General features: G+C 43.9%; 1 protein-coding gene across 1 annotated transcript; it reads left to right on the top strand.

Annotated features, from left to right (window-relative positions):
• Positions 1-106,473: 106,473 nt before the first annotated feature.
• LOC116988944 (protein orai-2-like) lies at positions 106,474-142,045 on the top strand. The gene is made up of 2 exons (XM_033045990.1): positions 106,474-106,760; positions 137,769-142,045. The coding sequence occupies exons 1-2, from the start codon at positions 106,542-106,544 to the stop codon at positions 138,315-138,317; spliced, it is 768 nt and encodes a 255-aa protein (XP_032901881.1). The 5' UTR covers positions 106,474-106,541; the 3' UTR covers positions 138,318-142,045.
• Positions 142,046-144,179: the final 2,134 nt, after the last annotated feature.

Raw genomic sequence — 144,179 nt, 5'->3', positions numbered from 1 at the left:
TCCGTTCAGGTTTCTTAAGTGGGACAGGGGCATAAGGAATCATGTTCACACTTTTTCCTGAAGTAATTGTTAAAAATCCCTTCTAAACTATCTTTCATGTTAAAGGTTTCCATACTAAGGCCATCTAATTTAATTAGTCCACACAATATTTATATACTTGTTTTTAATCCTGAAGCTTTTGGCACAAATGTTTTCCATGCCAATCCTTCTCTATTTATTCATGTGCCACTTGAAATGCAAGGATCAATATTTTGCAAAATGTTTGGACCAACTGTAGAGTTCAACAGTTATATAGCTCTAGTACTTCCTGAGAAAGCACACAGTGGTCAGACGTGTGACAAACAGATTGTCCTGCACCAAATCAGCTGTATGGCAATTCTTTCATTTACTATTTATGAAAGAGAAGGTTGCACCTTACTCCGGAACTACAAGGTGCATCCGCTGGGGTTCTGTGTATGTTGAAGCCAGCTCATTCCTCTGTGGACTCTGTAGTGGTGTGCTCTTGTGGTGAAGCTTTTATCCTGGGGACCCTTCAATTCTTTGAGCCCCAAGTGTCCTAGTAGTAGATTAGCCACGATGGAGGCATAAACATGATGGGCTGAAGAGCTTGTATCCACGCTGAATGACTCTAGGAGCACAACAAGATTTCATGATTGTTGACAGGAAGATTTTGGAGAGATCAGGTCAAGTGGGGTAGTGCAGCTTCTCAACCTTACATTGATTTAGATACATAGATACATAGACAATAGATACATAGATAATAGGTGCAGAAAGGCCATTTGGCCTTTCGAGTCAGCACCGCCATTCAATGTGATCATGGTTGATCATCCACAATCAGTATCCCGTGAACAGTTACACCAGGCCAGTGCATAGAGTTCTGTTGTGGTTTGAAGCAGTGCTAGAGTTGATGTCCAGTGGCTTTGAGCCTCACTTCCTCATGCCGTTCAGTTGTGTGCTTACTCAGAACATTCTGCCAGGCTCACCTTATGAAGCCCCATGCTGGTCACCTGGTATCCCTCTCCTGCCAGCTATATCACTCACTAGGACCTTGATGTCTCTTCCGGGGGAACACGGTGTTCTCTCCCTTGCTCCATGGGCGTCATTTTTGCTGTTGCTGGCAGATGTATGGAATGTGCTCTTAAGGCTGTGGTGAACAACCTGCAGCCAAGGGTATCTGCCTTGACATTGAAGACCCTTGGAGATTCAGGTTCCCTCGCTGTGGGAAGTGGCTGGGGTATGTTCGAGCTTTGAGCAAAAACCCTTGACCTCAGCTATAAATTCCAGGGTTGGGACAAAGACATTAGTCAACAGTAGTGTGCTAGTTCCATGTTGGGACAGGCCAGATGGCCACAGTGGAGGGGCCGGGACTCCAGAGCAGCTCACTCTTTATAGAGAAGCCCAAGCCATGAAGACAGTCTTCCTCTGCCAGTTTGCCCCTGTGGAAGGCAGCCACTGTCTTGTTCTTTGGGCCAGTCATCTCCAGTCTGTCCTGTCTCAATGCTGGGTAATTTCAATGTCGGGCACTTAAGTTCCCACAAAATACACTATAAGACTGAACCAAAGGAAAACATAGATGTAGTTAATAGTCCTCTGTGTGCAATGTAAGAGCATGGTGCGTACCAGCCAACAGTGAAACTGCAAGAGTTCAAAGAAACCAGGTCAATAACATCCCAGCTGCTCTTGTAACCTCGGGCCAAGTAATGATATCTCTGTATTTTTTGCTTGTTCACAGGACTTTGCTGGTAATGCCAGCATGTATTGTTCATCCCCAATTGCCCCTGAACTGAGGGGGCAGTTAAGGGGCAATCATGTGGATGGGTCTGGATTCATAAGTTGACCAGATCTGGTGAGTTCAGTTGATTTCCTTCTCTGGAGGACTTTACTGAGCCAGATGTGTTTCTGGGACTGTCCAGTAAGTTACAAGTAACCATTACTCAGCCTGGCTTTAAATCGGTATTTATGACTTGAATCTCTTGGCTGGTGCAGTGGGATTCAGGCTCATGGCTCTGAATCAATGATCCAGAGTCACTGAATGCATCAGCTGAACAATTAACACAGCCAGCTCACTTCAGGAACAGGCAGGTCTCTTAATAATCATTTACAGCACTTGTGTGCTCCCAGCTCTCCTTTATTGATACTTCAGAGATAACTCTGAGCCCTTCACTTTGTCAGTATAAATAATAGCGGTGCAGTGACACTGCAGATAGTGTTCGATCTTGGCCGAAGGTGCTGCCTAGGTGGAGTGTGCATGTTCTCCCTGTGACCAGGTGTGCTTTCCTCGAGTGCTTCTTATAGGTCTCCCACCTAGGGCCTCTTATTTCCCTCAAGTGAGGTTAATTGGCTGCTGTAAAATGCTGCTTTAATCCTGCACACTGGAGAAGACATCAGTGCATTGAATTAAGAAGCCAAGCTAATTCACTCCTTCCACCCAAGAGGCTTGTAACTTCAGTTAGCCCTCATTTACTGCACTGTTACACAACCAGACAGCACCGGACCAAGATCGTTACATCTTTCAGAAACATATTACAAGACTTGGGCGGCAAAACCTTCAAGTTGGACACAGTAACAAATAATTATTACAGATCACCTTTACAAACTGTACAATTAGATTGACATCCCCTTTAAGATATCAGAGTGGTCAACTAATTGCAAAAATAATTGATAGTCTTGTTGAGTAAATGATTTATGCAGGATTTAATTATTTTCTTCTAAGTGGCTGCCTCGTTCTCTCTTAAAATGAGGGTGCCTTTCTTCAGGATCCTTTGATCTCTCTTGATTCATGGCGTTCCCTCACAGCTGCCTTTGTTCATGGTCTGACAACGTTAAGGTTGCTGTTGCCAAGCATTTCTTCTGAATTTACAGCTCCGACTAACCACACAACAGGAAACTCAGCCTTAACCTCACTAAATCCTCTTATACGGCACTTGTCAATGAGTTAAGTGACCTCAGCAAGGCAGAAAAATAAAATGCTCTCACGTGACAGAGGCTAGACAACGAAGGCAAGTGATCTAGAGGATAGACAGATATTAACTTGTATCCATAGCAAACTTTCAGAAGCCGCAGAAGGCCTATTTAGCCAAAGGCTCAATTGTTTTGAGCGTTTGATATCCATTTCAGAAACTGGTGAGTTAAGATCAATCCGCATGGGTTGTTCAAACCCAAACTTGTTTGGCATGGTTGGTTGACATATGTCGGAAGCCCAGCAAACTTCTGTCAATGGGGAGGGAGGCACAAGGGCATATTGGTGAAAGATAGTAGAGTTTATTGATTTACAAAGCAATGAACTTGGCTTCCCTCTGATTTATCTCCAGCTTTAACAGCACATAGCTAGGAGCATTTCCTCATGAGAAACACAATGCAACTAGGAGAGGATTTTTGAACCTTAATTGGTTTCAGACATTGTCTCCTTGCTTAAAAAGTCAGCTGTGCCAAAGGTCCAAGGTTGTTTTGGTTTTTAAATTTCCTTTCTTTTTGGGAGATTTGGGCATTGCCAGCATTTATTTCCCTTCCTTCAAGTTGGATGTTTTTGGAGCTGAAATGTGCCAAACAGTACTGTTTGAAGCGAGGGTTCAGGATGGAGCCAGGCTTCACTGGGCCTGTGGAGGGGCTGAGGGGTGGGGAACGAATGGTGGACGGGCAATCTTTGGATGATGGGAACGGAGAGAACTCGCCTCGGAGGTGGGGGCCCTACATTGAAGGTAAGTCATGGACTGAGCAAGCAGTCTGTGACTTGGTTGGAATACCAAGTTGCCCCGGAAAAGTCCAAGAATGCTCCCCACTGGTCCACGAGCTCCAAGAGCACAGGGCTGGGCTCCGGTTCCAGCTCCGACCCCCTACTGAGGAAATCACAGGAATTGTACCCAGTCCAATTTCCAGAGTGACTCTCAAGATCTGGAAAGGATTGTAATTACATTTCACTCCAGTAAAATCAATTTTCAATTCGGCAGCTCAGCTGGTAAACCACTACCTCAACTGCACCAGAGATCCGAGTTCAATCCTGACCTTGGGTGCTGTCTGTGCGGAGTTTCTGCCTCTCTGGAAGAACAGCTCAACCATTTCTTTGGCCGACACGAGAGGAGAGAGATAGTCATGCCCACTACACCAGCTCCAACACCCAACAGCCAGACACTCATCGTACGGACTGCTGATGTCACACACACTCCGGAATGTTAACATTCGGAAGGCAGCCGTTCCCGACGGAGCCCCAGGGCTGTGCTGTTGAGTTAACGGATGTATTTACAAAAATGTTCAACCAACCCCAGGGACAATGCATGGTCCCCACATGCCTTAAAACATCGAAAATAGTGCCCGTTCTGAAGCAGACAGCCAAAACCTGCCTCAACGACTACAGGCCGGTTGCACCAACGCCAATAATTATGAAGTGCCTGGAGAGATTGGTCCTTAAGCACATCAAGGCCGCTCTCCCATCAACCCTGGATCCACACCAATATGCATACAGAGCAAACCGATCAACGGACAACACCATTGCCACTGCCCTCCATACTGTACTGCTCCACATAGAACAACGGGGAGCATACGCACGCAGTTACATCTCCGCATTCAACAGTAGACTGGTCTCCAAGCTGTCCGACCTAGGCTTCAAACACAACATCTGCCTATGGATTAAGGCCTTCCTTACGGACCAGCCGCAGTCAGTCAGGATGGGACCCCACCACTCCCCCACTCTTACACTCAGCACAGGAGCTCCACAAGGCTGTGTGCTGAGCCCGCTCCTCTACTCCCTCTATACCAATGACTGCATACCGACCCACAGCACAAACACCATCATAAAGTTTGCAGACGACACGACAGAGGCAGGGCTGACCATTGAGGGCGATGAGTCGGTTTACAGGGAGGAGGTACAGAGGTTAAAAGGCTGGTGCTCAGAGAACAACTTAGCACTCAATACAAAAAAAAACAAATGAGCTCCTCATTGACTTCAGGAAGAAGCAGGGTGACCATCCCCCACTGCACATAAACGGAAAAAGAGTGGACAGAGTCTCCAGTTTCAGGTACCTGGGCACCCACATCTCAGCAGATCTCAGGTGGTCAACTAGCACGCACTCCCTGGTAAAGAAGGCACAACAACGGCTTTACTTCCTAAGATCACTCAGGAAAGTCAACTTGCCACAACAGCTGCTAGTGTCATTCTACCGTTGTGCCATAGAGAGTGTCCTGACACATGGCATCCTGGTATGGTATGGCAACAGTTCTGTGGCTCATCAATACAGCCTAGAAGATCACCAACACACATCCTGCCTGTCCTGGAAGACATCTATAGCTCTCGTTGCCTGCGGAAGGCATCACGCATAATAAAGGACTCATCTCATCCCGCACATCACTTGTTTGCCCTTCTGCCCTCAGGAAAGCGTTACATTTCCATCAAGTCACACACCACAAGATTAATGAACAGGTTCTACTCCAAGGCCATCATCACTCTGAACTCTGCACTGAACACACAGCCCCAATAGCCAATATTCTGTACTGCCACAACACTATACTGTGAATATTGCACATTCTGACTTGACGACGTTTTCTTGCCATTTTTGTTATTCGTTATTATTTATCTGATACGTTGGAGCTCCGCTCGGGCAGTGCGCCTGAAATTTTGTTGTATGTATTTACAATGACAATAAAGTATATTATTATTATTATTATTATTATTATTATTATTATTATTATTATTATTATTATTAACATGTGCAGATTGGTAATTGGCCTTTGTAATTTTCCCCTTGGGTGGGTGAGTGGTAGAAAACTGGGGGGAGTTGATGAGAATGTGGGATTAAAGTAGACTGTGTAATGGGTGATTGATGATCAACACAGACTCATTGGGCCAAAAGGCCTGTTTCTATACAGTATCTCATTACAACTTTATGACTCATGACAGAAAAATAACTGCATTTTGCAATTGAAATTGAAGTTTCCACTGGCAGGTGGGTCTATAATCAGAGGAAGCAGATTTATGGAGGAAACAGCAGGAAATTTACGACCAGTTCTGGGCACCGTACTTATAGAAGAACATCAATGCTTGGACTGGAGGAGATTGACTGGACTAGTACCAGGGTGAATGATTTCAACAATGGAGCAACGGTGATATTTGTCTGTTAAGCAGGGAAGCTCAACATGAATTGTAGCAGAGGTTTCTGAAATGACTATGGGTTTTGATGTAGCAAATTGGGAGGAACTATTTCACTGGTTGAAGAATCAAAGCCAGAGGGCACAGGTTTATGAAATGAGGTATAAAATAGGCATTAATGCAGAATGCAGGGCTTGAAAATATTACGAGAAGTAGACCCTATCGTAACTTAAGGCATGGCACATGTACCGTGGGCTCCTTGATAAGATCAGGGAGCAGAGCTAAATCTCCTTCCATTTGGTGGCCTCTGCCTTTTTTACATTTTGTCTCCACTTGACCTCTGGCTCTCTCTGCAATGGATATGTGTGTGGATGCATTCCTTTGCATTCAAACTATGTAGAGTACAAAGGGAAACACAAAGAGGTGCAAAAACATGGTGTAATTAGTTCTCCAGCCACCTCGCTAGTCTGTAGAAATACTTCTGCTGCTTTTGATATTCTGGAGAACCCTGCAATGCTTGGAGACTCTTAGATGTTTTGCAACATCACCATCATTGACGCACAGCCTTGTCATAAGGAGAATTAGGCCATTTGGCCCAACAAGTCAACTCCGCCATTCAATCATGGCTGATCTATCTTTCCCTCTCAACCCCATTCTCCTGCCTTCTTCCCATAACCCCTGTCATTTGTACTAATCAGAGAAGGCAGGTGGCAAAATGAGGTCAAAGGCAGCAGAAGATGCAGGAGGAATAGAGAAGAGGTGATGGAAAGAGTCTCTTATTGCGTGGCTGCCAGTGAAGGACCTGCTCACTACTTCAGCAACCGTGCGGCTGTTCCCCATTTATCAACACACCCACTCTGACCTTCACTTTGTCCACAATGCAAGAACATTTCCACCACAAAATAGACATTCCAAATCAAATCATGCATTGTTCTGAAAAACACTCAGTGAATCATCCTCGTTCAACGTGTTAACACCTTCTTTATGTGTGCCTTTGTGTGGTTTAATGCTGTACTGTGGAATGGGTGGTGGCAGGCAGCTGGCTTTCAGCGCAGAATGCAGCGGTGCTTCCTGAGTGCCCTTGACCAGTGTGCTGCCGGCCTCACACTAGCCCACGCCTTCCCCATAGCCCTGCAAGTTACCCAAGAACAGATGTTTTGGGAACTACCTAGTATGAGGTAGCACAGTGGTGCAGCAGGTAGTGTTGCTGCCTCTAAGCTGTGGTGATCTGGTTCGAGCTGGACTTTGGGAGCCACCTGCGTGGAGTTGATACATTCTTCCCATGACCGCCTGCTTTCTCCAATGTGCTCCGGTTTCCTCCCACATCAATGATATGTTGACTGCTAAGTCACCATTACTCTTGTTGGATGGTAGGACAATCATTTGCTGGGCATTTGAGTGAGAGTAGATCATGGGGAAAGAAGTAGGGAAATGAGAGATGATTTAATGGACCAAACGGACTTCGATAAGAAAATATGAGGGTGTTTCAGCTAGATTATAGATTATCTTAACTCAGTTATATAACAACAAATGCTGGAAATATTCAACAGGACTGGCTGCATCTGTGTAAAGATAAACTGAGCTAATGTTCTGGCAAGCAGTCTGTGAGGCAAAACATCACTTTTGTTTCTCTTCCCACAGATGCGGCCTGACCTCTTGAATATTTCCAGTATTTTATGTTTCTATTTTAGTTTTCCAGCATCTGCAGTTTTTTTTTTTAATGTTTTCATACAATTACAGTTACCTGTCTTCGTTTTAAACTCCTTAAATCCGAACAGAAATCCCCCAATCTCAGTTTTGATCATCTCAGTTGACCTCAGCAACTTTATTTGTGCAAAGAGTGTTCCACATTTCCATTATTTCCTGAGTGAATAACTGCTTCCTAATATCAATCCAGAATAGCCCAGCTCTAACGTCAAGGTTTTATGCATCTTCATTAGAACAAATAATCTTTTAGCTTTTTCAAAACCTTGTGCATTTTACCACTCATTTGGCCTTTCCTCCACCATCCTTTCAACCAGTGGACTCCACGTGGCAACAAATCTCATCTCTCAAGAACTTTGGCCGGTTATCTAAACTCCTTACTTCTCACCAACACTCCTTCCTACCTTGGCAAGCAGTTTCACTTTAAAACCTTTAATTGTTTTCAGCAATTTTACCGACTCTCCCATTAAATCTCTGCTCTCGGGGGAAAGCTATTCCAGTGATTGTGGTTGGTATGTCCGCATTGATCGTTGCATTCAGTGTCATGTGAACCTAATGCAAGGAAAACAATACGTTTGAGTGAAAATATAGAGATGACCACCGTGTGTACTGCAGGGAGAAATAAATAGGTGATGTTACATTTCATCAGCAGGCGCAAAAAACCTTTCTGCCGATTGGGAGATTTATAGCTCAATATAGTCCCTTTATTTGGCTGCTCTTTCACACAATGAATATCTTTATCCAATAATTGGATACGCAGCACGTGGACAATAGCATCATAGTTCCGAAGTATTCCTCTGAGGAATTTTGTTAAGTGCGCTCTGAGCAATAGAACAGTGAATGCAGATTTAATAGCATCCCCTGTAGTTCCCTGCCTCCTGGGGCCACAGCCTTTCTCACAGTACTGGCCATGCACTAATTCCCGTGCTTAACTCTGACTTCATTCCTCATCCACCGTCAGGTAACGTGGAGGGGTAACAGGATGAAAATGGATTTACTAGTTTTACTAATGTGGCTTTTCATTTCAGCAAATTGCTTCTATTTCATGTACGTTTCCTGTCCCAATATCCCCTCCATTTTTCATGACATCACTTTCGAGCTCATCAAGGATATATATTTTTCAAAGTCAGATAAGTTTTGTTGAAGATTCTATTCTCAGAGTCTTTCTCGAGGGTCAACATATTGAGCACAAAAGGTAGCTTTTGTAAGGGAATGGTCCCAGAGGACCAATAAAACACTACGTTTTGCCGGAAGGTCCTCAACCTGAAATACTCACTCTGTTACTCGTTCCCATTGATGCAGGCTGAACTGCTGAGTATTTCCAGCATTTTCTGTTTCCATTTTACATTAAATTAGTACAAAAGGCACATGAAGGCAACATTATGAACCTGAAAATTAACCCTAATCCCCACCCCTCCCTATGCCCCTGACTACCTCACCCATGTCACCTCGTGAAAAGCAAGCACCAGTGTGACTGAAATGTGACTGGTATCTTTCCCCTTTCATCACTGTTGATCCAAACCTTGCAGTCAACGTTCCCTTTAAAGCTGAGGTCTTCTCAATCACTTGCCAGGACAAACCTGTGGACAAGTGGATCGCAGGCTATCAGAGGCCCGGCTGCAGGCCGTTACGCATCATCTGGATGTGGATGTGGATGTGGATAAATGTGAGGTTCTCCATTTTGGTGGCAAAAACAGGAAAGCAGACTATTATCTAAATGGTGGCCGACTAGGAAAAGGGGAGATGCAGCGAGACCTGGGTGTCATGGTACACCAGTCATTGAAAGTGGGCATGCAGGTGCAGCAGGCAGTGAAGAAAGCGAATGGTATGTTAGCTTTCATAGCAAAAGGATTTGAGTATAGGAGCAGGGAGGTTCTACTGCAGTTGTACAGGGTCTTGGTGAGACCACACCTGGAGTATTGCGTACAGTTTTGGTCTCCAAATCTGAGGAAGGACATTATTACCATAGAGGGAGTGCAGAGAAGGTTCACCAGACTGATTCCTGGGATGTCAGGACTGTCTTATGAAGAAAGACTGGATAGACTTGGTTTATACTCTCTAGAATTTAGGAGATTGAGAGGGGATCTTATAGAAACTTACAAAATTCTTAAGGGGTTGGACAGGCTAGATGCAGGAAGATTGCTCCCGATGTTGGGGAAGTCCAGGACAAGGGGTCACAGCTTCAGGATAAGGGGGAAATCCTTTAAAACCGAGATGAGAAGAACTTTTTTCACACAGAGAGTGGTGAATCTCTGGAACTCCCTGCCACAGAGGGTAGTCGAGGCCAGTTCATTGGCTATATTTAAGAGGGAGTTAGATGTGGCCCTTGTGGCTAAGGGGATCAGAGGGTATGGAGAGAAGGCAGGTATGGGATACTGAGTTGGATGATCAGCCATGATCATATTGAATGGCGGTGCAGGCTCGAAGGGCCGAATGGCCTACTCCTGCACCTAATTTCTATGTTTCTATGTTTCTATCTGTAGTGGTTTAGAAGGGGCAGGTGAACACTCAGCCCCACATAGGAGATTAGCGCTTCTTCTGCCATAGATTTGCACCCTCCATTCATGTCCCCAACGAAGGGCCAATTGCAAATGTGAAAATCAAAGACCGATCTTATTTTTTGAATATCGAGGGCCAATCATCTTATTGAAAATTAACGGGGCAATCACATCTGGAAATCAAGGCCCAATCATGTCTTTGGAAATCAATGGCCAATTATTTTTTTCCAGTGGCAACTGAATTCCTGATCCTACCAGTCCACAGGAAGTGGGTTGGATATAAGCAGGCTTTGGATACTGTTTCTGTAATAATTGACTGAGCTATCATGCTCTTGGACACGGGTGTTGTGTCCCTTGTAAATCACATCTGTGTGTCTCTCTTATAAAAACCAAGGCCATTGTTGTTCTCTGTCTAGCAGTATCAAGAGTCAAGAATGTTTTATTGTCATATGTCCCAAAACAGAACAATGGAATTCTCCACAACAGATACAATGCCACTATAGTCACTCTAGTTTTCCACAATAAGGAAAGCATCATTCAGCTGGGTTCTGAATATTTCTGAAATTCTCAGATGGATGAAGCTTAGAAATTAATTGCAGTTTTGATTTCAGTTGCAAAATCTGCTGGATACTTCGAGATAACAGGTCAAGGGTTAATGCAGTCAAATAATCAGCTATGGCAATTTAATATAGGTAGTTAAGTTAGAATGTTAATCATTGCTATCGATGGCTTGCATGCAGGCAAGAAAATCCTATTGGCCGAATTGCTGAACTGTGTAAATAAGCAGGTGCGATCTATGAACAGATAAAAGCTAAGTGGGGACCAAGGGAGTGTTCTCAATATAATCAGCAAATCAGTGATGGCTTATTCACAACAAAATCACAATTTTTGTCTCATCTTCAGCAACATAGACTTGATGTGAAATAACAAACATTTTTTTTAATTGATTAATTTCTGGGGATCTGAGTGTCACAGGCAGAGCAAGTATTTATTGTCCATCCCTATGTGCCCTCGAAGATGGTGGCAAGCTGCCACAAACAAGTAACCAACCGCAGTGCATTTTGTAGCTGGCACCATCTGCAGCCATTGTACACTAGTGGTGAAGGGAATGGATGTTTCGGGTGGTGGATGGGACACTAACCATGTCCGCTGCTTTGTCCTAGATAGTATAGGGATTCCTGAGTGATAGGGGATCTGCACTCTTCCAGGGCATAGAGGGTGTTCCATCACATTCCCAGTGGCGTTTGTAAATGCCAGAAAGAACCTGAGCTGTTGCTCGCTACAGGACTCCCAACCTCATACCTGTTCTTGTAGCCACACTATTTATGAGGCTGCTCAAACTGAATGTTTACTCAGTAGTGACCACCAGGATGTTGATATCGGGTGGCTTAGTGATGAAATTGTCAGTGACGTCAAAGACACTCATGTTGGAGATGGTCTATCGCCAGTGAAATCCTAATTTCTGATTTTATAATCCAAGGTTAAGGCCAGTGATGAAGCAGTTGAACCGAAGGCACTGTCCTGAAGAAATCCCGCAGTGATGTCCTGGGATTGGCGTGATTGACCTCTAACACGTCAACCATCTTGGTCTGTCCAAGGTATGACTTCAACGTGTCTCCCCTTGATGCTAATTAATTTCCAGTGTTACCAGAGCTTCTTAATGCCACACTTGGACAATTATTGTCTTGATGTCAAGGGCAGATTTAAGAGGACGAAACCTTAGAAATATATGCAAAAGACTGGAATGTAGTGATGCAAATGAGGAAGATAGACACAAAAAGCTGGAGTAACTCAGCAGGACAGGCAGCATCTCTGGAGGGAAGGAATGAAGGGATTGAACCTGGGTCACCGAAGCTGGGAGGCAACGACTCTACCAAACGCACCATTGTGTTGTTAAGTCTGCTTGGAAGGCTGAAGAACTGGATAGTGTGAGGGAAGGAATGCAAGAGCAGAGGTGATGCTGAATTATGCCAGTGCTTCTAATTGTGAATCACTAATGATAGTTTACGTTTGTTCACAGCAAGCCATGACATTTCTGTCTGCTTCTATTGCTGATTATGCTGTCAGCACTTGTATTTGAACAAAACATTTGTCAGAAAACAAAAGGTTTTGCTTTATTTCTGGAGGCTGCTATGATAAATTCTCTTTTATATATTTGTCTGGCCTGCACACACCACTTCCAAACTGTCAACCACCCCTGTTGCAGATGAGCTCACTCCACTTTTCCAAATGCTCTACCCAAAACATAAGTGTAAGAGTTTTGCTCCGAGCATCACGGAATGAGTGCAACCTGCGCAAAGCCTGCTCTGAATCCTAAGCTCGTCCGAAACTCTGGGATTCTGAGGCAGCCCCACTCACCCGCTACCCTTTACTTTTCAGTTTACTTTAGAGTTACAGCATAGAAACAGGCCCTTCGGCCCACTGAGTCCGTGCTGACCAGCTATTCCAGCCCACTAACACTATCCTCCACACACGAGGGACAATTTACAATGTTATCAAAGCCAATTAACCTGCAAACCAGTATGTATTTGGAGTGTGGGAGGAAACCGGAGCTCCTGGAGAAAACCCACGCAGGTGGTCATGGTTAGAACATACAAACTCCGTACAGACAGCACCTGTGGTCAGGATTGAACACGGGTCTCTGGCGCTGTGAGGCAGCAGCTCGACCACTGTACCACCGTGCCTGCCCTGTACTCCAGATGACATTAACTCCCTGTCCGGAAAATCCTCACTTCCTAAATTTCCATTAAAGTTCCCCCATGTCCCCTGCTTCAGACCTACAACCATCGAAAGACTACGTTGCACAGGGGGGGGGGGGGGGAGATTGCAACCTTCACGTGGTCTGCCCTGTTTCGACGAATGCAATCAACCTGGCGTGCACAATCAAGTAAGATCAAATAGAACAAGTTGTCCTACAACTTTAGGCTGTGCACGCCATATGCAAGAAGAAGACCACGTTGCACCAATTCTGCTTTATTCTGTCTCCTCACATTTCTTTGCTCCATCAATGGTGTCCCTTCCTCCGGCCTCTGAATCCTATGTTCTGGAATCCTCTCTCCAAACCTCCTTGCTTCTCTCAATCCCTCTCTTCAATTCGAACTCTCCCTAAAACATATCATCTGACTAACAACTGCTTCTATAGCTTTAGCTCTTGTTTTAACACGGTCTTGTGAAGTGCCTGGGGGATATTTTACCTCATTAAAGGTCCTCTATAAAGGATAGTTGCTGCCACTGCTGCTTTTCATATACTACCATCTTGCAGCTGTCAATACTGGGAAGAAGGTCGCCCAGCCCTGTTCACATCATGCTCTCATTATTCATTTGGTTTCAAAAGGATTTCGTGGGGCACTTCAAAATATTGTGTTTCAGTAGCAAAGTGATTAATTTGCAGAACTAAGAATTGAGAGGACATGGCCATTTCAGAATTTGAATTCCGTTAAAAAACATCTGGGAAATATCTGACCATGAAGTTGTAAGATTGCCAAGATATCCAGGTTGAATGATTGTTATAATTTGTTTAGTTTAGTTTAGAGATGCAGCACGGAAACAGGCCCTTCGGCCCACCGAGTCCACGGCAACCAGCGATCCCCACACACTAATAGGATCCTACACACAAGGGACAATTTACTATTACATCAAGCCAATTAGCTTACAGACCTGTATGTCTTTGAAACATGGGAGGAAATTGAAGATCTCGGAAAAAACCCAAGCAGATCACGGGGAGAACGTACAAACTCGACACAGGTAAGCACCCGTAGTCAGGATTGAACCCGGGTCCCTGGCGTGGTAAGGCAGCAACTCTATCATTGTGCCAGAGAATGAATGGGGGAGAACATTTGAAGTCCTTCCCCCCTCTGGTTCCCTTCTCCCCCCAAAAAATCTGTTTTCTGCACTGTCTGTCTCACACAGGGTCCCCGTTCCCATATTTGCTTCAACACAAGCCACAGTTTCTGCAGGGCCCACTTCCCAAACTTCCTTTTATACATCAGGGCCTCAGTTCCCTCATTCCCTTTAACACACTGGAGGCAAATCTATCTCACTAAGGAAGACACAAACAATATCCCAGAAATACTAGGGGACCAAGGATCTAGTGGGAGGGAGGAACTGAGGGGAATCCACATTAGTCAGGTATAAGGTAAACTGTTGGACTGAAGGCAGATAAATCCCCAGGGCCTGACGGTCTGCATCCCAGAGTACTCAAGGAGGTGGCCCTAGAAATCTTGGATGCATTAGTGATCATTTTCCAATGTTCTCTCGACTCAGAACATCGAGTTCCTGTGGACTGGAGGGTAGCCAATATCCCACTATTTAAGAAAGGAGGGAGAGAGAAAACGGGGAATTGTAGACCAGTTAGCCGTACATCGGTAGAAGGGAAGATGCTTGATTGTTAAAGATGTTATAGAAGCGCATTTGGAAAGCAGTGACAGGATTGGTCAAAGTCAGCATGGATTTATGAAGGGGAAATCATGCTTGGCTAATCAACGGGAATTTTTTGAGGATGTAACAAATAGAATGGATAAGGGAGAGGGAGTGGATGTGGTGTATCTGGACTTTCAAAAAGCCTTTGACAAGGTCCCACACAAGAGATTAGTGTGCAAAATTAGGGCACATGGTATTGGTGGTAGGGTATTGACATGGATAGAGAACTGGTTGGCAGACAGGAAGCAAAGAGTAGGAATTAACGGGTCCTTTCAGAATGGCAGATGGTGACTAGTGGGGTGCCGCAAGGCTCGGTGCTGGGACCCCAGATATTTACCTTATATATTAACGATTTAGATGAGGGAATTAAATATGACATCTCCAAGTTTGCAGATGACACAAACCTGGGTGGCAGTGTGAGCTGCAATGAGGATGCTATGAGGCTGCAGGGTAACTTGGATAGGTTGGGTGAGTGGGCAGACGCATGGCAGATGCAGTATAATGTGGATAAATGTTAGGTTCTCCACTTTGGTGGCAAGAACAGGAAGGCAGATTATTATCTGAATTGTGTCAGAGTAGGAAAAGGGGAGGTGCAACGAGACCTGGGTGTGCTTGTACATAAGTCACAGAAAGTAAACATGCAGGTACAGCAGGCAGTGAAGAAAGCTAATGGCATGTTTGCCTTCATTGCAAGAGGATTTGAGTTTAGGAGAAAGGAGGTCCTACTGCAGTTGTACAGGGCCCTGGTGAGACCGCACCTGGAGTATTGTTTGCAGTGTTGGTCTCCTAATTTGAGGAAGGACATTATTGCTATTGAGGGAGTGCAGCGTAGGTTCACCAGGTTAATTCAATTTGAACCGCAGAACTTTGATCTGATCATTTTGCAGTGAGATTTCTGAGCTTTGTCTGCTGCACGCTGTCCGAACTGCATAGAGCACATGGGAATTCACAGGCTGGGAAACAATGGTTAATTTTGGGTCCTTTATTTTGAAAAGGAGAGTAAAATCATAGTAATTCCATTTAAGGTCAGAAGCATTCCCACCTTAAAAATACATTTCTTCTAAAACCACAATAATTTGTAATATTAGCCAAATATTTGTTGGCATGTGGATTTGTCTTTTTGAAATTCCATCTCCACAGCTCTTTACACATTTGTGTCCATCTTTCCAAATCAGGAGTGACTGACTCTCAGACGTAATCTCCATCTAAAGTCATTCCCCAAGTTTAGTTCTGTCCAGATTTTACTAAATCGTTTTGGAAGAAATTATTGGCCTTTGCTTCAGAAGTGCACAAACTAAACATTGAAGTGAAATGGACCCTTCAGCGCTTTTCACTGATACAATAGTTGGAAGCGTCATGTTGGAGGCTTCCAATCCAAACCAGCAGTGCTCTGGGCAGAAGGTCTGCCTTGCACTGAATTGTTGACTTCAGGTTTAAAAGCAGAGACAAGATAATGTACTTAAGTTTGCTAAATCATATACCTCACCTGAACAAATACTGGTTCCTGATCGACAGTCCAAGGAATAGCGATGGACTGGTGTCTTATTCAATGTCACAATGTCCTGCTGATATTCTCTATCGAACCCAAGACCTCCAACTTGCATATGGTTATGGAGGGCTGCAAAATCAATGGTATAAGTGAGTCAGCTGTATTCCAGTACAATTCCACCATAACCCAGGATGAATCAACCTTTAACTAATATAATTTGCACCAGTTAACCATATGCCAATATCAATCAAGTATAACCCAACAGTAGTCACCCATAGCCACACATATCAAATATAATTCAACTGTTAACCATAACCCAGCATGAAAACATGGCTTGAAGGAAAAATGCAAAGAAATAAAAGCACATAATTATAGTGCACACAGTACATATTGCCCATAGACATACAATATGATTAGACTCATAGGCAGTTGACCAGGTAACATATCACCAATTTCTATTCATATTGGCACATTGAGACACTTCTGAGTGATGAGATTTAGTTTTTTTAGTTTAGTTTAGAGATACAGTGCGGAAACAGGCTCTTCGGCCCACTGCCGACCAGCGATCCCTGCACATTAACTCTATCCTTCACACACTAGGGACAATTTACATTTATACCAAGCCAATTAACCAACAAACTTGCACGTCTTTGGAGTGTGGGAGGAAACCAAAGATCTTGGAGAACCCACTCAGGTCATGGGGAGAACGTGCAAGCTCAGTACAGACAGCACCCGTAGTCAGGATCGAACCCAGGTCTCTGGCGTAAGGCAGCAACTCTACCGCTGCGCCACTGTTTGTAAGTGAAAATCTTTCATTTCTTAATAAGAATGGCATTTTATTCTAATCTTCTCACAACAGTGGGAATTATTCCATCTTATCAAGATGGGAAATGTTAGACATGAGTGAACTGGGGCAGAGAGAAACAGATTGCCCAAAGTGGGCTGAAGAGCCTGTTTCTCTATATTTAAAAGTAAGACTTTAAGGGTAGGTATTGATATACATTATCAGTGGGAGAATTATGAACGAGGGATGGAGCTACAAAATAAGAGAGTAGTCATTTAAAACTGAGGCATGAAGGGTTTTTTTCTCTCAGAATGTAGAACAACTCTCGAAAACTCTATCCACAAGAACAGTGGAGGCCAGATCATGACACATAGTTAGAGGTAGTGAATAGATAAATATTTGGAAGATCGCGTAATTAAGGGTTGTGGAGAATTGGGGACAGGGGAGTAGAGGCCAGTGCAGAATTGCCATGACCTTATGAATGTGGGGTAGTCTTGTGGGCCTATGGCCTGTTCTTATATTCTTGTGTTCACAGGAGGCAGAATATAGGGGTGGGTGACTGGACACAGCATTTGGTGAATGATTTACAATGCCTTAGGTCCAGGGCAACTTACTTGCCTGTTGATGAATGTAGGTGGCAAATCTCACCAAGTGCAACTGCTGTGGACTAGAAATTGTAAGTCACCTGAAAGATTTTGTCAAATTGTCATTGGTAGGTAGTTGTGGGAATGAGCCATTTAAACCAAAAATATTAAGGTTCAAACGAAGTTTAGAATAAACTAAGAAAAAGTTTGAAGCAGTTTTGAGTGGGGCCCATAATAGTAAAAGTCTACTTTGCATAGAGCCTGAGGCAATTTGCGATGGGGAAAGTCTTGAATGCTTTGTGTGCCCAAAGACCTGTCTCAGCAGCCCCTGTTGCGGGAAGAGTCAAAGAGCAGATGGGGATGGAGAGTGGGCTGGGGGTTGTGGCCAGGGATTCAGGTTGCATGCAATGAGGAATAGGCCAGGCCCGAGCGTTGAGGCTTGCGAAGGGGGCAGCGGACAGGTGACCGGTTATGTGTCGACAATAATTGACCGGCAATCAAATGTGGGAGGTCAGACAAGCAATCGGGGGTCAAGGCGGAAATTAGTCAGGCAGTGGGTTGGAGATCGGAAGCGAGAGTCCTAACAGTAACTGGAGCTTCAAGATGGAAGTCAAGCAGAAGCGTAACATGTGGTCACACCACATTATCAGTGACCCCGTCCTCTTTCCCCACCCTTTGCCAAAGAACATTTGATTAAATTCCTAGTTTCTCAGAGATGTTTCTGAAATGCAATTAGAGAGAACATTTAACTTCAGCAGCAAAACTACAGTAGTTTATTACTTAAACATTAGAAACTGTGCAAGATCGCAAACATCGCAGGGAGGTGAATGACCCTTTTTAAAATTCTGTCACACAATGCTACACTATTAAGATTTTATCAGAAATCCAATCAGTAAAGGCATTTGGATATTCAGAATATCAATAGTGCACTTGTAATGAAATATATAATTGTTTTGGTGATAGAACGTAGTACAGTACAGGAACAGGCCTTTCGGCCCACATTGTCTGTGCCATACCTGAGGCCGTCAAATAATCTTCTCTGCCTGCATGTGATCCATATCTCTCCATTCCCTGCATTCTATCATCCATCCTTCTCTCCTTTTAATTCCTTGTGCAACTTAATGCCAATATTTATTTGATGATTCTCCACCTAGTGTCTTTGGAAATGTACCCTGTTACTGGTAGTGTATGAACACATTACTATTGTTGGGTATCTGAAAACATGGAATATAATTAATTCACTATAATTTTTGCTTGCTTTTTAAAAATGTTTAAACTTTTGTATGAGGTAGAAGCCATGTTTGTGAGATATTTACAGATTATAATTCCACAAAGTGCAAGTGAGCTTTAGTTTTGCCCTGCACCAACACTTCCCTATCTTATCCCCCTGGGAGGCATCTGTCCCCCTGTTTGACGGCTCCTCTTTATTAACTCAACTGCGGTTCGGAGATCTCTAGGCAGTAAGTAGAATCTTAGTACACAATGCTGGACTGAACTCAGGCACCAGGACCTTCATTTGCCAAGCCATGACTATTGCTACTAAGTCCTACTAAGGCACCTTTGAGGTTATAAAAAACAAGGTCTAAACCGTGAGGAGATTTTCATTTCAGTTCTCAACAGACCTAAATACAAAGTGCTGGAGTAACTCAGCACGTCAGGCAGTGTCTCTGGAGAACACGGATAAGTGACGTTTACAAATTGTAAACATCTGGAAGACGGCGCCTTTCCATGTCGTCCACAGATGCTGTCTGACTCACTGAGGTACTCCAGCTCTTTGTATTTAGGTCTCCATCGGTCAGGATTCCATCTTTTGCTTGTTTCCGAACAGACCAAAGATGTCTTAACACCTTGTTATTTCATAAATGCAGCAGTCATACCATTGCAGTGTAAAACACTTCCAACCGGAAATCCCAGTGTCTTTTTGTGCATGACTTGTCTGGACTTGGAATGGTTTGGTAGAGGAAGTGTTGTAAGCAGGTCATGAGAAAATTCCACCTTCTGGCTGGATTCACAGAGCTCCTGATATTCCAGTGAGGAGTTATCATGAGCTCTGTGGAATCAGGATTGTTGAACCATTCCTATTCCCAATTCCAATTGAACTGGACTCGGAGCCAATAACCTCAGTTCAAAGATTTGTTCTTATGTTCTTATGTATTCTGTTACTCCTCATTTCTTTCAGCCTTTTCTTCCCCTACAATCTGATTTTCAAGTGCAAGGTTGGTGGAGACATGAGAGGCTGCAGTTACTGGATGGAGCCTGTTGTTCAATATCCAATTCACTTCATCTCTTCTTCAAAGCTATTCAACTTTACCTCCACCCCTTCAAATTAGCTTCTAAGGAATGAGATCCATTTGCCCATTAAACCATGGGTGAACATGTGGAAACTGCCACGTCCCAGTAAAATGCTCCATGAGGTTGGGCAAAGTGAAGCCATTCAGCCCTATTCACTCACATGCTGCCATTCAGCTGATCTTCACCTCAACATCTTTTGTCCTGTTGGACAACCAAACGTTACTGAAATCTTCAGTAACTTCATTCTGCAGAAAGGATTCTGACCCATAACATCACCTGGTAATTTCCCTCCACAGATGCTGCCTGGCCTACTGAGTTTCTCCAGCACTTTGTTTTTTGCTCCAGATGCCAGCATCTGCAGTCTCTTGAATCTCCCACTAAAATCATCCAGATTGTCTTAACAATGCAGTATTTTAAGAGACAGTCATCCTGCACGTGCGGATGAGCTCCCTGATTTCCCTCCTGAATGACTAAGCTCTATATTTAGAGAATGATTCTATCATTTTGATTCTCTGTCCAGATAAAACACTTACCTCACATGTACCCTATCAAGTCTTTATAACGTTATGAAGCACCTTGATCAGAACATGATCACAAGCAATATAAACAGGGGGGGGGGGGGGGGGGTGGGACTTATTTTCCTCTCCCCCCTCCACCCCCCCCCCCCCACTTAGAAGAGCTGAGACAAAAGAAAATGGACTCTGAACAATTTGCCTGTTAATCGACACTTTGTTTTAATTAAGGGCTGCGGCTCTTAGATTGGGGGATGGAAGGTTCTTAGAAGCATTTACCATTATAAAAAATGAGTAGCTTCCTCCGCTATTGTTGCCAGCCTCTAATTAGTGCAGAGTTCAGTGAGAGCTTGGCCCAACTCCAGAGCAATCCCACTGAGTGTTGTCATATTTTCTGCATTTCGCCGTCACTGCAGCAGCACTCACCAAACCAAGATCGATTCCCACGGTGCTTTAAATCTCTGTGTGTCTTGGAACAGAGTAGTGGAAAGAAATAGAAATAGAATGAGAGTGGTCAGTGATTCTTGTCAGCTGCTCTCCATGACTCTAGATTTGCTACAGCAGCCTCAGGCCGAGCCAACGGCCATGTTCAGCGATGATCCAGTTTAAAGCAGAAGCAGTAATCTTCCATTGATTTTGGAGGTGTAATGAGTGATGCTGGATTTTTGCGTGTTACACAGTATGATCCAGATTACATTGCGGGACCAAAGCTAATGATGTGGGTGTGAAGGATTTGTGTTAAACCAGGCCTGACTTTTTCCCCAGACGCTAAGAAGAGGAACCAGTTCCCAAAGGCAAAAAAACAAAGCAGCAAAACTGGCATGATTATCTCGCACGTGCGTGGGAGAAGCAGGAATGCCCTCCGAGTTGAGGGGAGTAATAAGCCTCTGCTCTGTCCAACAGGCCCACCAACAATGGTATGACGAGGCCTCTGATCCATCCAACCCTCCAAACACAACAGAGCTCCAGACATCTTTCATCATCAAGCCCAAAACTGAGAGAGGGGAAGGAAAAAGATGAGAGAAACATTTTCATTTGAAGATGAAGTAAAGAAGAACGTTTGTTTGAAGGTTGTGATGTCAGAAACGGGGCTGCTGACTTGTTCACCAGCAGATTATCGGTCATTGACTTAAGAGCATTCTTTAATCGCACCCACCCAAATTGGGGGGGGGGGGGGGGGGGGGGTAATGAGGGGGAGGGGGAGAGGGGAGGCGCACCGCATGGAAAAATGTTTCTTGACAGAGAAAAGCTGTTCAACTTTGGGCTGCTGAGGAGGGAATGGGCAGGTCAGAGATTGAGAGGTGAGGGGTGACGGATGCTCTCGGGCACCACCTAGTGTTGGAATGGGAACTGCAGAATGATTTGCACTACAACATTCACATATGGTTTATGATGTGGGGAGGGGGTGGGTGCATTTCTTAAGCAAGGTTATGTTTTTACACTTTACCATGCATCCTCCACCACTGGACAATACTAATTTTTTAATGATGTGTAGACCACTTCAATTTGTGTTGTAGGACTTGCAGCTTTACAGGTCTTTGGTTAGGCCACATTTGGAATATTGTGCGTAGTTCTGGTCACCCCATTGCAGGGAAAATGTGAGAATTTGGAGAGGGTACAGAAGAGGTCCAGAATACAGTCTGAATTAGAGCGTGATAGCTATGAGAAACCAGACAAACTTGGGTTGTTTTCTCCTAGATAAAGAGAAGATTGAATTTAGAGGAACATGGGCCAAATGCGGGCAAATGGGACTAATGTAGATGGGGCATCTTGGTCTGCATGGTCAAGTTGGGCCGAAGAGCCTGTTTCCATGTTGTATGACTATGTCTCAATGGGCAGGGATCTGAAGAAGGGTCCTGATCCAAAACATCATCTGTCTATTCATCCACAGATGCCCCCTTACCCACTGAGTGCTCCAGCACTTTGCTTTTTGTTTAAAATACAGTAAAGAATACACTTAAACAGTTGAAATGGAGCTGGCTGCTTTTAAACTTCATGCCAACAGGTTTTAAGAGTTCTCCATTGTTACTGCTTGGAGCTTTGTAGTTTGCAATGCCTAAGGATGCTGGAGGTAAAGAGAAGTTATGACACTGCCAGGAAACCTGATATGTAACATATTGCTCTTTGCGAATATCATGAAACTTGATGGAATCCAGGCCGCTATCATTTATATACTTCCTTACAGTTCTCCTTTTCAATTTTCTTCTCCTTTTCTACCCAGAGTGAAGCAACCTATTCTTTAGTACCTTACAACATACAAGGAGGAAACTTTAACCCATCAAATAAACGTCAGCTCAATTTTATTCCCCACGAATATTCCTTGTAACCTATTCTCCTTTCAATCCCATCAACTAAAGAGTCACTCATCTCTTTTAAACTTCCTCTAAACTTTCTTTAATTGTAGTAAACTTAAAGCCGACCCAATGGGGATCTTCAAACTTATCCCGAGATGAACGAAAACTTATTTTCATTGGAAGAACCAGAAAATAACAGATTTTAGAACCTATTTACTCCGTTTGACAATCAAGACATCCTTAATAAATTTCCTTTACACTTACTCATCTCTCTGGGACAGTGGTTACATAATGTGTAGGAAAGAACTGCAGATGCTGTTTAAAATCAAAGGTAGACACAAAAATGCTGGAGTAACTCAGCGGGTCAGGCAGCATCTCTGGAGAGAAGGAATGGGTGATGTTTTGGGTCAAGACCCATCTTCAGACTGAAGTTACAATAATATTAGGCCCTTAAATACAAATGTTATGCTCCATTGCCTAGACATGAATTGATCACTTAGACCTCAAATCTGGAAATAATCTCTCAAGAAGAAACTTGGCAACAAATCCCTGGTACCAAAAACTACGGCTGTAATAATGAATGGAATAATATGTCTGGAAATGTAGCCATGTGTGGAGTTCCACTGGGCCACTCAGACTTCTGCCTCAACAAAACATACAAAGAATGTGCACTAAATGACAGCATTAACCATCTTCCACGTGGCCAAGCTGACTAATTGACAGGTAACAATTTAATAGGTGTCTCAGCCTCGCTGTTCCAGTCTATTCCAATAAGCACTTCAATTGTGCATTGCTTACTACACACCTATTCTTGCCTGACAGATCCATCTGGGACATAGAAACATAGAAAATAGGTGCAGGAGTAGGCCATTCGGCCCTTCGAGACTGCACTGCCATTCAATATGATCATGGCTGATCATCCAACTCAGTATCCTGTACCTGCCTTCTCTCCCTTTAGCCACAAGGGCCACATCTAACTCCCTCTTAAATATAGCCAATGAACTGGCCTCAACTACCTTCTGTGGCAGAGAATTCCAGAGATTCACCTGTGTGAAAAATGTTTTCCTCATCTCTATCCTAAAAGATTTCCCCCTTATCCTTAAACTGTGACCCCCTTGTTCTGGACATATGACAATAAAACACTCTTGACTTAACTTGACTCATTTTGAGACTATCTTCATGTATGGGTAATGTTCTGGGTTGGGATCCTTCTGCAGACTGAAGAAGGTTCCCGATCCGAAATGTCACTTATCAATGTTCTCCAGAGGTGCTGCCTGGTGTGTTACTCCAGCACTTTATGTCTTTTTTTTTGGTAAACCAGCATCTGCAGTTCCTTGTATCCACATTATAACTGGATAATTAAGTTCTTTCATCAGAATAATTCTATCTGGTCACTGAATTACCTCTGTACAACTGCAGGCTCTAGCATGAAGAATCTTGCTAAAGGGAGCAGCCTGAAATGACCTGGTGTGTTCTGACAGGAAGACTTGGAGTGGTTATATGTGTGTATCCCATGGTTACGAATGAAAAAAATCGAGAAAGCTTTTCCATCCAGAATTTTTCTCACGCTCACATTACAGTTTGTAAAAATAACAGCAAACACTTTGCAAATATTGAAAGCACAATGGGGAGTGGGTAGATGTCATTCATATCTGTAACTGTAATCTGTAATTTCACTGCATTCCTTTAATCTAATAACATATTTCCACGAAAGGAAAAAATGCCTTTTATGTCCATGTTCATAATCTTGTACTTCCCTATTTAGCACTGATACTTTAGTGACATTACAATATTTTAATGTCACAAATATTTAATACATGTTCTTTAATATTGCAATGTGTCATGTATGGTTTTTACTTCAATATGGCAAGGTAATGCTAATCCTACTGTGGTACCCCACAAAAACAAGCCATTTGCCCCCCCAAGTTTGTGCCAACCATCGTGCATGCATTAAACACCAATCTTAGACTAATCCAATTTCACTCCACCCACATTTCCATCAACTTCCCCCTAATTCCCCACTCATCTAAACATGAGGCTATTCACAGTGGCTAATTAACTCACCGCCCTGCTTGTCTTCGAGATGTAAGGTGAAACTGGAGCATCTAGAGGAAACCCATGGGGTCACAGCGATAAATTGCAAGCTCCTCACAGATAGCACCTGAGATTAGGTTCAAACCCAAGTCACTTTGCCCAAAACACATTTCCTTTATTTTTTTTATGGTATTTGGGACAAATTATTCTCTGAACAGTGTTCACCATTCCTCGTCAATTGTCCCTCCAATTGTCAGACCAAGTCAGAGATTGCAGAATGGTGCCGGCAGAAGGTTGCTCTCACTGGCAGTACGGTGATGGACCAACATAGAGCAACAACTGGCCACTCTGTCCAGCCTTACACTTGCTGACCAGAAGCAGTGGCTTGCTCTGTGATTGCCACTCTGGGGCCTGTCATCTTGTAATATGTTTGCATCGTGCTTGTAGAAGTATGCATCATTTGAGGACTGACCATGTCTTGATGTTGAAGAGATGGCTGATAAAAACAATAGGTGACTTGCAAGAGAGTTTTTCTGAGCAATCATCTCAAGTCTAAAATAGGGCACATTGTAGGTGGCGATGAGAAATTGCCTCCTAGTTGATGGGGTAGTGTGTTGTCATCTGTTAGCTGAGGGCAGGGTTACATTAAGGCTGGTGGCCTACCACAACCTTAAGAGACTTAAGAGTCATATCTTATAACACAGTTTGGATTATGCTTGAAGGCCACAGGAAGACCGACTAGCGACTACCACAATGAAGAGTGTAGGAAGGAACTGCAGATTCTAATTTACACCGAACATAGACACAAAATGCTGGAGTAACTCAGCAGGACAGGCAGCATCTCTGGAGAGAAGGAATGGGTGACGTTTCGGGTCAAGACCCTTCTTCAGACTGAAATCTGAAGTCTGGTCTTGACCCGAAACGTCACACATTCCTTCTCTCCAGAGATGCCGCTTGTCCCGCAGAGTTACTCCAGCATTTTGTGTCTATCTACCACGGAGAATAGTCCTGTTTGCTTGATATTCCATGTGTCAGTGAGAGGAATGTCAGTGAAACTTAGCACAAGACCAGCTCAGAAACGCAGCACTGTGTCTAATGACATTGTCAGCACTGTGATGTATGCTGAAGCACTAGTAAAGTGTGCCAGAAACTGGTACTGGGCCAGTGGTTGCTTTGTTGCCAGGAAGAGCGTGATTGCTCCTTGTGGACCAGTGGGAGCCCTTTCCCTCGCGCGCATTCTCATCGCCATCTGATATTCTCTGATTCTTCTTCTTGCAATTCTTTAGATTTTTCTGTTGACTGTTCCCCTGGGATACCATCGATGTTCTATTCAAGTCCATGTTGCATTGCCAGCTGTTCCGTCATCCCTTCTGGCTTAGGTGTGACACCGTGCCAGGACGACACACGAGCCCTTGGTATTAAAGTAGCCACTGATTTATTATCAATAATCTGTGGAATGGGCCCTCCCTCTAGCCCCTCACACATCTCTCACTGGGGCACCTTCAGTTGAAATACACCTCCCCAAAATTACCACATATACACCCACCCCTGGGAGCACCTGGAACTCATAGACAGGTGTAACACTGAAACAGACCCTTCGGCCCATCGAGCCCATGCTGGCCATCAACCAGCCATTTACACGAATTCTGCATTCATCCCATTTTCTATTCTCCCCACATTCTCATCGACCCCCAGATTCTATCCCCTCCACCCCCCACCCGCATCACCTACACATTAAGAGCAATCAACCTATCAACCCACACACCTTTGGGATGTGGGAGAAACTAGAGCACCAGGAGGAAACCCACGCAGTCACAGGGCTAAGGTTCAGGCTCCAAGCAGACAGCATCTAAGCTTGGAACTGAATGATGGTCTCTGGTGCTGTGAGCCAAAGGCTCTACAAGCTGTGCCCCTGAATGCAAATACGGCTCCAATAGGAAGATAATTAGAGCCATGAAAGATAAGCCATGAAAAGCTTTTTTAAAGCAATCAAGGGAGGGATTGGGATTGTCATGTTTCCAGGGACAGTAAAGTATGTTCCTCATAATTCCTTTCATGCTCGTCCCCTAGTAAAGTGGAAATTCAAGATCACTTAGATCACCTAGAAGGCAAGAATATAAATTGCAGCAGAATGCTTTATTTATTTCCTTCTTTAAGCCCTCTGATGGCGTTTTGGCAAAGTTTCAACAATAAAGCATTGCTCCAAGGAATTTCTTTCCTTTGTGAATCAATACACAGCTGCAACTTGTAACGATCACTTCATTATTTTCTAACTTTCAAAGCAGCCATGACATATCAAGTAGACTTTAAAATGACATCTTGTGCTTTCATAATTAAGACTCACTATCTACACACTCTTTTTCTGATTCGGGATCTTCATTGGAATTTTTCGTTGTTGTTATTATAAATTCTGGATTTGTAGGCATCACGAAAAGGTGTAACATTATAGATTGTCCATATTCAAGTGCTCATGAGGGAAAGAAAGAAGGATTGGCATTTATATAGCGGTGGCCGTGGCCTGCCTTGCTGAACCTTTCTGACCGTGCTAAAGGTATTCCTACTCCTTGGGTAGTAAGTTTTTGTGATTTGTTTCTGATGAGATGAAGGAAAAACAATTGGTGCCCAGGCCAGAATGGCGCATGGCTTGGATGGACATGTAGAGGTGGTGAAGTACCCATGCAGCTGTCCCATTGTCCTAAATGGCACAGATTTCAGTTCGGAGGCAAAGTCGAGTATTGTGAGCAGGCGCCATTTTGTCAGAAGTGTGTTAGGTTTTGAGATCTTTGACCCTTGCTCCTCTGGCGATTTCTCAAAGCCTTTCACGTAACATTGAGTGATAGAGTCACAGAGTCTTACAGTATAGAAACCGGCTCTTAAGCCCAACTTGCCCATACCAGCCAACATGACCCAAATACACAAGTCCCACCTGCCTGCATTTGGCCCATATCCCTCTTAACCTGTCCTTCCAAGTACCTATCTAAATATTTTTAAAATGTTACGATAGTACCTGCCTCAACTACCTCCTCCGGCAGCTTGTTCCATACACCCACCACCTTTTGAGTGAAAAAGTTCACAGCCAAGGACAGGAATCTGATTGATTCTACCTGTGGCATCAATCTTTTGTAATGCCACCCAAAAATCTATGAATGGTGATTCAAAACATTTTTCATGTTCTTCTAATCTAAGATAATTTAATTATTGCAGATGTCATATAAAAGTGGAGCACGTCGTTCTATTCTAATGGGCAATCACAATTTCCTGTTGGTCTTCTGCCAAAGCAAGACCATTTAACGTTGCGCAAACCTCTTTTACTCCTCCGGCAATTGACCAGATCTCTGCTAATTGTAAGGTGTCATCTGAAGCTCATCATGCCAATAATATGGGCATGTTATTAGTTGGCTTTTATGACACTGACTACTTGCTCAATTGTATTTCCCAGTGGGGCTGTAAGTTTTCTCTATTTTGCTACGTGCTGAAGTAGGCAGGATTTTTTTCTGTTAACACTGTTATTGTGCTGACAGTTCATGTACAATTATTAGACTTTCTCCAAATAGCTAGAGAAAAAAAAACACATTAAGCTGGCAATCTGTTATAAATGACAATGTCAATGTTGTGGGGTTTCACCATCGTGGAACCTAATGGCTTGGTTTTTTTTGGCTACCACTTTTACAAAAATGTAAATTGAAAGGGTTCTTTGATTTAGTATTTTAGCCTGAAGGCCACAAGCTTACTAAAATGAGAAAAGCAGCAGTCAGAAGGTATTTTGAAGGTGGGAATCTGCCGTGCAGCTGCCTCATTTACTTTAGACTTTAGACATACAACGTGGAAACATCCCTTCTGTTTATTGGCATCTAGAGTCCACGCCGATCCGTGATTACCCCGTGCACGAGCACTATCCTACACAATAGGGACAATTTACAATTTTACAAAAGCCAAATGGAATGGAATGCTATTGATTGTCATTCAAACCTAGGTTTGAAGAAAATTACATTTAATACAGTTTTTTTTACATTACAAAAAAACCCCCCAAGACCCACACTTAACACAGTTTACATAAACATCCATCACAGTGAGTCTCCAACACCTCCTCACTGTGATGGAAGGCAAAGTCTTATCTCTTCCCTTTATTCATCACCCGTGGTCCAACTGCAGCGTCTAGGCGAACTGGGGCTGCGATGTTAAAGCCCCCGGAGACGATGGTAAGTCCTGTGGCCATTTAGCCACACCGGGCGATGTTAGGCCCCGGCTCCTTGTCTTTTAAACCCCGCGGTTCAAGCAGACCAACCAGCGGTCCAGCAGTCCAACTGCAGCGTCTGGGCGAACTGGGGCTCCGATGTTAGAGCCCCCGGAGACAATGGCAAGTCCCCGTGGCCACTAACCCGCACCGGGCGATGTTAGGCCCCGCTCCGTGTCCTTTCAACCCCGCGATTCCAGCGGGAGAAGTTGCCGTTGCGGGAGCTCCGAAAAGCCGTCTCCCCCCAGGGACCTGGAGCTCCCGATGTTCCTGTCCACCGGGCCTGCAGCCGGAGCTTCCGAAGCTCCAAAGTTGGGTCGCAGCAGCGCGCCACCACAGCTTTCCCCTCTGCAAAGACGGCCAGCTCCGCGATGTCAGGTCCGTATTCTCCGCGACTGGAGCCCTCAGGTTGGTCCCGGCCGGAGGATGCCGCCGGCTCCTCGATGTTAGGTCCAATGACACCGGAGACTCGACAGAGAAAAAGTCAGGTTCCCGTACAGGGAAGAGACTAACGGTTTCCCCATTTCAGTTTTGAGTCCTAACTGACTATTTTCATGCCTTTTTGCTGGTATATCAACTTATTGCTGATCCAGATCTCTTGGCCTGGAGGGATATATTTGTATGATAAAATACTAGAAAACGAGAAAATGGTTGAAGTGGTCAAACCTTCCTAGTTTATCAGCTTGCCAAATGAAACTGGACATAACAAATAAAGCCATGCTGTTCACATTCATTCAACCAGTGAAAGCAGTCTATCATTGGTGCTTGATCAATGAAAACGTGGTACTTAATGACTTCTTTTAAGGCTGATATAATTAGCACACTTCTTCCCAGGAACACATCCTGAATGCTAAGTGAGTTACCAATGTACCAACAAGGTCAAAGACATGTTTTCAGCTCCTAAATGAAATTGTCTTTCCTACTTGTCACAATGGAAGTTTAAGTACTGATTTGAAAGAACAGAAACACGGGCGGTGTCTTTGAATTTATGTAGCAGTATGTTTGTAATGAGGGCTTGTCTCTGGGAAACACCTCTGCCCTGTGAAGTCATGTCGTCTGACAGCACAGATGACTCTGGACCTGCAATGCAAAAATCTGATCAGATCGCAATGTCAAAGGAAAACAAATGACACCTCGTGAAGAGCAGGGCTCTGCCATCTGCTGTTACCAGGTGTCTGCATTGCCACGAGTGAAATCTGGAATGAAAACCCCCCCTCGGTTGAAGCCAAAACACGCCCGGCCTACCCCACACCGTCATTAGTGGATACGGAAATGAACATCCTGCCCTGGCAAGACGAAGCCTGGCTAATTAAACATCTCCCTGAAATAGGTATATATTGGTTGGAAAGAGTGCTATCAAACCTGCCAAAAAGTAGTACACCCCATCTAAATATCACTCTGATATTGGCTCTGCATCTTTGGGGATATAAACTATTTGTACAGGAAATGCAAGGCATTTCTCCCCCTGAAGTAACACCCTCTTTGCCTCCCTCTTTCCCACTATCAATGGTGGTGCAGTGTGTAATACGCGGCACTCACGGTGAAACGTGTGCAAGCCCTGGACGATTGGATTCCACAATGTCTTCAGATTTTTTGTTTGACAACCGACATCATAAAAGACTCTGAGAGAGCTTGTTATGTCGACTAAGCGAATCCAGAGAGGAATGCATCTGTGTTTTCATTGCGCTGTCTGTGAGTATTTGGGTAGTCCACTACTGCCTGGGTCTAGCCAGCTGTCTTGATTCATGTCCCAACGTGAATCTCTGTCACCATGACAATGCTGCTTCTGCTATGATGTGACTTGACTGAGTCCATCACATAGACTAACGACAATAACTGAGCACTCCCTGAACTCACAGTGAACATCAAGCTGCTAAATCCAACTACTTCCAAAGCCCAGCACTGACAAAAACACAGTCTGCAAGCCTGGCGTTTGCGTGTATAAATCTGGCAGCCAGGCTGTGCAGCATAAATAAAATGCAGACAATGTTGAAAGTACTCAGCAGGGCAGTCAGCAGCTGTGAAGAGAAAAAGTGAGTTAATGCTCTGGATTGAAAACAAAGAAACTGCCGATGTTAGAAATCTGAAATAGAAAGGAAATGTTGGAAGGAGGGTGTGAAGAATGGTCTCGACCCGAAACGCCAAGCATTCCTTCTCTCCAGAGATGCTGCCTGTCCCACTGGCTTACTCCAGCATTTTGCGTCTACCTTCGATTTAAACCAGAATCTGCAGTTCTTTCCTACACAAGAAAACGTTGGAAACAGTCAGCAGGTTAGGCAGCATCTGCCAGTACAGAAAGAGAAATATAAAGAGAGATATGTAAACCTGGAGGATTTGATACTGAGTCTTGGAGATAGATTGTTCATCATCCCACTCCCATTCTGACCTGTGATATCCTGCACTGAACAACAAGGCTGAACTTGCCTTGTGATCAGGAGAGATTGTATCGGCTGGGACTGTTCTCCCTGGAGTCATGGTCTAAATACTTGTCCTGTCTTCCTGAGTAATTTCTACAAAGCCAGCCATGTACGGCACATTCCCAACAACGGTGTCCGACACATTCCCAATGATGGAATCTAACAATGGATTCCTCCTCCCACCATCCCCATTCTCATCTACTCACTCTGGTTCTACATTTTACTCCCCACATTCCTCTTTATTGGATTCCACCGTTTCAACCCTTATGTCTTCTGCCCCCCCCCCTCTCCCCCACCTAACTATTTTGCCAAATCAACCACTCCTCACCAGGATCCACTTTCACGATGAGACAGAAGTTCAGCATGTCTCCCAACAACTTTTCCCAACGTACAGAGGCACCACAGAAAGGTGTATCTTGATACACAAACCACTATCAGGCTGCACCACGGCTTGGTTTGGGAAGAGCTCTGCCCCAAGACAGCAGGAAGTTGCATAGTTGTGGATGTAGCCCAGGCTGTCACACAAACCAGACTCCCCAATATTGACTCCATCTACACTTCACATTGGCTCTGGAAAGCAGCCAAGATAATCAAGAATCTTTTTCACTGTGGTAATTATGTCTTCCACCTTTTCCCATTGGGTAGAAATACACAAGTTTGAAAACATGTACCACCGGATTCAGGAACGGCATCTTCCTCTGTTATCAGACCACTGAATGGTCCTCCCATAAGCTAGGGTGTCGTTCCGATCTTCCAATCTACCTCATTGATGATGTTGGACTTTTTTCCTGTAACTGTAACGCAACAATGCTGTAAAACTATATTCTGCTCTCTGGTATTTTTCTCTTTGCACTACCTGTTGAACTTGTGCATTGCTGGAATGTACTCGTGTATAGTATGATTTGATTTGACTGGTCAACATGCAAACAAAACCTTTACACTGTATCTCGATACACAAACCACTTGCTCCTGCCCCAACCCATCCCATTACCGTTCTCTACCAGCTACAGTATATCACTTCTAATCCATTAGTTTGTAGAAGGGTCCCGACCCAAAATATCACCTGTCCATTTCCCTCCGCAGATGCTAACTGACCCACTCAGTTCCTCCTGAAATTTGTTTTTTGCTCAATGGGGTCAAGCACATCCCCGACAATGGATGTCTTAATTTATTCAGTCATTCCATTATTGTATTCAGTCATTCCATTTAATATACTTTTGCACAACTCGGATTTTGCACAACAATCTTGTCACAATTTGTTGTTTTGCACTCATATATTATTGTTTTCATCATTACTTACGTATACTGTTTACCCTGTGAGCTTCATGTAACCAAGGAATTTCATTGCACCCTTGTGTATATAACAATGAATTAATCTGAATGTGAACCTGAAGTCAACATATCTCCAACAATGAGGGCTGTTTCATCTTCAACAAATGTATGCAATTATCCAGGCTGAGCATTTTGCAAAATTGATTCACAATCTAGACCATTTAGATTTTGTAGTTGCCACAAAAAAAGTACTATTTTCAACAAAGTTATGCATAGGCTTTTAATTGAGGCCGACAATCACAACTGGAGAACGGTTGTGTCCTGGGGTTATGCACAATTTGTGCAGGAGAATTCTTCTATCGCTGCCTGAACCAATGTTCTTTTGTGCAAGTGGATAATGGGCGGCATCTGAGAATACTTGCTGTATCCATTAGCAACCATACCTGCTTGAAAGGGATTTCTGACTTGAGGCAGTGTTGCTCCTTTCTCCTATTCTGCAGTATATTCCTCATATTACAAACTAGCTCAGAACCAGTCGTTCATTTGCAGCGACTCTTTGTGTAGCTTTTTTCTATATTGCTTCTCTGTTTACTTTTGATTCTTCTCTCCTGAAGGGATACGAGGGAAGACAGGTGGCCAGGTTTCTTGAAGGAGATTGGTGAGCGGTCCCCTATTCGATTGCCTGCTCTCCCGATCCTGGTCGCAACACTTGGGCTGAATCTCCCAGGCCTCATGTTGGTGGGCTACCTCCTCTATCAGGAAGCCCGGCCCTGCTGTGATCTCTCAGTACGCTGGAACGCTGGTTACAGAGTAGAAACTATACATTTTAAGTTGTTGAGTTCAATAGATTTCAGGAATGTTTGAGGGTGAAACATGTTACAATCACAAGGTTGAAGAAACACTTCGACAGGTACATGGATAGAACAGATTTAGAGAGATATGGATCATACGTAGGCAGGTGGGACTAGTGTAGATGGGACTTGTTGGCCGGTGTGGGCAAGTTGGGCCGAAGGGCCTTTTTCCATGCTGTAAGACTCTATGACTATGTCTTTATGACAGGCCAAGTAGAGAAGTCTTATTCAATGAAGTGAGATCTTGGGCCTCAAAACAGAATTCCCTGAAGACTGAGAGTATCAACAGACAAATAATTGTGTATGAAAGCAGGGACATCACATTACAGCTGTAACATACATTGGTTAGACTCCACATGGTGCTGTTCTAGTTGCCAAACGACAAATGGTAGCAATAGAGAGATTGCAGAAGAGATTCCGAAGGATGTGTCTGGAATGGGGGACCATAATTGGAAGGAAAGTTTAGATAGGCTGGAATTTATTTTCAATGGAATATGGGAGGCTTACGGGTGACCTTAGAGAGGTTTATAGAATTATGACTATGAGCGACATAAAGGCTATGAGGGACGTAGATAGATATATTGGGATAGAAAATCAGAATCTTTTTTCTCAGGGCAGTGGTGCATAGAATTAGAGGGCACGTGTTGAAGATGCGAGGGGAGAAATGTAAAGGAAATCTATGGTTTTTCACACAGAGGTTGGTGGTTGGAATGGAATGAGCTGCCAGAGGAGATGGTGGAGGCAGATACAATTACAATGTTTGAAAGACGTTTGGACGGGTTTTTAGGTAGGAAATGCGTAGAGGGATATGGGCTTAATGTGGACAAATGGGATTAGTGTAGTTAAGCATCATGTTCAGCATGGACGAGGTGGCAGAAAGGGCCCTTTCAGTGCTGTATGGTTCTATGAATTCCAAGTAATCATGGGTTGCATACATCAAGTGGTGTTGATATCCAAGACTGAATAGACCAGGCTTGTCAGGAGCAGAATAGTTTCATAGAGACGAGTCTAATATAACCTTAACTAATAAAAATTAAAGGGTGACCATTGAACCTAAAGTACTTTTCACTCAGGCTTATGATAAATGTCAGCAGTTAGGACGTTGCTTACAAAGGAAGCCATTTATTTGTATTTTTTTCCAAATCTGCTTCCTTTGATCCCCATTTCAAGCACCACTCAATACTAATAATCACACATTATGTTTGAATTAATGGGAGCAGCAAGATGAATATATTTACTGTAGGGATTACACAATCCACAAAGAGATATTGATCAGTGAAATCCCTGCTGATTGCATAGAAAGAAGGAGAGTTAACCGCGAGTAAACAGAATTGATCTGTAAATGTCTGTGAATAAGTTATAATCTCAGTAAGGAAGAATTCTGAATTGGCAATTGATTTAATAGATCTGAAGAGAGTCTAGCAATGACTTAAAAGCAAGCTGCAATATGACTTGTAGAGAAAATTCAAAGAAGATGGATTTAATCTGGATCGGTGATTCTAGTGATTATATCTAAAATAACAATAGAGCCAATATTGAAATGCAGGCATGCTGGAGAAAAGTATAAACCAAAGTGTAGGACAATATTGAGGCAGAGGAAATCTATAGGATTTCTCCAAAGGCATTCTCCTCTCAGTAATCATAGACTCTCAAACAACAAGCAGATGATTCAGTCCAGCATGTTTGTGCATACTAACTGTACCGCTCTACTCTCTCAACATCTTCCTTCAGTGTTAGATATTATTTTGCTTGCCCTTAAAATACAATTGTTTGGTTAAACCATGCTTCATCACAAAGCAGCCAATGACCCAACTGGGCGAAGACATTTCTTACAACATTTCACTCTTTTGAATAGGTCTTTGATCCCTACGAGAGCAAATAGTCTTTTCCAACGGTTTCTTCAAAAAATAATTGTAATTTGCAAACTTCTGTTAAATCCTCCGCTGCTGTGGAAAATGCGTCACATCATTGCTTTTAAGAATAAGTTCCCCTTTTATGCTACTTATCAAATCTAGCACCCTGCCCACAATATGTTGTGTAAATTGATCCCTAATTCATCACTCTTGCTAGCTCTAATTTATAACCCCTACTTCCTCTGGCCTTTTTATATTTAACTATCCTTGACTGCAAATTTGGAAATCATAAATTTAGAATATAACATCCCTCTGCTCATTTATATCTCAGCAACATTATTCACCAAACCCTTTATGATTCACTTTTCAATCCTCCTCACTGTTCAGATCTCACCTGAGAATACCAGCAAGCTTTTGTGTTTATAGTTCAAAATCCAAACAATTTACAGGGAGAACAAAACTGGAACCAGCACCAACTGATGGGCAGTACCCACATCCATCTTCAGTTTAAGCAACATCCCATTATCCTAATTTCATAGCACTCTCTCCCCTTCCCTTCCATCACACGATATGGAAACAAGCCCTTTAACACAATATTGTAAGTCAATGACAACCATCAAGCCCCAATCTACAATAACCCTGCTTTAACTAGAAAAACTCCTCTCACCACAGATGCTGTTTGACCCGCTGACCACTCCAAGCGTTTTCTGTTTTAAATTCAAAGTTTCGATATTTACATTGTTTCATCTTTGTATTCTAATTCTTTGTTGACATTTAACTGTCTTTCATACTGGGCATGTACACAACCTTTCCTTTCCAGCAATTCTTATGCACAGGGAGGCACAGTGACAAAGCTGGTATGCCTCACAGCGCCATAGATCCGGGTACGATCATGACCACAGATGCTGTCTGTGTGGTTTGAACGTTCCCCCTGTGACCACGTGGGTGTCCTCCAAGTGCTTCAGTTTCCTCCCACTTCCCAAAGTTGTGCAGGTTTGTAGGTTAATTGGCCTCTGTAAATTGCCCCGAGTGTGTAAGGAGTGGATGATTAAATGGGATAACATAAAACTAGTGTGAATGGGCGATCAATGGTCAGCATGGACGTGATGGGCTGAAGGGCCTCTTTTATTGCTGTATCTCTAAACTAAACTGAATGCTTTCTGAAGATTGTTCCCGATGTTGGGGAAGTCCAGAACAAGGGGTCACAGTTTAAGGATAAAGGGGAAATCTTTTAGGACCGAGATGAGAAAAAAAAATTTTACACAGAGAGTGATGAATCTCTGGAATTCTCTGCCACAGAATGTAGTTGAGGCCAGTTCATTGGCTGTATTTAAGAGGGAGTTAGATGTGGCCCTTGTGGCTCAGGGGGTATCGAGAGAAGGCAGGTACAGGATACTGAGTTGGATGATCAGCCATGATCATATTGAATGGCGGTGCAGGCTCGAAAGGTCGAATGGCCTACTCCTGCACCTATTTTCTATGTTTCTATGTTTCTATGAAAACCCATTATTTGTCTTTTATCCATTCAATATCGTCTCTTCAAAACATCAACCTGTTTCTGTCAAATTATTCATTAACTTAATTTAATTGTACCAACATATGCTACGTGAGGATGCTGTTCATAGACTACAGTTCAGCCTTCAACACGATAGTCCCCACCAGACTGGCCGGGAAGCTAATGGAATTGGGGCTCAACACCTCCCTGTGTGCCTGGGTCCTGGACTTTCTCTCTGCCAGGCCCCAGGTAGTCAAGATGGGAGGGAATACATCGAAGTCCCTCATCCTGAGCACAGGATCGCCCCAGGGTTGCGTCCTCAGCCCCCTATTGTACTCCCTGTACACACATGACTGTGTGGCTAGGGTCAGCTCCAACTCAATAATTAAGTTTGCTGATGACACTGTGGTGGTGGGCCTGATCTCAGACAACGACGAGAAGGCCTACCGGGAGGAGGTGGCTGGTCTAGCCCTCTGGTGCCAGGATAACAGCCTCCTCTTGAACATCAAAAAAACGAAGGAGCTGATCATGGAATTTAGGAGGGCACATCATCCGAGGACGTACACTCCATTGAGGATAAATGGGGATCCTGTGGATAGGGTGAACTGTTTTAAATATCTGGGAGTCCACATCTCCGAGGATATGACATGGGCATCACACGCCTCAGCACTCGTGAGTAAGGCAAGGCAGCGCCTTTACCACCTCAGGCAATTGAGGAAATTCAGAGTGTCTCCGAGGATCCTCCAGTGCTTCTACGCAGCGGCGGTGGAAAGCATCTTGTCTGGGAACATTACCATCTGGTTTGGGAATTGCTCTGCCAAGGACAAGAAGGCTCTGCAGAGAGTAGTGCGTTCGGCCGAACGCACCATGGGAACTTCACTTGCCCCCCTGCAGGAACTATACATCAGGAGGTGCAACTCCAGAGCCAACAATATCATGAGAGACCCCTTCCACCCATGCAACGGACTGTTCCAGCTGCTATGGTCAGGCAAACGCCTCCGTTGCCATGCGGTGAGAACGGAGAGGTTGAGAAGGAGTTTCTTCCCAGAGGCCATTTGGAATGTAAACGCCTATCTCACCAGGGACTAACTCTACTGAACGTTTTTCCTTCCATTATTTATTATGTAAAAGAATATGTGTGTTATGATTGTGTTTATAGTTTGTTTGGTTGTTTGGTTGTTTGTCTTTTGCACAAAAGTCCGCGAGCATTGCCACTTTCATTTCACTGCACATCTCGTATGTGTATGTGACAAATAAACTTGACTTGACTTGACTTGACTTGAGGAGTAGGTCACGTGGCTCTTAAGCTTGCTCAGCGAATTAATTAGATCATGACTGATATGATGATTACCTCAAAGCTGCATTCCCTCTACTTATGGTTATCTTTTCATCCACTTGCTTGTCAAGAATTTATCAATGTTTACCTTAACAATATTCAAGGTATAACTCTGCTTCCACTACCCTTTAAGGAAGAGATCACCTTCTCAGAAAATGTTAGGACCCCTACCTTAAATGGGAGACCCTTTATTTTAAAACAGTAACCCCCTAGTTCTAGATTCCCTCACAAGTGGAAGCATCCGACCCACATCTATTTTGTCAAGACCCCTCAGGATCTTATATAATTTTGATCAATCTCTCTTACTCTAAATTCCACTAAACTCCAGCATTACGAGCCTGGCCTGTTCAACTTTTCCTCATAAGCCACTTGACATATAGGTCAAGGAAACTTTCTCGGAATTGCTTCCCATGCATTAACCTCATTAATTAAATAGAAGATCAAAACTGTATGCAATACATGTGCAATTTGTCAAAGTACAACTGAAGCATAATCTTCCTACTTCTGTATTACATTTTCTTTGCAACAAAAAATAATCTTCTATTAGCTTTCCTAATTACTTGCTGTACCAGCATACTAGCCGTTTGCACATCGTGTATGAGGACACCCAGGTCCTTCTGTATCTCAGAGCTCTGTGATCCTTTCATCGTTGGGTAAATACTTCTTATTTTACGTTTTCATATTATAATCCATTTATCGTATCCTTTCCCATTCACTTCATTTCTATTTCTATTTTCCTTTCTGGCCTCCTTGTGCCCTCTTTACTACATACAGTACATGCTTATCTATCTTTGTGTCACCAGCTAATTCATCAAACAAGCCTCTGGTGTCTTCAACCAAGATAGTTCAGTAAATTGTAAAAGAATTGAGGCCCTAACACTGATCTTTGTGACAGACAACTTGTTACAACTAGTATAAAGCATCCATGCCTGGTCTATGTTTGCTTTTAACCTGCTGGTCCTTGTCCATGCCAGAATATTATGTAGTGCGCCATGAGCTTTTACTTTCTGTTATAACCTTTGATGCAGCACCATATCAAATGCTTTCTGAAAACCTTTGTGCATTCTCCGCATCCCCTTTATCCACAGCACATGGTACTTCTTCAAATTAATCTAAAAAAATAATCAAACATGATTTTGCTGTCTGGTTATCTTGACTTGTTTTAAGTGTCCTGCTCTGAGATGTTTAGCAATATTTTCTACCATTTTCCTAACGACAGATATTACACTATTTGGCTGGTTGTCTCTGGCTTACTGTTGCCATCCTTTTTTGAATGATGGAGATACAGTTGCTAATTTCCAATCTAATAGAACCATTCCCGAATCTGGGAAATTTGGAAAATTACAGCTGACACATAAATGATCTCAGCATGGATTAGATCACTCGGGACCGAGAGACTCATCAGCCCACAACTCCAACTATTTACTCACCTTCTATTTGCCCGCACGTTCCGATTTTTCGGAATTCCACCCTTCCTTCCAATTCCTGATTTACAGCTTTTATTTCTGGGGATATTACTTATATCTTCTGCAATGAAGACTGATGCAAAATACCTATTTAAATCATTCCCACCTCCATGTTTTCCATTCTTAATTCCCCTGACTCATCTGAGAGAGATAGATGGGTTGTGGACATTGAAACACAGTATCTTTTTATAGTAGGTACACAAAAAAGCTGGAGAAACTCAGCGGGTGCGGCAGCATCTATGGAGCGAAGGAAAAAGGCAACATTTCGGGTTCCTGAAACGTTGCCTTTTTCCTTCGCTCCATAGATGCTGCTGCACCCGCTGAGTTTCTCCAGCTTTTTTGTGTACCTTCGATTTTCCAGCATCTGCAGTTCCTTCTTAAACAAAAAAATCTTTTTATAGTATTTTGCCCGAGCTTTTTTCTCATACATTTGTTTATTTTTCCTTTCTGATGAATCTGTTATTCATTCTACGAACCTGCAATGTGCTTTTCCTCAATTATATGTTTTTATTTTAGTTTAAAGCTGCCTTTAGCTTTTATAGTTAATCACCCCACGGAATGGTTCTTCCTCAGAGGAATGTATCTGATCCCCTTAAATGTCTGCAAATGCATCTGCACTGATTGATTCCTCACCTACTTTACTAAGTCACCTCAGTAAGTAATTCTTAACACAAGATAATTCCCCCTCCTGTTATCACAGATGGATCCCTCACCCATGTCTCCTCATGTCCTGTCATGTCTTGTAGTTCTGCTCTCCCCCCCCCCCCCCCAAATTTTACAAAAATAGAACAAATGCTGGAATAACAGCGCGTCAGGCCGCATCTCAAGAGAAAAGGAATAGGAGACATGTCAGACTCTGAAGAAAGGTCTTGACCCAAAATGTTACCTATTCCTTTTCTCCAGAATGACCTGTTGAGTTACTCCAGCATTTGTGTCTATCGTCGGTGTAAACCAGCATTTGCAGTTCCTTCCTGTACAAGGATAGAGTTCCCCTGGTGTTCACCTTTCACCCCAACAGCCTCTGACAATTCCGTCACTTCCAATTTGATCCCACCACCAGTCACATCTTCCCATCCTCACCCCATACCGCCTTCCGTAGACACATGTGTTTAAAGCTTGTCCCGCACTTCTTTAAACTTTCCTCCTTTGAACTTAGCACCATGCCCTCTAGTCTTTGACATTTTCACCCTGAGAAAAAGGTTTTAACTGTCTACCCTCTCTATCCCTCTCATAATTTTATATACTTCTGATTAATTCATTTACGATATCACCTTTTCCCATTCTAAATTAAAAAAATTTGTCTTCCAATGTTACATCCACTTTTTCTACCTTCCCAATAAGTACCGAAGCAAAATAGTGATTTCATATTTCTACCCATTTCCTCATCTTTACCAGTAATATTGTCCTATATGTTTCTTTGTATCATTATCCCTTCATGGATGGTCTTTTGGCCAACAATGTCTACGCCCTGTGGTCATATCTCAGGGATTGGCGTAGAATGGGTGGTTAATACAAGCATGTTGAGAACACATGCCTTCTGAGTAACATTCAGAGCACAAGAGAAACGTGATGTCCACCCTCAACCACAATGCACTCATAAATTTTAAATCTTGCTATAATTGTGTCAGTCTGGAGTCGGTGCTGATGGATCTGCCTCATATCTGCAGTTATGTTGGCAAATGATCATGAAATTGAGAAGGAAGAACATGCAAAGATTACAGAACTGTAGTTAATGATAACTAATGTGGTGCTAAGTCAATTAAGCAGGACTCGTTGCAGGGCCTTGGCAGGCATTTTTGACAGTTGAAAGATAGGTGATAATAGGAACTAAGACCACAATTTTTCAATTCAATTTAGTATTGAGATCAGATAATTAAACTGGAGTTTGGCTGAAGAAACATCCATGTTCATGAGGAAAAGATAGATCAAACAATTGATACAGAATACTTAGTCGAACATTAACTGTGGCCAAGGTTTTAGAATCTATGATTCGAGGTTAATTGCCATGTTGAAACAAGGAAAAGCAGATGTTGGTTGGCAACATAATATTCCATCTTCCTAATGCAAATAATTACCTATTATAAAGGGCTATTATTACCAATACCTCTCCCCACTCCCCCACCCCCACCAACTTGCCCACTCCATTTAAACAGTTAAACATTTTTTTTTTTAAAGACACACAGTGCTGGAATAAATCAGCGGGTCAGGCAGCATTTCTGGAGAACATGGACAGGTGACATGGATAGGTAATTGCTCATACTCATTAGCGAGGCAGACAGAATTGTAAAGTGACTCCTGGCATTTGCCCATTGAAGAAAGCTGACCGGGACAGTGTCTTTTGAGTTGAGAAGAACGAGATCTCATTGAAACGTATGCAATTCTTTCAGGGCTTGACATGGTAGACGTTTCTCGGTAGTGGCCAGGACATGGTATCGCAGTCTCTTCCATTGCTGGCCTTCAGAACCAAGATGAGAAGAAATTGCTTTATCCAGCGGTTGGTGATATTTGGTCTAAAGGCCTGTGGAGGCTCAGCCACAGTTTATATTCACGATGGGAATTGATGGATTGTTAGATATGGGAGTTTAGAAAGATGACGTTAATGCAGGGAAGGTAAGAGGCAGAGCGAACACGGAGCACTAAATAACCCGCTCCAGCTTCTATTTGTTTTTGTGTTTTTATATAATTAATGAAATGCTTGATGCGTTGTAAAGCCTGCCAGAAGGCCCCAGTTTAAGCAGGATGGAGTGGGCTGGCATTCTTGCTCCATCCTCAGAGCCCATTTTTCCGACCTGGAACCATGGTCCCAGCATGATGCCGGGTCATGTAGATGTCCAGGAGTCTGTCCTCCAACACAGTACCACGACTGCTTCTCCAGGAGAACTGCGACCCCATCCATGGAGGACACACAAACACTTTCAGCAAGTTCACAGTTACCTGACGTAGTAGTACAGTAATGAATGCCTTTGGAGCAAATAATGCTATAATCCAAGTGACTGTGGCGGGCAGAGACTGGAATCTGTCTTTATGGATAGCCCAGGCAGTGACGCCTCCTCTTCACCTCATGGTTATCTGGTTGGTGCAAGGGCTGTGTCCTCAAGATGGCGAGGTTGCACAGGATATAGCAGACCATCATGTATTTTAGCAACCCCTCTGCCGTGTAACATGGGGCTGTTCCTCGGACGTGGTAGCACACTAGCAACCTGCTCCATTGAAATTCAGTCTGGTTTAAACTATGTCAATACTGGCCATGTATGTGTGGCTTACACAGCAACACCAAGATCAGTAGCTATTGTTTGTTGACTCAAATGTGGGTGAAACGTGGGGGCTACGTGAGGATGCTGTTCATAGACTACAGTTCAGCCTTCAACACGATAGTCCCCACCAGACTGGCCGGGAAGCTAATGGAATTGGGGCTCAACACCTCCCTGTGTGCCTGGGTCCTGGACTTTCTCACCGCCAGGCCCCAGGTAGTCAAGATGAGAGGGAATACATCAAAGTCCCTCACCCTGAGCACAGGATCGCCCCAGGGTTGCGTCCTCAGCCCCCTATTGTACTCCCTGTACACACATGACTGTGTGGCTAGGTTCAGCTCCAACTCAATAATTAAGTTTGCTCATGACACTGTGGTGGTGGGCCTGATCTCAGACAACGACGAGAAGGCCTACCGGGAGGAGGTGGCTGGTCTAGCACTCTGGTGCCAGGATAACAGCCTCCTCTTGAACATCAAAAAAATGAAGGAGCTGATCATGGACTTTAGGAGGGCACATCATCCGAGGACGCACACTCGATTGAGGATAAATGGGGATCCTGTGGATAGGGTGAACTGTTTTAAATATCTGGGAGTCCACATCTCCGAGGATATGACATGGGCATCACACGCCTCAGCACTCGTGAGTAAGGCAAGGCAGCGCCTTTACCACCTCAGGCAATTGAGGAAATTCAGTGTCTCCGAGGATCCTCCAGTGCTTCTACGCAGCGACGGTGGAAAGCATCTTGTCCGGGAACATTACCATCTGGTTTGGGAATTGCTCTGCCAAGGACAAGAAGGCTCTGCAGAGAGTAGTGCGTTCGGCCGAACGCACTATGGGAACTTCACTTGCCCCCCTGCAGGAACTATACATCAGGAGGTGCAACTCCAGAGCCAACAATATCATGAGAGACCCCTTCCACCCCTGCAACGGACTGTTCCAGCTGCTACGGTCAGGCAAACGCCTCCGTTGCCATACGGGGAGAACGGAGAGGTTGAGAAGGAGTTTCTTCCCAGAGGCCATTCGGACTGTAAACGCCTATCTCACCAGGGGCTAACTCTACTGAACGTTTTTCCTTCCGTTATTTATTATGTAAAAGAATATGTGTGTTATGATTGTGTTTATAGTTTGTTTGGTTGTTTGGTTGTTTGTCTTTTGCACAAAAGTCCGCGAGCATTGCCACTTTCATTTCACTACACATCTCGTATGTGTATGTGACAAATAAACTTGACTTGACTTGATTTGACTTGAACAACTAACCACCATAGAATGAAGGTATTGTGACTGCAGCACTCAGAGCAATGGTCCGGATTATTTGTGCTGGTAGGAGCCACAGATGGTGGTTTACACTGAAGATAGACACAAAATGCTGGAGTAACTCAGTGGGTCAAGCAGCATCTCTGGAGAAATGCAACAGGTGACGTTTCGGGTCGAGACCCTTCTTCAAATGAAACGTCACCTATTCCTTTTCTCCAGAGATGCTGCCTGACCCGCTGAGTTACTCCAGCTTTTTGTATCTATCTTTGGTCTAGATTGTTTGCTGCCTACAGACACAGAGCAGCTGGACACTGAGGGTGTGCTCTCACTTTACATTCCAGTATGGGGCAGAGTCTATATAAGACTGGTGCAGAGTGAGGTGAGTGCCAACAGTGATGTTCTTGTCCGTGAGGAAGCCAGCGATGCCAGCAGAGGCAGGGGATCTCTTTGCCAGCTTGTCTTTGCCAAGTCACAGTGAAATGTAATCCGTATGCTTTGAACAGAACACTTGAGGAACATTCATAATGCAATAGTGGATAGCAAAGGTGTGAGGTTTTTCAAACATCACCATCTTTGACAACAAAAGAACTTGGCAAATAAAAGCTCAAAGCCACAGTAAACTTGACAGCCAAAGACATACTGGATTGAAGAAGGGTTCCGTCCCAAAACGTCACCTATTCCTTTTGTCCAGAGATGCTGTCAGATCCGCTGAGTTACTCCAGACTTTTGTGTCTATCTTCGCTATAAACCAGCATCTGCAGTTCCTTCCTTGATATACTGGAGTCATTCTAATGACAAGGCCTTGGCACATGACTTGGACATCCTATGGATGTGCCGATGTTTCACAGATTGTTCCCCACTGAGGTTTGGGGAGGAGAACGGCTCCTTAAATTCTGAAGAAGGGTCCCAACCCTACTTCACCTATCCAGAGATGCTGCCTGATCTGCTGAGTTGCTCCAGCACTTTGTGTCTTTTGGTGTAAAACATCATCTGCAGTTCTTGTTTTCTACTCGTAAAATTCACTGCTAAGCCAACCCTTGCTCTTCTTCCTCTCCCCTCTTCCAGCACCTTACATCCACTCCATGTGCTGTCCAGTTACTTTTATAGTGAAGTTATATTGCAAAGGGAATGCCCACTTTTGAAACCAAAGGCATTCTGTTTCCATGGGAAGCCTGCAATCTGAACATGACTCATTTGTACAAAGAGTGAAGACCACAGATGAATTCTGCAGAAGACAGTGGTATATATTTATATATATAAATCAGCAATATATATCAGTCTGCATCAATCAGTAAGCATCATATATATTGGTATTGCCATTGGATGCAAGACTGTACCCGTGTATAGTAGATTCATTTGATATTTTCAACATTATAAAACGACCTTGTATTTTTGTTGAATCTCTCAGGCAGTAAAATATTCCAAGATGCTTCGTGGGAACTTTGACAAAATATAATTTGATACTGAGCCACATAGGGCAGGATGATCCAAACCTTAGCCGAAGAGGTGCCTTTTAGTGAGTGTCTTAAAAAAGGAGAGAGTCAAGGAGGCCAAAAGGTTTATGAGGGAATTCAAAACTCGGGCAGTGAAACCAAAGCTGCCAAGAATGGATCGTTAATAGTGCCGCACATTACCTCATATTTAATTCCTGAGCAAATCTTATTCTAATTGGAATCATTTTGTAATTATAAATGCAGAACTTTTTAAGTCTCAGATGATGTTCAACTTTGCCTGGAAATCATTATAATGTTACACTTGGCTATTTTCAAGGAAGTTAAATTTCTATTTATAGTTCCCAATGGGACTTTGAAACAACATCTAAACGTCCTCCTCCGCATGCTGGAGCAGTATCAGGATTCTCAGGATTCCTTTCCTGGCCACTGCCAACTCGCTCTCCCACGGACTTAGTTCACTTCCTGCGGTGAATGTCTGAAGTAGCACTCTGCTGAAGAAGCAGGATTCCAACAGCATTGACGTGCCAAGAAGATCACTATAAGGCCAAGGCAGCCTATGGATTTAGCTTGAATCTGCGTATTCTCCTTGTATAAGTTGGCATCCCTGGATGAATCTGATAGCCATCAACAACCACTTATATGTTCATCTTCCAGAAAGATGCATTGTCATGGGACTGCCGGGAAAATGTACAGGAAACATCATGATATTGTAGAAAACAAATAATCCCAACCTGATATGTCACGTTCATTTCCCTCCACCGATGTTGCCTGGCCTGCTGAGTTCCCACAGCAATTTGTTTTTGGCTCAATATGCCAGCATCTGCAGTTCCTTGTGTCTCCGTATATGTAGCTTGTGATCTCTTCAGATGGATACAGTTATGAGCCACGGTTCTGTGATATAATACCTGTCTCTCAATCAGAAGGTTCAAGTCCCCATTCAGTAACATAGTTTTCTGATCTAGCATGGCACAGAGGGAGTGCAGCAGTGTGCTAGGTGTCATTTGTTGGTAAGATATTAAACTGATGTCCCGACTGCTCTTTTTGGTGGGTACAACAGAACCCCTTGTGCTGTTTGGAAGATGACCAGGTGAGTTGTCCCTGTAATCTGGCCAACGTTTACCTATCAACCAATATTTAAATACATGTGATCTGCTCGTTCCTTTGTTATTTGTAACTTGCCCATATTTCCCATATGCTCACATTTCAATATCCGTATCTTACGAAAGTTCTAGAAGCTTCAAGGTTATCTGTCTTTCATAACACAATATCTTTTCGAGGTCAAGGTCAAGGTCAGTTTGTTGTCACGTGTACCAATTCAGGTACGGTGCATTTTAAATTACCATACAGCCATACTAAAAAAAAAGCAACAAGACACACAACTACATAAAGTTAACATAAACATCCACCACAGCGGATTCCCCACGTTCCCCACTGTGATGAAAGGCAGTAAAGTCCAATCCTCTTCCTCTTTTATTCTCCCGCGGTTGGGGCAGTCGAACCACCCGCAGTCAGGGCGATCGAAGTTCCTGCAGCTGGCGGTCGAAGCCCCCGCGTCGGGACAATTGAAGCTCCCGCGTTGGGGACGGTTAAAGCTCCTGCGGTTTGGATTCCCGAAGTCGGTCTCTACCCAGAGACAGCGAGCTCAGCGATGTTTAAGTCTGCAAGCACACGCGGTTGGAGCCCCAAAGTCGATCCCCGACAGGGACCGCGAGCTCCGTGATGTTAAATCCGCTGGCACCCGCAGTGCTCTCGAAGTCGGACTCCAGCAAAGGCCGCCAACTCCTCGATGTTAGGCTGCAGTGCGGACGGAGATACGATACGGGAAAAAAAATCACATCTCCGTCGAGGTAAGAGTTTAGAAAAAGATACTCCCAACTCACCCCCCCCCCCCCCCCCCCCCCCACACACATAAAACAAGCTAAAGAACACTAAACACATACATTTAACACATACAAACAAACAACAAAGAAGGAAGGGACAGACAGACTGTTGGCGAGGCAGCCATTGTCATTGACTGATCCATTTAAAGACTAATGAGTGGAAGTTATAAAAGCTTCAAGGATATCTGTCTTTCGTAACACAATGTCTAGAATTGTCAGTGACTGATCCATTTAAATGGATAATTCTTACATGACACCCATTAAATGGATCCCTGATGACTTGGTTGCCAATAGAATTGTTCCCTGTAACCCTGGACCCTGAGGTAGCTGGTCTCCTCACCCATAAAGAGGAGAGGAATAAATATATCTGCCAGCAACCATGCCTTAGTTTCTAGAGTAATGTGGATTGGCAATGAGCCAAACATGGAGAATGGTCAAGCAAGGCATGGAACTACTCTACCTTGCTTTCTAGTGCAGTCCTAATGCACGGATTCATAGATGGGGTGGGAGGTTGCAACCTTCACGTGGTCTGCCCTGTTTCGATGAATGCAATCAACCCGGCGTGCACAATCAAATAAGATCAAATAGACCAAGTTGTCCAACAACTTGAGGAGGAGGAGGAGGAGGAGGAGGAGGAGGAGGAGGAGGAGGAGGAGGAGGAGGAGGAGGAGGAGGAGGAGGAGGAGGAGGAGGAGGAGGAGGAGGAGGAGGAGGAGGAGGAGGAGGAGGAGGAGGAGGAGGAGGAGGAGGAGAAGCAGGAGGAGGAGAAGAAGCAGGAGGAGGAGAAGAAGCAGGAGGAGGAGAAGAAGAAGGAGGAGAAGAAGGAGGAGGAGAAGAAGAAGAAGAAGAAGAAGAAGAAGAAGAAGAAGAAGAAGAAGAAGAAGAAGATGATTCATAGATGGGTGGGATGTGGATGTCCACTCTGTAAAAGACCCTAAGGCATTATTTCGGAGAAGAGCAAGGGGGTTCACAACCAATATCAATTTGTACATATATCGTGATCGTTATCGAGCCAAACATCGCAGAAATAGACCCTTCAGCCCACTAAATCAATTCAGTTTAACAATCACCCATTTTTGCACTAATCCTACTCTAACCTATTTTATTCTTCCCACATTCCCATGAACTCCACCCTAGATTCTACCACTCATCTACGCACTAGGGGCAAGTCACAGCAGCAGGAAATTGGAATACCAGGAGGAAACTCCAAGAGAGAACATGCAAACTCCATGCAGACATCACAGGAGTTCAGAATTGAACGTGGGTCATTGGAGCTGTGAGACAGCAGTTCCACCAGACCACCCTGCTGCCCACCTTTTGTTGTTTGTGAAATCAAACTTGGACGATGCGTTTCCATCAGTTACATTAAGTATATTTTAAAGGTATTTAATTGACTGTAAATTATTGGGCAGCCGGTAGAGTGCTGCCGTCCAGTGCCAGAGACCCAGGTTCGATCCTGACCTCGGGTGCTGACTGTCTGGAGTTTGCACATTCTCCCTGTGACCGTGAGGGTTGACTCCGGGATTCCGGTTTTCTCCCACGTTCCAAAGACGTGTGGGTTTGTACATTCATTGGCCTCTGTAAATTGCCCTTGGTGCGTTGGCAGTGATGCGGAAGTGGAATAACATAGAACTAGTGTGAACGAACGATCGATGGTCGGCATGAACTCGGTGGGCTGATGGGCCTGTTTCCATGCTGTCTCTCTAAATCTAAATACGACCTTCTTGGGTTGCCAATTGCTGTGTAAATGCATCTGCTTTCTTTTATTATGAGCCAAGAAACATTGTTTTGGATATCCGCATTCTTGTTTATTGAATAAAAGATGAGTTATGATAGTCAGAATAACTAATATGAAGGAAAGCTATGATGCTGATAGTCTTCAGTGAACATCATCATACTAGATCTCATGTTTGTTCTGGCTACAGGGCAATACTGCCAGTACTAATGTACATTGAAGCAATGGAGCGAGCTGATAATTTAATGTAGCCCAATCTCTTGTACTCAGCCTTTCCAGAGCCAGCTTGTTTCCCACAAGCGCTAGTCACTTAAACCCCAGTTATAAGCATAGTCAGGAAATATTATCCTGTAAATCTGCCTTGGCATCTGAGTGCAACGGTTAGAAAATATGCATTTTCCATGCCAGGTGTGAAGCATCAAAGAGGCATGGCATCCATTCTGGTTGGCACTGACTGTGTGGACTCAGTGCTGTCTGCCGGCTGGTCTTCTTTAAGCACAACACTGCAGCCAGATGAACCTTGAGCCTGAAGGGATGTGTTCTGTGCGTGGAACATATTTCAATTCATATGGTGAGCCCTTGTTTATTGCTTGTTCTTTTAATCTTTTATTATGTGACATGGTTTAGAGTACTCCTACTGTAAACCTTCTTCCTGAATGAATTTTGCTGATGAACAGCAATCTTCGTCATAGAGAGATACAGGACATAAAGTGGGGCTTCAGTCCATTGTGGCTGTGCCGACCATCAACCACCCATTTATACTTATCGTATATTAATCCAATATTTCCCCCCCCCCCCATGTTCTCATCACCTCTCCCCGGAATCTTCCACTCACCTGCACACTTGGGGCAATTTAAGAGGCAATTAACTTTCCAACCTGCATGGGATGTGAGAGGAGACCAGAGCAGTGGTGCAAGCCCATGAGGTCACAGGGAGAACGTGCAAACTCCACACAGATAGCAGGATCAAATTCAGGATCAAACTCCGGTCTCTGGCGCTCTGAGGCGATGGCTCTACTAGCCATCACTGTGCTGCATGTGTGACCTGGGAACCAGGCCTGTCCATGGAGCCTTCATGTATGGATCATCTTGTGCATTATATACGTTTGCAAGGTCAAGGGACAATTACAATTGGGGAGGCACGGTGGTGCAGTGGTTGAGTTACTGTCTTACAGCCTGAGATCTGGGTGCGATCCTGACCACGGGTGCTGTCTGTACGGCGTTTGTCCGTTCTCCCTGTAACCTGCGTGCGTTTTTTTCTGGGTGCTCTTATTTCCTTCCACACTCTGAACACGGTTAATTGGCTTTGGTAAAATTGTAAATTGTCCCGAGTGTGTAGTATAATGTTAGTGCTCAGTTCGTCCCTGGTCGGCACAAACTGAGTGGGCTGAAGGGCCTGTTTTCACTCTGTCTCTCTAAACTAAACTAAAATAAACTCCATGTACTGTGATTAAATGGAAGAATGTGAACGTCGACACAAGAGGCTGTAAAAACTGATTTGGGTCCCAACCTGAAATATCATCTGCTGATTTCCTTCCGCAGATGCTGCCCGACCCGCTGAGTTCCTCCAGCAGAATTTTGAATGTGCTCGTTCAAAAATGTTGGAAAATTTGAGAGGAATAGGCTACCGGGTACTTCATACCTGCCCCACCATTCATGGCTGATCATGTCTGATCTGCACCGGGCTCAACTCAACTGTGCCAATAGTCCCGGATTTCCCAATTTTTCAATAAATGAACTGCCTTCCCTGCAATCCCCTCATTGATCTAGCCTCCGCAACCCTCAAGAGTAGAGGATTACAGACATTCAATAGTCTCCACAAGAGGAGAATATGTCAGGGAAGAAATAGTAGAAAGAACATTGAAACATTTTTTACACAAAGGGTGGTGTGTGTATGGTAGGAGCTGCAGGAGGGGGTAGTTGAGACAGGTGATATTGCAATGTTTAAGAAACATTTATATAGGTATATGGATAGGATAGGTTTAGAGGGAGGTGGGACTAGTGAAGATGAGGCGTGTTGATTGGCATGGGAAAGTTGAGCTGAAGAACTTGTTTCCATGCTCTATGAGTCACTCTATGATTCAGGACCTTTGGATATTCCAAAGTGCTTCACAGCCATTTTTGTCGAATTGGGCCTGCATTAACGTGGTAAACAATGGCAACCAATTTGCACAGCAAGTTCTTGCTCGGACATAATTATTTGTGACATTGAGGACCATTCTTCTCAAATAGTACCATAGGATCCTTAACATTAACTTGAGAGAGCAGACATTGACTCACTAAAGGGCCTGTTCCACTTGGGCGTTATTTGCGCGTCATTTACGCAACATAATTTACGCGTCACGACGCACGACCCGCGCATGGCGTGCATTACGCGTGCATGGCGCGTGGTGAGACATGGTGGCGTAGGCAGTGACGCTCGGTAGCGAGCGGCGCCCAAAGGATTTTGGGATTCTCAAAATACTCGCGCGCCACCTGCGTGACGCGCAAATGACGCCCAAGTGGAACAGGCCCTTAACTCCTCGGACAATAGGAAGGTGCACAGACACATTGCAGTGTCAACGTTGATTATTACAGCCTTTAGACTGAGAAGTGGGAGTGCTGTCCAAATGAACCGTGGGTGACGTTTAACAACATTACCACATTCATCCTGCTGTTGTACATATATTTGCCATGGAATTAATTAAAACAAAGATCCACCTACAGTAGGTGCAGAGTCTGAATGAAAAAGAGCGAAGTCATGCCGACAAAATGCAAAGCTCTCAGAGACTCCACTCAAACTTCAGGGTTCAAAATTCAAAATTCAACTTTTCACAGGGTGGAAATGTCCAACATTAGAGGTCATAGCTATAAGGTGAGAGTGGGGAAGTTTTAGACAGCGAGTGGTGGGGGCCAGGGGAGGTGGTGGAGACAGGTACGATGGTGATGTTTAAGAGGCTTTTGGATAGGCACATGGAAGTGCAGGAAATAGAGGTATGTGGATCATGTACAGGCAGATGAGATCAGTTTAACTGGGCAACATATTCGGCACAAACATTGTGGGCTGAAGGGCCTGTTTATATGTTCTATTGTTCTAGGTTCTACGTTCAAATTATGGTCTGATTTGTCCTTTTCACTTCTTAAAAATAGTGGTTTGCTTCTGCTGCAAAGCACTTTATCAATTTGGACAACTAACCAGTTGCTTTGTCAATATAATGGGGATCCTGGAAAAGAAAGGACACAAATTGCTGGAGTAACTCAACGGGTCAGGCAGCATCCCCGGAGAACACGGAGAGGTGAGGTTTTGGGTCAACACCCTCGTGGGAAAGCCCTAATGGAGATCCTTTGTTCCAACCCTTCATTTTCACGGCGATAGTTCCAGGTCCGCTTTTCTTTTCCATCACTCATCCTCAAATTTCCCGCAAAGGATAAAGAAACGTAATATGAACTTCCTTTGGTCATGGCAATACTGTGAACCCAATTTGACATTCACGTGCATTTGTAGAAAGCAGCTTAAACAATCCATCTCCTGGTGTCACATTAGTGCACTTGATTCTGGGCCAGAGATCAGATCAAGTGAGATCTTTGAAAGAGCAGAATTTTCAGGTAAGTAAATAACAGAAGTCCGATTAGGTCGGAAGGTGGATTAGTGCGAAAGTAAGCCAAGGACAATTGTGTTCACACCCAAGTAGCTTCAGCATTGTGTGAGCTCGTTTGGACGTACCTTTAATTTCAGACTACTTGCCTTATTCAGTTACATAATGAGGAGAAATTCTTGCTTGGCAACAGAAGTCGTTTTGGAAGGAGGAAATATTGTTTTGCCCTTTCCATGGACCATTAAGCTTTTTTCAGGCACATCCAATCCATGAGGGATGTAATGCTGAGGCCCTAGAAGGCGCTGGTCAGGCCGCATTTGGAACATTGTGACCAATTTTGGGCGCCGTATCTGAGGAAGGATGAGGGTCCAGAGGAGGCCTACAAGAATGATCCCAGGAATGAGTAGGTTAGCATATGATGAGCGTTTGGGCCTGTACTCGCTGGAGTTTAGAAGAATGAGGGGGGGACGTCATAGAAATGTAAAGAATAGTGAAAGGCTTGGAAAGAGTGGATGTGGGGGAGTCTAATACTAGAGATCATAGCCTCAGAATTAAAGGACATTTTTTTAGGAAGGAGATGAGGTGGAATTTCTTCAGTCACAGGGTGGAATCTGTGGAATTCTTTGCCACAGAAGGCTGTGGAGGCCAACTCAACTGTGGATATTTTTGATTAGTAAGGGTGTCAGAGGTTATGGGGAGAAGTCAGGAGAATGGGGTTAGGAGGGAGAGATAGATCAGCCATGACTGAATGGCGGAGTAGACATGATAGGCTGAATGACATGATTCTGCTCTTATCACTTATGACCTTATGAGCGAAAATCAAACTTGGAGTAACCCAGAAAGTCAAGCCGTATCTGTGGAGAATGAAGAACAGATGACATTTCCTGTACAGGACCCTTCTTCAGGCCCAAAACATCGTCTCTCCATTTCCCTCCACCGATGCTTCCTGACCCGCTGAGTTCCCCCAGCAGTTTATTTTTTGCTCAAGATTCCAGCGTCTGCAGTCACTTTTCTTTACATCCCAACTGTGGTTTGTGGACCATAAGATTTGCAGCAACCATTGTTTGAATTTCGGGGATCTGTTCTGCTAAGTGTGGTTGCTCCATTTGTGAATCACATCTAAATTAGGACATCAATGGCAGCTACAACTGAAGCTGTGGCTAAAACAGATCTTCCTGTTCTGACATTGGGACCACCAAGAAGCCCACAATCTTGTTTTGCTCCAGTTTGTTCCTTCCTTCTGCTCTTTTGCCAAAATGCAGACTTGTGAAAAAGATTTTGTTAAGACACCAAATCTTGATCTATTTTACTTGGCAGCTCCCTTCATTCCTTGCGAAGTATTGCGTTCTTTCCGGGGAATCAGTTTCACACACACAATGTGTTGAGGAAAGAATTCACACAGAATGCAGTGGGAATTGGATGCTGCAGTGGCTATTACCTGGATTCACTCCAAACAGACTGTTTTGGTTCCAAGCGCCAAACCATGTCAATGCCCCAGTGACAATCCCACAATATGGATCTTTCCTAACTTATGTTTTATCTGCAAGAATACAGCAAGTCTAACCCAACCTATTGCCCTGTTGGCCTCATTCCCACTGATCAATAAAACATCAATCACCGATCATTAGATTGATTGCAAATTCCTTAATTGTCACCGGGCCAAGTACTTGTAATTGCCTGAGTCAAACATAGCAGTCCAAAGATAGGGCCACCATATTCACAGGGCAACAAGTGAGATCTTAAAAGTGCAACTGACAACAGGACAGTTTCAGTCCAGTTCCTGGTGGGAATGAACCCATAAAGACACAAAGTGCTGGAGTCTTCTTCTTCTTTCATATGGCGTGCACAGCCTAAAGTTGTTGGACAACTTGTTCTATTTGATCTTCCGTTTGTGCACGTCTAGTTGATTGCATTAGTCGAAACAAGGCGGACCACGTGAAGGTTGCAATCTTCCACCCCAGTGCTGGAGTAACTCAGCGGGTCAGGCAAAACTTCAAAAGATCATAAGTTATAAGAACAGAATTAAGCCATTTGGTCCCTCATGTCTACTGCCATTCAATCATGGCTAATCTATCTTTCCCTCTCAACCCACTCTCCTGCCGTCTCCCCATTGTCCCATACACCCCTTACTAATCAAAAATCTATCAGTCTCTGGCTTAAAAATATCCATTAACTTGTCCTCCACAGCCTTCTGTGTCATCATTGCAGAGCATGGACAGGTGACATTTTGGGACGGGCCCATTCCTCATACCCAAGCTGTGCATTCAGAGGGGGAGGGATTGGAGTGGGTGAGTGGAGTTGAGAAGTCAAGATGGTTGATGTCATGCCGGCAGTTGGAAATAACAAGGTCCACAGACGGTAGAAGGCCAGCAGGGAGGGTTCCCAGAGGAGAAGGGGTCACCAGTGGGAGGCAAGGAATCCTTCCCTGAGAAAAGGCCCAGAGGCAAAGGCGAGTGAAGGTGGCAGGCCCGAAACCCATGAAGGATTCCCATGTCTTTTTTTTCCTGTCTTGCAAAATGTATGTGTTATTTACGTCTAATTTATGTTGTTGTGCATCTGAGTCTATGTTCCTACGATGCTGCTGCAAGCTAGGTGTACCTGTACCTCACAGAACTTGTGCATGCACCAATAAATTCGACTTGAATGGACTGAATTACTCAGGTAGGTGAGTGTGGCACATTACAGATAGAGAGATGACACAAACAAGCAAACAAAAACATTTGTTGGATGGGGTCCCATGGAAGAAAATTGATTGTACCAGTTGCATCAAACTTTAATGCACAGATTGGGAACTTTGCATCTTACATACTGCACTGTCCTGAGATAACGACCCCAGTGAATGCACCCCATCCCACCCCACCTGTGAATGCACCCCATCCCACCCCACCTGTGAATGCACCCCCATCCCACCCCACTTGTGAATGCACCCTCATCCCACCCCACCCACTAGAGAACTTGCCAGCATCCAGCAAGAGCAATACAGAGAATGACAAGTAGGAGAGGTTGCCCGAGAAGGTCATATGTATTATTGTATATGATGTAATGAGTATCCTGCCGTGTACTCCCTTGCCCAAGGCTCCTTTGTCTTGTAGCTCTTACTGTAAGCAGAAGCTGGCAGATCACCAATGCAGATACAAAGGCAGCATTCACCTTTAGACACATCATCAATTGCAGTTAGTTGTTTTAAGTCACAATCTAGACAATATTAAGTAAGTAAGTAAGTTTATTGGCCAAGTATTCACATACAAGGCATTTGCCTTGGTGCTCCACCCACAAGTAGCAACATGACATACAGTGACAGTTACGAATGACTCAGAAAACATTAAACATTAATAATAAACTAATGTTTAATCAATAAACTAATTACTAACAGATGTCAGCACATTGACAAGTTGCCAGTGCCTTCATTCCAAAGTTGCTTTTCCTGAAGAGAAATATTCAATGATTTCCATTTTAACTGACAAGAGAAAATTAGTGGTTAGTTTCTTTCAAAAGGCCTTGTATCTTCCTGCCCCCACTCTTCCATCATGGTTGGAGGAGTGCAAGCGGGCAAGGTGGGCACATGTGGTAAAGTGGCCATGGGCACTAACGGAAGGACTGGGGAGATGGAACAGGAAACAAGAGGCTACTACGTTCAGAGAGGATGTTATTGTGAAGAATGGAACGACCTAACTCTGAGATACCCTCCGAGCTGCTGGAGTCAGTCTATGGGCAGAATACATCCTCTCACTTGCACTCCCTCCTACCATCCCAAAATCAAAACCATTATCCACAAAAATCTACAATTGGAAAAAAATAGAATGGAAAACAAAGTTATCTCTTCCTTGCTCACATTCCGCATTCCGCATTCATAGATCTGTCATTGCCTTCGAACTATTCTAACTGGAAGATTGCAATATGCACAGTAAAACTATGATAGTCCACCTTCTGACTATTTCAACTCTCACCCCATAACCTCCACGAACTCATTTAAGTTTCTAGGCACTTATATCTCCAATAATCTAAAATGGCACATCAATGCAGACCACGTCATCAAGAAAGGTCAACAACGTCTATATTTCCTCAGACAGCTCAAAAAGTTCAGAGTTGATAAACACCTCCTGGTCCGTTTCTATCAATCAATCATTGAAAGCATCATCACCTCCTCAATCACAGTCTGGTACGGTAACACCGATAGTCACTCACTACACAGAATACAACGCATTGTCTCCAAGGCCTCCAGGATCATCAACTCCCCCCTCCCCTCAATCCATTCAAGTTATCTCCAACGTACCTCACAACGGGCAAAAAAGATCATCTCGGACCACTCCCATCCAGCAAATCACCTTTTTCAGTCTCTCCCTTCGGGGAGGCGCCTCAGGTCACTTGCTACTAAAACCACCCGCTTCAAAAACAGTTTCTTCCCCTCAGCAATAAGAACTCTCAATTCCGTCCAATAATCAGACAATAATATGACTTTTGATGTATACAGTGTCTTGTCTATGGTCTTTGTTTGTTCTTTTGCACTATGTATTGTTGGTGAGATTTGTGATTTGTGATGTGGTATGGATGCACTTTATTACGGTGATCTGTGTTATTAGTGTTATGTAACAAAAGCAGTGTACCATCATGTACCGAACCCAAATACCACCAACCCTGGTTGCGTGGCAATTAAAGATTCTATTCTATTCTATTCTATTCTATTTGATTAGAGTAAAAACTACAATTATATCAAAAAGAAACACCCAAGGACACGTTTCCAAACGCATTGTTATTTTGTTTTCCCAAAGGCATTCGAGGAGTGGCTTACCATCACCTACTTTGCCTTAGTAGGGTAAAGGTGACAAAATGGCACTGGTGCATTTGGGGTCAGCTCAACAATCCAAGTTCACCTGCAATGAAAGTAAGCCAGGTCAGACCCTCGGGTGAAGCAGTTAGAGCAACAAAGTGCGACTCGATGTAAAATTAAATTTAACTGCTTGTTTAAAGCTTTATTGTGATGATTAGAAAAGTTAACTACTGTTGACTGTGGGAAACAACAACCGGGTAGCTCGATGGAGCAAGAATTGCAGCTGTTGGTGTGAGGCGCAGTTCAGCAAGTTTTCAAACAAATGTTCAAACACAAACCTAATTAAAGATACATTGGTTGATCAAGACCTGGGGGGTCTGTTTCTCAGTTGTGCCCCAACAGTTTTACTTCTCTTTCTGCCCCTCATTAAAAAATAATGACATAAGAAAATGAGAAAATAGAAGCCCATTCGGTCAGTTCCACTCACGGCTGATCTTCTACCTCCGCACTATTTTCCTGCACAATCCCCAATATGCCTTGAATCCCCACATGTCCAGATATTTCACTCTGTTTTGCAAATTAACTTAATAACTGAGATTTTACAGTTTCTTGGAGTAGAGAATTCCAAAGATCCACCACCTTCGGATGAAGACATTTCTCACCTAAGTCCTAAGTGGCCAAAGCCATTTTTGGTGGAAAGTGACCCCCTGGTTTTCAGCTCCTCAGCCAAGGGAAACATGCTTTCGATATCTAACACTAATACAATGCTTCTGCCCATCGCATCCACATTAGCCAGCAAACATCAAACTGCGGTAGTCCTATACTAAACTCACAGTATTTTTTGTGTTTTAGTGAGATCTTCTCTTTCAAGACCTCAGGACCAGATATGACAGAGCAATCATCTCAGGAACCATTCTGTTGAATCTCCACTGCACTACCTCTGTGGTAAGTATATCCTTTTTTAGATAAGGAAACCAGAATTGCATACAATGCTCCTGGTGTGAAATCACCAAAGCACTATAACTGTAGTGAATCATGCATTATCTGTGGAAAGAGAAGCAATGTTAATATTTAATAATGAATCCCTTCTTTGCCTCTACTCCTCTCTCCACAGGTGCTGCCCCGCCTGCTGTGTGTCCAGTATTTTATGGGGGGGGTTTCAGATTTCCAGCATCTGCAGTGTTTTGACTTTCATTCATTGAAGTAAACCTGCTCCAAGCTTTGTTTTATCTCCCCTTCCTTGGCTTAAGTGCGCACCAATGAAGAGCCTTGGGAAATGTATCTAATTGAATGATGCTTGTTAAATCAAGCTGCTGTTTATAACATGTGATCCAGAGATACAGAAAATCAGTAGGCACAAAGGGAGGAACTTGCTGGAAAGAAAACCAAATCCTGTTTATCAGAGGCACAGATTTTAGAAACTCACACCTGATTTTAATCAGGATTATCAGACTGCACTAAACCCACTTCCTGTTTTGAGGCCCAGAATGGGAGAAGGTTCAGCCTGAGAATGAGGGTGGTTAGGTCTCTACTGGATCTATACACCAGTCGTTAAGTTCTGACCCAGAACATAATGTTGCTAAAACCAACCCCAGAGTGAATTCCATTTCCAGCAAATGCGTAAAAGAATTGTTTTGCTTTCAACCTCCAATGAATTCTTAATGTTTTTTTCTATCCAATTTTTCAGGCTTATCTTCCTTTAATTTAGACCTTAGCCAATGCTGGGATGGGAGGCCCTATCCTGCCACTGTCCCCAAATCTTCTGTTGTCAAGGAGACTGAAGTAAGAGATTTAAAAAAAAAATAACCTGCATTGATAACCACTGTAAATTTCATTATCTCAGGATCTCTTCTAGTGGTAATGGCATTAGTTTATTATTGTCATGTGTACAGAGATACAGTGAAAAGCTTTGTTTTACATACGTTCCAGGCAGATCATACCATGCAGGGGTTCATCAGATGGTGCAAAAGAGAATTAACATAATTTAATGTTACTGTTACAGAGAAAGTGCAGGTAAATAAAAGTGCGAGTGCCGCAACGAGGTAGATTGTAAAATGGGTAATATATATCCTTAGCATATGAAGAAGCGTCTCGACCCGAAACGTCACCCATTCCTTCTCTCCAGAGATGCTGCCTGTCCTGTTGAGTTACTCCAGCTTTTTTGTGTCTATCTTAGTGTATGAGATGTCCATTCAAGAGTCTGATAAAACAGGAAAAAGTTGTTCCTGAATCCTGTGTTACGTGCTTTCATGCTTTTGTATCTTTTGCCCGATGGAAGAGGGGAGAAGAGAGAATGACTGTGGTGTGGGTGGTACTTGATTCTGATGGCCGCTTTACTGATGGAGGTGGTCAATGGAGGAGGCGGGTTTGCGTGATGGAGTGGGCTGCATCCAGAATTTTCTGCAGTTTCTTGAGATCTTGGGCAGAGCTGTTACCATACCAAGTATGCCATTTGGATAGGATAGGATTCTTACCAATAGAAATTGATGTTCATTGGGTGCACGTCAAATTTCCTTAGTCTTTTGAGGAAGTAGAAGCATTGGTGTGCATTCCTGGATGTATCATGGATGTGGTTGGACCGTGTCAAATTGTTGGGGATACTTACACCTAGGAATTTGTTACTCCCGAACTTCAATGAATTATAGTCAATGTGGTCTCTATCAGAATTATGGAAGCAATATGTATGTGAGGTCCACCTCCAGAGATAGGTGGAGAAGATGTTGGAAGAACAAGGCCAGAGACCCAACTAATGGTCCCCAGGCGAAAGTGACACCTGACTTCCTGTACACTTCTGGGACACGATCTGCCCTGAGCAGGCACCTGAGAGGAGAGACATCACCAATGCAGTCTTGCCCAAATCATCCAAAGCACTCTCCCAGCACAAAGGCTAATCACATCAGTCACCTCTTATGATCTGACCATGTCACTTGCGTGCCTGGCACTCAACTTCAGGGACTGGGAACTATTCCCAGCTTTGTCTCGTGGGAGCATTGGGGAGGGAATGAGAACCTTGTGGCCTCTAATTGAGAATGCAGCAGAAACGGTGATGCACACTCCTGTCCCACCAAACTCCTCCTATCTCATGTGTGTTAGAATTTACAGGTCCCTCCCCTCCCATATGGGACAAATCATCCTCAATCCTAAAAGGACGAAGAAAGTTCCTGAAACTTAATGACTTATTAATTTGTATCGTTGGTCTTGCATGTGAGATATCTATTGGCCTGAGCATGAGGAAGAGCTCTTGGGGCTAAATTGGACCAGATAGGGTGGTCACCTTGCAAAATGATGCAGGATTGGTCAGGCTAGGTGTGGAACTTATTTAAACATTGCCCAATGAGGGTTTTCCAAGGAGGGAGGTTGGTGGGAGTCATAGAGGCACAGAAATAGGCCTTTTAGCCTTACTCTTCTATGCCCACCTAAACAAGTTAATCCCTCCCATCCAACACTGCGTCTAATATTCAAATGGACGTGGGATTTGTTTCAGGTGAATCATGGGGCAAACAAGCACGATATAGGAATGTGTAACACCCAGTGGGCAAGGTTCAACAGAAGATTAAGGCAAATCAGTCTGGAGAAGGACACTGGGTCCTTTCAAAGCAAAGATTGATAGGTTCTTGCTTAGAAAGGGCACCAAAGATTATGGGGAGAAGTCAGGAGAATAGGTTTGAGAGGGACAAATAGATCAGCCATGATTGAATGGAGGAACAGACGTGATGGGCCGAATGGCCTAATTTTGCTCCTATGTCTTATGTGCAGTCAGGCCTGTCAGAATGCATATGTGATGTGCAAATAGACACGAGACAGTCTGGAATAACTGTGTTTAGTTTATTGGCCATTTTCTAAAACACATCATCATCTGAAATCCCTCACACCTCCTGAACCAACTGCTGCACCTTTGGAGCCCTGCCCTCTGCTGATTTCCCTTGAAGCTTTAGCCCGGGCCCTGAGCCCATGTGCTACCTGTGGACAGGCTGTGTTGTGACTGTGAGACCTCCTCGCCCGATTCTCCATTGCACGTTGCTTCTGGCCAGTGATGTTGGCTATCCCTGAAGAGTAGCTGCAACACACAAATGGTTAACTGCGATGGCATTCTGATAGCCCTCTTCACCCACACACCAGGCACATCACTTATGGTATACACAAGTGACACGAGTCTGGCCTGCTAATTATATAATGGTTGTAAACTTGCATCAATGGCCAAGTGAGAGAGTACACTGGAAGGTGAGAGATGGGTAGTTTTGCCTTAGGGTTATGGAATGTCAAGATGCACCCTTTGAATGTTAGAGGGGTGGAAGATTGCAACCTTCACGTGGTCCGCCCTGTTTCGACTAATGCAATCAACTAGACGTGCACACACAGAAGATCAAATAGAACAAGTTGTCCTACAACTTTAAGCTGTGCATGCCACACGAAAGAAGAAGAAGAATGTTAGAAGACTTTTGGTAGTTTATGAACTTCCACGATTGTGAGGATGTGTAGACCGATCACTCTGTAAAACTAAAAGATGTTGTTAAGGAATGTGAAGGGAAGCTATGGAAAAAATCCTGAAGAATGAAAAATCATGGTAGCTGATGCTGCTGTTAGTGGACATGAAACTGGTATTCTATAAATATGCTTGCACAGCAGTTGCAAACACATTGCTGACATCTAATGATGGGAGAGAGGAATTACACACTGGAATAATGGACAAATCTTGTTTTGATATTGTCTCATTACCATTCATAGACTAACGTTGGGGGAATGTTCCCCCTTGATTTGACTTCATTTTCAGTGACACTTGTTCAAACTTCAAGTGTCAGTTTTAACAAGTTGCAAATGTTATTGTGAGTTCAACTCAGATGGAGGAGGGGTGATTTTCTTTGCATGCTTTACTCATGGAAAAAGTCCCTAAGATGCGCAAGATAGAAATGTTGGCTGATTCTTTAGCTTAACAGTGTTTGGTGCAATATATCATCTTGCAAGATGTCACTTGGCTAAACTGGCAATGTGTTTTAAATACAGGTCATCACTACTGCAGTTGGAATGGTCTCTGGTCCTGTAGCCTTCACTGGGTCCAGTGTTCTCAAACATTTCCTGATATTATACAGTGAATCAGATTAGCCAAAGATTGATTTCTGAGATGGTGGGGATCTCAGGAGGGAATCAAGATTCGCTGGACACGTCTGGCCAAAGATGGCTGCAAATTCTTCAGCCGTGCCTATGGTGCTGTGTCCAATGCCATTGAGGATGGGAAGATCTTCAGATCTTTTTGTCCCTTCGCTATTTGCCTTTTCACCACCACTCATGATCAGATGTGGCAGGACCATGGAGCTTGATTGGAATTGTGGGTTGAGGATCAACAATTCACCACCATTCATTTAAAGCTCTTCTATCAGTTAGGATGTACACGTCTACCTTATACAGCTTACAAGGAGAAAGAGAATGCCACATCATGCACATGGGTTCCCTTTGATAAGGCAGATTCAGGAGAGGGCATGAGGAATGCAAAGTGCAGTCTTCTCTGGTAGATGTGGTACATTAGATTCTCAAAGCCTTTCTAAGTCCATGTGGACAACATCTACCGTGATGCCCTCATCAGTCTTGTTAGTCACTGCTTCAAAAAGCACAATCAAATTCATGAGACACGATTTCCCATGCACAAGGCCACGCTGACTATCCCTAATCATTCCTTGCCTTTCCATCTGTCTCTCAAGATGCCCTCCAATAAATTACCCCGTCACTAAGCTCAGGCTCACTGGTCTGTAATTCCCAGGCATTTCCGTGCAGCTTTTCTTAAATAGAAGTTCATATTAGCCACCCTCTAGTCTAGCGGCACCTCGTCCGCAGCTAACAATGATACAAATATCTCATGCCAGGGGTCCTGCAATTTCTTCCCAGTTTCCCATAATGTCCTAGGATGTGCCTGATCTGGTTGCGGGGATTTATCTAACTACATGCGTTGTGTCCTCCAGCACTTCCTCTTCTGGAATGTGGACTCTCTTCAGGACATCACTGTCAACTTCTCTGAGTTCCCCCAGTGACTGTATGAGTTTTCTCCAGATGCTCCGGTGTCCTCCCACACTCCACAGACGTACAGGTTTGTAGGTTAATTGGCTTCAGTAAGTTGTAAAAGAATTGTCCCTAGTGTGTGTAGGTTAGCTTCTATACCCACACCTCCAGACTCAGGAACAGCTTCATCCCCAGAGCTATAGCTGCTCTGAACTGGCCCTGCTGAGTGCCCCCCACCCACATGAACTGTCTCCCTCGGATGGTCACGTCGCACATCGACCCGGCACAGACCTATTTGCACTTTAGACTGTTTTACGGTTTTACTGTTCTTTTTCACAAATCATGTTTCTCGGGGTATCTAAATTTTATTAGTTGTTTAAGTTATGACATCGGATGGAAGCTGCACACCAAATCTCGTTGCACCTATGTGCAATGACAATAAAATATATTATTATTATTATATTATTATTACAGAATGATCAGTGTGTCTCTAAAATCTAAATCGAGGTGCAAAGAGCAGAGCTGGGATTGGATAACTTTACAGGGTGCATCACACATGAAGGAAGCTCTTACCACTGGGAATCCCAAAGGGACGCCATCGAAGGGCATATCATTGAATCTTTGCAGATGTTTGGTGATATTTTGAGATTATTATTCCTACTGGAATTGTTTCCATTAGAGATTTACAAAGCATACAGCATGTGCACGATTATGACAGATTTATTAGCAGTGTGCTCCCCATCCATATCTACAGATGTGTCATCTCTAAAGCACTTTGCTGTTTTCATTGCATATTTTTTCCATTTGTTAACCTTTTATTGAATCTAATTTACCGAATCCATTTCCTGAAAATGACACGCTATTACATTGCTAATGAAAGGTTCCTATAATTTGTCCTTAAAACCAGCTTCTCTTTGATGTGCCGCTTACTGTGGTGTCTGAATGGCCTCTTTGTATTTCTTTTGAAGATGGAAGAATTCTGCTTTTCATCCTATGCTTCCATTTTTAATTTGAAGTATGACTCTGCTTCACAATCATTTCACAATTTAATCTACTTTACCTTCTCTTAAAAAGGAAAGTCCTATAATTCTATCATTCATCTTAATGGATTGATCGCTGTTCAATGATGCACACATGAGTAACTCCCATGATAGGTGCCCAGAGGTCATATTGATAATGTTTTAGTTTGCATTTGTAGCATGGAAAAGAAAGTAACAATAGATTTCTGCTGCTGTATTAATATAATTACATACTAATTACAAAAATGTTTTTATTGCATTGTGAGCCAAGTGTTGTACACAGGAAAGAAAGATTCCATTCCAATCTGAAACCTGGTTAGATTTTTATATGGACAAAGATTTGAAGCTCATTATGTCAGCTTGCTCTGTTTGACCTCCTGGACCTATGTCTGAAAATCCATCACTCTGTTAATGATTTAACTCTAAGTATTCTATTTCACTTCCAGGTACCCCCGTAAGGCATAAATAAATTAGTTTCACATATTTAGAAATTCTAAGAATGTGACCTACACAAGCCATTACTAATGCCTAGAACTTTCAAGTATATAACCACTTTGCGGTAAGGCTTTTATTAAAATTATTGTTGTTTATTCTTAATTCAAATCAACTGCATGCTCCTTTAATGCTGAGTAATCCGGACTCATTGGATTCAACTTTTACCCTAAACAAATATATTAAATGAAATGAAACTAGAATGAGTATTACACATGGATCACTAAGCCTCGAGCTAAAGAAGCTATCTAGTTGTCTGTTTGCTGTTCTGAAAAGCAGTCATGAACCAGCCATGTAAAACTAAATTGGAAGATATGATAAGCAGTTCTCAATTAATTTCTGGATAATTAAAGTCCTTTGAGATTAGTTCAACCAAACCAGCATCCTCCTGACCTCCCTTCCCCAGAAATTCACAGCAATTTTTAATGCCCATCTGCCTCCAAAAGTGCCTCATGCCAATAGTTCCTCATTTTAACCATGTCTGATCCAAGCCTATATCACAAGATTCATTATTATTGTCTCCAGCCACACTCAAATGATGGATTCTTTCCACTTACAAATACAAAAGAAAGAAGGAATTTTACCAGTGCTTTTCATAATGCCAGCATGCCCCAGAGCACATTTAAACCAATTATGAATGTTTCGACGTGTAATCCCCGTTGCACTGGAGAATCCTGGCAGTCAGCTTTCACAAACAGCAATGTGATTAGAGTCATATTGTTTTCAGTCATGCTAACATGACTGAAAACAATATGACTCTAATCACATTGCTGTTTGTGAAAGCTGACTGCCAGGATTCTCCAGTGCAACGGGGAGAATGAAAATTGTCCAACTCTCTAGGTAGAACCCTGTTCTTTATCAAACTGCTGCCGTGGAATCTTTCACCACCTTTACAGAGCACTGATAGATCCTCCGCATGATGTCTTATCTGAAAAACAAACATCTCTGACAGACAGCACAACTTTAGTGCTGCACTGAGCTACTGATGTGAGGCATCTATGCGTCTAGCTTATCATTGACGTGACCTGGATTCCCTCTTCCTCAGTAGTGTACCATCGCCAGATTATTGTCAATATAATTGGAATGGTTGACATTTGTTTCCCTACAGGAAATGGGGCCATCGGCTTAACTACCAACTAGAAGAGCCTGAGTGTGATTTAGAAACATAGAAACATAGAAATTAGGTGCAGGAGTAGGCCATTCGGCCCTTCGAGCCTGCACCGCCATTCAATATGATCATGGCTGATCATCCAACTCAGTATCCCGTACCTGCCTTCTCTCCATACCCTCTGATCCCCTTAGCCACAAGGGCCACATCTAACTCCCTCTTAAATATAGCCAATGAACTGGCCTCGACTACCCTCTGTGGCAGGGAGTTCCAGAGATTCACCACTCTCTGTGTGAAAAAAGTTCTTCTCATCTCGGTTTTAAAGGATTTCCCCCTTATCCTTAAGCTGTGACCCCTTGTCCTGGACTTCCCCAACATCGGGAGCAATCTTCCTGCATCTAGCCTGTCCAACCCCTTAAGAATTTTGTAAGTTTCTATAAGATCCCCTCTCAATCTCCTAAATTCTAGAGAGTATAAACCAAGTCTATCCAGTCTTTCTTCATAAGACAGTCCTGACATCCCAGGAATCAGTCTGGTGAACCTTCTCTGCACTCCCTCTATGGCAATAATGTCCTTCCTCAGATTTGGAGACCAAAACTGTACACAATACTCCAGGTGTGGTCTCACCAAGACCCTGTACAACTGCAGTAGAACCTCCCTGCTCCTATACTCAAATCCTTTTGCTATGAAAGCTAACATACCATTCGCTTTCTTCACTGCCTGCTGCACCTGCATGCCCACTTTCAATGACTGGTGTACCATGACACCCAGGTCTCGCTGCATCTCCCCTTTTCCTAGTCGGCCACCATTTAGATAATAGTCTGCTTTCCTGTTTTTGCCACCAAAATGGATAACCTCACATTTATCCACATTATACTGCATCTGCCAAACATTTGCCCACTCACCCAGCCTATCCAAGTCACCTTGCAGTCTCCTAGCATCCTCCTCACAGCTAACACTGCCCCCCAGCTTAGTGTCATCCGCAAACTTGGAGATATTGCCTTCAATTCCCTCATCCAGATCATTAATATATATTGTAAATAGCTGGGGTCCCAGCACTGAGCCTTGCGGTACCCCACTAGTCACTGCCTGCCATTGTGAAAAGGACCCGTTTACTCCTACTCTTTGCTTCCTGTTTGCCAGCCAGTTCTCTATCCACATCAATACTGAACCCCCAATGCCGTGTGCTTTAAGTTTTAAACTAATCTCTTATGTGGGACCTTGTCGAAAGCCTTCTGGAAGTCCAGATACACCACATCCACTGGTTCTCCCCTATCCACGCTACTAGTTACATCCTCGAAAAATTCTATAAGATTCGTCAGACATGATTTACCTTTTGTAAATCCATGCTGACTTTGTCCAATGATTTCACCACTTTCCAAATGTGCTGCTATCCCATCTTTAATAACTGACTCTAGCAGTTTCCCCACTACCGATGTTAGACTAACTGGTCTGTAATTCCCCGTTTTCTCTCTCCCTCCCTTCTTAAAAAGGTTGATTTAGTGTGGGGAAGCCACTGGCATTTCAACCACATGATGCTTGGCAGATGGCAAAATCTGAATCTAATGGCAAGGTTATATCAAGACAACCCATGATTCCTTCTCTGTTGCATCCATTAGCACCCATCATACCATCGTGGCTATTGAGGAGTGAACACTCCTCATCTTTGCCCTGCCCATGAGATCCTGTCATGGGATCTTTATGATCGGATCTTGACCAAATGGCAGTCCGTGACACTGACAGAGTACTACCAGACAACAACACACAGATTCATTCGTCACTCTGTCACATCACATAACATTTGGATGTTTAATTCAAACTAGCAATGTTAATAATAATGAACCATAGATGGCCATGTTGCTCCTCTGTAACTATCTAGCAAAGTTAATATGCCACGGAGCATTGGTAGGCTGTTCTAAAATGGAGCAACTCAGCTACACCCAATTATGTAGTCAGAAAGTTATAGAATATACAGCATGGAAACAGTCCTGTGGCCCAGCGCAACAATGCTGACCAAAATGCCCCATCCAAGCTCATCCCATTTGCTCATGCCTGGCCTTTGTCCTTCTAAACCTTTCCTAAAAAATATCATACTTTATGTGACAATAAAGTATCATTAATCAATTAATTAATCAATTAATTAATTACTTCATTCATTCACCTGTCCAAATGTCTTGTAAATGTCTTGTAAATGTCATTATTGCAGTCTCCCAACATCCTTACGCATTAGGTTTGAACATCAATCACTAGATTATGATTAAAAGAAGGAACCTTGACTTCTATCATGAAACAAGTGTAGCTCCTTACCACTCTGCTGGCTAGACTCAGCTCAGTCGGCAGGGTGGGAACTCGTTCTGTTGCATAGTCGTTGCCAAAAATTGGGATAGCTTCCAGCATATTGGAAAGACAAATGTCAGATTTAGGAAAATAGGTAAATTTTCCATCTTTTCCAAGAGGTTAAATGGCTGCCTGGGGTCAAGAACTAAAGATAGTAGAAGTAATATTCTATAAGAGTTGTAGATGTTTTTAACTTCATCAGTGACATGGACCGTTAACAATTAGTCCTTGGACCTGCAGGGCAGTGCATTGAGGACTTTTATGAGCAGTTAGAATTGTTTGCCACTTGTTGGAGCTGTGTTCCCAACACCGTTCTCTGATCTATGTACCTCCCTCTCTCCTGACATCAGTCTGAAGAAGGGTCTCGACCCGAAACGTCACCCATTCCTTCTCTGCAGAGATGCTGCCTATCCCGCTGAGTTACTCCAGCATTTTGTGTCTACCCTCCTCTGATGTTAACATTTAAGTGGGCACACAGTTCACATGTACTAATGTTAAAAAACCAAGTGCCATGATGTTAAATAACAGTGCCATCGCATGTCGAACATGATTCTAATGTGGACATTAATACGAGCTCTGAATTTTCCCTTCACTTGCTGTCCGACTTTACACCACAATGATGTCAGGATTAGGTTAAAACTGCAGCTACTGTTCACAATTTAAGGCGAGAAATATTCTGGTGTGTGTTTCCTGTTAATAATCAATTCCAACGTGATGTCTCAGTTAACTCCCTATTCTAAGTAGACAGGATCTGTCACTGCTGAAATGCTTGAGGCAAACCTAGGCCAAGTTCCCTGTCAGGTTCTGTTGTTCACTGTTGTTCTCAATACCACATGAATGTTTAGTCAGTGTTTTTCTATTTTAATTGGGTTGAATCAATCCCGGGTGTAATTTGGGGATTTTAGTAAGCAGTGCTCAGAGAGACAGAGTGAGAGAGGAGAGATAGAGAGAGGGAGAGAAAGAGAGAGAGAAAGAGATAGAGAAGCAGCTGCAATTAAGAGTTAAGTTGTGTAATGCCCCTGTCCCACTTAGGAAACCTGAACGGAAACCTCTGGAGACTTTGAGCCCCACCCAAGGTTTCCGTGCGGTTCCCGGAGGTTGCAGGAGGTTGCAGGTAGTGGAAGCAGGTAGGGAGACTGACAAAAACCTCCGGGAACCTCCGGGAACCGCACGGAAACCTTGGGTGGGGCGCAAAGTCTCTAGACGTTTCCGTTCAGGTTCAGGTTTCCTAAGTGGGAAAGGAAGGACATTAGTTTGCAGGATGTGGAATCGGTATGGGTAGAGCTGCGAAACACTAAGGGGCAGAAAACGCTGGTGGGTGTTGTGTACAGGCCACCTAACAGTAGTAGTGAAGTTGGAGATGGTATCAAACAGGAAATTAGAAATGCGTGCGACAAAGGCAAAACCGTTATAATGGGTGACTTCAATCTACATATAGATTGGGTGAATCAAATTGGCAGGGGTGCTGAGGAAGAGGATTTTTTGGAATGTATGCGGGATAGTTATCTAAATCAACATGTAGAGGAACCAACGAGAGAGCAGGCTATTTTAGACTGGGTATTGAGTAATGAGGAAGGGTTAGTTAGCAGTCTTGTTGTACGTGCCCCCTTAGGCAAGAGTGACCATAATATGGTTGAGTTCTTCATTAGGATGGAGAGTGACATTGTTAATTCAGAAACAATGGTTCTGAACTTAAAGAAAGGTAACTTTGAGGGTATGAGATGTGAATTGGCCAAGATTGACTGGCAATTAATTCTAAAAGGGTTGACGGTGGATATGCAATGGAAGACATTTAAAGACTGCATGGATGAACTACAAAAATTGTTCATCCCAGTTTGGCAAAAGAATAAATCAGGGAAGGTAGTGCATCCGTGGATAACAAGGGAAATCAGGGATAGTATCAAAGCGAAGGATGATGCGTACAAATTAGCCAGAAAAAGCAGCATACCGGAGGACTGGGAGAAATTCAGAGACCAGCAGAGGAGGACAAAGGGCTTAATTAGGAAAGGAAAAATAGATTATGAAAGAAAACTGGCAGGGAACATAAAAACTGACTGCAAAAGTTTTTATAGATATGTGAAAAGAAAGAGATTAGTTAAAACAAATGTAGGTCCCTTGCAGTCAGAAACAGGTGAGTTGATCATGGGGAACAAGGATATGGCGGACCAATTGAATAACTACTTTGGTTCCGTCTTCACTAAGGAAGACATAAATAATCTGCCGGAAATAGCAGGGGACCGCGGGTCAAAGGAGTTGGAGGAATTGAGTGAAATCCAGGTTAGCCGGGAAGTGGTGTTGGGTAAATTAAATGGATTAAAGGCCGATAAATCCCCAGGGCCAGATAGGCTGCATCCCAGAGTACTTAAGGAAGTAGCTCCAGAAATAGTGGATGCATTAGTAATAATCTTTCAAAACTCTTTAGATTCTGGAGTAGTTCCTGAGGATTGGCGGGTAGCAAACGTAACCCCACTTTTTAAGAAGGGAGGGAGAGAGAAAACGGGGAATTACAGACCAGTTAGTCTAACATCGGTAGTGGGGAAACTGCTAGAGTCAGTTATTAAAGATGGGATAGCAGCACATTTGGAAAGTGGTGAAATCATTGGACAAAGTCAGCATGGATTTACAAAAGGTAAATCATGTCTGACGAATCTTATAGAATTTTTCGAGGATGTAACTAGTAGCGTGGATAGGGGAGAACCAGTGGATGTGGTGTATCTGGACTTCCAGAAGGCTTTCGACAAGGTCCCACATAAGAGATTAGTTTACAAACTTAAAGCACACGGCATTGGGGGTTCAGTATTGATGTGGATAGAGAACTGGCTGGCAAACAGGAGCAAAGAGTAGGAGTAAACGGGTCCTTTTCACAATGGCAGGCAGTGACTAGTGGGGTACCGCAAGGCTCATTGCTGGGACCCCAGCTATTTACAATATATATTAATGATCTGGATGAGGGAATTGAAGGCAATATCTCCAAGTTTGCGGATGACACTAAGCTGGGGGGCAGTGTTAGCTGTGAGGAGGATGCTAGGAGACTGCAAGGTGACTTGGATAGGCTGGGTGAGTGGGCAAATGTTTGGCAGATGCAGTATAATGTGGATAAATGTGAGGTTATCCATTTTGGTGGCAAAAACAGGAAAGCAGACTATTATCTAAATGGTGGCCGACTAGGAAAAGGGGAGATGCAGCGAGACCTGGGTGTCATGGTACACCAGTCATTGAAAGTGGGCATGCAGGTGCATGTTAGCTTTCATAGCAAAAGGATTTGAGTATAGGAGCAGGGAGGTTCTACTGCAGTTGTACAGGGTCTTGGTGAGACCACACCTGGAGTATTGCGTACAGTTTTGGTCTCCAAATCTGAGGAAGGACATTATTGCCATAGAGGGATTGCAGAGAAGGTTCACCAGACTGATTCCTGGGATGTCAGGACTGTCTTATGAAGGAAGACTGGATAGACTTGGTTTATACTCTCTAGAATTTAGGAGATTGAGAGGGGATCTTATAGAAACTTACAAAATTCTTAAGGGGTTGGACAGGCTAGATGCAGGAAGATTGCTCCCGATGTTGGGGAAGTCCAGGACAAGGGGTCACAGCTTAAGGATAAGGGGGAAATCCTTTAAAACCGAGATGAGAATAACTTTTTTCACACAGAGAGTGGTGAATCTCTGGAACTCCCTGCCACAGAGGGTAGTCGAGGCCAGTTCATTGGCTATATTTAAGAGGGAGTTAGATGTGGCCCTTGTGGCTAAGGGGATCAGAGGGTATGGAGCGAAGGCAGGTACGGGATACTGAGTTGGATGATCAGCCATGATCATATTGAATGGCGGTGCAGGCTCGAAGGGCCGAATGGCCTACTCCTGCACCTAATTTCTATGTTTCTATGTTTCTATAAGGGTCAGAGGCAAATCAACCTGAGTTGTCAGCAAGGCAAATTCCATCTAACACCATCCAGAGTTAGAGAATAAGTAATGCTTGCAATTAAAAGGGTAGCTTGCAAGGCAACTGTAAGCAGGGTTCAACCCCTATAGGGAGAGAGAGGGGGAAGCCGGCAGCTGTATTTAAGGGTTAAAGTGTGTAAGGCACAGCACTCTGTGTGCAATAGTTTGTAACATTTTATACCATGCCTTTGTTAATTCCAAGTAACATCGAACATAATATCATTTGCAGTGCTTGTATTTGTGTTGTTTAGTTTGTGACATTTGGTCAGTGTTTAATAAACTTTTTAAAAGAGTTCCGAGTTTGGTCATAGGCCCACCGAGTCTGCACTGACCAGCGATCCCCACACTTTAGCACTATTCTACACTAGGGGCAATCTTTAAATTTTCATACCAACCCAATTAACCTACAAACTTGTACGGCTTTGGAGTGTGGGAGGAAACCGAAGTTCTCAGAGAAAACCTACGCAGGTCACTGGGAGAACATACAAATTCCTTACAGGCAAGGTCCCGTAGCCAGGATCGAATCCGGATCACTGGTGCTGTAAGGCAGCAACTCTACAGCTGCGCCACTATGCCACCCTCAAGTTGTTCCTCAGTGACTGGAGTAACAGTATTCAGTAGGGAGATAAGGGGCTGTCCCACTGCGGCGACCTAATCTGTGAGTTTAGAAGAGTTTGCCCTCGACTCAAACTCGCAGCATGGTCCACACCAAAGATCTCATAGCGGAGCAAGATAGATCACTCCTTCTAAATGCAATGGGCTGACGTGTAGTACGCAACGGAGCGGAACGTGAGCCTTTTATTCATCCATTTCCGTAAACCCGACCCGACCCGACCCAACTCGCAGTGTAATCAACGTTGCGGGGGAACAGTTTGTGTTAATAAATTAAAATTCTTAAAATGAGGAGGAGATTTTTACCAAATAACTTTTATTTTAACGAGGTTGTTTCCGTAACCTGCTTCCGTCTCCGCACTAGTATCCTATGGGATCTTTGGTGCGGAGACGGAAGCCGGTTACGGAAATGGGGCCGAAAATTACCCATGAATTTGCCCATGACCATACTACGTCTTTTTCGTCGAGTGATCTATCTTGCTCGCTGTAGGATCTTTGGTCGACACATGACCCTGGGAGGTCCTATGAGGTCACTGGAACTCTCCTTCATGCTCGAGAGAAGTTCCCGCATACTCGCGGCCTCAGTTAGGTCGCTGAAAAATTTTCAGCATGTTGAAATATTTTCCGCAAGTAAAATTTGGTTGGCATGGTACTTTTTAACTCGTAGTGCAGTGAAGTGGGGTCGCTATTTAGTCACAGCAGTCGAGGGCAGCCGTAGGCAATCTCCTTCGGTGACCGGGCATTTTGATTGGCTCATTGGAGTTTTCAGGACCCAGGAAAACTGACCGGTAGGTAACATGCCCGCTAAACTTTACTATCTATCTATCTATCTATCTATCTATCTATCTATCTATCTATCTATCTATCTATCTATCTATCTATCTATCTATCTATCTATCTATCTATCTTCTATCTAATATATAAAAGTCTGCCTGTCGCCTGCCGTCCGTCCGGCTGCCTTTCTGCCTTTTGATTCGTTTCCATCGTGTGATGTCACAATGCCCAATGCTCGCAGATGTCCAATCGCAATGCCCAATGCTCGCAGATGTCCATAAGCTATATCCCACGCTCCCCCCCCCCCCCCCCTTTGGTGCAGGAGGCGCGCGCAGCATCTGAACGCTCAGCGATTATTCAAATTCTTCACTAACCGTCATTCTGACTTTGATTGTGAAGAGAAAAGTCCTGAATTACATTTGTCTGATGCAGGAAGATTGTTCCCGATGTTGGGGAAGTCCAGGACAAGCGGGTCACAGTTTAAGGATAAAGGGGAAATCCTTTAGTACTGAGATGAGGAAAACATTTTTCACACAGATAGTGGTGAGTCTCTGGAACTCTCTGCCACAGAAGGTAGTTGAGGCCAGTTCATTGGCTATATTTAAGAGGGAGTTAGATGTGGCCCTTGTGACTAAAGGGATCAGGGGGTATGGAGAGAAGGCAGGTATAGGATACTGAGTTGGATGATCAGCCATGATCATATTGATGGTGGTGCAGGCTCGAAGGGCCGAATGGCCTACTCCTGCACTTAATTTCTATGCTTCTATGTTTCCCTCTCCACACCCCTCTCCCTCTCCCACCCATCCCTCTTTCCCCCACCCCCCTTCCCTCTCTACCACCACCCCCTTCCCCCTACCCCTCGGTCCCTCTTTCAGCACTCCCCCTACCCCTCCCTCCCCACTCTTCCACTTCTATTCCCTTACCCCACGCCTCTCCCACCCCCACCCCTCCCTCTTCCCCTCCCTTCCTCTCTCTCTCCCCCACCCCTTCCCCTACCCCTCTGTCCCTCTTCCACCACTCCCCCGTCTCTCTTCCACCACTCCCGCTACCCCTCTACCCCTCCCTCCCTCCCCACTCTTCCACTTCTCTCCCCCTTCTCTCCTCCCCCTCTCCCTCTCCTCACCCCTCTCCCTCTCCCATCTGTCTCTCCCCCACCCCCCTTCTCTCTCTACCCCACCCCCTTCCCTCTCCCCCCATCCCCTTCCCCTATCTCTCTGTCCCTCTTCCATCACTCCCCCTACCCCTCTCCGCCTCCCTCCCCACTCTTCCACTTCTCTCCCCCTTCCCCTCCACTCTCCCTCCCCACTCTTTCCCCTCTCTCCCCTACCCCTCTCCCCCTCCCTCCCTCCTCCCCATCTTCCCCATCCCCCCTCCCCCACATCTCTCTCCCCATCTCTCACCCCCCACCCCGCTCTCCTTTCCCTCCAAAATCAATCCCGTTCCTCCTCCTCCTCTCCACTCCCTCCCCTCTACTCACCCCCCCCCCCTCCCCGCAAACGCCGTTGGGGAAACAGACCCAACGGGTCTGCACTTGGTCCTGTTAATATATAAAACTCTCGTCCCATCCGTCCGGCTGCCGTCCGGCTGCCGTCCGGCTGCCGTCCGGCTGCCGTCCGGCTGCCGTCCGGCTGCCGTCCGGCTGCCGTCCGGCTGCCGTCCGGCTGCCGTCCGGCTGCCGTCCGGCTGCCTTTTGATTCGTTCCCATCGTGTGATGTCACGATGCCCAATGCTCGCAGATGTCCAATCGCAATGCCCAATGCTCGCAGATGTCCAATCGGAATGGATCCATTTACATGGACGGCTTCCAACTGCATTTCTTCCTTTGATTCACTGCAACTCCGAAACCAGACGCAGAATCGCCGACATCTTTTCCATTTCGGTAGAGATATCACTTTTCTTTCTAAGTATCCACTCCTCATTACATTTCGTCGTGTTTAAGTACACGTTTTTAATCAAATCCTTCCCCCCCCCCCCCCCCCCCCCAATATTTCAAAAATAAACTGGCTTCTCACCCATAGAATCAGCACCAGCACCAGCCCCTGGTGAACGTTCCAACGTGTGATGTCACAATGCCCAATGTTCACAGATGTCCAATCGGAATGGATTAATTTACATATGCCTTTGCAGGAGCCCCAGCCATTGGTGAACGTTCCATCGTGTGATGTCACAATGCCCAATGTTCACATATGTCCAATCGGAATGGATTCATTTACATATGCCTTTGCAGGAGCCCCAGCCAATGGTGAACATTCCATCGTGTGATGTCGCAATGCCCAATGCTCAAATACATTGTTGCCATAGAGGGAGTACAGAGAAGGTTCACCAGACTGATTTCTGGAATGTCAGGATTTTCAAAAGAAGAAAGACTGGATAGACTCGCCTTTATACTCGCTAGATTTTAGAAGATTGAGGGGGGATCTTATAGAAACGTACAACATTCTTAAGGCGTTGGACAGGCTAGATGCAGGAAGATTGTTCCAGATGTTGGGGAAGTCCAGAACAAGGTCACAGTTTAAAGATAAGGGGGAAATCCTTTAGGACAGAGATGAGAAAAACATTTTTCACACAGAGAGTGGTGAATCTCTGGAATTCTCTGCCACAGAAGGTAGTTGAGGCCAGTTCATTGGCTATATTTAAGAGGGAGTTAGATGTGGCCCTTGTGGCTAAAGGGATCAGGGGGTATGGAGAGAAGGCAGATACAGGATACTGACTTGGATGATCAGCCATGATCATATTGAATGGTGTTGCAGGCTCGAAGGGCCGAATGGCCTACTACTGCACTTAATTTCTATGTTTCTCTCTCCTCACCCCTCTCCCTCTCCCACCCATCCCTCTCTCCCCCACCCCCTTCCCTCTTTACCTCACCCCCTTCCCTCTCTCCACCCGCCCCCTTCCTCCTACCCCTCTGTCCCTCTTCCATCACTCCCCCTACCCCTCTCCTCCTCCCTCCCCACTCTTCCACCTCTCCCCTTCCCCCTCCATTCTCCATCCGCACTCTTTCCCCTCTCTCCCCCCACCCCTCTCACCCTCCCCCGCTCCTCCCCTCCCTCACCATCCCACCCTCCCCCACATCTCTCTCCCCAGCCCCCTCTCTCACCCCCTACCCCGCTCTCCTTTCCCTCCCAAATCTGTCCCGTTTCCTCCTCCTCCTCTCCCCTCTTCTCACCCCCCCCCCCCCCCCCCCGCAAACGCCGTTGGGGAAACAGACCCAACGGGTCTGCACTTGGTCTAGTTAATATATAAAACTCTCGTGCCATCCGTCCGGCTGCCGTCCGACTGCCTTTCTGCCTTTTGATTCGTTTCCATCGTGTGATGTCACAATGCCCAATGCTCGCAGATGTCCAATCGGAACTTAAGAGGGAGTTAGATGTGGCCCGTGGCTAAAGGGATCAGGGGATATGGAGAGAAGGCAGGTACAGGATACTGAGTTGGATAATCAGCCATGATCATATTGAATGGTGGTGCAGGCTCAAAGGGCCGAATGGCCTACTCCTGCACTTAATTTCTATGTCTCCCTCTCCCCACCCCTCTCCCTCTCCCACCCATCCCTCTCCCCCACCCCCTTCCCTCTCTACCCCACCCCCTTCCCTCTCTCCCCCACCCCTTCCTCTTACCCCTCTGTTCCTCTTCCACCACTCCCCCGTCCCTCTTCCACCACTTCCGCTACCCCTCTACCCCTCCCTCCCTCCCCACTCTTCCACTTCTCTCCCCCTTCTCTCCTCCCCCCTCCCTCTCCTCACCCCTCTCCCTCTCCCATCCCTCTCTCCCCCACCCCCTTCCCTCTCTCCCCCTTCCCCCTATCCCTCTGTCCATCTTCCATCACTCCCCCTACCCCTCTCCTCCTCCCTCCCCACTCTTCCACTTCTCTGCCCCCACCCCCTCCACTCTCCCTCCCCACTCTTTCCCCTCTCTCCCCCCCCACCCCTCTCCCCCTCCCTCTCTCTTCCCTTCACTCCCCATCCCCCCCCCCCCACGTCTCCCTCCCCATCCCCCTCTCTCACCCCCTACCCCGCTCTCCTTTCTCTCCCAAATCTGTCCCGTTTCCTCCTCCTCCTCACCCCTCCCTCCCCTCTTCTCACCCCCCTCCCCCCACCTGTGTGTTTGGGGGGTGGTTAATGTGAGTGTGATGCCGCCGCCCCCCCCCCCCCCCCCCCCCAATATTTCAAAAAATACTGGCTTCTCACCCATAGAATCAGCCCCAGCCCCAGCCCCTGGTGAACGATCCATTGTGTGATGTCACAATGTTCAATGCTCAAAGACATTGTTGCCATAGAGGGAGTACAGAGAAGGTTCACCAGACTGATTCCTGGGATGTCAGGACTTTCATATGAAGAAAGACTGGATAGGCTCGGCTTGCACTCGCTAGATTTTAGAAGATTGAGGGCGTATCTTTTAGAAACTTACAAAATTCTTAAGGGGTTGGACAGGCTAGATGCAGGAAGATTGTTCCAGATGTTGGGGTCACAGTTTAAGGGTAAGGGTTAAATCTTTTAGGACCGAGATGAGAAAAACATTTTTCACACAGAGTGTGGTGAATCTCTGGAATTCACTGGCACAGAAGGTAGTTGAGGCCAGTTCATTGGCTTTATTTAAGAGGGAGTTAGATCTGGCCCTTGTGGCTAAAGGGATCAGGGGGTATGGAGAGAAGGCAGGTACAGGATACTGAGTTGGATGATCAGCCATGATCATATTGAATGGTGGTGCAGGCTCATAGGGCCGAATGGCCTACTCCTGCCCTTTATTTCTATGTTTCCCTCTAATCACACCTCTCCCTCCCACCCATCCCTCTCTCCCCCACCCCCTTCCCTCTCTACCCCACCCCCTTTCCTCTCTACCCCCCGCCCCCTTCCTCCATACCGCTCTGTCCCTCTTCCACCACTCCCCCTACCCCTCCCTCCCCACTCTTCCACTTCTCTCCCCGTACCCCAACCCCTCTTCCTCTTCGCACCACCTGCCCCTCTCTGTCCCTTACCCTTCCCCTCGCTCCCCACCCCTTCCCCTAACCCCTCTGTTCCTCTTCCACCACTCCCCCGTCCCTCTTCCACCACGCCGCTTAACCCCGCTACCCTCCCTCACCGTCCCCACTACTCTCACCGCTTCCCTCTCCTCAATCCCTCCCCCACCCCTCCTTTCCCTCTCCTCCCCCACCCCCCCTTCCCTCTCTCCACCCCCTTCTCTCTCCCCCCGCCCCCTTCCCCCTGACCCCTTCTGAACCTCTTGCCATCACTCCCCTACCCCTCTCCTACTCCCTCCCCATTCTTCCTCTTTCCCTCCCCCCTTCCCCCTCCTCTCTCCCCACTCTTCCCCTCTCTCCCCCCACCTCTCACCCTCCCTCCATCCCTCCCTCCATCCCCATCCCCCCCACCCCCTGTCTCTCTCCCCATCCCCCTCTCTACCTCCTATCCCGCTCCTGCCTTCCTCCCAAATCTGTCCCGTTTCCCTCCTCCTCCTCTCCCCTCCTCCCCTCTTCTCACACTCCCTCTCCCCCACCCTGTGTGTTTGGGGGGTGGTTAATGTGAGTGTGATGCCGCAGCCCCCCCCCCCCCTCCGCAAACGCCGTTAGGGAAACAGACCCAACGGGTCTGCACTTGGTCTAGTTAATATATAAAACTCTCGTCCCATCCGTCCAGCTGCCGTCCGGCTGCCTTTCTGCCTTTTGATTCGTCCCCATCGTGTGATGTCACAATGCCCAATGCTCGCAGATGTCCAATCGCAATGCCCAATGCTCGCAGATGTCCAATCGGAATGGATCCATTTACATGTACGGCTTCTGACTGCATTTCTTCCTTTGATTCACTGCAACTCCGAAACCAGACGCAGAATCGCTGACATCTTTTCCATTTCGGTAGAGATTTCACTTTTCTTTCTAAGTATCCGCTCCTCATTACATTTCGTCGTGTTTAAGTACACGTTTTTAATCAACTCCTTCCCCCCCCCAATATTTCAAAAATAAACTGGCTTCTCACCCATAGAAGCAGCACCAGCCCCAGCCCCTGGTGAACATTCCATGATGTCACAATGCCCAATGTTCACATATGTCCAATCAGAATGGATTCATTTACATATGCCTTTGCAGGAGCCCCAGCCAATGGTGAACGTTCCATCGTGTGATGTCACAATGCCCAATGCTCAAATACATTGTTGCCATAGAGGGAGTACAGAGAAGGTTCACCAGACTGATTTCTGGGATGTCAGGATTTTCATACGAAGAAAAACTGGATAGACTCGCCTGGTACTCGCTAGATTTTAGAAGATTGAGGGGGTATCTTATAGAAACGTATAAAATTCTTAAGGGGTTGGACAGGCTAGATGCAGGAAGATTGTTCCGGATGTTGGGGAAGACCAGAACAAGGGGTCACAGTTTAAGGATAAGGGGGAAATCCTTTAGGACAGAGATGATAAAAACATTTTTCACACAGAGAGTGGTGAATCTCTGGAATTCTCTGCCACAGAAGGTAGTTGAGGTCAGTTCATTTGCTATATTTAAGAGGGAGTTAGATGTGGCCCTTGTAGCTAAAGGGATCAGGGGGTAAGGAGAGAAGGCAGGTACAGGATACTGAGTTGGATGATCAGCCATGATCATATTGAATGGTGGTGCAGGCTAGAAGGGCCGAATGGCCTACTCCTGCACTTAATTTCTATGTTTCAATGTTTCCCTCTCATCACCCCTCTCCCTCTCCCACCCATCCCTCTCTCCCCCACCCCCCTTCCCTCTCTACCCCACCCCCCTCCTTCTCTCCCCCCGCTCCCTTCCCCTACCCCTCTGTCCCTCTTCCACCAGTTGCTCTACCCCTTCCTCCCCACTCTTCCACTTCTCTCCCCTTACACCACCCCTCTCACTCCCTCACCCCTCTCTCTTCCCCTCACTGTCCCACCCCTTCCCCTACCCCTCTGTCCCTCTTCCACCACTCCCCCGTCCCTCTTCCACCACTCCCGCTAACCCCTCCCTCCCTCCCCACTCTTCCACTTCTCTCCCCCTTCTCTCCTCCCCCTCTCCCTCTCCTCACCCCTCTTCCATCCTCTCTCTCCCCCACCCCTTCCCTCTCTACCCCACCCCCTTCCCTCTCTCCCCCCGCCCCCTTCCCCTCTGTCCCTCTTCCACCACTCCCCCTACCCCTCCCTCTCCCACTTCTCTTCCCTTCCCCCACCCCTCTCCCTCCCTCCCCCCCCCTCCCTTCCCCTCTCTCCCCCACCCCTTCCCGTACCCCTCTGTCCCGCTTCCACCACTCCCCCTGTCCCTCTTCCACCACTCCTGCTACCCCCCCCTCCCCCCCCCCCCCCCCTCCCTCCCTCCCTCCCTCCCTCCCTCCCGCCCTCCCTCCCCTCTCTTCCACTTCTCTCTCCCCCCCACCCCTCTCCCCCTCCAATCCCACTCTCCCCCTCCCTCCACACTCTTCCCCCTCTCCCTCCTCATTCCCTTACAATGTCTTTAAGAAGGAACTACAGATGCTGGAAATCGAAGGTAGACATAAAAAAAGCTGGATAAACTCAGCGGGTGCGGCAGCATCTATGGATCGAATTGAATGGTCAACGCTTTTGGCCGAAACCCGGAAGAAGGGTTTCGGCCAAAAACGTTGCCCTTTTCCTTCGGTCCATAGATACTGCTGCACCCGCTGAGTTTATCCAGCTGTTTTGATGTTGTACCAGCCTCTCTCTCTCTCTGCCCTTTTCTCTTCTCTCGACTCATGCACGCCCGCTCCAACCCCTCCCCCCCCCTTCACCTCTCTCCCCCATCCTCTCCTCCCCCTCTTCTCCACCCCCACCCCTCCCCCTCTCCCTCTCCCTCTCCACCCTCCTCCTCCCCTTCTTCACAAAATATTTTTTGTGGGGGCGGGTCCTCAGTGTTTGTGAATGTTTGTGGAGGCGGCCACGCGCTCTCCATTCAAGAAGACGCTCATCTGTTTGTGGAGGCGCATGATTAGTATGTGACCAAAGATCTTATAGGTAGTTGAGGCCAGTTCATTGGCTATATTTAAGAGGGAGTTAGATGTGGCCCTTGTGGCTAAAGGGATCAGGGGGTATGGAGAGAAGGCAGGTACAGGATACTGAGTTGGATGATCAGTCATGATCATATTGAATGGTGGTGCAGGCTCGATGGGCCGAATGGCCTACTCCTGCACTTAATTTCTATGCTTCTATGTTTCCCTCTTCTCACCCCTCTCCCTGTCCCACCCATCCCTCTCTCCCCCACCCCCCTTCCCTCTCTACCACCACCCCCCTTCCCCCTACCCCTCTGTCCCTCTTTCACACCACTCCCCCTACCCCTCCCTCCCCACTCTTCCACTTCTATCCCCTTACCCCACGCCTCTCCCACCCCACCCACCCTCTCTCTTCCCCTCCCTTCCCCTCTCTCGCCCACCCCTTCCCCTACCCCTCTGTCCCTCTTCCACCACTCCCCCGTCTCTCTTCCTCCACTCCCGCTACCCCTCTACCCCTCCCTTGCTACCCCTCTACTCCTCCCTCCCTCCCCACTCTTCCACTTCTCTCCCCCTTCTCTCCTCCCCCTCTCCCTCTCCTCACCCCTCTCCCTCTCCAATCCCTCTCTCCCCCACCCCCTTCCCTCTCTACCCCACCCCCTTCCCTCTCTACCCCACCCCCTTCCCTCTCCCCCCCCACCCCCTTCCCTCTGTCCCTCTTCCATCACTCCCCCTACCCCTCTCCTCCTCCCTCCCCACTCTTCCACTTCTCTCCCCCTTCCCCTCCACTCTCCCTCCCCACTCTTTACCCCTCTCTCCCCCACCCCTCTCCCCCTCCCTCCCTCCTCCCATTTTTCCCATCCCCCCTCCCCCACATCTCTCTCCCCATCTCTCACCCCCTACCCCGCTCTCCTTTCCCTCCCAAATCTATCCCGTTTCCTCCTCCTCCTCTCCCCGCCCTCCCCTCTTCTCACCCCCCCCCCCCCCCCCGCAAACGCTGTTGGGGAAACAGACCCAACGGGTCTGCACTTGGTCTAGTACTTCTTAAAAGTGTCGCCCCCCCCCCCCCCCGTCTCCTCCCCTCCCCTACTCCCCCCCCCCCTCCCACGCTCTCTAAAGGACTTACCTTACACTGTGCAGCCGTCTTTTCTTCCTCTTGATCGCGGGGTTGAATTTCAGACAGCGCTCCCCCGCTTTCCCTGGCCCCCGCCTTTGCGATGTGTTTGTGTTTGTGTGTGCGTGCGGTCGATCCAGCTCGCGGTTTCCACGCTGACGGTCGATCCAGCTCAAGGTTTTCCAGGCGAATGCCCTCGAGCTTGTAGGTCGAAGACACTCTTCTTAACTCGCGGATTAGGTTGCCGCAGTGGGACAGCCCCTATACATGGTGGGAGATGTGAGGAGAGACAGGGTAGAGAGGTGGGGAGTGAGAGCATGGGAGACATGGAGGAGAAACACGGTGGAGGGGTTTGGAGCGGCAGTAGGATACAAAGTAGAGGAGATACAAAGCAGGAGAGGCCAGCATACAGGGTGAGTGGGATGGGAGAGAAGGGAGGTTGTGGCTGTTTGCCACAGGGAGTCTCGGCTGACCTTTCAAATAATGCCTGGATAATCGAGAGGGAGACAAAGATGGGCTGTGGCTGCAAAGCAGGAAGAACAACATGCTGAAGGATTCGGGTTTGCAAATGGAAGAGGGTGGGGGTTGGGTTGGCCAGATCTGCAGGGGATCAAGGGTGGATAAAGTAGATGTTACACCCTGCAGCAGAGGGAAGGGACACTAATGGCCAACAGCCACGGACCAGATGAATCAAAGCAAACTCCAGAAACGATTTGCAAGCCTGATGACCACGAGATCCCTGGCATCTCAAGATATAAACAAAAGCCCAGGAGACAGCCTGGATATTGAGAAGGTCAGTGAATCCTATAAAAAGCATTACCAGGGTCCTTATGTTGAACAGAAACTACAAACCTAATCGAACTGTTATCTTCAATGCTGCAATGGTCCTTTATTGTCACGTGTACCGAGGTACAGTGAGATTTGATTTACCATACAGTCATACAAAAAAACCCAACAAGATACATAACTACATAGAGATTAAACATAGACTTAAACAGCCACCACGGCGGCATGTGAGAATATTCAAGGCACACAGCATATGCGGAGACCCACAGCCGTCAGTTCAATGTCCGGGCCACACACATGCTCCTTCACCGTAATGTGATCAGAGTTGTAACGACCGCTGTCACTCTCTCTGCAGTCACTGTCTGCCCAAACAGTCAGAAAGTCGTCCACACTCGCACTAGACTACGGAATGTCCTCATGGACCGATGTCCCCGCAAACACTGTGATCTCTGCACTCACGGCACTCCCTCCGAGTCCCCACCAGTGTAGGCAGCACGTCCATCTTGATTTTCGGCGACATCACATTCCCACAGTGATGGAAGGCAAAAAGCGTATACCTTCTTTCCTCCTTTTCTCCCACAGTCGGGGCAATCGAAACATCCGCAGTCGGGGCGTTCGAAGCCCCCGCAGTCGGCAATCGATGCTCCCGCGATCGGGGCGGTCGAAGTTCCTGCGGTTGGAGCCACTGAAGTCGATCCCAAAGGGACCGCCAGTTCCACGATGTTAAGGCCGCAGTGCGGACGGAGATACGATACGGAAAAAGTCACGTCTCCGTCAAGGGAAGAGATTAAAAAAGTTTCTCCCAACCCACGCCCGGCCCCCATATAATACAAAAACTAAAGGTACACTAAAACATGCAAGTAAAAACAAACTAAAAACAACAAAAGAAGAAAGGGACGAGACAGGCTGTTGGTGAGGCTGCCATGTACGGTGCCAGGTGGTACAACAGTTACAGATCTAAAATATCCAGACATTGAAATGATCATACCATCTAGCATGCAAACGCAGAGTAGCGGTGACCAGAACTAAATGTAACCATCCACCCACCATCCACGCGGTTTTCATTTATTAGTTGGCAAGGAATCTGCTACGATTGAGCTAAAACGGCATCTTTGTTAGAAGTGGGGTTTTTTTAATCCATGCATCATATTACTTTTAAGCCTGAAAGGGAATCCTTGTTGTCAATGGAAGTTACTGATACTATCAGATTTTTTGTTAAGCTGCTGGCCTGCAAATTGTTCTTTTAAACCTGAGGGAATTCTGATATACATTTACTTCAATATTGTCTTTTATTATAGAATGTGGTTGAAAATTTAGACAGGAGAATATCTTATCACGTTGCCTGGCCTACTCACGGCAAAACTGAAGCTGCTTTCTGTTGTTGTCTTAGAACATCAGTGTTTGAGCAAATAGAACAGAGCCAGAGAGTCACAGGCCCGTAAACTCATTCAATCTGCACCCACCATCAAACAACATTGAGACTTATCCTACAGTAATCCCTTTATAATTCTCCCCACATTCCCATCAACTACCCCCCTGCCCTCCCCTGATCCTTCGATTCTACCACTCACCTGCACTCAAGGGGAGATTTTCAGTGGCCAATTAACCTACCAACCCACGTGTCTTTGCAATGTGGAGTGTTGGCTGCAACTGTTACATGAAGGGATGCATGAAGGAAACCCATGTAGTCACGGGGAGATCGTGCAAACTCCACACAGACAGCACCCGAGGTTAGGATTGAACATGACTCTCTGGTGCTGAGCTGAACTGGATCTATCAGTTGTTCCGTGGTGCTGCCCTTAACTTTACGATTAAGAGCTGATTCTGGTATGACAGCAGCTAGTAGCTGACTTGCCATCCTACAGCTAGGATGGTCAGTTGAAGCTATTTCCCTGCTAGTTCACTATAGCAATGTAATCATTTTTCTTCAAGGTTAGAAGGTGTTGGTGCTCAGAGTGGCCTGGGTATTGTTCGTAAATCACTGAATGATAATGTACAGGTACAGCAAGCGTTTCGGAAGTTAAGCAATATGTTAAATTTCATTGCAAGAGGATTTTGTAATCATTTAAGGCTCTGGTGAGATTACACCTGGAATATTGTGCACAGCTCTGGTCTCTTCTCCTCAACACCAGGAAGAATACATTGCAATAGAATCCGTCAGACAGATTCCTGGAATGGCAGTGAGGAGAAATTAACCTCTACTGGAGATAAGACAAAATGCCGGAATAATGCAGTGGGCCAGGCAGCATCTCTGGAGAGAAGGAATGGGTGACGTTTTGGGTTGAGACCCTTCATAAGAGTCACAAAATACATACTTGTGTTTTCCTTCATTTGCAGATAGCTGTAAAACTCAAAACTGTTGATTTCCACAGTAAATTAAAACGTAAACCATCTTTGCAAAGAACAAGGAAAAAGATTTTAAAAAGTAGGTGGAGCCTCACACAACTCACATACAAGAGAGCAAAAGTCAATCGTCAACTTCATACGACTTCTTAAAGGAACACTGCCTCTTGTTCTGCCCCTTTAGTTTACATTATACAATTCAGAAAGTTTTCTTTGATCACATCCTATTTCCTGGCACATAATGCAGACATCATCTCAATACAGCCATTTCCCCATTCCCCCCTCCTCTTCCTCCCTCCCTCTCTCCCTCCCTCCCCCTCTCCCTCCCTTTCCCCCTCTCCCTTTCTCCCCCTTCCCCTCTCTCCCACTTCCCCTCTCCCTCTCTCCCCCTTCCCCTCTCCCTCTCTTCCCCTTCCCCTCTCCCTCTCTCCCCCTTCCCCTCTCCCCCTTCCCCTCTCCCTCTCTCCCCTCTCCCTCTTCCCCTCTCTCCTTTCCCCACACTGAAGCCGTCAAGTTTATTGTCATGCACAAGTACAGCTACGTAAAGGTATAATGCAAATCTTTCTCACGGCAGCAACACAGACTCAGATGACATACAAAAGCATAAATTATACATGAACTAATCATAAATTCTACAAGACAATGGGGAAAAAACTGTAGAAAAAACAATTAGTGCAAAATGCATTATTTGAAACGCAAGTCCATGGACTCTCTTTCACTGTCCATTTCTCTCTCTTACTCCCTTTATTGCTCTCCCACTCCCTCCTTCCAGCTCCCTCTCACTCCTTGTGTGAATCAAAAAGATCTTACAAACTGCAACATTTTACAGCTCAGCCTTTACTCACCAGGCTAGGTCTGAAAAATGACATGTTTCACGGGTAAATCAGACAAGACTACTGAAAAAACATAGTTGAAGGAGAATTTTAAAGATTATGGCTTTAGAACAAAGAAATGTTGGAAGTTTTTTGATCATAAACATGAATGCCTCCATGGCATCTTGATAAATACTCAAATGTTTATTCAGACCTTCCTCCAATAGTGTCAGTGTTGCATATCCGTGTCTTTCTGACACAACTTAACTTTAAAATCTCCTCAAAGAACCCCACTTGGCATCCTTGCATGCTTTAATATGATTCTTTAAGCCACATAACACTCCACGAGGATCTAATGGCAATTGTGCAACAACATTGTTGTCTATTGTCTCATACTTGGTAATATCTGATATCCGGTGTTAGTTAAATCCATTTAAGGTTGACCTTGTAATATTTATCAATTCATAAAATTGTTTTCGTTTCAAGATTTAAATTAAATTAACTCAAGAGACTTGTTCAGGACACATGCCATGATAGATGCAGAAAAATTGGTTACAAGCACAATGGATCCAGTACGTAGCATTTAGTACAAAGAAGCAGTATTTAAAATACATAGTCACGGTCTGTATAAAATATAAAGTGCTGGAGGAACTCAGTAGGTCAGGCAGCATCTGCAGAGGGAATGGACAGACAATATTTCAGCTTAGGTCCCTTCAGACTGAAGGGAGTATGGAAGATTGCTAGAAAAGTGAGGTGGGGTGGGCAAAGCCAGGCAAGTGATAGGTGGATACAAATGAGGAAGGGTTGTGTGAGTTTCCTCAAACACTTATGCTCCGTCCACCAAGTTCTGCTGGATCTCACAGTTTTCTATCCATTTGAACTCTCCCTCTCATCCCCATGCTGACCTTTCTGTCCTTGGCCTCCTTAATTGCCAGAGTAAAGCTTAATGGTATGAAAACTTAATTCTCCAATTTCAAGTAATAATCTGCTAATGCCTTCCCTTCCCCCTACCCCCCTCCCAACTCTCCCCAATCCCCCTCTCGACCCGCTGACCCCCCCACCCCCGAAACCCTTGGTTCAGTTCCCACAATACTTTCTCTGTGACAATAAGATCGTTTAGTAGTTTGGTTCATTTAATCAAAGTCTTAATATATTCCTCCAGATTTGAATTAGCCAATTAATCAGATAAATCAGAATTCCTCTCTTGTCCTACTGTAAGAGTTGTGAGCTATAAAGTCAACAACACTTGAGAAGTCACAGCACGAAGGTCGGGGTGTATAACTGACCATGTCACCTTATTTCATGACCAGTTGCGATTTTTAATACGTCCCATTTCCCTTCATGAAGAATAGCTCTTTTAAACCTCTCAGTTGCAGCAGCATTCACGGACTCTTGGAAAAACCTCTTCAACTGTACTCCAAGCTGAAGTCTAACAGGGAAACAAAAATCAGTACAAAAACATCTGACAAAACAAGACATCTGTCTACTCTGCCACTGTATTCTTCTTGAATAAGTGGTTTGTGATTCCCAATATTTCACATTGGTTGTCCCAGTATCAAAGCCTAGCCGCACGGTGAGAAATCCCACAGTTGCATGAGTTCACTTCACCCACACCGCCACCACTCTGTTTTCAGTTGTGACGCAGGCATTAAGGTTACACAACCCCAGCTGTTCATTTTTCAGACCCGTACATGCCTCCACCCACCAATGATATGCTTTTGGATGAGATTCAAGGCTTGTAGTTGGGAGCAGATGGAGCAAGCAACTAAATCCTAAGCCCCAGAAATCGTTACAATTCTCTAACAATTCCCAGGTTTCAACGTTACTATACTGTACTTCATTTAAAGTAACATTTACTCACAAACCAGCCTTAAATGCTGAGTACTCTCAATTTACAAAAAAAAATCAATAACCCAACTATAACTGCTTCTGAAGAAAATGTTCCAGTTTATACTAAACAGATGACATATGCAGCTTACAAAACAGATGTTGTTCTGTCACATTATATAATTGCACTCGAGGAGACATGATAATAATGTAATAAAAGGAACTGCAGATGCAGGTTTATAGCGAAGATAGACACAAAATGCTGGAGTAACTCAGCAGGTCGACACGGTGGCGCAGCGGTAGAGTTGCTGCCTTCCTGCGCTTGCAGCGGGGGTGGGAGATTGCAGCCTTCACGTGGTCCGCCCTGTTTCGACGAATGCAATCAACCCGGCGTGCACAATCAAATAAGATCAAATAGAACAAGTTGTCCTACAACTTTAGGCTGTGCACGCCATATGCAAGAAGAAGAAGAAGCGCTTGCAGCGCCGGAGATCCGGGTTCAATCCCGACTACGGGTGCTGTCTGTACTGAGTTTGTACATTCTCCCCATGACCACACGGGTTTTCTCAGAGAACTTCAGTTTCCTCCCACACTCCAAAGACCTATAGGTTTGTAGGTTAAATGGCTGGGTGTATGTGCAAATTGTCCCTAGGTTAGGGTAGTGTTAATGAGCGGGAATCGCTGGTCGGCACGTATGCGGTGGGCTGAAGGGCCTGTTTCCACGTTGTAGGTCTAAAACTAAAACTAAATAAAACTAAAACTAAAGGTCCGGAAGCAACTCTGGAGAAAATGGATAGAAGAAGAGTCCGAAACCGTAACGTCACATGACCATTTTCTCCAGAGATGCTACCTTACCCGCTGTTACCCCAGCATCTTGTGTTGATCTTCAAGATAATTTTAATCCTGGCTATTTATTTGCAAAAGCCAAAGTGCTGCAATTGAAGCAAAACAAATAAAAAGGACTCTAGAATCTCACGGTCAGTGGGGGAAAAATTCTTGTTACGAAAACAAGACTTGAGATTTCCCTCAACTGTCTCAATAGATCTAATTTAAGCCTGCACTTTCCTTAAGAACCATATTGGACAGCACAGAAGCAGGTCCTTTGACCCACCACAGCCACTGATCCCATTTGCCTGCATTAGGACAGTATCCTTCTGTCTGGCTTAGTTACAGTAAGTAACTGTGGCTGGAGAGCAATCACAGATGTGTAAAGTGCCAGGACAACATCTGTTTTGTGAAATGCAAATGTTTAGGACTAATGGGTCTGTCCTACTTAGGCAATTTTTCAGCGGACTGTCAGAGTGGAACACACACAAACACATCGCAAAGACGGGGACCAGGGCCAGCGGGGTAGCGCTGTCTAAAAAATTCCCACAGTGCAAAGCCAAGGTGATACATACACACACCGTGTACAGTAAGTCCTTTAAAAGTGTGTGAGATACACGGCTGTGAAGTTCGGCAGACATTTAACATTACCGGTCGGTTCCTTGGTTCTATAAACTACTGCTTGCCTTTTTTTTCCCCCAATGAAATTCACCGGTCAGCACCGACTCCAACCTACGAGAACCTCCGACCTCCTGGCAACCCATTAGGACCTCCTTGCGACCCACCTATGGCTCGCGTATTCTCACTAATCTCCATGGCGACTTCATTCTAGTTGCCGCTAATTTTTCAACATGTTGAAAAATTCTCAGCGACCATAATGAGGCCTTGACTAGTTCCCAAAATGTGAGAACTCCTCACGACCATGAAGGCGACCCTCTGGCAAGCACCCGCGAACATGTGGCGACCATGTGGCGACTGCAAAGTCTCCTGCAGTCGCCTAAAAAGTTGCCTAAGTGGGACAGGCCCATTTACTGGAACAATTTCTTCAAAAGGGGTTTTAGTTGTTACTGAAGTGTTCTGTAAATTGAGAGTAGGAGCACGTTTCTCCTCTGACAACTCTGAAGACAGTCCCTTATGATCGTTCTTACCGATTATCTGTCCGTTCCGGCACTGAAAGTTTCCTGTCAATTGTCACTATTTTAAAGGAACTCTCAGAACCATGATCTGTTTTAGTCTCGACTTCACCGGCACAGCTGGGAGTGCTTACAAACCACAAAAGCATGGCTGTCAGTGTGGGGACTGCAGGTGCACCTGCAACGATGGGGATTTCAGCCCCAACCTCTCCCCAGCAAACATCAAGCCATGTTCAGTCATTCCAGAACAAGCTTGATGAGCTGAGAGCACGGCTACCATTTCAAAGGGAGATCAGCGACTTCTATGTATTTTTCACAGAAAAATGGTTCCCCCATGACTCCTCTCATCCTGCAAACAACCTGCTTGTTTCTCCATTCATTGTATGGATCCAATGAAATCCTCAGGCAAGGGGAAAAGCAGAGGTGTCTGCCTTTTGGTAAATGCTTCATGGTGCACTGATGTGACGGTCTTAGCTAATTCCTGCTCCCCTGACTTGGAACACTGGTCCATATGGTGCCGTCCCTTTAACCTACCGAGGGAATTCACCTCCGTTATCTTGTTGCTGGTCTATATACCACAGCAAACCAATGCCAAGATGGCACTGGATGACTTGTACTCAGTCACCAACTCCCTGATGTCCTGTTCAATCAAGCTAACTTCTGGATCTTATTCCCCAAATCCCATCAGCATGACTCCTGCCCCTTGCAAGGTGTTAACACATTGGACCATGCCTCCATCCCTCGCCTTATTTCAATCTAGCTGATCATCGGCCAATGCTACTTACAGAGATTGAAGCATGATGCACTACAAAAAGAGTTATATGGCAGTGGTCTGAGGCCTAGGATCTACCTCTCATCTTAAAAGCATCCCCTCTTGTCTTTGACACTCCAACCATGGGATAAAGATTCTATGTAACCTATTTATTCCTCATCATGTCTAATATATTTCAATCAGGTCACCCATCAGTCTCCTTCACTACAGCTGTAACACTGTGTACCCTTCTTGGTTCTGGACTTCCCTGCAGTCAGTGCTCAGCTTCAATCGGCAATGTTAAAAACCACGGACAAAGCCAGAACTCTTGGTGTAATCATGGACCGAGACCTGAGTTTCAACAGCCACTTTAAGACAATTACAAAGTCAGCCGACTATCACCTTAAGAATATATCAAGGGTTAAAGGACTTGCGGTTCAGCAGGATTTGGAAAAACTTGTCAATGCATTTATCGTCAATAGAGTTGATTACTATAATGCTGTCTTCACAGGTCTCCCTAAAAAATCGATTAGACAGCTGCAGCTGATTCAGAACGCTGCTGCTCGAGTCCTCTCTAAGACCAAGAAAGTGGATCACATCACTCCAGTTTTGTGGCCTTTGCACTGGCTTCCAGTCTGTCAATGAATTGATTTCAAAATATTACTGTTGGTTTATAAAGCACTGAATGGTCTAGGGCCAAAATACATTTCTGATCTTCTGCTCCATTATGAACCATCCAGACCTCTGAGGGCGTCTGGGGCAGGTCATAGAAACATAGAAAATAGGTGCAGGAGTAGGCCATTCGGCCTTTCGAGGTCTGCTTTCTGTCCCCAGAGCCAGAGCTTAACATGGAGAAGCAGCATTTAGTTTTTATGCACCACATATATGGAACAAACTTCCAGAAAAATGCAGGTCCGCTCCAACTCTCAGTTCTTTTAAATCAAGGCTGAAGACTATTCTGCTTGACGCTGCTTTTAATTAAATAAAATAATTTTTTATTTCTTACACTGCACTGTAACTTTTATTCTGGTATTTTATACTTGTCTTATTCTATTTTAGCTTTTTATTTTCTATTCTATATTTCTATGACAGTTTTTAATTGCTTTTTAATGCTTTGTGTAAAGCACTTTGAATCGCCCTAGTGCTGAAATGTGCTATATAAACAAACTTGCTTGCTTGCAGATAAATGTTTAGCATCAATATCAGGGCTTAATGTCTTCCTACATTTTAGTTGAAATAAACCTGTCAATATTGAAATAGGTATTTCACAAGTGTATTATGAATGATAAGCAGAGAGAGCGATGCTGTGGCAATGAGGAGCACAGTAGAGTTTGCACGTTCTTCCTGTAATCACACGGGTTTCCTTTGGCTGTTCCAGTTTCCTCTGTCATCCCAAAGATGTGAAAGTTGGTAGGTTAGTTGTACACTGTATATTGCCCATAGTGTTAGTAAGTGGTAGAATAGGGGTGAGGGGCAGTTGATGGGAGTGTGGTGGGAAAGGAATGCGATTCATGTAGGATTGGTGTAAATGGGTGTTTGATGTTTGGCACAAATGTAGTGGGCCCAAGGGTCTGTTTCTGTACAATGTTACCAGAGTGACAGATCAAAAGCAGTGGAAAGGTTACGGTTAGATAGACATGGTAGAATGTCATAATGGATCATGCATTTTCAGGTAGTTACTGAGAGGACATTGAGAAAAGCATGAGAAAGGGCATGGTTTTCCTGAAGGACTCCAAAGGTATTGGTGCAGATGCACAGAGTAAAGTATTTTCCTGGTCATGACTGGAGAGATAGGAAGCGACAGAGGCTGGACCACCCAACCGATGGCCAGGTGCCTGGGAAGATGGCATGGTCAACCTCTTCAAAGACTACAGAAAACTGGAACAGAATGAGGAGGAATAGTTTTCCCTAAACACACTCAACGCTGCAGCTCTTACAAAAAAAATTCTGGGATTCGGACATGAACTTGTGGGATAGATGAGCAGCACATAAGTCCATAGAAATGAATAACAGTTTAAATATATCACGTATTCTTGTTATTTATACCTATATTTAGGATTAGCTTTTGATTTAATCTCGTGTGATTATGGATTTCAGTTTCTTTTTACTTAATTAATTGATTAATATGTTCTCATTTAGAAGATACCTTGGGTTTTAATTTGTTTGTGTAAGTGAGTGGTTGATGGTCAATGCGGACTCAATGGGCCGAAGGGCCTGTTTCTGTGTTGTATGTCTAGTCTAGTAGGCCCCCCCTCGGTCATGACTGACCATCCTAGTGTACAGGTGATGTGTGGTCGGATGCAAGCCTGGGCGATGTCATATGGAGGACAGGCTGTTGCCCATGTAGCACGTCCCCCCTCTCCACTTCACTGATCGATCCAAAGGAACAGCAGGGCCGTTGTATGACTCCATGACTATTACAGCTGAGGATGTTTCTGCTTGGGTCCCCATGATTACTATTTGTAATATTCGATTATGGTACCATGTGCTATTGGCATGACCCTTGAAGTGAAATATTGTTAATGTGGAATTAAACCTAGCTGTGGTTTAGAAGTTACAGGATGCATGATTTGTCAATTTTCAGAACAGTTTTTTGCATTAGCCGGACAAGGCACTTTTGAGATAAGAAAACAGCATCACTTGTTTTGAAGAAAATATTTCATTTCACGGGTCATGTTGTCAACAGCACCTAGTACTATAATTTCTACTTAACATGTTAGTCGAGATATTTCCCTCTCCTTGGTGGCAATAAACATGTTCAAAAATACCAACTGCCAGGTGCATTCATCCCATAATGTTTGGTTCCATTGCTGCCAATGGATCTGAGTATAAACCTGCAGCTGATTCTCCAACACACATTGAACGGTAATTAGAGACCCGGTTATTTTCACCCCCTTGCATTTGTTGAGAGTAAGTTCAAGAAATAAATGGGACTTGAAATTGCAAACCACATTCTGGCATCAGTCGAACTGTTACTGGCATTGCTGACATAATGCAAGCTTCAAGACCTCATTGATGCTTTCGGCATAGCAAGCAAGAGGATGGGTCCGACATTCTCTGTAAGAACAACGACCTCCATTAACCTGTCTCCGCTGTCTAGAGACAATGAAGATTCATGCTGCGATTCTGGAAAACATGGACACATCCCATATTTCAGGAGCTACCTTCGATGAAGCGATATTGATGATGAATTTCACCTTCATCTTCAATGCTCCAGAACGGCATTTGGAGGCCTGAGGAAAGAGACATTTGAAGACCAAGACCTCCGATTTGGCACAATGAGGTAGGCAGTGATCCTTGCTTTCCCATATGCTACTGAAATCTGGACTACCTACAGCTGTAATGGAAAAGTACTATTAATTTTTTCAGCAAAGTCCTCCAAAGTCACTGGAAGGAAAAGCAAAGCAATCATATCGCAGCATTGGGGCCCTGGTTACTTACAGCTCACTACGCTGTCAACAACAGCCTCCAGAAACCGACAGTCTATTCTGAACTCTGTCATGGGATGAAGTCACCAGGTGGACAGAGAAAATGATTCAATAATCTGCTTCTTCTTCTTTCAAGAAATGCAACATTGCCTTTGACTCCTGGGAACCTCAATCCCATGATTGTTCGAAATGGAGATGAGGATTTGGGATGGTATTGAGAACTTGGGGCCATGCATGAAGACAACATTCAAGCCCTGTATAGCTGGCAGAAGGAGGGCACCATGTCACAAACCACCCACTATGTCACAAACCACCCAGGCTATGCTCCTCTAGCAAGCAAGAGGAGCATAGCCATCCTCTTGCTTGCTATGGCGAAAGATGACCAACTAACACATGGCTAGTTGGTCATCTCCTGCCCCATCTGTGGAAGAGGCTGCAACTCTTACAGGGCCTTCATTAACCATCTCAGAACTTACAAAGCCAGATAGAAACAAGCCCTTCTCAATCCCTAAGAAGTAGCACAGTTCTTGCAACCTCCTCTCCCACCTACGCAACTCACTCCTGCCAAACTCTTCATTATTAACTGCTTTACTCTTCAGACATCTCAGAATCTTGGGAATGCAGAGTATGAGACAGAGGTTAAGTGACAAATTGCTCGGATGTTAATCAGGATCAACAAACGCTGCGGCAAGGAGCCAAGTTTCTTTCGGTTGGACGAGTTTAACAAAACAATCCAAATCCTCTTTTGAGAAATGGTGAGGGAATGGCCTGAGGGATTAGAAGGCACCAGTCTGTGTAATGAAAAATAACCTAAAAACTGAGCCCTTCATCTGTTTAAAACACCACACAACCGTTTCTGGACATTGACTTATTTTACTAAACTCTGACGAAATCAACTCCATGAACCACATTTTAACAAAGTTAAACACAGCTGTTATAATTGGATCACAAGTGAGAGACAGAAAACCTGGTTGAATGCTGCCACAACATCAATGTCTCAGTCAGTGTCAACAAGACCAAGGAACTAATTGTTGACCAGAAAGGGGGAAGTCAGGAGGCCACCTGCCAGTTTCAATTGATGGGTCAGTGATGGACAGAGTTAACAGCTGTAAATTTCTGGACATTAACATCTCCGAAGACCTGCCCTAAACCCAGCGCATGGATATAATCATAAAGAAGGCATACCAGCACTTCTACTTTCTTAGATATTTAAATAGATTTGGCATTTAACTGAATACTCCAATAAATGTCTAAAGATACACTGTACGAAATATTCTGACCTATAGGCTATTGGGGATTACTGCAGGTTCTTGATCAACTGGGTAATTGGATCAAGAAATGGTAAATAGAGTTTAATTCAGATGAGTGTGAGGTCTTGTATTTTGGGAAGTCAAACTAGAGAAGGACTTCTATAGTGAACCACGGTATCTGATGAGTATTGTAGCACTTGGGGGCGGGGGGGCAAGTACATATTCCCTGTAAGTGGTGTAACAGGTGGATTGAGTGGTGAAGAAGGCTTTTGGCTTGCTGGGCGTGATTGGTAAGGGCACGGAGTATTCAAGCTTACAGTTGTGTTCCATTCAGGCCACCATGTTATAGGAAAGATGTTGTCAAATTGGAAAGGGTACAGAGAAGATTTACAAGGATGTTGCCAGGACAAGAGGTTCTGAGCTATAGAGAGAGGTTGAGTAGGGTGTGACTCGATTCCTTGGAGCGCAGGAGGATGAGGGGTGAGATGTGGACCAAACGCAGGCAGGTGGAACTAGTATAGCTGGGACATATTGGCTGGTGTGGGCAAGTTGGGCCGAGGGGCCTGTTTCCACACTGTATCACTCGATTACTCGATAACACAGGCATGAAATACAATTTTGTGAGAGAAGTTGTAAAGAAATGCAGCTCAGCAGTTGAGTGCCAGCTTGTCTCTGTGCCATTGCACAAGATTTACACGGTCAAGGCTGATGTAATTCTTTGTGTGCATTACATTTGATAAATAATGAAAGTATTAGCCCCTGTTGATAGTGAGCAGTTATGAAAGTGCATGAAGACACTCAGAGTGGGAATGATGAGTATTAGTGCACATAATTACAACCAAATCGTGAATCATAGGTACTTGGAGATGCATAAACAACAGTAAGGATCACGTTAGCCTGGGTAAGTCAGATCAGACATTTGTGTATAAGAGATTAGTTTGATAGTTTATTTCCATGTCAAATGCAAAAACTAGCAGTAAATCCATTTTTATCGGGCACTTTTAACCCAGTGAGATCTCTGCTCATCAGCTAAGATTTAAATGACATTAGGTAACTTCTGAAAACTGGCGTATGGATTATGAGGCAAACTTAACCTGCATCTTTTGTTTAACACACAGAAAAGACTCCCAACTTCGTGTTGGTGTATATTGATGTAGTACTTGCCTGCAGCCAGCATAGGCCCATTAGCGGATGGATAGACCAGAGAGTACAGATTCAAAGTGATGGGCAAAGGCACCGATGGATTGTGAGGAGAGATATTTCAATGCAGGGAACTGTTATGATTTGAGATTCACTGCCTGTAAAGTGCAGGATTAGGAAACATCAGGTGTTTCAAAAGGGATTTTGATGGAGGCACCACGGAGGAAAAATAATATTCAATGTTTAGTTTATTATTGTCAGATGTACAGAGATAGTTTTTGCCGTGTGCTATCTAGTTAGCAAAAAGACTGTACATGATTACAATCAAGCCATCCACAGTCTGAAGAAGAGTCCCGACCTTAAACGTCACCCATCCTTTTTCTCCAGAGATGCTGCCAGTCCCGCTGAGTTACTCCAGCAATTTGTGTCTATTCACAGTGTATCGATACATGATATCCCTTTGCAGGATGAAGGGAATAACGTTTAGTGCAAGATAAAAGTCCAGTAAAGTTCGATTAAAAGTAATCCGAGGGTCTCCAGTGAAGCGGATGGTAGGTCAGCACAGCACTCTAGTTGATGATGGTTTAGTTGCCAAATTCTTGCATCAAGCACTTCCCAAACCATGCTACAGAGAAGGAAAGGATGAATATGATTGAATGAATAATTCTACTGGGAGCTTTAGGAATCTAGCCTCATTTGTCTCTTAAGGATTCCACAAATCTTTTTTTATCTCTCTTAGGTTAAGAAAACACACAAAGACACAAGAGACTAAAGATGCTGGAATCTGGAGCAAAAACAAACTGCCGGAGGAACTCAGAGGGTTGGGCAGCATCTGTGGAGGCAAAGGGATGGTCAACATTTAGGGTCGAGACACTGCACCGACGTGGGCTGAGTTCGAGCCCTGATCTTGTTTACATGCAACCACATCTAGATTGCAATCCGTAATTCTCGTGGTTTGTACACCATTTTTTTTCTTTTTGTATAAAAATGTTTAAAAAGTTGCCTGTGTTGAATATCTAAAATCGCAGCAAATGCTGCTAGCACGCAACAGCTGCAATCGTGGCGGAACTACGAATTTGATACATTTCCTGCTTGCATTTTCTCTTGATGCAACAGGTCTCAAAATGAATGTTTTCACAAATGTAAGCAAAGGAGAAGTGCAGACTAATGTTCCATGCAGTAGGCAGTGGAATGCACTCCTCTGCTCCCCTCCCCCCACTGGAGCCAGGGAAAGCCCGACCATACTGTACAATACCTACCTTTGTGCAATACTGATACATTCATTTATAATATTTTTTTTATAATACTATTCTGACAATGACCTTCTGTGCAATATCTTATATTCTGGTAAGGGTGCATAAGCAGACATATTATGTATGCGTGTGTGAATCTGGGTGCATGTGTCACAGTGTGTGCATGTGAGTGTATGAACAATTTTTATTTTTCTCACTTTTTTGCTGTTATTTTATTATTATTTTTATCTTGTATCTCGGAGCGGAGACGGCGTTCCGGCTTTCGGCGGCGGCGACATCACCACGGAGGTCCGCTGGACTGGAGAGCGGCATCTTCGGCCTGGATCGATCGCCTCCATCACAGTGAGGATGTGCTTGGTGAACTCACTGTGGTGGATGTTTAATTTGTGTTTATTGTATGTTTTGTTATTATTGATTCTGTGCATGACTGCAGGCAACATAATTTCGTTCAGACCGAAAGGTCTGAATGACAATAAAGGATCTATCTATCTATCTATCTATCTTGTACATTTGAGCTCCACTCAGGACAGTGTGTCTGAATTTTGTTGTGTCAGCTTCATAGTAGCTTCATTAGGAATAAAAAATGTAAGCCGATTGATCACACTGCGTTTCCTGTGCCATATTACAGACTGACACTTGATTTGCAACATGCATTGGGAGGTTTGCAAGAACTGTGGGCTTTTAAATCTCTACTGATTGTCCTCACTGATATCTTCTGTCTACCTTCAGTCCAGATCCAGTTCATAGAATTATATATAAACATCTAAATGCCGCTAGAACATAGGATTCCTTAGGAGCCATGCGTCGTGAGTATCCCAGCGAGCCAGAGCTAAGCCCACCAGTAGGTCCGCCTCATCCGCCGCGGACCAAGGCCACCGAGAACGAAGGGGGACCATGGAGGGGGCGCCGAGAATGAAGGGGGAACAGCAGGCATGAGATAGGACTGTCGGTGAACTTTTGTTACTTTGACGGTGCCAGAAATGTGGCGACTTTTGTGTACTGTGTAGGTGAGGTCTGCTGTATGATTGTACCGGGTTACATGCAAAACAAATAATTTCACTGTACCCAGGTACATGTGACAGTAGAGTGTCATTGAATTGTTGAATTGGATCAGGCACCACCTCTCGTTGTCAGCAAGATGAAAGAGCTATTTATTGAGTTCAGGAAGCACAGTGTAGTATATACCCAATCAGTATCAATAGCACCGAATGGTTCCCCTTATTGTTTGATTTGACTGGATAGTAAGCAAACAAAGTTTTCACTGTATCCCGGTATACGTGACAATAATAAACCAATACCAATGCCATCTGTGGAAAGAGAAACAGAGTTAATGTTTCAGGCTGACGACCTGGGAATGTTAACTCTGTTTCTCTCTCTCCACAGATGCTACCTGACCTACTGCTTGTTTTCAGCACTTTATGGTTTCATATCAGAGCTCGATTAGGTGGAGTGGAGGCAGGAGGTTGGTCAGTCAGGGGACTGGGTGGAATGGCCTGTTCCTGTGTTGCACTGTTCTTTGTTCTATGGGGCAATGGGAAGTCAGTGGGTGGGAGTAGGGGTTGAGGCTCATGTGGGGTGGGGGAAATAAAAGGTAAATATGGGAGTTTCCTTGGCAGTGTTCCAGTCCGTGTTTGCACGGTAAGGACTCATTTGTCCTGGGTGTGCCCAGCCATGGTTGCTCCCAGCACAACTTGTCACCATTTCCCCACAAAGCTCTAAGACGCAGCATTGCACGGGGAATATTATAATTTGATGTGCATCGGATATGGAAATGCAGGAAATGCATGGTCGGATTTTCATTGTGATGCAAATTGGGCCAGAAATGTTGTCATAGTTTTGTTAAGTAGATAATTACTTGTACTGTGCCAAATCAAGCAGCATTGCACGATTTAATTTTGAATCACAGTATTTATACCTGTCTGTTGCTCGAGCAAAGTATTGAATGATAGAACTGAGGTGAGAAATATTCACACAGGAAATTGGCAATGTGTTCGCATTGTGGGACAGCATTTACAGAGTTGTTTGTTACGATGCAACGTGCATTCCCAATGGGCAGAGCCGGATTTACCTATAGGCTTCGTAGGCTGAAGCCCAGGGCCTCAAAATCTAGGGGCCTCCGGCCAAGATGTTTATTTCCAAGAATAAAAAAAATCCAGAGGAAAAAAAAATTGGAGCGCAATCAGCGTTTCCACTTTGACGGAAATTACCAGCAATTCTGGTTCCGGCCCGCTGGAAGTTTTGGGGGAAAAAATTGCGACCATCGCAGTCGGGGAATGCAGAATGCTGAAACTGGAGCAAAAAAAAGGAGCACAGCTGGAGAAATTCAAGGGGTCAGGCAGCATGTGTGGAGGGAAATGAACAGACGACATTTCAGGTCTGCACATTTCTTCGTCTAGATGAATGGTCTCAACCTGAAATTTCGACTGTCCATTTCCCTCCACAGATGCTGCCTGAACCCTTGAGTTCCTCAGGCAGTTCTCCGATTTTTTGCACCTGGATGGAAAATGAAAATCAGTTCAAAGCATTAATATTCTCACTGCAGAACAATTTGTTGAGATGAATTAATCCCAGCTAAACACAGTGTAGTTAGTACTGGCTGCAAACAGTGGATGTTGCTTTAAAGCTGTTATATGGCCGAGCGCTTCTTGCAATCAACTGGTCCTGGGCTTGAAACATTTGTTTGTAAATGCTTGCCAAATCAGTTTGTAGAGGCCTTTGGAATAAACAGGCTATTATGTTCAATTCCTCAACCACAAAGTCACACAAAAGCCAGAGACAATACAATAACAAATGTTACTGGGAGTGGTGGTCAGTACGTGACAACTATGATGCATGAATTTGCAGATGATTCACTGTGTTTTACAGCAACATTTCGTTAGAGGCCAATAGTTAGAAAATGTTAGAAACACTGAACAGATAAGACAGCACCTATGGAAATAGACATTCGAAATAACAATTCAGTACTCCAGTTGTGTTCCAACTGAGGCCCAATTTAAATGCAGTAAATTAGGCAGCATCTGTGGAAAAAAGAAAGTTAATGTTTTGGGATGAAGAATTTATTGAGCTAAAATATGAACTCTGCTGCTCTTTCCATGGCTGCTGCCTTCATGCCAAGTATTTCCAGCATTTTCTATTTTTATTTCAGAACTTCGATATCTGCATTTTTAATCTCTTACCATTTTTATTAACGATTCAGGTTGTGAAATAAATATTTGGAGAATGTTAATAACATCTTTGGAATATCACGGCATGATATTTTTATTACCTCTTTTTTTAAGATATGAACCAAAAGTCCAGCATTTATTGCTTGTGTTTCATTGCCTTGAGAAGTTAGTGGTGCGCTTCTTTCTTGAACTACTTTGCTCCTTCCGGTGAAGCTGTTCCCACATTGCTGTCAAGGATGAAGTTCCAGGATTTAGTCCCAGTCATGATGAAGGATTGGTGATATATTTCCAAGTCAGATGGTATGCAACTTGGAGAAGAAAATGTTAGTGATGGTGGTACTTCAATCTACTTGTAATCCATATCCTATCAAATCGTAGAACCTGCGGGTTTGGGAGGTACTGTTGGTGAAAGACTACAGTATATTTTGTAGATCATACACACTGCAGACAATGTGCATTGGTGTCGAAGGGAATTAGTGTTTATGCTGAATGGGGTTCAAGTCATACAGGCCGCTTAGTCATGTTCTTTTTTTTTAATATGTTAATTTTTTCCCCCTACCATTACGAATGATTTCACATTTTTCCACATTATACTGCATCTGCCTGGTAGTTGCCCACTTACTCCACTTGTCTAAATGGTCATGAAGCCTGTTTGTGTCCTTACAACTCATGACGCCACACAGTTTTGAAGGCAAATTTGGAAATATTTCCCTCTTCCTATCGTTGCTACATATTGTGAAGAGCTGAGACCCAAGGACTGAACCCTGCAGTAACCCCCTGACCACTGCCTGTCACACTAAGAATTCATTGTATTCCCTTTATTCCTACCCCGTGTCTCCTCTCTTTAACCAATTTTCAAGCCATTTTAGTATATTACCTCCAATCCCATCTGCTTCCAATTTTGAAAACTTCATTTAGTGGAGGGTCTTAATCAAATGCACCAATCCACTGCTTCTCATTTATCTGTTCATAAGGTCAGAAGAAATAGGAGTAGAATCAGGCCATTCGGCCCATCAAGTCTACTCCACCATTCAATCATGGTTGATATATCTCTCCCTCCTAATCTCCTTCTCCTGTTTTCTCCCCATAACCTCTGACACCCGTACTAATCAAGAATCTATCTATCTCTGCCTTAAAAATATCCACTGAATTGACCTCCAGAGCCTTCTGTGGCAAATAATTCCACCATTTCACCACCCTCTGACTAAATAATTTTTTCCACATCTCCTTCCTAGGTTGAAGACTCCACATGCTGATGGGCTCGCTGAAGCTTGGTGCAGCCAACGCCAAGGCTCTGTGAGGGAGAAACACGGTCTATGGTCCCTCCGCGGTGGGACTTGGGAGGCCGGGTCTGGTGGAGACCCCTCAACCAAGTGAAAAGATCTCATCTCAGGGAGCCACATGAGTGGCAAGGGTGCTTGGTATCAGTATAGTTTGTGAACACTACCTCGTATAGCGATGTCTCAAGTTAAAGGGCCTACATTAAGACCATTGGGTATAAATACAGGTGGAAGACTTGAACCTACGTTCTTCTGAGGCAGAGAGTTGATCATCCAAATCTACAGTGGGTGGATGAGTGGTTCTCATAGCTGAATTCATCTAAGACATTATCTTTGCCTGGTTGGTTATCAGGAAATGAAGAAACAATGAACTGCAGGTGCAGGTTTACAAAAAAAGACATAAAATGCTGGGGTAACTCGGCAGGTCAGGCAGGATCTCTGGAGATCAGTGATCCATGTTCTCCAGTAAGTCTGAAGAAGGGTCTCGACCTGAAACTTCACCTGTTCCTTTTCTCCAGAGATGATGTCTGACCTGCTGAGTTACTCCAGCTTTTTGTGTATTTTTTCAGTCATGCTGCCCGACCCACTGAGTTCCTCCAGCACTTTGCGTCTTTTTCTGGTTGTCAAGAAGATGTATCACGATGTGTGGAACTGGGATGAGCTGAAGAGGTAGAAGGATGAATGGGAAGGTGGTGGCAATGCAGGGTGCCCTTGTTACATGTTGACAAGATAGAATGTTGGATGTGAACTACAGGATGTGTGCAAATCTGTGGGCAACTCTTTATTCATCTTTGTTGATCTACTTAGTTCAGTCAACTAGACCACTTCCACCAGTCTGTTGCCTTCAACATTAGGTCTGACCACAATATTAAAGAGGCTGTGTGCTTCCTTATGCAGGCAGTGGTCACCAAGATGGGGTTTGCTCCTGGCCATAAAGCTATGGCTGTGGCCTGGATCCCTTTGCTGTACATGGCCACAAAAGGATGGATTAATAGCCTTGTTTCTTTCTCTCTAATCCTTTAATGTTTCCCTTTTAAGTATTATAATCCTACTCGTTTTGAAGGGTCCCCTTAAATCTGCTTCTACTACTTTTCTCATAGTCAAATCCATGTCATGACAGTACTGATCAGAAATTCCTCGCATCACCCTGCCAAATGAATACGATTAATACGATTTATAAATAGGACATGGAAATCTGAATGCTGCAAGATTATAGTGTCATCCAAAGTAGTACAAAAAAAAATACTCTAACAGAAAAACTAAATGAAGTGTTATTAGGAGTAAGCGTACATTCTAACACCTCCAGGAACAGGGTGCACTGCCAGAGGTGAGGGATTTTAAATGCATCATTAAACAAAGGCCATGTGTTCCCTGGGATCACATGCAACAATGTAAAGAATGAAATTGTGTTTTGTCAAAAATCAACCCTCATCAATACCACTAAAGTGAGTTTCCTTATTTGATTCGGACATAAAAGGTGGTCATTTTGGCCATCAATTCTATGATGGGTTACAGAACAGTTGCAACCACTACTAATTTTCCCTGTATCCTATTTACCTCACATTCCCAGCACTCCCCTGACACTATTACCCATCTACACTTTGGGGCAATAAGCAGTGCTCAATTAACCTAACAACCCACCAATCTTTGGGATGTTGAGAAAACCTGAGCACCAAGGGGTAACCCACATGGTCACCTGGGGGAACATGCAGACACCACACAGACAGCACCAGGGTCAGGATTGAACCCTGGTCACTGGAACCCTGATTCAGCAGCTCTCCCAAAAGGACCACTACGCTGCCCATAGGTTGTCCCAGAAATTCAATCAAGTAGGCAGTGTTTCATTTTAGAGTTGCTTGTATGACAATCACTGTTTTTCCGGCACATAATTTGCTAGTGAAATAATCTGGTTAAATCAAGTTAATCCATAAATTTTACTGAGAACAAATTGTCCCAAGTTGTAGTTATGTAAATCATTTATTTTTTGCAAAGGAAATTCTCTTGATGTCATTCCCTGTTGCCAGGAGAAATTATTATTTATGGTTCCAAGTAGGTCCAACTTCCGGTAATCATGGTCCTATCAGTATATAGGACTGTTCATTTGACATAAACAGGGCTTTTTCTAAACAGGAACTGATTCAGTTAGATCCCCTTTAATTTATTATATTTGCCGCACCTTTGTTAGACCCTGATGCTAACCACCGAGGAAGGATGTTAAAGTGTTAAAATAATTCAGTGAAGGTTACTAGACTAATACCTCAAATGGAAAAAATTGTCTTATGAGATAAGGTTGGACTTGGGTGGAGGTTTTAGATTAAACAAGTGAGATCCTGAATAATCTCAACAGGGGGAATATATGGAGAAGAAAATATTTCCTTGCTAGAAAATCCTAAACTTAGTGTCACTGTTTAAAAATAAGGCACCATTAATACAAAGAAGAGGCAAAATGTTTTCTCCCAGAGACCTGTGAACTTCCTTCCAAAAGGGGAGAAGGTAACAAAATGTTTGAACATTTGAGCAGAAGTATAAAGATACTTGTTTAGCAAGGGATTGAAGGTTGCTAGGGAAAATGGGAATGTGCAGTTGGAATCACAAAATTATGCCTTTATTAAATGGCAGAGCAGGCTTGGAAGATCAAGCCGCCTATTCCTTCTCTAGTTTATGTGTTCACGTCCTCCACTGCACAACTATCACCATTGTGAAGCTGAGGTAACCTGCCTAACCACAATCATCCAACCCACCAACCCCAAAGTCCTGATCACATCAATATCTCTCAACTTGGAGAACCCATAGAAATGACACCCACTGACCATTGCTCAACTGATCCCAACCAACGACTTCCAACTCATCGAATGCTGGTGCTTAACTCTTGCTCCAACCAATTAGACTCACAGAGTCAGCATGGAAACAGATCCTTCGGCCCAACTTGCCCACACCAACCAACATGTCCCATCTACACTAGTCCCACTTGCCCATATTCCTCCACACCTGTCTGGTTGTTTCTTAAACGTTGCGACATTCCCTGCCTCAACTACCTCCTCCGGCAGCTTGTTCCATACACCCGCTGCCCAATTCATGATACAACCATGATTGGTTGGAATGTCCCCCCCACACTGAAACAGTGATTGGTTGATTGCTACCCCTCAACAGCAGTGCAGTGATTGGTTGGATGACCCTTCACAGAGGCAGGGATTGGTTGAAGGCCCCCCCCCCTCCCTAATGGCGGTGAGGAGTGGCTGTGTGGGGTGCCCCCGTAAGGCGGTGCGGAGTGGCTGGGTGGCGCCCCCTAATGGCGGTGATGATTGGATGTGTGGTGCCTCCCTAATGGCGGTGCAGAGTGGCGCCCCCTCATGGCGATGCAGTAGCTGTGTGGCGCCCCTATTGGCAATAAGGAACGGCTGGGTGGTGCTCCTAATGGTGATACAGAGTGGCTGTGTGGGGTGCCCCCAAATGGCAATGCGGAATGGCTGGTGATGCCCCCTAATGGCGGTGAGAAGTGGCCATGTGGCGCCCCCTAATGGCGATGAGAAGTGGCTGGGTGGCGCCCCCTAATGGCGGAGAGAAGTGGCTGGGCGGCGCCCCCTAATGGCGGTGCGGTGCGGAGCAGCCGAGGAGCTGGCGGCAGCAGGATCACACTGCTCCCCCTGGCGGCAGCAGGATTACATCAAGGCGCGTCCCCGAAGCGCGCAGGTCGGCGGCGAGACGAGGTCCCATCCGGCGTTGCTATGAGCTCCGAGCGGTCAGCGACGGCCGGCTCTCCCGCTCCTCTCTGCTCGGAGCCCGCTGGGGCCGACTACCGAGACTGGGTGAGGCGAAGCTACCTGGAGCTGGTGTCCTCCAACCATCACTCGGTGCAGGCGCTGTCCTGGAGGAAGCTCTACCTCAGCCGCGCCAAGCTGAAGGCGTCGAGCCGGACCTCGGCGCTGCTCTCCGGCTTCGCCATGGTGAGTGGCTCCCCGCCCGCTTCATCCATTCCCAGCATCGCAGCCTGGACCACGTCGGCGGCCGCTTCGGCGGGAGGATGAGGGGCGGGAGATGGCGCCGGGAGAAGGGGAAGCAAACGGCTGGCGGGGTGAGGGAGAGACGGCTGGGGGTGAGAGAGAGAGACGGCTGGGGGTGAGGGAGAGACGGCTGGGGGTGAGGGAGAGACGGCTGGGGGTGAGGGAGAGACGGCTGGGGGTGAGGGAGAGACGGCTGGGGGTGAGGGAGAGACGGCTGGGGGTGAGGGAGAGATGGAGGACAAACCAGGGGGGCGGAGGTGGGGAGACTATTGGGGGGTGAGTGGGCAGGTGGGAGGGGGAGATAAAAGGCAGGCAGTTGGAGGAGGGGGGCAGAGGCCAGGCCAGATTACTGTGGGTTGAGGGATCAAACGGGAGGAGGGGGAGACATGGGCCAGACTGTTGGGGAGGAGGAGGGTGGGTGGGGTGAGGTGAGGTTGTGGGGAAGACGAGGGCCGGACTGTTAGGTGACGGGGAGACTGGGGGAGGTAGACGGTTAGAGTGGTGGGGGTGGCGGTCAGGGGGCAGACTGTTGGGCGAGGAGGCAGGTTGTTGGTGGATGTGGGAATGGGGGGTCAGACAATCTGGGAGGTGATGGGGGGGGACAGAATGTTGGGGTTAAAGGGGGTGATAGGGCATACTTGAGGGAGAGAGGGAGACGTGGGGCAGAATTCTGGGGGGGGGGGGTCAGGGTGTTGGGAGTTGATGGGGAGATCGGGAGCAGGGTGTTAAGGATGAGAGAGGGGGTGGTGATGAGAGGGAGATAGAGGTCAGGTTGGGAGTGAAGTGAAATCATGTGGTCAGGTAGCAGGGGGTGAGTGGGAGTCAAGGGAAAGGTGGTTTGAGGATGAGGGGAACCCAGGGTGGAAATGGGCCTTGACTATTTTGGAATGAAGATGAATTGTAGGCCAAATATTTGCAGGGTGAGGGAGACATTTTGCGAGAAGTGGGGATGGGTGGCAAGGAAGTAATGGAAGGCTGGTATATGAGAGTCGAAGGTGGAATTTAACTGACATTGTTTCGGACAGGCTGTGTTTACCACCTAAATATTTTCTGTCAGCTGAGATACATGCTGATGGTTTCCCCTTACAGTGAGCACCAGAGAATTTGTGCCTGCAAAAAGTGGAAATATTTCTTTCTTTAACAAAAAGCTGTTATTTTGTAGGCATGTGCATTGAGTGCCTGAGCTCCTTTCAGTAATCCAGTGAGAGAGAGAGATCACATTTTCTTGTCTCATCATTTTCACTCTCTGTAGTGCTCTAATTTGTGTCAACATGATTTTTTCTGTTGTGACGTGGCACAATCATTGGTCATTTTTAACGTTGTCGAATAAGATGCTTGCTATCTCCCATGATGCCTGCTACTAATATCATCATAAATGTTATGCTATTCTCAGCACAAACTGTTAATCTGATAAAGCACTAAATGAGTTAACGTTTGCAGCCTGACCGGCATTTCATATTACCCTGTAACAAGAATCATCCTTATCACATCTGGGGCCTGAGGGGGTGATGATGTGTTCCAGCTTTTGCTTTATACTGATGCATTGTAGGAACGCATCCAGCCACTTCCCTTTTCAGTTCTAAGTTGCTTTTACTTTGAATTTTGTTCGAGCAACCTCAAAGCTCTAGCTTCGAATGGTAAACAATGAACATGAGCATCATTTTCTCATTTCTACCTGTGTCGGACTACAACTCTACTTGAACCTTGCTTCAAGATTCTTTTGTTTAATTGATTTTGGAAATCTGAAAAGCTTGGGGGTGTAGGCAGGGCTGTTGTTATTCCTATTCCCCCCCCCCCCCCACCCCATTTTCTCTCCCTCTTCCTTGAGACCCCTCCACCCGCCCACAACCCCTCATCTTTGCCCAGATGTTGCCTGACCCATTGTTTGTTTTCAGTCTAGTCTGTTCAGTCTCGCGTGGCTCACAAAGTTCTGTTGCCAGGTGACATGCACTTTTTTTCAATTACTTTTCCATTCTTGGCTGCTCTAGTCATCCCACTTGTGATGTGCATATCTGGTATGCCAAAGGATTGCTCCGTAATATCTTGGTTCCACAGCCAGGCAGGGTTTGCTTTGAGATTGTCCTTGGTAACTTTCTCAGAGTATTTAAAAAGGAAACAGGAATAGGCCATTTGGCCCTTTGTCTCTACTCTGCCATTCAATAAGATTATGGCTGCTCTCTGACTCACCAACACTTTCCTTTGCCAACCCCATTTTCCGTGATTCCTTTAATATCTAAAAATCAATTAATCTCTGTTTAGAATATAGCAATTGAGTCTCCACAATCTTTTTAAGTGGAAAATTTCAGTGATTTGCTGCTCTTTCTTCGCATCTCAGTTCTGAATGATTAATATCTTATTTTGTTATTGTAACCACAGGCTCTGGACAGCCCAACCAGGATAACATAATTCCTCTGTTTGCCCTGTCAAGTCTTGTAAGAATATTATTATGAAGCTGCCTAAATTCAAGAGCACATTGGCCCAGTCTACTTAATTTCCCCTGATCTGACAAGCCTGCTTTCCTAAGAATTAGCTTGAACCTTTGTTTACTCACTAACCCTTCATTGCAAATATTTACTAACTTTTACTGCAAATACTCCCTTCAGGAACAGTTTATTCCCAGCTGTTATCAGGCAACTGGACAGTCCTCTCAGTTCCTGACCACCCCATCTACCTCGTTGGAAACCTTTGAACTATCTTTAATCGGACTTCAGTGTTATATCTGGCACTAATGTTGTACCCTGTATCCTTTATCTGTGCATTATGGACGGCTTGATTATATTCATTCATACATATCCTTTTTGACTGGATAGCATGCAAATAAAAGCTTTTCATTCTATCTCTGTGCAAGTGACAGTAATAAACTAAACTAAACAAAAAACGATGCTAAATATATCCTTCCTCTCGGAGACTCTAAATAGCCCAGCTTGGGCTACATATTGTTGGAGCAAGGCAACTCAGTTCCTGTTATCCAATCCTCCCCTGAAAATATCAACATACCTTACTAATGTCTTCTATTACCTGCATGATGATTTTCATTGATCTTAGAAGGACACCCCAGGTTCCTCTGGACACCAGCACATTCAATCTTGCACTATTTTTTAAATTTATTTTTTAACTCCACCCTTTTTGTCCATTTAATGTTCCATCTGCCATGTCCCCATCCATTCACTTAGGCCAAATCATTGTAAATGCACCTCTGATCTTTATCTCTGACTGCATAGGCTTGGTAATGTTGACACGCATAGGCTTTCAGTTGGATAGGCCTGGTCAGTCACAAGCCAATTAAAATATTTGGTTGTATTCAACATGCCACATCATCATCCTTGCTGCCAACAATTTGAATTTTGCATTTCCAAATAGTCAGTAGGGCTGTAACTCAATCCACAGCCCACCTCACTTGTATAATTTATGGTTTAAGACTAATACAAATGTAGCTTTCTTCTGTCTTAATCTAAGTATATGTGCTACAGGTACAGGGAAATTGCCAAGTGAATTATTAACTAGTTGGATTTTTTTAGTGACCACAATGCTAAGAAATCCTGCTTATGCAGCTTGTACATCAACCAATATCAGCCCTGTAACAAAGTTGACAGAATTTTAAACAGGTACAAGTTCTTACAGTTTTCGTATGTTTGAAAAAAAAGTTATTTCCCCTCGCATTCCGAGGAGACCTTAATAAACTAGTTCATCACTTTTAAAACATACTCACTTTTACAATGTTCATAAACATATCAGATGATTTATGGACAACATGGTACTACAAATGATGAGAGTGAATAATAAATAGTGTCCAGAGTACCTGTAGAACTCCCCTGTTCACATTTATTACATGCAAGAGTGGGCAGATGACGTCTTGGTTTAACATCTCATTGGAAATCTACTTGGCAGCGGTAATTAATTTAATCCTGATAGGATGAAGGGTTCATCCTTCTAATGCAGGGTATGATTTATGTGTAATCGCAGCAGGTGATGAATCACAATCCCTTTCGAGAGAAATGCACAATAAGCTAAATTGCTAAGAAATCTAGTCTTCCTTAACTATGTGCTGGAGCGGTGTTAATCATGGACTCCCAGGGCAATGGCAAAAAGGAGATTGCAATAGAACAGTGGTTGCTTAGATCATTGTCCGAATGTATTACAATTCATTTGCGACTGAGATCTTGTTTGCCACCAATTTAGTGTCAGTGGGGCTTTGCAATTTAAAATGTTTTTACCTTAAAGCCCACTAATACGCCTGATTGGGGGGCTTGGTGCATCTTTATTTCCATAGAAACATAGAAAATAGGTGCAAGAGTAGGCCATTTGGCCCTTCGAGCCAACAGAGTCATTTTCATGATCCAAGAGCTAAATTTCTAATCCATGTCAGAGCATATGATGTGGGGTTGGTATATTGTGGAACAAAACTGAAAGCTGTTTAATATTTGGGGAAAGTGTTACTGTCTTTCAGCGATTATGCTACTCTGCCCATTCTACTACATTTTCAAACGCAAAGTAGCAACCAAACACCAGGTTGTTGCGGTAGTTTAGTAATATCTGAATTTAAACTAAAAGCTTGGTGCTTTAGCAAAAGGGAATGCAGAAGAAAAAACTCCAAACAACGTGAGTGCTTTGAAAGATAGTCTGAGCTACTGGAGAATTGGGAAAACTCCAGAAGGGAAATGACTGTTGAGAGAGGTTATTTTCAGAGGGAATGAGAGAATAATAGGCCACCTGGAATTTTGCTGGAGAGAGCCATAGAGCATTGAAACAGGCCCTTCGGGCCAACTTGCCCACATTAACTAACGTGTCCCATCCACACCAGTCCATCCCCACCACCTTTTCTAAATATTAATGTAACTCCTGTTTATATTTAGTTATTCCTAACAGGTCCAGTCTCATAGCTGATGCAATCAATGTTACTTTGCCAGTTTTTCCATTTTCTGAAAATATTGACGTGTGCTTGGCTGCAGTTCACTGGAACTGCAAACATCACAGTCCATCACTGCTCAGACTGTGTGCATGCACTGCCAGTGTGCAGTCGCTGGGGCCACTTTCAAAGCTTGACAGCGGGGTCCTTAAAAGATTGTTCATATATCGTAAAGAAATACTAAAGGTAGTGTTTATGTTAGCATTTACCTAATTAAATTAAATGTATCTAATCTAAGTGATTTTGGTCTCTGAATATAAATTATACTTGTATTGATCAGTTTCTAACTCACCTGTAGATTGTCAAGTTCTTTCCTATGTGATCTCTTGCCATGATTGCCAGATAAATTACTCCTTAATTGTTTCTTTAACTTTGTGATGTTCAAATTGAAAAGTTAATGTTTGGTCATGGATGTGTCAAGGTAACGGCATACAATAATTTTATTAGCATACACCTCGCAATACATATAAAGATACTTTGCCAAAGATACAGTGATGGACTGTGATGTTTGCAGTTCCAGTGAACTGCAGCCAAGCACGTCAATATTTGGTCCAAAAAAAAAAGGTATAAATCTTTAATTGATCAAAAAATGACATGTACGCTCAACTTTTTGAATTAATATTTTGTCAGCAAATGCTTAAGGTATGCAAGCGAAACTACTGAAAACATGTATCCAAGAAAGTGGTACATTCATCATTTAATGACTAATTATAAATGCATTTATCCACAACGGGAATCCTTATTAGATATTTATGTAATATGTTAGACAGCATTGCTTTAATGCATGTCATGTTCAGCAGCCCATTTTTGTTAAGAATTTCTACCTGCACCAGCAGGCAGAACTTCCGTATGGCACTTTGCAGAATATTACTTATTGTTCTGTTGGAGCTATAAGATCCATGACACACTTTAGAAAAAGTACAAGTATTTCCAAGGGTCCAGGCAACATGCTTCCCATAAGCAACACGCAAAATGTCATCACAACCCACCTGTTTCACCAAAGTTTTACAGGGAAAGGTGTCTTCTATTTTTGCCTCGTCTGACCCCAGACTCTTGGCATTATACTGGCAGATTTGTGACAGTCTGTTTGCAATTTAGATTTCAAATGTTACCATTTCAAGGTAAGAAGATTTAAGTTATCATGGTGTCATGATAAAAAAGCTCCAGTTTAAAAAAAAAATCAAAAGTAGTGAATTAGTTGTTTGCTCAGCAGATAAGGATCATGGAATCATAAAAATGTACTGAAGGAGAACAGTCCATAGCTGTGGTACTACTAATTCTTTACAATAGCATGCAAATTGCCCATAAATAATGTTCTAACTCATTTCTAAACTCGATTATGGATCAGTCTGAAAAAGGATCCCAATGCAAAATGCCATCTATCCACATCACTCTTCAATGACTGGCCCACTGATTTCCTCCAGCAGTTTGTTTTTTTTGTTCAAGATTCCAGGACTTGCAGTCTCTTGTGTCTTCATTTATGGATCAGCTTAGATTTTCAAGTTAGGTGTTCCAGGTCTCAGTAATTCATTGAAAAGATTTCTTATCGTGTCACATCCAGATAATTTGCCACCATTTAAAAATATATATAAATTCCATGACCTAAAATTAACGATCTACTTGATGGGGATAATATGTTTTTTTGGTCACAATGTCTTATCTGTTAGTTAACTCCTGAAACTTTGTTCACAGGGAAACAGTCCTAATGTTCTAAAAGTCTTCTTGTGCCTCGAGCCTACCATGCCTGTACCATCCCAATAAAGGGTGCATAGTTCTTCAAATGGGATTTATTAAAGTGATTGCCAATCTGTGGATAAGTTGTTGCACAGTAGAATGAAGGTTGGGCTCCCTGTAAATAAATTGCTTGATTACGTTGTTTTTGATATGTAACTATCAACATACGTGCTAACTTTTTATATCTCAAGATGCACTCCAAGTTTAGAAGGGTAGCATCCCTACTTGTTTTAAGGGAGATTTCATAGTTTGTGGATATTGCACATACAGCATTAGATTCCTTAAAATCGCTTGATCGAAACTAGACTGATGTGGAACCGGTTTAGATTATGTAGAAGTGAGATGTACGGGCAGCCAAAAACAAGTGAGAAGCACCAGTTATCGGTCAGAAGTGAGCTGCTTTGCATGTTACATTGCAGTCCTGGTAGGAACTTGCTGTAAGAAACTGTCTCAATCATCAATGACAGAACTCAATGACTGATGTCAACATGTTGTTTAAGAAGGAACTGCAGATGCTGGAAAATCGAAGGTACACAAAAAAGCTGGAGAAACTCAGCGGGTGCAGCAGCATCTATGGAGCGAAGGAAATAGGTAACGTTTCGGGCCGAAACGTTGCCTATTTCCTTCGCTCCATAGATGCTGCTGCACCCGCTGAGTTTCTCCAGCTTTTTTGTGTACCTTCGACTGATGTCAACAGTTTCACTTATGTTTATGATACTGAGGAAAGTCTCAACCCGAAAAGTCACCCATTCCTTCTCTCCAGACATGCTGCCTGGCCAGCTGAGTTACTCGACCATTTTGTTTCTATCTTTGATGTAACCTAGCATCTGCAGTTCCTTCCTTCACAGATGTTTGGGTAGTATACTCAGAACAAGCCATGTCCAAAATTTGTTGACAATGGCTTCAGGAAGCCTTGATATTCGAAGACATTCGGAGACAGATTAAAATTAAAATTAAACTGAAAATGCTGGATGTGCACAACAGGTTAGGCAGAATTCCTGACTTCTTATAGGTGTGGCTTTTATAAGAATGCGCTATGGTAGCTCCTTGACACAGACATTTATCACAGATGGGTGAGACATTAGGGAAGAGTTTATTTATTTTAGTTTTTGAATAATATAGTCTATGTAATGTTTTGAATTGGATGAGAGTATGTTGTACGTTGATCGAACATTTATGCACCTGTAATAAGAGTATCCCAGCTCTCTTTTGAAATTTTTATAGCTAATTCTTGTTCCCAGTCTCTTCTAATTCCATCAGTGGGTATTTCTATGTTTAAGATGATGTTATATAGGTACGATATTAGATTAGCTGATTCCGCCTTTGTCTTCATTGCTTCATCCAGTAAGTCGGTAGGCATATTATGATAGTCTTTTGTATATTTTTTCAGATAATCGCGAATTTGAAGATATTTAAAATATTGATTATTTTTCAAATTATATTTCAGTTGTAGTTGTTGAAATGATAGTAATTTTCCCAATTCATACAGATCTTCGAGCGTTTTGATTCCCATTCTTTCCCATTGTATAAATGATTTGTCTATAATTGATGGTTTAAATGATGGATTATTAACTATTGGTATTAAAAGAGATAGGTTTCTTAATTTTAGATTCTGTTTTATTTATTTCCATGTTCTAATTGTGCTATGTATAATTGGATTTTTATTATAATTTTTGTTATTCAGATGTATTGGTGAGAGGAGAGTCGCTCCTATATTACACGGAGAGCAGTCCTCTCTTTCCATTACAATCCAGTCCACCTGCTGGGCAGAATTGTCCAGCAGGTGAATCATATTTTTAATATTTACTGCCCAATTATAATACATAAAATTAGGGAGCGCTAGAACCCCCAACTCTTTTCGTTTATTAAGGTGTGCTCTTTGTATTCTATGGGATTTATAATCCCATATAAAATTTGTAATGTCTGAGTCCAATTTTTTGAAAAACTTTTTTGGGAGATATATAGGTATTGATTGAAATAGGTATAGGATTTGTGATAAAAAGATCATTTTTATAGCGTTTATTCTGCCTATTAGGGACATCGGAAGTGTTTTCCAGAATTTAATCAAATTATTTAGTTTCTTAAGTAAGGGATTATAATTGGCTTTAAACATATCATGGTAGTTTCTAGTAATTTCAATTCCCAAATATTTGAATTTTTCTGTGGCTATTTTAAAGGGGAATTTCCAGAGGTGTGTTGAGTCTTTTGGTTTTATCGACATAATTTCACTTTTGATCCAATTTATTCTATATCCTGAGAAGGATCCAAAGTCCTCAATTAAATTTAATATGTTTGGTATACTAATTTGTGGTTTTGTGATGTACAATAGTACATCATCGGCGTATAAGGATATTTTGTTATTTGAATATTTTGTATTATAACCATAAATCTCCGGGTGTGTTCTTATTTTTTCAGCAAGGGGTTCAATTACCAGAGCAAATAACAGCGGTGATAGTGAACATCCTTGTCTATTGTCCCTTGATAGTTCAAATTTCGAGGATAGTATATTAATAGTTAGTATTCTAGCCGTAGGTTTGTTATATAATAGTTTTATCCATGCGATGAAGTTCTCTCCCAATTAGAATTTTTGCAATACTTTAATCATATAATCCCAATCTACTTGATCAAACGCTTTTTCTGCGTCCAGTGAGATGATAGATAACTCTTGGTCATGAGATTTATGTGAGTGCATTATGTTAAGCAAGCGTCTCAAATTATTGAATGAGTGTCTCTTAGGTATAAATCCTGTTTGATCCTCATTTATTAGTCTACTAACATACCTGCTTAGTCTTCTGGCTAGTGTTTTCGCTATTATTTTTTGATCCGTATTTAACAAAGCAATAGCTCTATATGATCCTGGTTCTTCTATATTTTTATCTTTTTTAAGTATTAATGTGATCGTTGATTCTGCTGATGTTTCAGGTAGGCTTTGCTCTTTAAAAGCATATGTATACATTTTCTGTAATCGTGGGGTAACTATGTCGTAAAAGGCTTTATAAAATTCATTACTGAATCCGTCTGGTCCTAGTGTTTTTCCGTTCTTTAGTGTGTTTATTGTGTCTTCTATCTCCTTAGAAGTAATTTGTGCTCCCAGTTCCTCTTGTTCCCTCAATTCTAATTGTGGGAGGTTACAATTTTCCAGAAATTCTGAAACTTTATTATTGTCTATTGACGTTTTAGATGTGTATAGATTCTGGTAAAATTGAGCAAATCTTTTATTGATATCCTTGGGTAGTGTTAATAATTCCCCTCTATCTGATTTAATCTTTAGTATTGCATTCTCTTTTTCCCGTTTTTTCAATTGGCGTGCTAGAAGTTTGTGGGGTTTGTCCCCGAATTCGAAGTGTTCTTGTTTTGTAATTTGAAATAGTGTTATAACTTTCTCTGACAATAATTTATTTAGCTTGAATTTCAATAGTAGAATTTTATTATGTTTATCCATAGTTGGATCTTTAGCATTATCTGTATCTAATTGTTTTATTTGTTCTTCTAAATGTCTTTGTTCATTCTTATTCTTTTTATTTTGAAAAGCTTGAAATGAAATAATGTCTCCTCTAATAAATGCTTTGAAGGATTCCCATAATAGCGTGGGGGATATATCTGGTGTATCATTTATCTCAAAAAATAGGTCCATCTGTTTTTTTAGATATATACTCCCTTGTGGGTCTTTTAAAATTTGCGAGTTAAACCTCCAGAATGATTTATTCATAGACATTCCTTCTAATTTTAAAACAAAAGTTAACGGAGAGTGGTCTGAGATCTTATTAATGTGGTATTTAGGGTTCATAGTATGCGGAATTAATTTTGTATCCACTAGGAAATAGTCTATACGTGAGTATGTTTTGTGTACCGTTGAATAAAACGAATAATCCCTTCCCGTCGGGTTTGCAATCCTCCAAACGTCTGCTATATTTGTGTTTTCCATATATGTATGTAAGAGTTCACTGGTTTTAGATTTCATATTACCTTTTTGTTTTTGCATCGATTTATCTAGATAAGGGTCTAAAACACAGTTAAAGTCTCCTCCAATTATAACATTTTGATAATTAGATTCTGCAATTATATTCAGAATTTTGTTGAAAAATTGAGGGTTATCAAAATTGGGCGCATATATGTTTACCAACGTAATTGGCGTAGTATTGATCTCTCCTGATACTATAAGGTATCTCCCTTCCTTATCTGATATAATATTCTTTGATTTAAATGGAATTCCTTAACGAATAATGATTGCAGTACCTCTAGATTTGGAAGTGAATGAAGAGTGAAATGTTTGGCCTATCCAGTTCGCCCTCAGTCTCGTCTGATCTTGATGTTTAAGATGCGTTTCTTGTAGAAACGAAATGTCCGTGTTGTATGATTTCAACTGAGCTAGTATCTTGCCCCTTTTAATAGGTTAATTAATACCCCTTATATTCCAACTACATAATGTGATTCCTCCCATTTTCTTTTGATTGTCGTCATGCATTTTTACCAATTTTAATTACCTTATTTATTGCGATGCATCCATACCTCAGGACTCTGGTTATTTGGTTATTTGGGGGGCGTTTATATTATAGACTTCTTTGGTAGTTCCCCTCTGCGATTGTCCTTGGAAAAAAAACACATAGATGTTACATATTGTGATAAAAAAAAAAAAATAGATCAAGTAATTTTACAGTGTCTGAGTTTTCGACACCGTAGTGAGTGTCCCACTCGTCTGTGGGATTCGACATCGATACAGCTTCCGGCGTAGATATTATGAGGTTAGCCCCGCTGCCTTTATTACCCTAAACCTAGGGGGTTGGTACCATTTCCAAATCAGTTCTATTTCACCCAGTTGCAGTATATATATATATGTTTTATTCCGACTTATCAAATCTAATCATATATTCAATTACATATATTCCTCACTCTTTATCTATTAACTATTTATAATTGGTTTTAGCTTTGTTAATAGTGAGCTGTTCGCTGAAAGGGTTAACCAGAGTCAGGCTCCTGGAATTATGCCAGGTGCCTGAGTCTCCTCCCCTCCCCACTCGGGCTGCGGAACACATGTGATTACAGTGTTGTCTGCGTTATATAGCAGGCAACACATTTTTATCAGTTTCCATTACTGTTTCTATATTAGTAGTGTTAGTTATTAATTATTATTAATTCACTATATTTTGTAAAACTATGTAAGCCTTGTAATGTTTTCCACTTTCAGCTCAGCAGATCATCACTCCCATGTTTATCAGTCTTTCCTCGTTTGAACACAGAGTGTCCTTGAGTTAGATTCCACAATGTTCGAGGGGAGATAATAATGTCTAGACACGTCTCGTGGAAAATCTGTTGCGTTTAATAATTTTTAAAGTTTGGTGTTATTTCACTTTTCTTCTAATATTCTCGTTGGGGGAATAAGCAAATTAGTTTGTTCATAACGTCTTGGTGGCGTGATTAATCTTCTTTTGTTCCTGCCCTGGCCACGATTTCTTGAGCATATTTAAGAGATTCTACCGAATTAGTGAATGTTTTTGAAACTCCCTTGAAAGTGATACGCATCCTGGCCGGATAAAACACTCCGCATATGACATCCTTGACACCGTAAAGAGCTTCTCTTGTCTGTGAGAACTTTCTTCTCTTTTGCACAATCTCGTAAGGGTAGTCCCGTAGGAGTTTAATAGAATCCTTTTTGTACATCATCTTCTCTCCGTGTTTAATTTTTTTCATCAGCTCTTCCACTGTTGAGATATCCCGAAGTTTGACTATGATCTGTCGTGAATAGGCTTGGTCTCCTTGAGATCTTGGTTTAAATCTGGGTAGTCGATGTGCTACTTCAATTACAGGTGCCTCAGGTAGCTTGAGTACGTGTTTGATTAGATTGGCAGTGAATTCACAGGCATTGTCCCCCTCAGCTCCCTCTTTTACTCCACGTATTCGTATATTTTGACATCTTGGGCGAGCTTCTAGGTCAACACATTTATCAGAGACTTTTGTAAGTTGGCTCTTGAGGCTGTCTAATTCTAACTTCATCGCCTGCATATCTCCGGCCATCTCTTCCACAACGACTTCCATATCTTTCACTGCAGTTACATTTGCGGAAACAGTTTCATGCACAGCCTCAAACTTCTTTGTGGACTCTTCCTCCACCTTATTAATTCTCCCCGTTAGTTCTTCGTGCACATCCTCAACTCTTTTTTGCAGAGCACCAATGCCCGCAAGAATTTTTTCATTACCGGCATTAATGGATTGCATGTTTTCCATCAAGTTTAAGTTTCCGGCTGCAATGTCATTTTTTAAATCTCTTACCGAGTTCTTTATCTCCTCCATTTCGGTTTTCTCTTTTGTGACCGTCTCAGTCTTGGATCGTGTAGCCATTCCAGAGACCACTCCAGAGGTCAGTTCTGCAGTTTCTTGATGTTTCTGAGTCTTCAGCAGGTGTTTTGTAACTCTCCTCTGTGGGCTCTGACCTGGAGACGTGTTTTTCATTTAAAATGCCTTTCCCTCCGTTAAATTTACGGCGCTTACTGATGACGTCAGCAGCACAGCGACCCGAGGCTCCGGTAAGTTTTTTAAAACGGTCCCGACCTCCAGACCCGATTTTAACGAATTTGCGACTGCTAGCAGAGCATGGCACCACCGGAAGTGTTTGCAGACATTTCCTCACACAACAAAGCCCACACGGTCGGGCAGTTCAAAGTGCACCATTTACTAGGTTGATGGTCTGCCAGTTGACGTTTGTCTCAAGATTCATCAACATCGGGAACAATCCATAGATCAGTGTACTCTGTGACTCAGCTGCTCAGGTTGACCAAGCATTCTTTTTCAAACCACAATCCACAAAAAGGTTGATGATCATCCCTCTCCTACTACAGCCATCTTAATGGCAGCATACGGTGAGAGTGGGATTCCATCTTGCAGGAGAGATCTGACGGAGGGTCCCTCTTCCTGCCAGTCTTGGTGTTTGTTTGTTAATTTTAGCAATAAAGCATTCTGCCAAATGACCGACTGTCTGCTTGGGAAACCATGCCACAGGATTTATCGTGTCCTTTCTCTGTAGGGAATTTTGTACTGAACACTGCTTGAGTGCTTTTTGTTTTGTTGAGAAACTTTTTAATGAAGTAAAGGCATTGTGGCGAGGGCCAACTGTATGGAACATTTTGCAATTACAAGGCAAAACCCATCCTTTGTGAGATCAGGGACAAGTTGAACCTTGGCACATGGCAACACCTGATATTTGTGCACTTCGGGTCCACCACGGATTTATGCAGGCACACACAAAGATGGCTATTAGAATGAGGATTATGTTGGGTACTTCTTTCCTCTGGGCATTTGGTCATCACAGATACAATACATTCTGGATCTCCACTTGAATCATAAGATAGCACAGAAGTGGGGTATGGGCTACACTGTACCTCGTACAGCGACACCGAGAGTATCTTTTATCCGATGGCCAGGTTCTTGTCTGTCATTGGAAAGGCGATCCTATGTTCCCATTTTCCAATTCACCTCGGCTATCCATTCCAGACAACTATGCCCTGCGTCCCAATTAGATTCCCAGCCCCTTCAGATGAAGGAGAAACAAGATTAGCTGGGCCAATGGTCAAAAGACTTTGCCTCATTCTTGCTGCAATTGATTCTGCTTCTGAGGGCAGTTCAAACTGGTCGCAGATGCCGATTAATCTACAAACCAATTGTAGGTCTGAGAGGGAGGCACTGATGTTGTCCACGTACAGAGGCTCTGATCTGAGTGACCCCCACTGTGGGATTGGTGCCTCATACACTCATCTCCTTCCTGATGGATTTGAGAAAGTGCTCGATATAACATGCAAAAAAGGCAAAGGAAATTGGGCAGCCTTGCCTGACTCCAGATTTGGTGGGCAAGTGTTCTGTCCCCCCCCCCACCACACACACACACACATACACACACACACACACACACACACACACACACACTTACTTTTTGACTATCCATATGATGTTATAATATAATAAAATATACTATGATAGAATTGTATATAAGAGTATAATATCATCTGTACGTGTAATTCTTTACATTAATTGTCATTAAGTCAATACACTGTTTATAATGCACCAATGCCATTCATTTCTCCTCTTCAAAAACATATGATGTGTTTGAGAGGCCAGTCCCTCAACGTCCAGTGGTGGCAGGACCTCATAGACAGTTGTCCTTCCCCTTTGTGGTGTCTGCACCGTTTCATTTGAATCCGTCTCCCGTGCCATGATATTTTTCTTTTATTTCAAAAATAGTTTATTCATAAATGTATACAAGAAATGCAAGAACAGTGTATGGCTTTCTTTCTATTCATTATGCTGTCCAGCCTATAAATTTATAATATTGTCAGGCCTATACAGTGCCCTCCATAATGTTCGGGACATCATTTTTTTATTTGCCTCTGAAATCCACAATTTGAGATGTATAAAAATGGCCTTTATTAAAATCTGACAATGTGCACTATAACTGCATGTGATTTTTTTTTTTCTATTCCAAATATCAAATTGTGGAGTACTGAGGCAAATAAATAAATGGGTCTTTGTCCCAAACATTATGGAGGACATTGGTGGTGTCATCATACAAAACACCAGTGCCACTCTGGAGCCCTCTTTGGACGATATGCATTTCAAATGTTTGTGGGGCTGTACACAGGACACAGGTCCTGTGTCTAGTGGTGGCGGAACCTTGGATTGCAGTCCTTTGTGCTGGCTGTACCAATCTTCAGTGCATCCCTCATCATGTATTCCTATAACCTGGTATGTATCTGATGGCAGCATCCCTTTATGGAGATCTAGTACCAGAAGACCAACAAGTTTCAGCAGACTCAATTGTGCCTTTCACATGGTTGATGATTTCCTCGTGGCATTTGATATTTGTTCTTGGCAACACTCTAGAGCCCTAGGGCTAGGGCAGATCCCTCAACAAGGACCCTTGCATCCTGTACTATGCCAGTTGGCAGCAACTTGGATGACAAGCCGAGGTGGCGAGTGAGGACGTGCTATTTCTTGCATTTACATTCTGAATCCATTTTAATGGTAAATTACAATAACTTCTTAAAACCAAACTAGAAATCCATTCCCTAAAAGGACTCCATCTCCTACTCCCAATTCCTCCGCCTACGCCGCATCTGCTCCCAGGATGAGGCGTTCCACACCAGGGCATCTGAAATGTCCTCATTCTTCAGGGAACGGGGGTTCCCCTCCACCACCATAGATGAGGCTCGCACCAGGGTCTCTTCCATACCCCGTAACACTGCTCTCTCTCCCCATCCCCGCAATCGCAACAAGGGCAGAGTCCCCCTAGTCCTCACCTTTCACCCCACCAGCCGTCACATACAACAAATAATCCTCCGTCATTTTCGCCACCTGCAATGTGACCCCACCACTCGCCACATCTTCCCATCTCCCCCCATGTCTGCCTTCCGCAAAGACCGCTCCCTCCGCAACTCCCTTGTCAATTCTTCCCTTCCCTCCCGTACCACCCCCTCCCCGGGCACTTTCCGTTGCAACCGCAAGAAATGCAACACCTGTCCCTTTACCTCCCCGCTCGACTCCTTTCAAGGACCCAAGCAGTCGTTCCAGGTGCGACAGATGTTCACCTGTATCTCCTCCAACCTCATCTACTGCATCCACTGCTCTAGATGTCAGCTGATCTACATCGGTGAGACTGAGGAGGTTGGGCGATCGTTTCGCCGAACACCTCCGCTCGGTCAGCAAGAACCTACCTGACCTCTCGGTGGTTCAGCACTTCAACTCCCCCTCCCATTCCCAATCCGACCTCTCTGTCCTGGGTCTCCTCCATTGCCAGAGTGAGCAACACCAGAAATTGGAGGAACAGCACCTCATATTCAGCTTGGGGAGTCTGCATCCTGCGGGCATGAACATTGAATTCTCCCAATTTTGTTAGCCCTTGCTGTCTCCTCCCCTTCCTCAGCCCTCGGACTGTCTCCTCCCATCCCCCAGCCCTCGGGCTCCTCCTCCTCCTTTTTCCTTCCTTCTCCCCGCCACCCCCTATCAGTCTGAAGAAGGGTTTCGGCCCGAAACGTTGCCTATTTCCTTCGCTCCATAGATGCTGCTGCATTCGCTGAGTTTGTCCAGCATTTTTGTGTGCCCTAGAAATCCATTAGTTGTGCCTGTTATCCTCACTTCTGACTGGATTCAATTATAGCTTGAAAGACTTAACCACATGATTTCATCTTTAATTTTGAGGCACCAGCTTGCATATATGACAAAAACTGAACTACAATATGTCTTCAAATCAGTACAGCATTGTTTCAAAGGAATCATTCCTGACTCAACACTTGAAAGCCATTGATCTAGTTATTACCTCACTGGCAGGTACAAACCTGCTATGTGTTTTGATATTACCATTCACAGTTGTCTATGAAGCACTTTGAGCAGGGGATGGGTGAGAAGTGGTTTGGGAAAGGTACTAAAATGCAGATCAAAATTCAAGTAATCTGAAATAATTGGGAAACTTGTGAGCCTTGAAATCTTGCAACTGCAATATTTCCTGCCAGAACTGCCTTCCTATTTCAGCAATAAATGTTTAGAAACAACACTTCCTTCCGATACAAGTTGTATCTATTAACATTTTAATCCATTTGCTTCCTGAGGAGAGATTCTCGATTATGAAAGCCTTTCTGCTTCATCCAGAGTGAATGTAGCTGGTTCACGTTTGAATTATTATGAAAGGATCAACACCAGTTTTAAAACACTAAAGAATTGTTAACTGAAATCACTATTTTTGCAAAATTGTACATTGAATTAATATTAAATTTATTTTATAATGCTGCAATTTAATTTCAGTTAGATGTATGTTTGAGACGTAGCTCACTTCAATTATGTTTACTATTGCAGACTATATCTGTTCAAGTTCAGCCCATCTCATCTGCACCAGCGGATTCATTTTTTCTTAAGAAAGGCTATCTAACCTAATCCCATCTTCCAGTGTTTGATCCTTGCAATGTAGGTCAATGCTCTGTAAGTATACAAAAAAACACTTCTTAAATATGCCTCAACAACCTCTTCCGGCAATGAGTACCTAGTTTACCACTGTCTTTATGGTTGGTTTTTGACCCCCCATTTAAGGGAAATTCATCCTTTTTGTCTCTATCTTTAATAATTTATTATAACTCATTCAAGTTTTGCTTCAACCCCCTCAGTTCCCAATAAATAACTCCACCTATCCAGTCTTCATAGCTAAATTTTTCCCTATCCTGGTAACACTTCATCAATCATTTTTCTAATTATGTCATGACCTGTACTATATACAAGAAGCGAGCTGCAGCCTTACAGATGTTGCACACAATTCTAGCATAACCTGCCGGCTCTTGCATTTTATGTCACCACTCGTAATGGAATGCATCCCATGCCCCTTTAATCACTGTTTCGACCTGCAACATCTATGAATGTATATTCAAGGTCCTTCAGTTAATCCACGTTTCTCAAGATGTTCCTATTTGATTCTTTTTCCATGCCTTTTTATATGCATTTTCACAGATCCTTTTGTATTAATTTTTCTGAATTTCATGCCGAAGTAGAAGTTCAATTTGGATCCAAATTAACCCTCTTCTTTGTATCCTATGGGATTATATATTTTTGACCAGACTGCCATGTAAGGTCTCAGGGAAGCCTTGCAAAAATTCACACAAACTGCTTCAAATGCACTTCTGTCCTCAACCCTACCGGTTACTTCCTAAAAAACCCCATCAAATTAGTCAGATATGACCTTCACTTACCAAAAACATGCAGACTGGCCTTGATTAATCCATCTTTCAAAATAAGGGCCAAGAGTCAAGAGTGTTTTATTGTCATATGTCCTGGATGGGACAATGACATTCTTACTTGCTGCAGCACAACAGAATATGGGAATATGTAAACATAGTACATAACGGGGGAAGAGAAAAAAAAGTTCAATAAATAACAAATATGGTGCAATAATAATAGTCTTTTGCAGTTCAGAGCTCAGAGCTTATTTGTTGTTGTGTTTAATAGCCTAATGGCTGTAGGGAAGAAGCTGTTCCTGAACTTGGACGTTAGTTTTCAGGCTCCTGCACCTTCTTCCTGATGGCAATGGTGAAATGAGTTGGGATCACGGAGACATGGCTCCAGGGTGACCAAGGCTGGGAGCTGAACATCCAGGGATATTCAATATTCAGGAGGGATAGACAGAAAGGGAAAGGAGGTGGGGTAGAGTTGCTGGTTAGAGAGCAGATTAACGCAATAGAAAGGAAGGACATTAGCTTTGAGGATGTGGAATCGATATGGGTAGAGCTGTGAAACACTAAGGGGCAGAAAACGCTAGTGGGAGTTGTGTACAGGCCACCTAACAGTAGTAGAGTTGGGGATGGCATCAAACAGGAAATTAGAAATGCGTGCAACAAAGGTAAAACAGTTATAATGGGTGACTTCAATCTACATATAGATTGGGTGAATCAAATTGGCAAGGGTGCTGAGGAAGAGGATTTCTTGGAATATGCGGGATAGTTTTCTAAACCAACATGTAGAGGAACCAACGAGAGAGCAGGCTATTCTAGACTGGGTATTGAGTAATGAGATAGGGTTAGTTAGCAGTCTTGTTGTGCGTGGCCCCTTGGGTAAGAATGACCATAATATGGTTGAGTTCTTCATTAGGATGGAGAGTGACATCGTTAATTCAGAAACAAGGGTCCTGAACTTAAAGAAAGGTAACTTTGAGGGTATGAGACGTGAATTGGCCAAGATAGACTGGCGATTGATTCTTAATGGGTTGACGGTGGATATGCAATGGAAGGCATTTAAAGACTGCATGGATGAACTACAACAATTGTTCATCCCAGTTTGGCAAAAAAATAAATCAGGGAAGGTAGTGCATCCGTCGATAACAAGGGAAATCAGGGATAGTATCAAAACAAAAGATGAAGCGTACAAATTAGCCAGAAAAAGCAGCCTACCAGAGGACTGGGAGAAATTCAAAGACCAGCAGAGGAGGACAAAGGGCTTAATTAGGAAAGGGAAAATAGATTATGAAAGAAAACTGGCAGGGAACATAAAAACTGACTGCAAAAGCTTTTATAGATATGTGAAGAGAAAAAGATTAGTTAAAACAAATGTAGGTCCCTTGCAGTCAGAAACGGGTGAATTGATCATGGGGAACAAGGACATAGCAGACCAATTGAATAACTACTTTGGTTCTGTCTTCACTAAGGAAGACATAAATAATCTGCCGGAAATAGCAGGGGACCGGGGGTCAAATGAGATGGAGGGACTGAGTGAAATCCAGGTTAGCCGGGAAGTGGTGTTAGGTAAATTGAATGGATTAAAGGCCGATAAATCCCCAGGGCCAGATAGGCTGCATCCCAGAGTACTTAAGGAAGTAGCCCCAGAAATAGTGGATGCATTAGTGATAATTTTTCAAAACTCTTTAGATTCTGGAGTAGTTCCTGAGGATTGGAGGGTAGCTAATGTAACCCCACTTTTTAAAAAGGGAGGGAGAGAGAAAACGGGGAATTACAGACCATTAGTCTAACGTCGGTAGTTTGGAACTAGAATCAGTTATTAAAGATGGGATAGCAGCACATTTGGAAAGTGGTGAAATCATTGGACAAAGTCAGCATGGATTTATGAAGGGTAAATCATGTCTGACGAATCTTATAGAATTTTTCGAGGATGTAACTACAGGTGCACAACCTTTTATCCGAAAGCCTTGGGACCAGACACTTCTCGGAAATCGGAATTTTTCGGATTTCCGAATGGAAGATTTTTAGCGTAGATTAGGTAGGTAGCGCGGGCGGCTTGAAAAGTCTGGAGCGGCTGCCTCCTCCCCGGAGACCGGGGAATCATTGTAAATCATTGCTTAAATGTTAGTCAGTTAGTTTGGAGGGATTTTATGTGGTGGGGGAGGATGAAGGGGGAAACTTTAATTCTTAGTCCCCTACCTGGTCGGAGAGGCAGGGAGCGGGCAATGCCTTACCGGGTCGCCGTGCAGTAAGCTCCGGAGCGCTGTGGCCGCCGACTCCCAACATCGCGGAGCTGGGGGCTGCGGGCGGGCAGCGCCGGTTGGAGCTCCGACCCCGGCAACTCTACCCCTGGCTGCGCGGCACTCCAAATCCAGCGCCGCCCGCGGCCGGACGCCCGCAACCCCAGCTCCGCGATGTTGGGAGTCGGCGGCGTCGCAGCGCTGGGATACCAGCGGGGAGCGGGCAATGCCTTACCGGGTCGCCGTGCGGTAAGCTCCGGAGCGCTGTGGCCGCCGACACACAACATCGCGGAGCTGGGGCTGCGGGCGTCTGGCCGCGGGCCGCACTGGATTTGGAGTGCCGCGCAGCCAGGGGTAGAGTTGCCGGGGTTGGAGCTCCAACCGGCGCCGCCCGCGGCCGGACGCCCGCAGCCCCCAGCTCCGCGATGTTGGGAGTCGGCGGCCACAGCGCTCCGGAGCTTACTGCACGGCGACCCGGTAAGACATTGCCCACTCCCCGCCTCTCCGACCAGGTAGGGGACTAAGAATTAAAGTTTCCCCCTTCACCCCCCCCCCCCCTCTCTTTCACATAAAAGCCCTCCAAACTAACTGACTAACATTTAAGCAATGATTTACAGATGTTTAAGTGTCTCCCCGGTCTCCGGGGAGGAGGCAGCCGCTACAGTAGTACAGACCTGGGTTGACCGTGGGTCGTTTCGGGTCAAGTTTGGCGCCAAACGCGAGCTTTGGTGTGCAGACGACATCCTGGAAAGAATTTCCGGTTTTCGGAGCTTTTCGGTTTCCGGAACTCCGGATAAAAGGTTGTGCACCTGTAGTAGAGTGGATAAGGGAGAACCAGTGGATGTGTTATATCTGGACTTTCAGAAGGCGTTCGACAAGGTCCCACATAAGAGATTAGTATACAAACTTAAAGCACACGGTATTGGGGGTTCAGTATTGATGTGGATAGAGAACTGGCTGGCAGACAGGAAGCAAAGAGTAGGAGTAAACGGGTCCTTTTCACAATGGCAGGCAGTGACTAGTGGGGTACCGCAAGGCTCAGTTCTGGGACCCCAGCTATTTACGATATATATTAATGATTTGGACGAAGGAATTGAATGCAACATCTCCAAGTTTGCAGATGACACGAAGCTGGGGGGCAGTGTTAGCTGCGAGGAGGATGCTAGGAGGCTGCAAGGTGACTTGGAGAGGCTGGGTGAGTGGGCAAATGCATGGCAGATGCAGTATAATGTGGATAAATGTGAGGTTATCCACTTTGGTGGCAAAAACAGGAAAGTAGATTATTATCTGAATGGTTGCCGATTAGGAAAGGGGGAGATGCAACGAGACCTGGGTGTCATGGTACACCAGTCATTAAAAGTAGGCATGCAGGTGCAGCAGGCAGTGAAGAAGGCGAATGGTATGTTAGCATTCATAGCAAAAGGATTTGAGTATAGGAGCAGGGAGGTTCTACTGCAGTTGTACAGGGTCTTGGTGAGACCACACCTGGAGTATTGCGTACAGTTTTGGTCTCCTAATCTGAGGAAAGACATTCTTGCCATAGAGGGAGTACAGAGAAGGTTCACCAGACTGATTCCTGGGATGTCAGGACTTTCATATGAAGAAAGACTGGATAGACTCGGTTTGTACTCGCTAGAATTTAGAAGATTGAGGGGGGATCTTCTAGAAACTTACAACATTCTTAAGGGGTTGGATAGGCTAGATGCAGGAAGATTGTTCCCGATGTTGGGGAAGTCCAGAACAAGGGGTCACAGTTTAAGGATAAAGGGGAAATCTTTTAGGACCGAGATGAGGAAAACTTTTTTTCACACAGAGAGTGGTGAATCTCTGGAATTCTCTCCCGCAGAAGGTAGTTGAGGCCAGTTCATTGGCTATATTTAAGAGGGAGTTAGATGTGGCCCTTGTGGCTAAAGGGATCAGGGGGTATGGAGAGAAGGCAGGTACAGGATACTGAGTTGGATGATCAGCCATGATCATATTGAATGGCGGTGCAGGCTCGAAGGGCCGAATGGCCTAATCCTGCACCTATTTTCTATGTTTCTATGTGTGGCCAGGATGGTGTGGGTCTTTGATGATTTTGGCTGCCTTTTTGAGGCAGTGACTACGATAGATCCCTGACGGTGGCGAGGTCAAAGCCGGAGATGATCACAACTTTTTGTAGTCTTTTCCGCTCCTGGACGTTCAAGTTGCTGAGCCAGGCCATGATGCAACCAGTCAGAATGCTCTCTACTGTATCTGTAGAAGTTTAGGAGAATCCTTTTCGACATGCGGAATCTCCGTAATCTTCTCAGGAAGTATAGTCGCTGATGTGCTTTCTTTATAATTGCATCGGTGTGCTGGGTACAGGAAAGATCCTCGGAAATATGCAGGCCCTGGAATTTGAAGTTTTTGATCCTCTCCACCATCGTCCCACTGATGTGAACAGGATTGTGGGTCCTCATCCTTCCCCTTCAAAAGTCCACAATCAGTTCCTTGTTCTTACTGATTTTGAGAGCCAGATTGGTGTGCTGGCACCATTTGGTCAGTCGGTCGATCTCACTTCTATACTCTGACTCATCCCCATCTGTGATTCGTCCAACAAGAGTGGTGTCGTCGGCGAACTTGATGGTGGAGTTTGCACTATGTCCGGCTACGCATTCATGGGTAGAGAGTGAGTAAAGCAGGGGGCTGAGCTCGCAGCCTTGAGGTGCTCCCGTACTAATTGTTGCTGAGGATGAAGTGGTTTATCCAATTCGAACAGACTGTGGTCTGGATGAGGAAGACGAGGATCCAATTGCAGAGGGATGCGCAGAGACCCAGTTCCGTGAGCTTGGTAACCAGCTTGTAAGGGATGATGGTATTAAAAGCCAAGCAGTAGTCCATAAACAACAGCCTGACGAGTTTTTATTGCAATATGCTCTCCTTTTCACTAGTGAGTATGAAAAGATCTAAGGGATTTTCAATACAGCTTGATGTGGTCTGTATCATGCTGTAAACTATCTTTTATGTACTGTTAGAGTTTAATAAATAATGTATTCTGCAGGAAGCCTTATCAGGAAATCTCCACTTTCTGAATGTCTGTTTCTGAAGTTTCACTTTGGTTGGATTGCAGTGAAGAGTTATTTATTCATTTAAAGTGAAATTTAACAGATGGCTATGTTAAACAGAACTAATTGATTATATTTATTATTGGATTCTAAATTCTGTTTAAGTGGACGTTGAAAGAAATAGAAATTCTTAGTAGCAAAAAACATTTTGGATGTTTTTCCTTGAATGTCAAATAAGAAGGTGATTTATTGCTATTTATGGCTTGTCAGTAGGTGCAGCCTGATAATCACTGGCTGTACTGATAATGTATCTCCACTAGTTACTTTCTTTAGTTTCTTTGAGTAGTGGTGATTGGGCATTGTACTTTCTGAGCTAGCTTGTCATAAAACTACAAATATTTTTGGAATATAATGCTATAATGTTCAATTGTACCTGTGGATTTAATGCAAGTCTTAAACACTACAGTTCATATTGTGGGTTGTAACTTCTGAGAGCATTTTGGCCAGGAGGATATGTACTTTTGTGATTAGTAGAGCCCTTTAATAGAAGCTTTTGATCAAATGTAGGACAGTTTTCAAAATAGTATTGAACGGCCTATTCCATCTGTTATATATGATTTCATAGATCTGTAATATAAACATATGGGGGTCATGTCACCAACTGAATATTAAAACAAAAACATTAGAATTTGAAACCTAACTCACCATTAACAAAAAAGAATATTTTTGCCTTTATCTTTCTCTCCGTGTGTGTTGATGTGTGGTGGTATTGGTTTCCCAAACCCCAACCAGTTTCCAGTTACTCGTTCTTTAAACTTTAGAGATTCATGAGTTTATTCATGAGTTGTACCTTTTTTATTCCTCCAAGTGTGGCGAAACTAGTGGATCTTGTTCTGCAGTCACATTGTGAGTACATTTCCAGCTGGATAAAAATCAGTGTGAAATCTGTACTGAATTTTTTACCTTCTGTTCATCTGGTCTAAACAATAACTTGTTAATGGCATTAAATTCAACATAAGAATTAATTTACATTTAGTTTATTATGAGATAGCAGTAACCCCATAAGTAGGACAATAAGATGGTAAAGCAAAAGTGATAATTATGAATCTACCCTTTCATATTAAGCTAGTTATTCAATGATTGAGGTTTATAAATGTACAAACCTCTAACAGTTTTTAAATATATTGGTCCTGCAGAGGATGCATTTTCTGTCTATATTCAGCCAGGTTTGTGCTGTTGAATTCAATAATCTTCTTTTCGTGTCCATTTTCTACAAATGTTGGCCTCACTGTCATAATCCGTCCTGAAAAGGACGCAAGCTTCCGGCCACAATCAGTGGAAGCCATCACTTGTCGCAATAGATGATGGCGGTAGCAGAATTAGTTCAGGATACTTCCAGTTTCCAGCCCGCGACGTGGACACTTCTGCTATGGGGCCGTTGAATTCAATGAGAGTTGTTCTGCACTGATGCTGGAAAGATTGTACTACTTAGCTGAGCAAAGTCCATTTCAATGCTGGAGAAATCAGGTGAATTTTTGTGGTGGTGGCTAAAACCCAAGGTATATAGTTTCCTTTCATATGCAGGATTAAACAATTGTCCATGTAAATGACACAACTCAGTTCATGTGCCCTCCCCTCCCACCCCCCGTACACCCCCGACAAATCTTCCAGCTAAAATAAAGGAGTTTTGCTATTTGCGTTGTCATTCACAAGTCCTGTTCACCAGTTACCCTGGCACCTATATTAATCCTGATCCTCCTTTGCAAATCTAACCTAGGCACTGCACTGGGCCTCACTCTGACACTCACTCAGAGTGAGGCCCAGTGCAAATTGGAGGAACAGCACTTCATATTTGGCTTGGGAAGCTTACATCCCAGTAGTATGAATATTGACTACTTTAACTTCAAGTAACTCTTGCTTTCCCTCTTTCTCCATCCTTCCCGCTTCTCAGTTTTCCAACCAGTCTGACTGTCTCCCTGATTACATTTTATCTCTGTTTGCTTTGTTGTCAACTTCTCCTAGCTAACAATGATCAATTCTACATTTTCCTTGAGCTTCCTCTTTTGATGTCTCGTTTACCCTACCTTATCTACGTGTCTCTCTCTCCCCTGACTCTCAGTCTGAAGAAGGGTCTCGACCCGAAACGTCACCCATTCCTTCTACCAGAGATGCTGCCTGTCCTGCTGAGTTACTCCAGCATTTTGTGTCTACAGTGTAAACCAGCAACTGCAGTTCCTTCCTATGCCTTTAACATAAAAGTTGATGATCACTATGTTGGATCACTTTGGGGATTAAAATGTCTTGAGCTTTCACATTTGCATGCAAATGAATGCAAAAAAACAAAAACAAAATCAGCACAACACACATTTTATACCAAGTAAGTTAGCTGTTTTGAAAGGACCTACAGTAAGATTTTCTTGACCAAAAAGAGAAATAATGATTGGGGAGGGTGCGAGTGATGTATCTCCCCTGTATTATATTGTGGTATGATTAGGAAGAAGAATGAGGTTATCGTTTTTTTGCAAATTAGGTATGCTCTTGCAAGCATTGCTTATTATATTGGGAAGAATAGCAATGAACTGTTATCCAATGTAATTATAATCATAAACCACAGTCATAATGGTTCTGTTTGTTTAACTATTGTGGAGATGAAGTGCCATAGAAATCTTAACAAGTAATTAATCAGCGTAATTAATCAAGTAATTAATCTGTGCTGGATAATGTGCATGTGTGCACATGAATTTGTAGCACTCTCTTTGTGTAGTCGGTAACGTGTGATGGATGTTAGTTTATGAAATGCTCCAGCACAGCAGACATATTGTGATATCAACCCTAGTGAAGCACAGTTCCTTGTTCCAGCACAGCAAATTGAGGGTCAGAGTTGCACGAAAGGGCACAAAGTGCCAGAGTAACTCAGCAGGTCAGGCAGCATCTCGGAAGAACATGGATAAGTTTTGGGCCGAGACCCCTTCAATCGTTGATTGTCGGGAGGGTGAAGAAAGCTGGAAGAGGATACATACTTACATTTGCATACTAGATCCACAATTATTAAACATGCACTATGGATCCAGTTGTCATCAACATGAAGGTGCAAAAATTGTGTTATCCAAAGAAACCATCAGATTAGTTTGTTGAGTGATCTGTTCGGGTGTTTTTGGTTTGTATTTACAGTTTTCCACATGTTTCTGAAGCCTGCATGAAAGAGCTAATAGTCAAATCTGATAGTCAAATCTAAAATTGAGTCGTTCTTCTACAAAAGCATGGACTAGTAGAACAAAAGAATGGCTTGGTGCCAAGTCTGAATGACTGTAAATTATATGGAACACAATATGGAGGACAGGTTGACTTTTCAATAAAGAAATTAAGATGGAATCTTGCATTAATAACATGTGCTTCATTCAAGGCCATAAAGAAGCCAAGATTTAAAAAATAGCTGACGCTCCAGAGATAAGTAATAACTTGTTATTGGATGAGCTTGATTTGGACCCAGCTTTCTTATATTCTGAAAGGCTATAAAATCTTTCAGTCATGCCATATTCGGACTTGGTAGGAGTGTTTTACTGATAAGAAAAATGTATAATTGTGCTAACTTTCCTTTGTTCTGTGAGTGGAGCCCGAGAAGCACCGAGCAACGTTTGTGCTCGTAGATCTTTGCCACTCCCGCCTGACAAATCAATTAAAGATTGCCATGGTTTACCTTTAACAGTTTTTGTTGCTATCTGCTTTTTAAGAAACAAACTTTGACATGTAGATGGTGTTGTAGAAATAAGAATTGGCTTGATTAAACTAAGCCTAGTTCTGTTGCCCCCTGATTTTGGAGCTTAATTGCTGTCGATCATCCTAGTGCTATTGGGGGTAGATTTCTCCTGTGAACTGTATGTGGCTCATAAAAAATGTAAGCAATTGCTTCTGCATGCTTCTGTTTTATATGTGTACAGCTGCCCCGTGTATAAATTTTGACTGGGTCTGCCCAAGCTATTTACCATATGGGCTAGAGTGGATACTGTTCATGCTGTAATGTGCCCACACATACTTTGGAGCTGGAAACAGTGGTAGCAGGTATCCCAAGCAAATTTCCATCCCTGGATGTGGCTGATTGTTGACCCTGAGGATTTCCGGTCACTGGGTCAGTCGTTGTATCCCTTCTGCCGTCCCATTAACAACAGTCAATCCAGCACTGAATTAAACCTGAGTTTTCATTTCATGTTAGGCTCCCTAATATGCACTTAATTTGGAAAAGTCTAATGGCTGGACAGACTGGATGTGTGGAGGTGGGAGGGTGGGGTTGGAAGACATTGAAAACAAGCGGTCACAGTGTCAGAAGACGGGGACTGGGAAGAAGAGCAATTTCTCCACTTTGTGGTAAACCTGTTGAATCCTTGCCCATTCAGGGCAGTGGAGACCACGTCATTGAATAGATTAAAGAAGTAATGAATGTTGAAACAGGTTTGAAGCGCTAAATGTCTATCGTTTTCTATCACGCACCCTCCCTTTAGTCTGTATATCTACAAAGGCTATGAGGATATGCAAGAACATGTCGTTCACGTGGTTCTGCGCTGCGCTGTGCATCTTAGCTCTGTTTGTCACATTCTATGACATGACCATTCTTTCCATCTGATGTTGTCATGATTACGTCGGATTGATTACCCATAGAAATGCTGATAAAGGCTGCCATTATTAAAAAGCAAAACATTTGTATGCTATCATTCTCAAAAGGATCCTCATAAAATGGAGACTGACTTTGCTATCCAATGTTGGTTAATGGTTCACATTGGTTATCGTACGTGGTACTATTATCTTATCGTTTTCAATGCCCATTTAATAAATTGCAATGCCTTCTCAGACTGAGAATGAGCTGCCAGGGGTGGTGGTGGAGGCAGAAACAATGGTGGCATTTAAGAGGATTTTGGATAGGCAGAGAATGGAGGGATATGGATCACATGTAGGCAGAGGAGGTTAGCTTAACTTGCTTAAGCAAGTGGCAGATGGATAATAATGTGAAATGTGACGTGTTAATTTGAGTAAGTTTTATTATAGAAATGTGAAATATTATTTAATGGAACGAGATTTAGATATTTTTGTACATGAAGTAATGTTAAAAAATTGTCTTTATTTAAAGGGAATGATGTAGAAAAGCAGAATGCTCATGAGGCTACATTTAGATTCAGACCTCATGGATCTGAAGGTCTCGACCCGAAATCACCCATTCCTTCTATCCAGAGATGCTGTCTATCCCGCTGAGTTACTCCAGCATTTTGTGTCTATCTTCACATTTAGATACAGTTGGATGCAGGGAACAATTTTGGTAACATTATTTCAGAAGGAAATTGGTTGCTTTGTAGACTAAGAGAAGATTGGACCCATGCTCATTCATGTTTAGATGGATGAGAGGCATCTTATTGAAGCAAAAAAAATTGAGGGAATTTGACAGGATAAATCCTTATGAGGAATCTACTGAGGCATGTTTTTTGAATAATTAGTCCTCAAGGTGGAAGAGATACATTTCTTATATCAGAGAATTGTGAAGATTGAATAAACAAATGCATTCACGGCAGACAGTGTTGCTCTTTTGGGGAGTCAATATGGAGAATGGGGAACAAGCATGCATGCCAACTTGTGACCATCTCCAATAGACCAACATCAGTCCAGCATTGATCTTATCGAAGGGCAGAGCAGGTTTGATGGGTCAAATGGCCTACTGCTGATTCTCATGTTCAAGTACACTTGCGTATTGAGGAACAGCTGCAAATGAAAGGAGAGTATTCAACAGGCAAATATTCAACAGGTTCCCTACCCCCACTACAATCCATCAGAGAAAAGTCCCGACCAAAAAGGTTGTCCATTCCTCCTCCCCCCCCCCCCCCCCCACAGATGCTGCCTGACCTGCTGAGTTCCACCAGCACATGTATTTTGCTCAAGATCTCAGCATCTGCAATTCCTTGTATCTTCGCTTTACCTCACACTTACCTCTGCATGATGAGCATTGTTCCTGCACTTAGCCGTAAATCTCAATATTTGTCCTTTTTTATTATAGATTTTCAACTGTTTTAATAGCTGATCTTGTCATAGTTTTAGGGAAATTACTATGAATTATTCCATTATGCATTTCTCTCTTGATGTGGTTAGTTTAAAAAAAAAGAAGAATATTGAACTCTGGTGGGAAAATGCTAAAAATGAGCAATCCAGCAATTTATTCACGTAAAAGTGCTGGCGTTAGTCCATGTTTAGGCATTGCGGGTCTTATTCAAAGTTATATCAGCGTCTTTAATTTTAGCTCCAGAATTTTGCTGACAAAAAGGAGCTAAAATAAACCAGACCCTGTAATATTATCTATATGATTACTGTACAGTGAAGAGACTAGCTTGGCAAAGTTAAAATTCTAGCAACTGATCCAGTTTAATCTGAGATATCCCATCATCATTCTTCACAATTTCATGAAAGGTTTAACACCATAGTCTTTGCTGTCACTTTGGCAACGCTATTTTGGGTTGCTGAGCAGCCACAGTACGTTGCCCTGTCGCTGGTATTAATTCACATTGATAACACACCTTCCGTTCAGTCATGTTTATGACATGCTGCTCTGTTCCCAAGGAACCCGGGTCCTTCTATCCATATTTTGTAGTAAGGTAACATTAATCAATCTTTCCCAATTACCTTATGAGATAATTGGTCCAAGTGTCTACAGATGATGTACTACAAACTACAGATGATGTACCACAAACTAAAACAACTTGTTAATGTTAAAACTGCTTTAAAACCCTCCAGGTACGAGCTTCCTATGAAGAAAAGTCTTCCTTTTGCTGTGCATACAATAGATTTTTCAGTTGCATTTTTGCCCACTGCCTGCAACAAATATATTCGTAGTCCATGCTTAGCCTGCATATTTTGGAGACAAAGTTAAACATTAGTGTAAAATGAAACGGAAGATTTCCTCAATTTAAAATATTTATTTTAAAGTTTATGTTAGGGAATGGAATACCTTCCATATGAAACACTCAGTAACAGTATCTAGGACAGAATATATGCATCCACCTGCACTGTCCCAGCATAGAGCAGAGCCCCCTTCTGCACAAATTTAACATTGCCCTTACTAATCATGTGCTTCTCCTTCTCCTTCTTATCGAGTCCACACATAAGATTAGAAATTGTTCGGCCAGAGCTGAACACACTTCTCGGCATCTGTATACAATGGTGTCTTTCTTGTGCGTGGTGGTGGAAAGATTGGTGGAAACAGGGCCGTGTCGTGAACACTCTTTCCTTGACGCAATGTGGTTCCCCTGTGAGATTTCCATTGAACAGCCAGTATATGTCAGATGGTCTTTAACAAAGTTGTTTACATTTATTTCTTGCAGGTCGCCATGGTTGAGGTTCAGTTGGAGATGGACTACAACTATCCCAAGTTACTGCTGATTGCCTTCAGTGCCTGCACAACAGTGTTAGTCGCTGTCCACCTCTTCGCTCTCTTGATCAGCACTTGCATTCTCCCTAATGTTGAGGCAGTCAGCAACATACACAATCTCAACTCTGTCAACGAGTCACCCCATGAGCGCATGCATTACTACATCGAGCTGGCCTGGGGCTTCTCAACGGCTCTCGGCATCATCCTCTTCCTTTTGGAGGTGGTTCTGCTTTGTTGGATTAAGTTCCTCCCAATTGACCGTAATTGGAAGAAGCACAAGTCTGTTCCAGCCCAGCCTGGAGAAGGACACACTGGACGGGATGCAGCCTTGACATCTACTATTATCATGGCACCAGTGGGCCTTATTTTTGTGATATTTGCTGTACATTTCTACCGATCGCTGGTTGGGCACAAAACGGAGCGTCACAATCAGGAGATTGAAGAGTTGCACAAGCTGAAGGTACAGCTGGATGGTCATGACCGATCCCTGCAAATGGTTTGAAAATATATCGAGAAGGAAAATAAATTAATTAGTCTGAAACCATGAGATTCTGAGCTTCTGCAGTCCACTCGATATCTACTGCAAGTATCAAATGGGCTATCCTGTTATTTTCAGGAATTCAAGTTTACAAATATGGCTTTTAAGTGGCTTTATGGTTACAATATTTTCTGCCTTGTCTTAAAAGAAAACTTTTTCTCTTTGTTAAGGAATCCAGGTGTAGGCTGAAATTGGAAGCATGTACTATAATGGTTCAGATTGCACTGATACCAGGCCTGCCATCAGCAAATTGTCGCTTAAACAGAGACAGTTTCTCATGGGGCTAAAATTATCAGAGGTACCAACTTAGAATAAACTGGACAACCGGTACAATGTTTATCTTGTCATCAGTGGTGATAGAGTCTGTAACCATCTGTCAGGTAACTTGCTAAGTAGTACAAAGAGTGATGGATTGATCAGATCAATATTGAAAAACTGTAATTGAACAGAAGAGGTGAGGTAAGAGAGTGTAATTGCTGAGTTTCAACAGGATTGATGTTCGGCATGGTTCTGGAAGGTCACAGTTTACAGTCGATCCCTCCATTCACAATCGTAATTGACCAAAATTATTAAGTAGCTACCAAAGTCAAACCTGTTTTTTCTTCATCCCAGATCCAAATTGTAGTTAACCTGGCACACCTTTAATATAACAGTACAATAGACATCATAACTTGAATCCACCAGGAACCCAGTGATGTAGGGCTTGACCAGTGATGCAGGGCTTGACCAGTGATGCTCCAATCTGTAATGTCACAGACTGACACCCCTGTACAAGCACCACCACATGATTCATGGTGAGCAATTTAAAATTCCGATCTTTGTTGCTCTATTTAATCTAATCCCCTACATCCTGGTGTGTGGTTTTGTCCAATTTATATTGACCTTTGTGGACTGTTTCACAGATATTGAGTAAAACAAGTGTTTACCCTCGTCATTGTGTGTGAGCTTCACAAACATGAGAGGAAGAGATTTTTTTAATCTAACTTTAAAACCATGCCATTTTGCTGTCCGAATACCATGCTTTATTTATCATGTCCTCAACTTCTGCTCTGTGGAGTTTGGCCTTTCTTCTTCTGTTACAGTTTCAGTACTTTGATTACTGAATCTTATTAACAGAGCAATCATTTGTTGCATGTTAATTTAGCTGTTACATGTTTGGGGGGGCCTTAAAATATCAACTGTAAAGATTAAAATTTCTTGTATGGGATCTGGAGAAAACAAGTGATCATAACTGAGCCAATACTAATTATGAAATGCAAAACAGAATTTTGGATTCTATTTTTATTACCCATTGAAGGTAGTAGCAGTGAATGGTTGAGGACTGGTTGCTTTTTGTACCTAATTATGTTCTTTGTTGTGTTTGGGGGAATTCTGCATTTAAAATGTTTAATTCCTGGTACATTTCTTTTTGGTGATAGGAATGAAGTACCTCCTATGTTACATTTAGATATTAATAGGCAAGGTGGAGACCTTGCCATCACAACCACAGTTCCCAGATGGTGAAGGCACAAGCAATTTACTGCTGAGTGCACTCATTGGTTTACAGAATTTATAAATACAAATTTGGAAAGCTACCAATTTAGCCAAAGTTACATCTGCCACAGGAAATGTTCAAGATTACAGAGAAAACACTGCAAAGGCATTCTTAAAGTCGTCTGGAAGAAGTGTAACATCCGCGGTGACTCTTTATAATCCTGGACCATTACTGCTCAAAATGGAGGAGGGAGAATTGGAAAAACGGTGATTACCTCTAGACTGTTTGACAAAAGAATGTGAGGATCACACATTAAAAACAGAAAAAAACAGCCTAAACATCCTTCTATCTATCCTGTCAATATTGTCTGTTCCACGTGGCAGAGTTTACAGATCCCACATAAGACTTTTCAGCCCTGTAAGGAGAAAGTCGTCCTTGAGGGAAGAAGATTGCACACTCCAATTACCAGAGCAGTTGATGCATGTTTTGACTTGAGTGTAATTGTGGCCTTGTTACTGAAACCAGTGACCTACAGTTGCTTCATTCTACAATGATAGGTGTTTCATTAAACACATTATTGTTCAATTGTACCTTGAATCAGGCAATGTGTAGTCTTAAGCTTTCCCATGTATGGTATATACCACGCACTGTGCTTTACAGGGCCCTCCATAATGTTTGAGACAAAGATCCATCATTTATTTATTTGCCTCTGTTCTCCAGAATTTAAGATTTGTAATTAAAAAAATCACGTGTTTAAAGTGCACATTGTCAGATAAAGGCCATTTTAATACATGTCATGTAAATGAAAGTAGTTATGTTAGTATTTTGTTGCATATCCTTTGCATGCAATGGCTGCTTGAAGTCTGTGATTCATGGACATCACCAGTTGCTGGATGTCTTCTCTGCTGATGCTCTACCAGGCCTGTATTGCAGCCATCTTTAGCTTATGCTTGTTTTGTGGGCTAGTCCGCTTCAGTTTTCTCTTCAGCATATAAAAGGCATGCTTAATTGGGTTCCGATCAGGTGATTGATTTGGCCACTGATCTTTGAAACACCCTCACCACCATGAGGTGGTATGCTTTGGATCTTGGGCAGTTCCTTCTCTCCTCCATACTTTGCTCTTGCCATCACTCTGATATAAGTTAACCTTCATCTCATCTGTCCACAAGACCTTTTTTTCAGAACTGTGATTGCTCTTTTAAGTACTTCTTGGCAAACTGTAACCTGGCCATCCTATTTTTGCGGCCAACCAGTGGTTTGCATCTTGCAGTGTAGCCTCTGTATTTCTGTTCATGAAGTCTTCTGCGGACAGTGGTCATTGACAAATCCACACCTGACTCCTGAAGAGTGTTTCTGAAGAGTGTTCCAAACAGTTGACTTTGGTAAGCCTAAGATTTGGCTGATGTCTCTAACAGTTTTATTATTGTTTCTCAGTCTCATAATGGCGTCTTTGAATTTCATTGGCACAACTTTGGTCCTCATGTTGATAAACAGCAATAAAAGTTTCCAAAGGTGATGGAAAGACTGGAGGAAAGACTAGGTGCTGAGAGCTCTCTTATACTTGCATTAAGGAGGCAATTAAACACACCTGTGCAATTACAAACACCCGTGAAGCCATGTGTCCCAAACATTATGGTGCCCTGAAATGTGGGGGACTATGTATAAACACAGCTGTAATTTCTACATGGTGAAACCAAAATGTATAAAAATGGCCTTTATTAAAATCTGACAATGTGCACTTTAACCACGTGTGATTTTTTTCTATTACAAATCTCAAATTGTGGAGTACATAGTTAAATAAATAAATAATGGGTCTTTGTCCCAAACATTGTGGAGGGCACTGTATATTTGAACAAATAATTGTCTTAAACTTTGAGTTTGTAAACTTTTGTGGCAGTAGTGGCACCAGTAGCTCTTCCCAGTGTGGCATTTACAAACATAAAGTTACAATAATTTGTAAGTGAGGCAACAATTGCTATATTGTTATTTTTAATTTTATAAAACACAGCCCTGGGCTATTCAGATGTTGTTTTTTCTTAAAATGTAAATCTTTACTGGTACTTTGACCAGTATTTACTGTTTGCAAATCCTGTACATACATTGTGGCATCATTTAACCACCTATTAGTTTGTTGGGTGCCTGTTGACGCAATGGAAAATGCATTTGAAATAAAGTGTTGCCAAACATATTTTGTAACAGCAGAGGCTTGATAACTTTATTTCCTGAGAGTTGGGCTTTTTTTCCATTAATACTGCATTAAGTAGTTTGTTCTCCCATGACATGTTCATGATTTATTCTCTGCTATTGAATTGCAACTGTGCTAATATGATGTTAGTGTGTTTAAGATTTTGCATAGCGCATAACCTGAAACCAAATTAGCTTGCATATCCCACAGAACACCAAAGGTCTACTTCCCCAGCCACTCCCTAAAGGGCCTGTCCCACTTGGGCGACCTAATCTGCGAGTTCTGGCGAGTTTGCCCTCGACTCGTACTCGCAGCATGGTCGACACGAGGTCGTAGGAGGTCTTCGTAACTTTAAAACTTTTTTTATTCGTAGGTTTAGTCGTAGTAGGTCATAGTAGGTCAGCATGTTAGTCGTAGGTAATCGGGGGTAGTCGAAGGTAGTTGTAGATAGTCTTCATCATAGTCGAAAGGAACTCGAAGGAGGTCGCTGTCACTCTCCACTATTCGGTGTCCAATTTTCCCAAAGTTATGTCATTTTTTTAAACTCTTCTAAACTCGCAAATTAGGTCGCCCAAGTGGGACAGTCCCTTAATGCTGCATTCTTCATTGAGCCAGGGCTTTTGGATGGGAAGCTCAAAAGAAAGCTACTTGTTTAGTAGAAAATGAAAACCAAGGATGTGACTGTCAAACAGGCAAACACAAATTATGCAGTGTTCTCTTTGAAATAATTTGCCGAAAGGATACTTAAGAGACAAAGGTTGTCTTCGGTAAGTAGTTTAAATATAGGCGACATGGTTGACATTAGGGTGCAAGTTTTCTTTTTGCTGCCCCCCCCCCCCCCACAACCAACTGGCTGGAGCATTCAGCCCTATCTTAATATGGTCAACTGACTCAGAAAGATTTCTGCAAAGTTGGTGAGAGAAATGGAATACTGTCAGATTGGTGTTGTAGTGAGAGCAGCATTTTGGGTTGTTTGAATAAGATGAGAAATGACAATGCCATTTTCAGGAGTTATCAACCTTCATGTTGGATTGAAAATGCAAACTATAAGGTGTGGTGGGCCATGCATCCAGTGGTCACTTATCTTGTCTCAGCATTATCATGTCTGTTAGGCACCAGCTTAAAAAATAGACAGACCTGGTTAAATTGCATCTAAAGGGATTGATTTTAACATGGAAAATAAACAAGAAAATGAGGGCAAATGGAATCAAGGGACATGGGGGGAAAAGCAGGAACGGGGCACTGATTTTGGATGATCAGCCATGATCATATTGAATTGCGGTGCTGACTCGAAAGGCCGAATGGCCTACTCCTTCACCTATTTTCTATGTTTCTAAACTTACTTACTTTACTTACTTACTGCCTATTAAACCTCCTGGCATGTAGGGCAGCAACAAAGGTCCTCCACTCCTGTCTGTTCTGGGCTAGCGTCTGGACACTACCCCAGGTCAGGTCCATTGTTTTCATTTCCTCCTCTATAGTTCGACGCCAGGTGGTTTTGGGTCTCCCTCATTTCCTTTTCCCTTCCGGTGTCCAGTGCAGGGCTATTCTTGGGATGCTATCTGGTTCTCTTCGCAATATATGGCCAATCCAGTTCCAGCGCCTTCCTTTCGGCTTTCACCATTGACATTCATCCTAGTGTTTAAGAAGGAACTGCAGATGCTGGAAAATCGAAGGTAGACAAAAATGCTGGAGAAACTCAGCGGGTGCAGCAGCATCTATGGAGCGAAGGAAATAGGCAACGTTTCGGCCCGAAACGTTGCCTAGTTCCTTCGCTCCATAGATGCTGCTGCACCCGCTGAGTTTCTCCAGCATTTTTGTCGACATTCATCCTAGTATTTGTCGATAGCCCTGGAAGCCCATCACACCCAGCAGTGTTGATTCCTTCAGTTGCTGTTTCCGTAACACATTTGTTTTACGAGACAGGGTTGTTAGCCCTGTGCTGAACCTCCAACCTGGAGGACCAGTGGATCGCTCTTCGTCTCCCCTCTACCCTTCGACCTGTCCAGCATGGGGGACCCTAACAGGAGACGAATCTCCCACTGGCATAGCTCTAGGGGTCACTGAGACACACAAGCTCCCTGACCACGACAAGGTTGCAATCCAACAGGGAGATGTTTCTAAACATTGGGACGAAATTCCATACGATTTACATGACTGTTCTTTC

This window comes from Amblyraja radiata, chromosome 28 (genome assembly GCF_010909765.2).
Source record: "Amblyraja radiata isolate CabotCenter1 chromosome 28, sAmbRad1.1.pri, whole genome shotgun sequence".
NCBI classification, from domain to species: Eukaryota; Metazoa; Chordata; class Chondrichthyes; order Rajiformes; family Rajidae; genus Amblyraja; species Amblyraja radiata.
The sequence above is the reverse complement of the archived record's forward strand: the minus strand, read 5'-3'. Positions and strand labels throughout refer to the sequence as shown.

Excerpts from the sequence above, each read along its gene's own strand:
- LOC116988944 (XM_033045990.1), top strand. The coding sequence starts at position 106,542 with ATGAGCTCCGAGCGGTCAGCGACGGCCGGCTCTCCCGCTCCTCTCTGC. Across the intron at positions 106,761-137,768 it reads TGCTCTCCGGCTTCGCCATG|GTCGCCATGGTTGAGGTTCA; the intron begins GTGAGTGGCTCC and ends TATTTCTTGCAG.